This window comes from Lissotriton vulgaris, unplaced genomic scaffold, assembly GCF_964263255.1.
Source record: "Lissotriton vulgaris unplaced genomic scaffold, aLisVul1.2 SCAFFOLD_812, whole genome shotgun sequence".
In the NCBI taxonomy this organism is placed as follows: Eukaryota; Metazoa; Chordata; class Amphibia; order Caudata; family Salamandridae; genus Lissotriton; species Lissotriton vulgaris.
This window is the reverse complement of record NW_028253955.1, coordinates 346,488-490,666: the sequence shown is the minus strand read 5'-3', so window position 1 is coordinate 490,666 and position 144,179 is coordinate 346,488. Positions and strand designations below refer to the sequence as shown.

Sequence of the window (144,179 nt, the reverse complement as noted above, 5' to 3'; positions counted from 1 at the left end):
CCTCCAGTTCGAAAATCCCTTAAAACCACCACCAAGCATTACTTCCAGGAGAATTCCGGCTCAGTGTCCTCCCCGACGATACTCTGGGAGGCGTATAAGACAGTGTTGAGGGGCCAGGCGATCGCGGCTATAACCGATCATAAACGTAAGCAAAAACAGGAACTGGTAGAGTTGGAACTGCAGTTAGAACAGGCTAACGTAGCTCATATGAACGTACCGTCCGACGACACTCGACACGCACTGTCTCTCTGCCAGCAAAGGCATGACGACTTTCTCCGTCGACGGGTGTTAGAACATATAGAGTCGACTGCGAGCAGGGTTTATGATGTGGGCGATAAGGCCAATAAACTACTGGCCTGGTTAGACAAGAAACGGGACGGTGGCAGGCACATTCTACAATTGCGGGACCGAGAGGGGACGTGTCACACACACCCTCCCAAAATTGTTGACCTCTTAGCAGACCACTTCCAGGGGGTGTATACTCCAGAGGTGGTGGTCACGGTAGAGGCGGCGGAGCTAGCTCTCCAGGGTGTGGAAGTAGAGACGCTGTCACCGGAGGCGGTGACTGAGCTGGAAGCGGACCTCACGGTGGAGGAGCTCCGTATGGCGATAGGTGCGCTGCGTACAGGTAGAGCGTTGGGCCCCAACGGGATACCGATCGAATGGTTTCAAACGATGTCGGATGCACTGGGCCCACCACTGTTGGCCATGTTTAAGAACTGCCGTGAGACTGGAACGCTGCCTTTAGACCATCCCAAAACCTGACAGACCTCCTGAGGACTGTACGTCTTATCGCCCGATCTCGCTCATTAACGCAGAGGCGAAGATCTTGGCGAAATTGATTGCTAATAGGCTGACTCCGCATCTTTCCCAGTTGATCCACCCAGACCAATCCGGCTTCATGCCGCATAGGAGTACGGCACTGAATCTCCGTAGGGTGCACGGCGCACTGGCTCGAGCACGTTCTCTGAAAGAACCGGCTGCCATTTTGTCGTTAGACGCCAGAATGGCTTTTGATATGGTAGAATGGCACTACCTGTTTGCAGTTCTGACCCGGATGGGCTTCGGACCGAAATTTCTATCGTGGGTTCGACTTCTCTACACGGACCCAGTAGCCCATGTGGCGGCCAATGGCCACATCTCACGAGCAATTCCTCTGGCGCGTGGGACTCGTCAGGGCTGCCCCCTATCCCCGTTACTGTTCGCGCTGGTCCTTGAACCACTCGCTATTGTTATTAGAAAGACACCACTACTGAAATGTATTAAATGGACGGAAGCCTGGGAAGACAGAGTATCATTGTATGCAGATGATATGTTGGTCTACTTATCTGCCCCCGAATCGAGTGTTCCGATATTACTGGCACTTTGCGATAAACATGGCTCAGCCTCCGGCTATACTATTAACTGGACGAAGTCGGTCCTTTATGTCCTGAAGGGCCCTATGCCAATCCTCCCTGCACACTGTCCTCTAGTGTTGACCGATGTCTCCTTTAAATACTTGGGCATCCATGTCACCAACGACACGGCCGTGTTCTACGACCGGAACCTGGCGCCCCCCCTCCTTCGTCTGAAGGCAGACGCACGACATTGGTCATCCCTGCCACTCACGCTCTTGGGGCGTGCTGCCCTGTTTAAAATGATGGCACTTCCACGCCTCCTGTATGTTCTGGAAAATACCCCAGATGTAATTCCGCCCTCCTATTTCCATAAAGTCACCGCAGTTGTCACTACCCTGCTATGGGGTGAGCGTCCTCCGAGAATTGCTCACCTCAAACTCAACCGTGGTTGGTACGATGGGGGAATAGCGCTACCAAATGTACAACTTTACTACTGGGCATCTCAACTCAAGGTACTCAACCAATGGCTCCACGCACCGCACGATGACCCGGCATATCTGGCTGATAGGGCCCAACTGGGAACGCAAAGTCTGTTAGCCCCTTTATATAACCCAAGTCTCCTCAAAGGACTGATTGGCCCTACTAAACATACAGTTACCTTATGGTACAAGGCGCTTACTCGGCTGAAATGGAAGGGGGTCATCACGAAACTTACCCCGCTTTGGGACACCAAAAAACTGGGATGCCTTAGGTCCAGTAAGGGATTCACCCAGTGGGATAATATAGGTATTTCAACGGTGGGGGATCTTTGGACGTCCTCAGGGGTGATTCCCTTTACGCAACTACAACAGCAGTATGCCCTAGGCCCCACTGAAACATACAGATACATCCAAATCAGGCACGCTCTGCTGGCGGTGTTGGAACCAGGGACCACCGTCCCGGAGTCCTCACCCCTGGAAGACCGGCTTCTTACGGACTTTTTACAGACACGGGCCACCTCACTCACATATCGCAAACTGCTAAATAATCTCCCAGACCCCCTGCAGAAACTGCGAGAAAAGTGGGAGGATGAGTTAGGAGCTATGGATGAGACGGATTGGAATGCTGCTATGGCGTCTCCAAGGGAGGCAGGGGTATCGGCCAGGTTCCGGCTCATACAGTTAAAAGTACTGCACAGAGTATACTACACGAGGACCACCCTACATAGAATACATAGGGCTGACACCCCTCACTGTCTCAGGGGATGCGGGGAGGACGGCATGTTATTACATACGCTGTGGGATTGCCCTCTCATTGTCAGATATTGGCAACAGGTCATGCGCACAATATCCCAGGCCCTTGATACCTCCCTTACGCCGGAGCCGCGCCTCTGTCTCTTGAATATATGGGAGGGCACTGACCTTAACCTTAGACAACAGCAGTGGGTCACAATTGGTACAATGGTGGCTAAGCGCGATGTGACGCAAAGATGGGGGGTGGCAGAAGTACCTACTTTGGCGTTGTGGTGCAAGACCATGGACAAATTGATGTTAACTGAAAGAACTGTATATAAAATGAGAGCGAACCCAAAGAAATGGAACAAGGTATGGGAGGCGTGGAATAGATATAGAGGGGACCTGTGTGAACCGCTGCAGGAGGATGATGACGAAGATTCGGACGATGAGGAGGAAATGATTGATTGACTTGAAGGATGCTCTGGGGTGGGATCGGAACTGTAACCTTGTTGATGGGGATTTCACTTCACATAATGCTTGGGGGGGGGAGGGGTATTTACCTGGGTGATTGGGATCGGCATACTTTATTGATAGCCTTTTTTCTTGCTGCTTTGTGACTATTCAATACAAATGAGCCATTAAGTTTGGTTTGGTTTCTCTTTACAAAAATGAAAAAATGTACTTGAAAACGTAAGATTTCATGGCTCCGGACACTACATCCTGATGACCTACCGTATCATCTTCAACATTCGCTGCCGGACCGGAGGGTTGTCGGCTGAATAGCTGTGTAGAAGTACAAAATGTTGCCTTACCTTACGACATGCTTACTGCCTAAATGTACTGCTGTTACTTGGATGATAACTGTCAATAAAAATCTTACACCAAAAAAAAAAAAAAAAAAAAGAATGGTTATGCGTAGGCTCAAATTGATTCAAAATCAGGCCACTCGGCTGATCTATCAACTCCCCGAACACCATCACATTTCTCAAGCGATAAAAGATCTTTATTGTTTCCCAGCTGCACAAAGATCAACGTTCTAAGCATGTTGTATTATTTTCAAAACCTTGCACACAAACAGTCCAGCTTTCATCAAATCTCGGATCCAAAAGTATCCCCCCACTAGGGATCTGAGATTCACTCACCTACACTATTTAGCAATCCCCAAATTTAAGAGGAACATCAGGTTCTCAGACACTGCTCCAAGTGTCTGAGACCTTTATTTAAGTTCGGTGTCTTGAAAACTTAGATTCCACTGGCTGTCTAGCATCTTGATTGTCACTGGATGCCATGATGTGTGATGCGGCTGACAAAAGCAGCTGCTGCTCTTTGTACATATAGAGCATCTATACACCCCTTTTTTAGTTGTTTACACAGTAAGTTCACCTGGGTCCTTTTGTCAGGAAAAAAGGAAAAAAAATATCTCCCTATCTTCCAGTGTTCTGATGCATTTATTGACCTTCGTGTACAGCAACTGATTCAAAATTACTACTACTTTCAATAGTAATAAAGCATTTTAGCGAGTTTTCTTTGATATTCCAGTGAGTTGAGACCCCTTTTGGGAGTCTTTTAGCAACTGTGTCCTGTAAAACATCAGTTCTTTTTGGAGATCTCAAGAAAAATGAGGTACAACCATGCAAAATAGCAAAACAAAGAATTTACGATTGAGATCCCTGATACTGCTTGTGCTATAATCAAATTTAGTTGATGAGCATAGGAATGCAAATAATGTGCATTGGTGTAAACATCTCTAACTTTTTTCTGGACTCCACCAGAGGCTCCACTCATCACAATAGCAACATCATAACTTTGAGCAATATTTTTTTTGTCAGTGATTTCTCGGAAAACATTACATTGCTGAAAAAAAGCTTTAGGAATTGTAAGTGCAGATGAATCTTTAAGATGATTAAACCAATAAAATCTATCAACAAATGTATTAATGCCTTCACTGTAGCAGAAAATCAGTACATGCTGAGTCGGTGTGGCTGCATCAGTAGTGTCATCAGCCTGAATGGCCACAAATTTAGTACTATGTAGATGTTGATTATGACATCTCTTGTTATTTCCAGCACACAGTGCAGGAGCTCATTCTAGATGGTTTTGGAAATCCCTCAAAATATGTTGCTGATTTCAAGTGAGTGTCCAATACACTGTCTAAGCTGGCAACAAAATAAACTAGACATCTAAAGATTCCTTTACTTGAAGGCCGTTCCTGCTCATCCTCATCATCACCACGAAATACCAATTCAAACGCACCACAAAAAAGCATGCAACCAATCACTTTAGATACAATGAACCTGTTTCTATAAACTTCTAGGTAATGGTTTCTTATTCCAATGCAATACCTGTCATCCTGCTGTGAAGAAACATGGCAAGCTTTATTGAACAATCTAGATGTGATTTAAATGCCTCATGCTTCTTTATTTTTTCAGCGAGGTGTTTTGAATACATAATTCCAATGTGTGTCCATGATGTTTCACCACCAACACGTAAACAGTGAAAGCGGAACAGTGTATTTTTAGTAGTGCTAGCAGTAACTACAATTTCTTTGTATACGAAGGAGAACTGAAGTGTCTACTGCAAATTTTGCCCCAATATTTTTGCAGACTGTTCAAACTTGAGATCACGCTAATCAGGTCCTAAACCTTTGATCTGCATTTTCTCTTATTTTTTCAGCCTCAAAAACAGTGTGAGGAGTAGCTGGTCAATTCTATTCATTTTGTATTTGTCAAAATAAGCTAGATATGTAAGTGGTGTCAGTAGGACAGTGCTTGAAGTCTTGTAGTGAAGCTGACCTGGCTGCCAGTTACTGGGTCATCAATGGCCGCTGCTGGTAAGTAAAAAGGAGATGTACGTTTTGACACTAGATAGTGCATAAGTAAAATGATATGTAAGATGATACTGCACAGAACAAACTGTAGTGACTAGTGCAAAATACAAATTATTTCAACCAGCGAGCACAGAATGGTAGATTGTGCTGTTCGCCAATACCAATACTGAAATTTCAAAGCCTCAGAAATATAACAGTTACACATTAAACAATTAGGCCATTTTTATATCAGATGCATGCCATGCAGATGAAATACATTTTAAATATTAAAACAGCCCTGCCTAAGATGATGGCTTCACTTAGAAGTACTCATCATATTAGCACACTGGCAACATCTCCCGCACCCCAGATGTAATGGAGACATTTTAGACCAGCACTTTGATCACTATTTACATTTCCCACACACAATGTCTGCTGCGTTGCAACAATCCATCCGAGTCTCCTAATCCTGCACATCAGAAGAGCTTGATTTTCAAAAGCCATCAGCTCTTAATTATTTTGCACCTCCATAAAGCTCACAATGTCTGTGCTAGATGTAAACAATAGCCAGCAAGGTGTGAAAGTGAATTATGGAAGAATTCAGCTAAAAACATAATTTCAAACAGCGGTGCCAAGTACAGCACCGAAACATTAGGATTCCTCCTGTAAACAGGCCATACATGCCATAAAAAGAGAAAAAGACTTCATGACCAGAAGCAGAAGACTTCTTGAAATCCCAGCAAATTAACTAGTTAGGTTGTTGCTGTTGATGCCCTTCCCATCTAGAGAGTGTTGAGACTTCCTTTCATGCTGCTACCCATGACCTCAACATAAAAACAATATAAAACAAGCATCCACTTTGTTCAGTTTGAATATCATTCAGCTAGTCGTCCATTCCAGAGACATCTTTTGTTTCAAACACAAATAAAATAAATACCCCAAAACACTCATGGAGCTAGAGACCCAATCAACAGAAGATTGCTGATGCACAAGGGAATTCCGTTAAGAGCTTGGCAGGTAGCTCATGACTGGAAGCTGATAGTTGACAAGCTTGTAGCTGTTTAACAGCTAACGTCTGACAGTTAGGAGATGTAATCATTATAAACAATGAACAGAACTAGGTATCTGGCCGATCAACATTTAAAGTCCGACCGCTTGAACAACCGGAGAATGGAAGCATGGGGTAAGTGAATGAATGAATGAATGAGTATCCTCTCATGATCATCCCAACTGGTAGTACTATACCAGCTACCAAGGGGTGGTGTAATCCGCATGGCATCATATTTATTTATTTACATTACTCATAGAGTGCAACAGTCATCCCACAGGGAATATCACAGCGCTGACATTGCTGCTAACTCTAGTGTCTAATCGAGGGGTTTACCAGTGTGTGTAAATTTAGTTTAAAAGTTTATCGGGGAAAAAAGCTAGGTTTTCAAGTTTTTCTGTACTTAAGGTGGTTGTCTATCAGGCGGATGTCAAGAGGCAATAAGTTCCATTGGGCTTCTGGTGGACGGGAGACGGAGTGGTGGCACCCAGTCCTCACTCTTTCGAAACGCTCTGTTATTGCTAGTACAGAGATTCTGTGACCTCAAATTTCCTACTCATCTACTGAAGGCCTAACACTAAGGGCCCCATCACAATGGCGGGCGGACTTTGTAAACGGGACCGACAGCCAGAGGTGTGGCTGTTCCACTATGCCCATTAGGATGCGACCGCCACCCTGGCAGTCGCATCTCGCATATTTTACATTGAGGCAGGCGGTGCTGTAAGCAGCACCCGCCGCAATGCAAGAAGATGCATGTTGTGCATTCGTATGCACAATGTAACAGGCACTGCGCAGGGCCTGCCACCTTGTGTATGCCAATGTAGGGGGGTTCCATAGATACCCCCCAAGTGCACCAACCACCCCTCCAACACCTATGGGGTCCACAACGGGCCTCCACAGCCAAAGACCGCATTCCTTTCCATGGTGGCATCGCCGCCATGGAAAGGCCAAAATCAGCACACATCATAATATGGAGGGCGGTGCCTGCTAGGCACTGCCGCCATATTATGGCCCAGGACCGCAATGCAGGCAATCGTAACGATTGCCTGCCTGCGATAAACCGGAGGATGGTCTTTCCGACCGCCGCTGTACCCCCCCGCCATTGTAATATGGCGGGGGTAAATAGAGTGCGGGCGGGGTTAGAGGTCGGGTGGATCACCACCACCGGTCGGGCGGTGGCGATCTGCCCGACATCATAATGGCCCCCTAAAATTTGGTGCACGACAGTTTTCAGTGACAGGTTTGAGGGGAATGCAGTATATAGGACACTCGAAGTCAGAGTTGTAGACAGCCCTGTCTGCTGCTGGGGTCAAGTAGTCACTGCCACTGACAAGGCCAGTTCAAGTTGCATTGTTAAGCTCAAAGTTCAGACCTAAGAAGGTCTCTTAGCTCTGTTGACATATAATGGATGCTCTCTGTCATCAGTTTTAGTTGTACTCATTTTATCAATCTCAGGGCTTAAAGCCTGTGTTCATGGATGGAAGAGTGATCCATACAGTGGCTACATGTATGCACTGAGCCACAAGGTGACATGTAGGCCATCAGACCATCACGTTTATTCCCAAGACTGTTGATTGATTCGAACGGGCAGAGTAAATACAATGGAACCTTCAAAGGTTTTATTAGCTAGCTCATGATCCATAATGGCAGCATGAGAAACACAACAGGCCTTTTGGCAGATGTGAGCAAGGAGGTTAGACATAAACAAGGAGATCATAATCTGGAGATGGGATGCCAGGCTTGGCTGCAGATGCTTCACTTCGAAAGGGCAGAAGGATGTAATGAAACCAAAAAATGGTTTGACTAGGTCCTGCATCGGTTGCCAGAATTTCAACAGTACACCACTGATAAGGTCCTTAATGGGTCCCCAATAAGTAGACAAATGTGTAAAATACAAATACTTACAATACTCATTCTGACAGTGAGCAGAATTAATGGTCCCACTTAGGGTTATTGCAAGTATTTAGACAAAAAAACAATTTTAAATAATTGTCCCTTTCCCAGTTACACATAGCGAGTCAAACTGAGACAGTAAACTAGAGCAATATGTTAAACATATCCAGCTGAGACATATTTAGTCTACAGATAACAGATTTAAATCCCAGGAGGGGACATCCTTACACATTGCTAAAAGAAATCCCTTTTGACTTGCGAGACAACACCTTCTAAAGAACTGGGAGGTATTATACTTAATGGTGAGCTTCATCAGAGATCACTCTGTTTTCCCACTGTTCTCCAAATAAGTGCACATAAGTGTAAGTTCAAATAATACTTGACAACATGCAAGGCCGAAGTTGAACTGCACCGAAATTGGAGTGGATAGATGCAGTCAACAATTCAAGCGGATGTAGTCCACCTACGGTCCAGGCAGAGAAGAATCCATGCCATAACTTCAGGTTAATCACTAACAAGGTAAATGACTTGCAGGTATATTGAATGTATGTTAATTTTTTCTTTTGATGAGATCCTGAAAGTATGGCCTGGTCCTGCCCTCCTGGGCCTATGTTGGACACACCACCATAATAAAGCAAACCTGCAAACATGCAAATTGAAAAGGTGATGCTGCCCAAAGTCTTGTCCATGAATAGAAACTTGCTAGTCATTTACACTACACAGATACATGATTTTTGAAAAAGGCCTGACACATATACATGCATATGCTACAAATAAATCAAGAGCGAGAATGGTTACGCATAGATTCTAATTGATTCAAAATCAGGCCACTCGGCTGATCTATCAACTTCCCAAACACCTTCACATTTCTCAAGCAACAAAAGATCTTCATTGTTTCCCAGTTGAACACAGATCCACATTCTAAGCATGCATTATTATCTTCAAGGTCTTGCACACAGACAGTCTAGGTTTCATCAAATCTCGGATCCATAAGTATCCCCCCACTAGGGATCTGAGATCTACTCATCTACACCATTTCATGATCCCCCAATTTAAGAGGAACAGGATTGGTGGTACCAGGTTCTCAGTCACCGCTCCCCGTGTCTGGAACTCCCTGCCTCTGGAACTGAGGACCACTTCAAACTATGGAAAATTGAGACAAATGTTGAAGGAGTGGCTCTTTAAGCAAGCCTATTAATAAGTATCCTGATGCGTGCTGAGACAGCTACCTAGTGCCAAGAGACCGTCTGGTGAAAGTGCGCTCTATAAGTTATAGTGACATAACATTGGTCGCTGGAGCATTGCTTGAAATAGGTAAAGACACTGATCGTATCAGCCCCTGCATATTTGCTTCTTTTTTTTTTTTTTTTTTGACATTTTTCCAACAGTTTTACCCCCCCACCCTGCGCCAGACAAAGATTTATCATTTCTCGTTTACAGATGGTACATATTGCATTAATTTCATTTCTTACACAATCCATACTAATAATATAAAGAGACAGCCTAAACCTTTGAGGCGGGTAAACTCAAAAAGTACAGCACCAATCACAACACCCAATACAGCGTTGGAAAGGGCAGTTGCAGCAGAAGGACATAGGCTATGCAGACGCCCACCATATACATTTAAATGGTAAAAGAACGGTGCCAGCAAAGTAGTCCCTTGTGGGCGTGTCTGCTTTGTGCTGTGGGCGTGTGCTGGGGCGTGACAAACGCTGGGGGCGTGTGGTAAGTTCCGCCCTTCATGCCATGTCTTTTATTGTGTGCTAATCCCACCCTGCTCCCTTTAAATACCCCTGCACCACATAATCATAACCCACCCTTACTCCTTAAAATACCCCAACACGCTTAAACACTAACCCATCTTAACCCTATCAATATACCCTGTACCCCAAAACCCAAACCTATCCCTAAACCCTAAAAATACCCTTGTACCCCAAAACCCAAACCTAGCCCTGAACCCTATAAATACCCCTGTACCTCAAAACCCAAACCTACCCCTGAACCCTAAAAATACCCTGGTACCCCAAAACCCAAATCTAGCCCTGAACCCTAAAAATACCACTGTACCCCAAAATCCAAACCTATTCCTGAACCCTAAAAATACCCCTGTACCCCAAAACCCAAACCTAGCCCTGAACCCTAAAAATACCCCTGTACCCCAAAACCCAAACCTATTCCTGAACCCTAAAAATACCCCTGTACCCCAAAACCCAAACCTGGCCCTGAACCCTAAAAATAACCCTGTACCCCAAAACCCAAACCTATCCCTGAACCCTAAAATACCCCTGTACCCCATAACCCACACCTACCTTGAACCCTAAAAATACCCCTGTACCCCAAAACCCAAACCTAGCCCTGAACCCTTAAAATACCCCTGTACCCCAAAACCCAAACCTACCCCAGTACCCCAGAACCCTAAAAATACCCCGGTACCCCAAAACCCAAACCTAGCCCTGAACCCTAAAAATACCACTGTACCCCAAAACCCAAACCTAGCTCTGAACCCTATAAATACCCCTGTACTTCAAAACCCAAACCTACCCCTCAACCCTAAAAATACCCCAGGACCCCAAAACCCAAACCTAGCCCTGAACCCTAAAAATACCACTGTACCCCAAAACCCAAACCTACCCCTGAACAATAAAAATACCCCTGTACCCCAAAACCCAAACCTAGCCCTGAACCCTTAAAATACCCCTGTACCCCAAAACCAAAACCTACCCCTGAAAGCTAAAAATACCCCTGTACCCCAAAACCCAAACCTAGCCCTGAACCCTTAAAATACCACTGTACCCCAAACCCCAAACCTGCCCCTGAACCCTAAAAATACCCCTATACCCCAAAACCCAAACCTACCCCTGAACCCTAAAATACCCCTGTACCCCAAAACCCAAACCTAGCCCTGAACCCTTAAAATACCCCTGTACCCCAAAACCCAAACCTACCCCTGAACCCTAAAAATACCCCTGTACCCCAAAACCCAAACCTAGCCCTGAACCCTTAAAATACCCCTGTACCCCAAACCCCAAACCTGCCCCTGAACCCTAAAAATACCCCTATACCCCAAAACCCAAACCTACCCCTGAACCCTAAAATACCCCTGTACCCCAAAACCCAAACCTAGCCGTGAACCCTAAAAATAACCCTGTACCCCAAAACCCAAACCTATCCCTCAACCCTAAAATACCCCTGTACCCCATAACCCAAACCTACCCTGAACCCTAAAAATACCCCTGTACCCTAAAACCCAAACCTAGCCCTGAACCCTTAAAATACCCCTGTACCTTAAAACCCAAACCTATCCCTGTACCCCAGAACCCTAAAAATACCCCGGTACCCCAAAACCCAAACCTAGCCCTGAACCCTAAAAATACCACTGTATCCCAAAACCCAAACCTAGCTCTGAACCCTATAAATACCCCTGTACCTCAAAACCCAAACCTACCCCTGAACCCTAAAAATACCCCGGTACCCCAAAACCCAAACCTAGCCCTGAACCCTAAAAATACCAGTGTACCCCAAAACCGAAACCTACCCCTGAACCCTAAAATAACCCTGTACCCCAAAACCCAAACCTAGCTCTGAACCCTCAAAATACCCCTGTACCCCAAAACCCAAACCTACCCCTGAAAGCTAAAAATACCCCTGTACCCCAAAACCCAAGCCCAGCCCTGAACCCTTGAAATACCCCTGTACGCCAAACCCCAAACCTGCCCCTGAACCCTAAAAATACCCCTATACCCCAAAACTCAAACCTACCCCTGAACCCTAAAATACCCCTGTACCCCAAAACCCAAACCTAGCCCTGAACCCTTAAAATACCCCTGTACCCCAAAACCCAAACCTACCCCTGAACCCTAAAAATACCCCTGTACCCCAAAACCCAAACCTAGCCCTGAACCCTAAAAATAACCCTGTACCCCAAAACCCACACCTACCCCTGAAACCTAAAATACCCCTGTACCCCAAAACCCAAACCTAGCCCTGAACCCTAAAAATACCCCTGTACCCCAAAACCCAAACCTAGCCCTGAACCCTTAAAATACCCCTGTACCCCAAACCCCAAACCTACCCCTGAACCCTAAAATACCCCTGTACCCCAAAACCCAAACCTACCCCTGTACCCCAGAACCCTAAAAATACCCCGGTACCCCAAAACCCAAACCTAGCCCTGAACCCTAAAAATACCACTGTATCCCAAAACCCAAACCTAGCTCTGAACCCTATAAATACCCCTGTACCTCAAACCCCAAACCTACCCCTGAACCCTTAAAATACCCCGGTACCCCAAAACCCAAACCTAGCCCTGAACCCTAAAAATACCAGTGTACCCCAAAACCCAAACCTACCCCTGAACCCTAAAATAACCCTGTACCCCAAAACCCAAACCTAGCCCTGAACCCTTAAAATACCCCTGTACCCCAAAACCCAAACCTACCCCTGAAAGCTAAAAATACCCCTGTACCCCAAAACCCAAACCTAGCCCTGAACCCTTAAAATACCCCTGTACCCCAAACCCCAAACCTGCCCCTGAACCCTAAAAATACCCCTATACCCCAAAACTCAAACCTACCCCTGAACCCTAAAATACCCCTGTACCCCAAAACCCAAACCTAGCCCTGAACCCTTAAAATACCCCTGTACCCCAAAACCCAAACCTACCCCTGAACCCTCAAAATACCCCTGTACCCCAAAACCCAAACCTACCCCTGAAAGCTAAAAATACCCCTGTACCCCAAAACCCAAGCCTAGCCCTGAACCCTTGAAATACCCCTGTACCCCAAACCCCAAACCTGCCCCTGAACCCTAAAAATACCCCTATACCCCAAAACTCAAACCTACCCCTGAACCCTAAAATACCCCTGTACCCCAAAACCCAAACCTAGCCCTGAACCCTTAAAATACCCCTGTACCCCAAAACCCAAACCTACCCCTGAACCCTAAAAATACCTCTGTACCCCAAAACCCAAACCTAGCCCTGAACCCTAAAAATTACCCTGTACCCCAAAACCCACACCTACCCCTGAAACCTAAAATACCCCTGTACCCCAAAACCCAAACCTAGCCCTGAACCCTAAAAATACCCCTGTACCCCAAAACCCAAACCTAGCCCTGAACCCTTAAAATACCCCTGTACCCCAAACCCCAAACCTACCCCTGAACCCTAAAATACCCCTGTACCCCAAAACCCAAACCTACCCCTGTACCCCAGAACCCTAAAAATACCCCGGTACCCCAAAACCCAAACCTAGCCCTGAACCCTAAAAATACCACTGTATCCCAAAACCCAAACCTAGCTCTGAACCCTATAAATACCCCTGTACCTCAAAACCCAAACCTACCCCTGAACCCTTAAAATACCCCGGTACCCCAAAACCCAAACCTAGCCCTGAACCCTAAAAATACCAGTGTACCCCAAAACCCAAACCTACCCCTGAACCCTAAAATAACCCTGTACCCCAAAACCCGAACCTAGCCCTGAACCCTTAAAATACCCCTGTACCCCAAAACCCAAACCTACCCCTGAAAGCTAAAAATACCCCTGTACCCCAAAACCCAAACCTAGCCCTGAACCCTTAAAATACCCCTGTACCCCAAACCCCAAACCTGCCTCTGAACCCTAAAAATACCCCTATACCCCAAAACTCAAACCTACCCCTGAACCCTAAAATACCCCTGTACCCCAAAACCCAAACCTAGCCCTGAACCCTTAAAATACCCCTGTACCCCAAAACCCAAACCTACCCCTGAACCCTAAAAATACCCCTGTACCCCAAAACCCAAACCTAGCCCTGAACCCTAAAAATAACCCTGTACCCCAAAACCCAAACCTACCCCTGAAACCTAAAATACCCCTGTACCCCAAAACCCAAACCTAGCCCTGAACCCTAAAAATACCCCTGTACCCCAAAACCCAAACCTAGCCATGAACCCTTAAAATACCCCTGTACCCCAAACCCCAAACCTACCCCTGAACCCTAAAATACCCCTGTACCCCAAAACCCAAACCTAGCCCTGAACCCTTAAAATACCCCTGTACCCCAAACCCCAAACCTACCCCTGAACCCTAAAAATATCCCAATACCCCAAAACCCAAACCTACCCCTGAACCCTAAAATATCCCTGTACCCCAAAACCCAAACCTAGCCCTGAACCCTCAAAATACCCTTGTACCCCAAACCCCAAACCTACCCCTGAACCCTAAAATACCCCTGTACCCCAAAACCCAAACCTACCCCTGTACCCCAGAACCCTAAAAATACCCCGGTACCCCAAACCCCAAACCTAGCCCTGAACCCTAAAAATACCACTGTATCCCAAAACCCAAACCTAGCTCTGAACCCTATAAATACCCCTGTACCTCAAAACCCAAACCTACCCCTGAACCCTTAAAATACCCCGGTACCCCAAAACCCAAACCTAGCCCTGAACCCTAAAAATACCAGTGTACCCCAAAACCCAAACCTACCCCTGAACCCTAAAATAACCCTGTACCCCAAAACCCAAACCTAGCCCTGAACCCTTAAAATACCCCTGTACCCCAAAACCCAAACCTACCCCTGAAAGCTAAAAATACCCCTGTACCCCAAAACCCAAACCTAGCCCTGAACCCTTAAAATACCCCTGTACCCCAAACCCCAAACCTGCCCCTGAACCCTAAAAATACCCCTATACCCCAAAACTCAAACATACCCCTGAACCCTAAAATACCCCTGTACCCCAAAACCCAAACCTAGCCCTGAACCCTTAAAATACCCCTGTACCCCAAAACCCAAACCTACCCCTGAACCCTAAAAATACCCCTGTACCCCAAAACCCAAACCTAGCCCTGAACCCTAAAAATAACCCTGTACCCCAAAACCCAAACCTACCCCTGAAACCTAAAATACCCATGTACCCCAAAACCCAAACCTAGCCCTGAACCCTAAAAATACCCCTGTACCCCAAAACCCAAACCTAGCCCTGAACCCTAAAAATACCCCTGTACCCCAAAACCCAAACCTAGCCCTGAACACTAAAAATAACCCTGTACTCCAAAACCCAAACCTACCCCTGAAACCTAAAATACCCCTGTACCCCAAAACCCAAACCTAGCCCTGAACCCTAAAAATACCCCTGTACCCCAAAACCCAAACCTAGCCCTGAACCCTTAAAATACCCCTGTACCCCAAACCCCAAACCTACCCCTGAACCCTAAAATACCCCTGTACCCCAAAACCCAAACCTAGCCCTGAACCCTAAAAATACCCCTATACCCCAAAACCCAAACCTAGCCCTGAACCCTAAAAATACCCATGTAACCCAAAACCCATACCTATCCCTAAACCCTGAACCTACCCCTGTACCCCATAACCCAAAACTATATCTGAACCCTTAAAATACCCAAACACCCCAAAACATATACCTCAGTACCCCAAAACATATACCCCTATACCCATTCTTACCTTATCCAAACATTTAAAAAAAAACATGCTTTTACCATTCATACATTTACAACGAATTTTGTTGTAAATGTATGTGTGGTATCTATACTACTAGTATAAAGAGAGAACAGAAACCTTTTGGCAAGGTAAACTCGGGAACCACAGCGCCAATCCAGACACCCAATACATTGTTGGAATCCTCAGGGTGTGTAGATGGACATAGCGACATAAAATAAAAATAAAACGTAAATTAACAAATTAAAATTTAAAAATAAAGTAGTCCCCTAAAACTAGCGCCGGCCGCGACGTAGCACTGACCGCGACCTAGACGTGCGTGATGACGACAGGCGGGGAGGAGGGGTGACGAGCGGCGAGGAGTGGCGGTGAAGGAGCGGTGACGAGCAGCAAGGAGTGGTGGTGAAGTCCGGAGCGCGGGGAGGAGCGGCAGCTCAGGTAAGGCAAAGGCGAGGCGGGAGGCAGGAGGCGTGCGGGAGGCGGGAGGCGATCTGGGCAATGTCGGGGCGGGCGGGGCCCGGGAGTGGCGGTGAAATCCGGAGCGCGGCTCAGGTAAGGCAGAGGCGGGAGGCGGTCTAGGCAATGTCGGTGCGGGCAGGGGCCCGGGCGGGAGTGCACAGAAGCCGAAAATGCTGCCCCCAGCCCCCTTCTGCCCCGGGCAACGCCGGGACGGGCTGCTAGTATGGTATAAAATAACAGAATCGACAAAGGAATCCTGATTGGACCTACCAACTAAAGCATTAGGTATTTAAAGTAGAAGGGAAAAAAGAGAAACATTAGGCTTAACATTATGTATGACAGTCCTTAAACCCAAGACCTCGACCACCCAGCAAGGGAAAAAGAAAAAAGAAAAAAGAAAGAAGAAAAAAGAGGGATCCAATATGCACTTCTTCAGGACCTGCTACCTTGCGTTGCCCCCTTAAACATTTAACATCCTATCTTTCCAGCCGGCAATCGGCTTCCACAGCTGTAACCCAAATGCTCTCCCTTTTTTCCCCTTTCTAGTGTAGATAGCCTTCTCAAGGTTATGCATATGCAATAGCCTAGCCAACCACTGCTGGAAAGGGGAAGCCAATTTATCTTTCCATACAGCTGCTATGCAAAGACTTAATACGGCCATTGTCACAAATATGAAACCGCCTGCAGTATGTTGTTGTGCATTACAATCCACTAGGCCTAGTATTATTACATCAGGTGTCAATTTCACTTTGAGGGCCAATGATTTATCACAGAACATTTCGATACTATTTATGAGTGGTGAAAGGATTGGGCACCCTGCGAACATATGAATTATGTCCGCCTCCGAGCTGTCACATCTCGGGCACCTTACCCCCTGTGTTCCTCCCCACTGAGCAATCCTAGCTGGGGTATAGTAAAGTCTATACAGAGTTTTGTAATGTTGTGCTTGTAGTGATGCCAGACATAAGATCTCATGCCCAAAGGTTAGTGATTTTGTAAATATCCCCTCTGAAATTCCTAATGCCTCCATCCATTTAGTCTCATACTTCCCTAAATCGTCCCCTCTATGTTCTATCAATGCTGCGTACAGCCGTTTAATTGTACATGGCCGCTCTGCTTCGATCATCTGTAATATTGGGTTCTCCTTAAATCCCGCCTGACCACCACGTTTATTACCTAGAAAACTTCTTACCTGTAGATACTTAAAGAAAGTCCTATTGCTAACCCCGAAGTCCTGTTGAAGCTCCGTAAATTGGCATACCCCTGATTCCCCCATTAAGTCTCCCATATTTCTAATACCTTGTCTGACCCATTCTTTAAAGTTTACATCAGAGAAAATATCCGAAGGTAATGTTGAGTCCCCTGCTAGTCTTGTATGTCCATGAAGTCTCCCCAAACCAAAACTTTTCTTAAATGCCTTCCAGATTTTATCGGCGGCTTCCAATGTCTTAAACCTAGTTCGCTTGAAGTAACTTGGCTCCGTGTATCTTAGGAAAGCATTATTGGTTTCATCTCCCAAAATTAAACCATACACTTCTAGAGACCCTATATGTAATTCCTCCTCTCCTTCCATCCCTCCCAGTAAGCAGGTCATTTGCTGCAAAGCCGCAGCCCAATAATACATCCTGAGGTCTGGTAGAGTCCATCCTCCCTTGTCGTATGGTAATGACATGTATTTCAGTGCCCTTCTCGTCTTCCCTTGCGCCCATACAAAGCGATTTACCATATTTTCTAATTTCTTAAACCAGATCAGACTAAAGAACAGCGGAATTGTTCTAAACAAGTATAGCATTTTGGGCAACAGGTTCATTTTCACATAATTGACCCTTCTGACAAGTGTCATGTGCAGATTGTGTATCCTATCCTGATCTTTTTTCGTTTTTGTAATGATAGGAATGATATTAATTTCCACCAATTTTCCTAGATCTGATGTAATAGTAATACCCAAATATTTCCCTTCGTTAACCACCCGTGTGTCTGTGCAATCCGTGTGTGTATTTTTGATAATTTGTGTCTTATTCTTGTTCAATGCATATCCCGCTATTCGCCCAAACTGCTCTGCCTCTGATTCTATTTCCCTTATCGCGTCCATTGGGTTGGGTGTTATAACCGCTATGTCGTCTGCATATGCTAGAACCTTTATATCTCCCCTCTTAGTAATTAGTGGTTCAATTCGTGCGTTTTGTTCTAATTTATGTATTAATGGGTCTATATACATTGCAAACAACAATGGTGAACAGGGACACCCCTGTCTTGTGCCCCTGGTAATGTTGAAGGGTTTCGTGCGACCTGTATTTATCCTGACACATGCTGTTGGGTTTGTATAAAGTGCTTGTATTACTTTAATAAACATTTCGCCCACTCCCCCTCTTCTCAAAACAGCCCATAAGTACTCCCATGCCACCCTGTCAAATGCTTTCTCAGCGTCGAGTAACAAGGTGGCCATTGGGTTCCCTTCCCCTTCCTGAATATCAAACAGTGTTATCATTTTCCTTACATGTGTTGTGGTATCTCTGTGAGGTATAAACCCGTGTTGATTGACACTCACCAATTGAGTGATTACCCTGGCGAATCTGGCTGCCTGTATTTTTGAGAATATTTTTGTATCAGCGTTGATTAATGTAATGGGTCGATATGATCCAGGTTCTGTCGGGTCCTTCCATTTTTTTAGTAAAATTACAATGTCTGCTCCCGCCCAACTGCCTGGGATTGCCTGCCCTTGCTGTACTCCTTTGAAAGTTCTTGCTATTTCTTTGAATATTGAAGATAAGAATATTTTGTAAAATTCTCCTGGAATCTGATCGGGTCCAGCTGCTTTCCCATTTGGTAACCCCAATATAGCATCATTTATCTCTTTGTCGCTTATGTCGTTATCCAGATACTCTCTGTCCTCTTCGCTAAGTACTTTACCCGGTATGCTCTCTAGATAAAGCTCTATTTCCCCCCTATCTCGGTCTAACTCCTCCTTATATAACATGCTGTAGTAAACCCTGAATACCTCAGCGATTCCCTTATCATCAGTGATTATCTGGCCTGTTCCATCTTTAATTTCCTTGATTTCGCCTTTAGCTACTCTTTGTCTTGTTCGTGCAGCTAGCGTGCGTCCTATTCTTTCGCTAAATTCATAGCTCCTCTCTCTCTGCGTATCGTATAATCTGGCGGCTTTGATCGCCACCTCTTCCGGAGCTGCTGCCCTAGCTGCTGCTACTTCTAATAGTCGTTCAGTGAGTCCCCGCTGTTCTATGGTAGCTAGCTCAAGGCGTGTTTCTGCCAAAATCAGGACATTGTTCAAACGATCTCTCTCTGTTTTTTCCCTCCTCTGTTTAGCAATGGAATAGCTAAGCGTCTCCCCTCTAACACAGGCCTTGAATGCGTCCCAAGCGTTCCCGATGTTAGTGCTCCCTCTATTAATATCCCAGAATTGTTTAATCCATGCATGCATGTATGTAATATAATCATCATCTTTCAACAAACCTCTTTCGAACGTCCATGATCCCACCACCTTCTTAAACCCTTCTCCTTCTATTGTTAATTTTAGAGGGTTATGGTCTGACAATATACGCGGTAATCTCTCTATTGCTGCATTGTTTAATAATACCCGGGAAATAAAAAAATAATCTAGCCTAACGCATTTGCGGTGAGGCGCTGAATAGAATGTATATCCAGGATCTAACGGTTTCTTGGCCCCCCATACATCATACATTCCATTGTTTCTTGCTAAACTCTGTATTGCCCTGCAGACTCTCTTCTTTCTTCCCTTGTATTGCCCTGTTGTATCTATATCTAGCCCCTTGGCCCCGTCGATATTAAAATCTCCTGCCAAGATAACCCGTGACGCCCAAGATGGTAACTCAGTATCCAAAAAGAGAAACAACTCTGGGTCATCCTCGATTGATCCATAAACAGAGCCTATGGTAACCCACTCCTCTCCTATTAAACACTCAATCAGAGCACATCTCCCCCACTCATCCTCAAACTTCTTCCTCGTTTTAATGTCTGCATGTTTGGTTAGTACAGCCACTCCTCTAATTCTCGCCCCTTTGTTTTGAACGTGCTAAGACCCTTAACCCCAATTGTTCCAGCAAGAACGACCTGTTCCCTTCTACGTGTGTCTCTTGTAGACAGACAAAATTAGCCCCAGTATTCTTTAACAACAATGCCAGTCGCTGCCTTTTTAATCTGTCGTTCAACCCACACACATTCATGGTGATAATTTTAATACTCCCACTCATGGAGGGCTGTGTAAGCTTTCCCTACAACCTCTTGCTCCTATTATATTTTCTTTGCGAATGTTAAAGTCGTTATGCACTTTCGCTTGTTTCAACTCTTCCCACTGTATTTGGTATGTGTTTACTCCTTCTACTCCTTCTACCTGTGCTACATCAACTTGCTGTGCTACTTGTACCATCTGTGTTGCATATTTTGTCTTTTCCTGTTTCGTCTTTATCTCTCCCTTATTGGCGCCCCCCTTCCCCCTCCCCTCCCCCCTCCCCTGTCCACAGGCAACTAGGTCAATCCTGACCTATGTATGACTGGTTTCCGATCCCCTTGAGTGGAGCTGCCCCGCCCCTCCCTACCTATATAATAGATGCAATGCAGAAATAAAAAGAAAAAAAAGAACTACAAAGAGAAGGAAAATATGCCTTTTTGAAAAAGAAATCTCTCCGTGCTCCACCTGATCCCCTCTAGGAGCTCCTTACTTAATACATAACGGTATCCCTCATAAAGCTGAATCCTGCTGAGCCTATACAAAACGATACAAAGTGATCTAACCCTTCACCTCTTTAGGTTCTCTTTAACCCTATTCAATACCCATTCAGACCATGTACAATCCATATCAATCCATATCAGTTGCGGCCGGCCGTCAGCCTTATCCCCCCCCTTTTTTTTTTGTGTGTATTGTTTATTTTCTTCTTTTCTCCTTTAACTCAGTCAGGAAGCTCTGTGCTTTAATCTACGAAAAGAACATTCTCGTATGGCCCTCTATTATTACTTTCAGCCTTGCGGGGTACAGGAGGTATGCCTCACATCCAGCTTTCTGGAATGGATCTATCATTTGTCGCAATCTCCATCTCCTCTCCACCGTGGCATGACAGAAATCCGGACGGGCGAAGAAAGAGTTTCCTTTGAAAACCCGACGATCTTGTGGTCTAGCATTATCCATAATGGCTTGTCTTGCCAAAAAGTTCCCTATGTATACCAACATAGCTCTTGGTCTCTCACTCTGAGAGTCACCATAGGACTTCTTGGTTGTCAGCGGGAATCTATGCGCCCGTTGTACCTCGACGTCCCAATTCCAAGTGGTGAGCTCTGGAAATGTTTCTCTTAACAGTGTGACCACATAGGCCCTGGGATTCTGCTCCTCTACCCCCTCCGGAATCCCTAGAAGTCTTATATTGTTCCTCCTCTGCCTATTTTCCGCATCCTCTGCTTTCCATTGTAGATCCTCATTGAATTTCTCCTGCGCCGTCTTAAACTCTTTCCACTGTGAGACCTCATCCTCCAATTGGCCAGTTCTCTCCTCCACTTCTGTCATTCTACCAGCCATCTCTGCATATAACTTGTTTACTTTACACAATGACCCCTCAATTTTCTTACTTGTCCGTTTTGCTCTTTTAGCTTCGGCCCTCACCTCTTCCTGCATTTGCCTAAGGGTGGCGTAAAGCATCTCCATGGTGGGGCCCTGACCTTGAAATTGAGATTGAGAGCCTGAGGGTCCATTATGCCGAGACCTAGCTCCCCCTTCATCCTGGTACATCCTCGAGGTAGCTGAGTAATCCCACATCAGTTTATTCGGCCTCTCGGTAGGTCTGGGACTAAGCCTTCTTTGCGTTTTCCTGATATTCTGTTGCTTCCTTCTTACGACTGTTTGTTTCTGAACACTATCGTCCGTGGAGGATTGGGTGTGGCCTGTCTGACCTGTCTCGGACTCGGTATCTGTCTCGGATCCCTGTTCTGAGGTAGATACCTCCGTCTCTTCTATACTTACATCTAGATCAGTTATTTCAGAGTCAAGCAGATCCCCCTTATTTTTATGCGCTTCCGTTACTTTGCCTATTTCAACAGTTTCCTCATTCAGTGAGAAGAAAATGTCGTCTCCTGGAGTCCCTGGTAGTAAACTCGGCATTGGGTCTAATGCACCCACTGTCAATGCTGGTGCCTTACCCCTCCCTTCAAGCCCTTTGTTCTCCCCCATTCTGATTTCCGCAGCATTATCTACACCCCTCCTCTGTTCATCTGCTTTGTCTTCTTGGGGTATGACGCAGGTATGGGTGTCTGCTGAATCAACTGTGACTGCTGGGGTTTGATTGAGCCCTGGGATGCTAGCGAAATTGTTTATCAGGGGTACACTATTAATATTAGTAGAAGTAATCTCTCCTGAAGGACCAGTTCTTGTTCCGCTGTTGATCTGATTATTAAGCCCAGTCATGTTGCCGTTAGGCTCCCTCGCCCCATTTAAGTCACCTGCGTTCTTGCCTTGATTTAATACTGTATTCGCCAATGTCATTGCCGGGTTTCCCCCCTCCAGACCTGCATTTCCACATTCCACACTTGTCTCCGCATTAGCAGCAAAATCAGGCATGTCCTTACCGGGCTCGATTCCAGGCAGGATACTAGGCACACTTAACAGAGCTCCTGCGTCTGGCTCTGTAACGCCCTCCGCCCTTTGTTCATCTGTGCAGAACCTGGCTTCTCTCAGTGCTTGCGCTGGCCCGACTTGTTCTGACTCTGCCGTCTCATTCACCGCCTCCCCGGGAGCTGGATCTCGTGGTGATGGCGTCTTGTTGCCCTCCGCTTCAGCTGGGATAGGGGTCCTGTTTCTATCCGTGGATGCCTCCCTGCCAAAAGACTCGACCAAGGTAGGCTGCCTCAGACCCCCTCTTCCTGCTCTGGGTGTTGATTCCTTCGCTGCCGTTTCTTTTGCCGCCGCCTCCGCTCTGAGTGCTTTCTTCTCAGCGCGTCCTGCATTGGCAGCTGCTGCAATTGCCCGGCGCTCTGCTCTCTGCTCGGCTTTCATTTTGGCCTCACGTTCCTTTTCTCTTCTTCTCAGCTCTCTTTTCTTGGCGGCTGAGTCCATCTCGGCGTCTGTGTCCAGGTTCTTGGTTCTGGCGGTTTGCTTTCTCGTCGTGATCTGCGAGGGCATACTCTGTTCACGCTCACGTTCTCCAAATAGCGTTTTTCTTATGTCCTCTGCCACTACCTCGGTCCTGAGGTATATGGTAATGAACTTTAGCAGCCGTTCTACCAAGACAACTCGATTATAGATCGTCTGTCCCAACTGTAATAGGGTTACAGTGGTGGCTCCGTTATTTCCTGTCTTGATCAGCATCTATGCAGAATTCAAGAACTCTCCGTCTGCATCTGCATATCCCTGATGTTTTTCCAAGGGAGGGGAGAGGGAAAACAGCCTCTCACTCAGCGGATCGGTCCGCGGCCATCTTGCCTCTCCGAAACAGCCCACTCAGAACCTGGTGAGCTCCGTCCTGCATATTTGCTTCTAATGAGAAAGGAAAAAAACCATTTTAGATTCCCAAACTCCAAAAGCAGAAATCTTGCAGAAATCAGAAGCTGTTGCTAATCATAGAACTGGTGTTAAACACTGAGTTGATTATTAATAATACGGTTGTACTTTAATGAAGGCACAAAGAAGGAGAGAGACAATATATAGAGGACCCAAATAAACATTGGAAAATAAATATACGAGCCTGGCAGGCTGACTGCTGCTGCCTCAAAGCACTGTCTGACCTAGAGACGACATGGAGATGCTTGCCATTTGCACCTTGAATGTTCCAAAGACATTAAAGAAAGTCAAGGCAGTGCAAGGGATCTCTTTCAAGACCTAATGCAGAGCAGAGATCCCTGAGAGTGTCAATGATACCGAGAGGCTGGAAGGGGCCAAGAATTAATTTTTGTGAAGGGATTGGAGGAAACAAATAAGGGGCATTTAAAACAATATATGTAGACGCGGCTGAGGTCACAGACGCTCCCATCCAATTTTTTTACCATTTCACACAGTTCCACCTCTTAACGCTTTGGAAAATCATGGGGGCAGAATTACAAGCCCCTTGCGCCTCATGTACGCCGCTGTTGCTTCACTTTTGTGACGAGCGGCAGCGCAAATCCTGCTCCATGGTGCTGGGTTACTTACAACGTGACGCATCTGGGAGATGCGTCACGTTGTAATGCCCTGCGCCACATGTAGGTGTTCCTGTGCAGGGAGGGGCGTTCCGGCACAGGAACGCCTTCTAAAAGTGGCTGAGTGAAATCTACAAGATTTCACTCAGTCACTTTTAGGCCCATGCTGCATCAAAACCCTGCTCCTGCCTGAAGCAGGCGTAAGGATTGACGCAGCATTAACTAGAAAGGGCCCCCAGAGCATTGCTGGAGCTGCATCGCGCTTGCCACCCAACTCCAGCAATGCGTCACTTTTACGGCACAAATGCGTCACGCATCTGTGCCGTTTTGCCCCATAGTGCACCGCATTGTAAATGAGGCGCAATCATGATGGCGGAGCTGTGGCGCACAATAACTTGTGCATCCCTGCTGATTTGCAGGGATGCGTCAGTTATTGTAAATATGCCCCAAAGTCTCTATGAATATCTTATACTTTTGATAGTCTGAAACCTTACTGATTCTGATATTGTAGGCAATTGTTCCAAAGGTCTTCCTCCAAACAGACTTGTTAAACAGCCTTCAAAGACGATCCACAATTACAGACAAATTTTGCCCACTTTAAGAATAGTCTGTGTGATGGAGGTGTCCTGCACATTCGTTTTATTTGATGGTTTGAGGGGTGCTCCACATTGCTCAAAGATGCAGCTACCAACAGAAGCAAAGCAACACTAATAATGCTTTATGGCATTTACTGGTTTATAAGTATAATGGATTCATAGGGAACTGTAGTTTCACACAAAGCACTGGTGACAAGATATGGGACAATCTGAGGCTTCTGGAATCGTTAGGGTAGAGACATTCAACAATGTTTGTGGGTCCACGACAATGGAAATGCAGTGACCCACCTGGTCATTTCGATCAATAATCAAAGCTGTGTCCATACAATTTACAGTGGGGAACAGCAATGTTTAGCCCCAATTAAGCCGATAATAAGCTCAGAACATTGTAACAAGAGCATGACCTTAACTGTTGGGTGTCCTGCCAAAGAGACATGTTGAATGTCTCTCAAAGACATTCCACAATCCCAGACAAAGAATCTAAAGAATCAAGCTCTAATGAGATGAAAGTGCAATCAAGGCCACTACCTCATTTCTCCTCCTCCGCCGCTCCATGGCCACAGTAATCCTTCCAGTCCATACAGCATTTAGGACCAACTCAGGCACACAAACAAATCTCAACCATGTTGCAAAAGCCGATCATGAAAGAGACTGAAGTAGAGACCCAAGGCATGCTACAAATGTCATGTAAATTACAGTCTTCATCATCCTTCCTGTAAAGTGGAAGTCCACAATTTATGGTGTAGTTTCCTTTCTCGACTGTGAGGCGGTGGTGATGCAACCTATGCAGAGATGTGGCCATCAATGGTGAAGCAGATGCAGTGTTACCTAGGCCCAGAGTTGTGTTAATCCCCATTTCACACGCTTGAACTAGGGCTATAGCGCCCCTGCTGTGCCACCTCTGATAATAATCAGAGAATCAAGGCATGGAATTAGCCTGCGGGCGCCACTGGGATCCGGATGCCTTTTATTCACACAGTGATGCTCCTGCGAATAGGGGTGAAAAAGTATGGCTACGCGACAGACACCTTCGTCTGATGCTTCAGGAACAGCGAGACACAATCTAGAAGGTGCAATCCAGAGCTCGAGTCGGGGTACCACGCGGGTGGACGGCGTCCCCCCACTTATTTTACCAGGAGCCCGATAACTGGAGCAAAAGGAGCCACACATTCACTCTTTGGCCTCTCTGGGGCGAGATCGGAGCTCATTCAGAACGCTGCTCATGCGCTGGCTTCTCTGAAGCAATCGCATCTAAGAGGTGAGCGAGGGGAGGCAATGAGTCTGATGTTTCGTCACTTCCTGTTGTGACGTCACTTCCTGTAGTGACGTCAGCGTCCCCCCACACTTTTTAGGACTTGTGCCCTGGTGCAATCAAAACATTTTAGTGGACTGAAGTTCGTGCACAGCACAGCTTTTTTCCATTTTGTATAGTAGTACATAAAAAGAAACAAGACATTTAAATATTAAAGCGCAGGCACTCGGCACCACCCAGGACAGTGTGGATTGCAGTGCGCGTGAGCCGTTTGCACCGTTGAATGGCGTCTGATCAGAGCAATACCTAGACTCGGGTCCGTCTTTAGTGCTGGTGGCGTCCGATGCAACAAACGATGCAGCCCCCTCCCTACCCCCACCCCCCCTCAATGGCCACCGTGTCCATTGGTGTCCTCACTGCTGGCATCCACCGGTGCTTTCAACACTCTGCAGCTGCTCTCTCACAAGTATGTAATGTCTGTGTTATCGCTACTCATCAATGTGGGATGTCAGAGAGCTTCACATCGCACATTTTAGAGACAGGGAATCATATAAGCGTATAAATAAATATTTAGGAAATGGTACAAAAGAAAATGACGACTAGAAGGTTTACGGCTCACGGGTGTGGCCATTAAATGTTAAAAGTGGCTGGACTGGCAAAATATAAACTCAGGATTTAAAACATAACACAGTGATTGGGGTTGTCTTTACTAATAAAAATGTATTACTTTTGTACAGATTTTGGCGCAATCTAAGACTACCAAAAGATTTTGGAAAAATCTCTAAGGTCCTAAACCTATGCCTTGCAGTTTAGATGCCGCTGTCTGATGCTAACTCACAGCTCACTGTGCTACATTAGGATTGTAACATATGAGCTGCAAGTAACAAAAGGATCTCTGCAACAAAAGCAGTAACCCACTGAGCTATTTACAGAAAATACCACTCTGTTATCTGCATATTACACATTGTGGCTTGCCAGGAGGCACATTATCTACATCACTTTTGGTCACAACTGTAATTAAACAAAACTCAGATCAGGTACATTAACACCAGTATTATAAAGCCCTGTCCCCTACTTTAGAAGTGCTCACAGCTCCTGAAATGCTCTCTGAGCCTTGTCTCTGTAAAGTATGTATAAGGCTCTGTGCCTGGCCCCTGATATCTGTGCACATATCCCACGGTGCTTGCATTCATGTCCCTGCCCCAATGTGTCCTCAGAATGCACATTAGTGCACTGAAACACCTTCTCGTCTCTTCAGGGTGATGAGTGGGTGAGTACCTCAAATCCTACACTACTAGTGGCCTAACGTGACCCCCCTCCATTCACAAATACTCTGACCCTCTCATACCCCAGCCTGGGCGTATCCTGGTCTTTCTTCGCCGACACAGCCAGCATCTACTTATCCAGGTGCACTGGTGTCTGACTCAGCTTAGCATCAATGCTCAGGTAGCCGTGGTAGCCCACAGTATAAGTAATATGATTTAATTGTTCAAAATGATGGACTGTCAAATCCCATGTTCGAGAAGGACATCCAGTACTTACTTGAGGTACTTGTAGATGTGTGAAAGTTCAGACCGTTTGGATTTGACAATGTTTGGCTGTGCTTTTGAAATCAAACTAGCGATACAACAAAGTGTCTGTAACTCTTGAGTCATGTGCTTGATGACAAATTATCTTTTAAAGTTGCATGCAGCTAAAACAGGATTGGTTCTGCATCTTTAGATGTCACTAATTGGTAGTCACTGACTATTGTCTCACCCACAGCCTCTGTTACTATGAACAAAAATGTTGGTTTTACTATAAGCATTGATTACAGGAATTTAATGTTGCTGGCTTACCTAAATGTCTTATCTGTCGCCTTCTCTTTGTGCAAAATACAGCTTTCACATCTGTTGCTTAATTTAATTCTGTGCTCATCTGTTAAGTCGCAGATGGAATTCCTCAAAAGGTTACTTGTGACTAAAGGGATCATGTTTAAGACTCTTAACAAGGTGTGCAAGGCTCTTGCTGGCACTTGTCCTGAGTATTGTCAGTTCACATTATACTAATATCCAACTCAATGGGGCACGCCAACAGCAAGGACCGGAAGCAGTGTCGTCCTGATACGGGCTTTGGCGCTCCCCGACAGGAGTGTCGTCACTTTTGTTAAATCAATTGATCAAGCTCAGTAGCAGCTGACAAATATTTTTGTAAGAATAACAGACGAGAATTGTTGTTTCAAAGCCTTATATACAGAATTAATAGGCACTTTACATATAACATGTCATAAGTAAATTTAGCAGAAAGCCATACAGATCATAGGTACATAGAACTAAGGGGGTGACTAGGATGTCGGCGGTCCAGTCAACCTTATTACAATGCAACTGCCTCCAAGGCGGGCGCTGTGCCTATCTCTTGTATTGCGGCGTGTGCTGCATGCTGCAGCAGATGCTGCAGTACAAGAAATGGACAGGGAACATATCCCTGCACTATTGGAAGACACCATGCGGTGCCTGCCACATGGTGCAGGGATACGTAGAAACAATGAAAGGGTTTGGCCAAAGCGCAGTAAGGCTGCGCCAGATATAAGTTTAAACAAAACAAAATGCCAGTACTGCTATGTGAGTCAGCCAATCTCAGATGCGCAACGACTTCAAACTATTGCCGCATACAAAGGACAAACATATGTCAGTCTTAATCTTTTTAATTTTGATATTTTTTGAAATTCATAAATAATTTTTCATTTTTAGACAAGATTGTCAATTTAATCAGAACAAAAGGAGAGGGACATATATTAAAATCTATTCTCAAGAAGGGTGGTGTAAGAAATAGACAAAAAAATGCCAAAAAGGAATAGAAATCGGACAAAGAGAAAATGTACCTCAATCATACGGGCTCTTTTGTCATCCAACATACATTCTGTGAAGCAGTCATAAGCAAAACTTCTTTCTCACCAAATCAGATGTACAATTAGAATAAGATAAAGTTAGAAAAAGAAAAAGAAAAAGAAAAACGTGAATACCCTCACCTAGATTCAAAGGAATCTATTATTGTTGTGGGAGGTGGGGTATTAGTAGAATTATTTTACAACATTTTATTTTAAATGACAACATATCAATCAAAAAAGCAGGCCTTCAACATTTTTTAAGCAATCTAAGAGATTCACAAATGACATTTTCATGTGATTGGCCTGGAAAGGAAGAAAGGGTCGGCGCGCTTCAAAGCCCCTTAATAGCGGGGATTCTCCTCAGGACCTTGGGGGATTCACTCCTACGAAAGATAAAAGACAACAGTCCTTACTAACCTAACTCCGGGGGTCAACCTTCAACTTGAAACGGACAAGCACAACCTAAAGTAGTTACCTTATCTTCTTTACTTTCAAAAAGAGAAATGCTCCTGTTTCCAAAGTTCCACAAATCGAAAATACCAATATTCTGTGAACTGTGGCACCAATCGTGTGCTGTTGGTGAAAGAAAAACTAAGTTGTAGTTGATTGTTCAAGAGTGCAAAGTGGTATTGAGCAGCATGTAGTCTATGGGCATCAAATATGAAATCTACGATCGGGCGGTTACCTTATGCGGGAATTCTTTTTACATGGTGCCAGCCTCGGCTTGCTGGTTGATATTTTGAACCCGGTTCCTGTGTAATGGAAAGAAAAGACGGGTCACTGTCTATCGTCATTTAAACACAGGCGGTTTCCATTCAGTCTAAACATTTTCAGTCTTGTTGACACACTCCCTATTAACCAACACTTCGTTGTTTGAAAACGTGACGGATCATACCGTTTTTTACGGTTCGTAAGACATTTACGTGATGTCTCAGTACGGATAAGGACATACCTCAGTCAGAAGAGGGTCTCCTCTCCATAGCGCGGCGTCTTCCGATCGACCGTCACCCTTCCAAATTCGTCAATGCCGGCACTTGCTATATGACGTGTTTCTGCCTTCGGAGTGTCGGGAAATGTAGTTCCTTAAAGAGTTTGTACTTCCAAACTACATATGCAGACACAAAACTCTTGTTTGCACTGAGCCTTTTTAGAAAAAGCGTATAAAATGGTCATTCGACCGAATGTATGTATATAAATCGCAACATTTCGTGTTTTGGTGAACGGTGCGGAGCATATTGAAATTCATAGTCACTTCAGAAAAAGCCATCTACCAGGGATATGTCGTAGGAAACATATTAATATGGCATGAGGTGGTAGATCTTAAAGATGGTACAATTCAGACATCTCATTCAGTCCTGTGACTGCCGAGTTATATTTCAAAATCAGGGTCGCTTCTCAAGAAGATAGTTTTGCCTCCAGGTCACCTCCTCTTGGGTCGAGTTCCACCTTGGAAATGACCGTCCATTTCAGATCATTTTCAGTATGTGAATGGTCCATCCAGTGTTGCACAAGTGGTGCAGTGAGGATGGTTTTTTTGATGCGCGATCTATGTTGGTTTATTTGCTGTCTGACTTCTTGGCTCATTTTTCCTGTATAAAGCCTGTTGCCTGGGCAAAGGATGCCATAAATGACGTACTTTGTTTTGCAATTCGTAAACCTGGAATGTCTCCAACTGATGCCATTATGTTGGAACAGATCTCCTTCTATCGTCAGAGAACAAGATACACATGTCCCACATTGATGGTGACCTGTAATGGGTGGAAGATTCATGTATTCTCTGAGAGATTGGGGCTTGTGTTTTGGCATTGCTGCTCTGACTATATGATTTGCCACACTTTTATCCTTTTTGAAGGCAAAGAGCGGTGTTTCTGCCAGGCGTCCATCCAAGTCCTTGACCAAGTGCCAGTTTTTACAAATTTCTTTTTTCAACCAGTTAGATGTTGGGCAAAATGTAGACACGCATACTATTATGTTTTGGTCATTTTTGGCTTTTTTTGTCAAGAGGGTCTCTCTAGGTGCCCACCACGCTCTTTTTAAAGCGCGTTTCAATAATTTAGCTGGAGACCCTCGGAATGATAGCCTTTCTCTAAGAGCATTGGCGTGAAACATGTATTCATCTTTAAACGTGCAATTTCTGCGTATACGCAGAAATTGCCCCAGTGGTAGGTTTTCTCTAAGACTTCTTGGATGGTAGCTTGAGAAGTGTAAAGCTTTGTTACGGTCCGTTTCTTTTTTGTATAAGGTAGTGACCAAAACTCCATCTGTGCAATATACTTCCACGTCCAAAAAAGGTAATCGGTATTTGGAATGCTGTACACTAAATTTTATATTTTCCGTCCGATTATTAAGCCATTGATGGAACGCCAGAAGTTGTTCCTCCGTTCCTGACCAAGTGAAAAAAATATCATCTATGTAGTGGAGCCACCCTCCGATCCATTGTGTAAAAGGGTTACTTTCATAGATGAATTTGTCCTCAAATTTACTCATAAACAGAACTGCCAATTCAGGGGTGAAGGGACAGCCCATCGCCACTCCGCGAGTCTGAAAGTAGAAGTCATCCTGGAATTTAAAGAAATTCTTTTTGAGGGCAAGTTTGGCCAAATCAAGGATGAATTCAGTTGGCACCTTCATCGGTCTTTCTCTCATGTTTAAGAAAAACCTAAGTACTTCCAGTCCCTCCTCCTGGGGGATATGGGTGTATAGAGATGTAATATTCATACTTACTAGGTAATCTTTGTTTTCTTCAAAGGGTAGATCACTCAGTTTATTAATGAAGTCGGTGGTATCTTGTAGGAAAGAGTTGACTTCCGTCATAAATGGTTTTAGGAAAAAATCAATGAATTTTGAAACAGGCTCAAAGAGTGAATCGCATCCAGAGACAATAGGTCTCCCAGGTGGTTGTTTCTCATCTTTGTTTATCTTTGGTAACGCGTAGAATAGGGGAACGCGCGGATGTTTATTTTTAAGATACTCTGTTTCTTTTTTACCTAGAAATCCTTGTTCAGACGCTTGATCTACAATCGCGAATAGTTCTCTTTGTAGTTCCTGAGTGGGGTCCTTCTCTAATTTTCTGTAACAGCCTTTATCAGATAGTTGTTTATTGATCTCAGTTGTATAGGCATCGACTCCCCAGATGACAATGGAGCCGCCCTTGTCAGCTTGTTTGATTATTATATTTTTGTTGTTGGCAAGCGGTTGTAGAGCATCTTTTTGTCCTTTTGAAAGATTTTGTTTGATGAAACCTGATTTTTTCTTTTCTTCAGTTGAAATAGCAGACAGCATCGTTTTCTCAAAAGTAAGGACCTCCTTAGGTACCTTGCTAGTTGGCGGACAGAATTTAGATTTTTTCTTAAGACCTGTGGTTTCAGAATTAAATGGTTGTATCTGATCTGTGAAAAATGTTGTCAACCTTATTTTTCGGCAGAATTCGATGAATTCCGACTTGAGTCTGATGAAATCTGTACTCCTAATGGGAACAAATGATAGTCCTTTTTCCAAGAGGCTTATCTCAACTCTTGTCAAATTTTCGTTCGAAAGATTATAAATCGGAGATTTCAATTCTTGTAGTTGCTGTAATTCTGCCTCCTTGTAGACATTTCCCATGGCTGGACAAATCTGGTTTTCGCGCGTGATTTTTGTTGGCCGCGTCCTAAAAAAGGTTGTTGTTGTTGTTGTTGTCCCCCTTGTTGGTAATTCTGTTGTTGGAAGTTCGGTTGGAATGAACCTCTTCTCGCGTACCCAGGTCTATAATTTGAATTATCCCCTTCACTGCTGCCTGATGAGGATGTATCAGAAAACATAACAAAGTTATTACGGGATCTCCCTTGGTTGTCAGAGAGAAACCGTCTCGATTCTGGCCTGGTATAAAAATCTTGCTGTAGATATGGATATGCTTTCTCTAAAGAAAAGTTATTTTTGTCTTTTTCAAAATTACTTTCTTTCTGAGTAATTGTGTAGTCTTTGAACTCGGTGATATCTTTTTCTACCTTGTCTAACAGCGCTTTTGAATCAGTTATTAGTTGATTGTTTGTTATTTCTGTTTCCAAAGCCTCTATCTCTTCCAGTTGTACTTTCGATAGACGTTGTGCTGTTTCCACAGTTAATACCATCAAGTCTCGGCTACATTTAGTCTCTATCAGGCTGTATCCTTTTTTATAGATTGGATCCTCAGTGAACACTACTGGAATGTTCCTAATGATCAGTCCTCCAGGGATAGTACCCGCTCTCAGATGTTGTAATAGAAAGTGTCCATGGAGGTCAGTGCGAATTTGTTTCTTTTTAAGTCGCGTGCGTTTCTCTGATTCGTTATTAACTTTAGCTGAATTACTAAGTGATGCCGATCCGAATGAAGGAGGGTTGCTCAGGAGTTTTTTAATATGTTCTTCAGAATAAGCAAAAGTGTCCTTTTCCGTCATAATTTTGTGGGAGATTGCAAAACGTATTTGAGTTGTTGTATCAAATTCCCTCCACTCTTCACTTTGATATGTCAAATCTTAGTTCCATGCATGCCCAATGCATAATCTTAAAAAATGTTTAATAACCAAAAGAACAACCAAAATTGATGTAACTGACCTGCTTGAAGGTCAACCTATTTACTGGACTTTCTTCGGACGTCCAACAATAGACCTCGCGAGCAGGCGCCCGCTAACACAACTAAGAAACAACAAAAGGGTTTGGCTAAAGCGCAGTAAGGCTGCGCCAGATATAAGTTTAAACAAAACAAAATGCCAGTAATGCTATGTGAGTCAGCCAATTTCAGATGCGCAACGACTTCAAACTATTGCCGCATACAAAGGACAAACATATGTCAGTCTTAATCTTTTTAATTTTGATATTTTTTGAAATTCATAAATAATTTTTCATTTTTAGACAAGATTGTCAATTTAATCAGAACAAAAGGAGAGGGACATATATTAAAATCTATTCTCAAGAAGGGTGGTGTAAGAAATAGACAAAAAAATGCCAAAAAGGAATAGAAATCGGACAAAGAGAAAATGTACCTCAATCATACGGGCTCTTTTGTCATCCAACATACATTCTGTGAAGCAGTCATACGCAAAACTTCTTTCTCACCAAATCAGATGTACAATTAGAATAAGATAAAGTTAGAAAAAGAAAAAGAAAAACGTGAATACCCTCACCTAGATTCAAAGGAATCTATTATTGCTGTGGGAGGCTAGTATACGCCCAGTTTGTGATGTGTTCAACATGCAGGTAAAACAGCTCCCACAGCATCTGAGCGCTCAACTTCAAATTTGAGGGATCCCTCTCACATACTTCATTCCCATGTGGTTTATTGCTCTTCTCATGCACTTTAGTTTTCCCACATTATATTGCACCAGAGCAGGCAGCGGCTGTTTCTTGGGTCTCTGTGCCTATTCACAGAGCACAGTACACCAATGGTAAAAGACTGCCCAGGTGAGATGTGTGCCTGCGAGAAGACATGGAGCAGCACATTTAAGTTAGACCTATTGGCATTGCCGATGCTTGTGTCGTTTTGTTGACCTCAACCCTAACAGGCCTCCACCTACTTAAATTAATGAAAGTTCCTAGTCTGCATCAACTTTGTACACACCTCACAGCTCGGCGTTTGCGCAGGAGAGCAGATACAGTAATGTCTTGTGTGAAACATGGCTTTTGTAGTAACCAATATTTCTTAAATTAAATGCAAGTCCGGAAGCTCATTGCATTTCTTTTTTCCATGCTTCTGCATCCAAACTCTGGCATTTCAAAGCATATTCTTAATCAGCAATGGTTGATTTAGAAAGCAAAAACATCTTACTTCGTCTACTTCTAATTTCGACTTTTTTCCTTCTGATAAATCTGATAAGGCCTGTTTCGATTTGCATTAGGCAGATTTCCCAACAGGCAGGCACAAAAAGCTGATTAGTGTCTAGGGGGAAAAATAGAAGGCACGCTCTAAATCCTAATCCTGCCTGACCAATTAAATATCTTCCTGCGTCTACAAACATCAAATATCGGCATCCAACGTGTTAGCATAATTTTGTTTATTGTTCTCTCTTCTTGTGAAAAAGTAAGCACTGGTAGAACCCTTTGAGAGTGCGATAAAACAAGCACGTGCACTAGAAAGGGAAGCTCACGTTTAATAGCGTGAAAAGTAAACATGTGTTAAATTAATTATAACTGATTAATAGCAGAGCAATTTTATGCTTGGCCTCTTCCACTTGAACCAGGATTGCAATTCTCATGCATTGATAATTTACATGGGCCTGCAAAGAAAACAGAAACAGCATGGGTCCAATGCAACGCCCGAACAAGCCCCTGACTGTCCTGTGCTAATCTTATATTACTAATCCTAGAATGTTTATAATGCACCGACTGTGAATACACACACAAACTGAATATCGGCTCATGTTAATATGACATGAATGTAATGTTGAGACAGTTCAGCCCTACCTGACTGTGCAGAATAAGGTTTGGCATCTGACCACTGTCAAGATGGAGTATGTCATGTTGTGTCACCATTCAACTGGGAGAGTATGAGTGATCAGAAAGGAGTGAGGGTCTCTTAGTTGCCTTATCAGAATTAAGGCATGCTAGGAGGTGACTGCACTTAACACCGGTGAGCTAGATGACACTGGGGCCTTGTTTCATGTGCTGGTTGCTGGTCTGCTCATGATTGATTTCCCCAACTATCTTGATGGACTACCCGGCGTCCAACAAAGTTAGAGACGCCCACCCGGCCAGTGGTCATCTCTGTACATTGAAAGGAACCACTTTCTCCCAATGCCTGGGATCAATGTTCTTTTTTTTCTCTCCCTCACCACTAGGTTTTTCCTGACAGTGATGGACAGAAAAGAAAGACATTACCCCCATCAGCCCTAAATAGGGCAGGCAGTGCAATGCCCCTTATCTGAAGGGTCCATCTATGTCAGGGCCGGCATAGAAAAAGTAAGAATTATCCATCCATAAGGTGGGCACACCGCGGGATTTGTTAAACAGAGAGCCCCTTTGCATTTGTGATGGAGCAGTCTTTTCACCAAACTCTAAAGCAGGCCCTTATATGTTGTTCTTTTATATTTATCTTAGTTGATCATCAACAAAATCTTTATTTGGATTTATGTTAAAAAATCTATAAAAGAGACAAATATCATATACATAAAAGTGGGATATATCATAGTTGTTCTATACCCTTTGATAAATGTTCTGTGAGTGACCTTTCAGATTTCATTGTACAAGCTGAGCAGGACTTTTCTATCCGATTGTAATAGCTTGATTCTCATGTGGGTGCCTGAGGCTAGACCTCTCACAACATGAAGTCCTTAGGGCCAAATGCGCATGGTGCTCGACTGAGGAGTTTAAGGTTCTGAATTCAAATCTTTTGGTTTTTCTGTGTTGTTTGCCTGCTTATAAGCAGGGCCACTTGAATTATGCGATAGGGAAAGACCAAATTATGCAGCAGGGTTGACTAAATTATGAAGCAAAAAAAGGAAAATAATACGGCATAATGCGGTAATTTTGTGTCAGTATTACTTTGTTATTTTTTATCTTCTTTACAAGTGTTAACACTGTCTGGGTAAAGGTTCCAACTCATTAAAAAAGGTTTAACATTCGAATACAGTGAAAGGCAAATGAAAGGTGATCAGTCAGCTTTTGCAAAGGGCCTTTCACTGCGCAGCCTTGCTGGATTTTTAGTAACTTTTGATCCGGTTAAGCAAGAAACACAATTTATGTTCTAATCTGCACAAACAAGCAATGCTGCAAATCCATAATTATGCTGAAATGTTTAGCTGCAGTATCGCTTAATCCCGTGGCCCTCTGTATGGGCTGTGATTTATTTCTCTTGGCCCCATAATTCTTAGAGAGCCAACATTGCTGTCTTCTTGTGCAATGTTTTTTTCTGTGTATTGTTTTCTGCATTTTCTGTGATACTCTGCCTTCTCGAAGTAGGTAGTTTAGCCCCTTTGCTTGATCACTAGGTGCTGAGTTTTCTGCGGTATCAGCCAGTCATGGGCTCTACTAACAGTTGATCATGTTTACCTTTCACACTGCATGGTTGTTTGCAGAGGACCGTTGACTTGTCTTGCTATTAATGGCCATTTTAGTTACGGTTTATATTTGTTTGTTAGAAGTTGGGGTAAGCCCTTGCAAATGTTACAAAAAAAAGCATGTACTGTAATGTTCCACTTATGTATTGTTAAGATGTATGCCGTTTGGACTTAGATTTAGGTAATAAAATGCTTTTGTAGGCCTTTATACTCAATGTTCACGCCAACTAAAATATATAATAAAAAATAAGAAAGAAACTGTGGGTGAATTCCAGATATGATTTCCACTCTTTAGATCTGGCATCTGACTGTCTTAATTTTGTTACAAAGTAACATTTGTCTAACACAATTGTCAGTGCAAAGTTCACTGCTTGTTTTGTTGCATATTAATAGGACTCTTCTCTTGGATGTGGCATTCAACCCACATCTCAGTGTGTAGCTTCTTTGCCACAGTTTGGGGTTCATGAAATGGGCTGTTCTACCTGAGTGTTAGCTGAGGCAATCCACTATTGGGGTCCATTGTGCCCTGCTCTGTTTTTTTATATTCCCTTTCGAAATAGGACATGTTCCTCACTGAATGACAATACTGTTGGCCCTCTTGGGCAGGTATCATGGGGGCCTCTGTTGCTGTTCTAGATATTCCTGGGCAAAGTATTGCCAATGCATGTTAAAGAGGTGCGTATCTGTCTTACGTTTTAAGAGCACTTGGTCCATTTGCAGGATGTCAGAGCCATGGCTTTTCTATGTGCTAGTATCCCAATGCAAATTGAATGTTTTTTACGTTCATGTTTAATGGTACATACATGTTAGACCTGGCACCATTGGCATGGGTCTCACTTCCTTTTTTGCTGTTGCCTCATGTGTTTTTGCTGGTGTTAGATGCTTTTGGCACTGTGCCACTGCTATTCAGCGCGACAGTGCAAGTGCTCCCTATTGTAAATTGAAGTATGGTTTAGTGATTCCATGTTTGGCTATTTTGGTTTACTTGTCAGACCCTAGTCTTGTGCACTGAGTGTGCCAGGGCGTGTAACCCAAATGCTGCTGTTGGGTCTGCGCCACCCACAGAAGCATCCTTGTAAAAGGTGTCTAAGGTCTGCCATTGCAGAGCCTGCGTGAAGTCTGGTACTGTCATGCTGACTGGGCAAGTGCACCCACTTCTCAGTCCCTAAACCTTCCATTTTCTTCATATCAGTCACCCCTATGGTAAGCCCAAGGGCAGGGTGCATTGTACAAGGTAGGATAAGCCCTGATGTATGTGACATGTTCTAATAGTGAATTACAGCCATTTTCGCTATTCACTATTGCAAGGCTATCTGTTCTCCATAGGCCAGAATGGGCTGTTAGAATTGTTACATTTTATAATCCTAACAGGCTCAGAAAACATGGTAGAAATTCGATTTTAGTATGCCTGAACTCAGAATAATTAAATACATCTTTTTGTAAAGTTTATTTTAATATTCTGTGTTTGCAAATACCACTTTTAGAAAGTAGGTATTTGCTTGTCTAACCATTCAAACCTGCCTCTGCTAGTTTTTATATTCCTGTGTCTGGTTTCTGTGAATGACAGGGCTGGGGAATTCTAGGAGACAGGCTGAGTCACCCAGTGGTGAATAGAGAGATCTGTGTCTTGATGGTAGGGAGGAGTACACCTGAACTCTGAATAGGGCTGTGCCTGCCTTCCACAATGCTGGCTCCACCCCCTGGGGAGCGGCTGATGTCTCTGCCCTGCACACCGAAAGAAGAGAAGGAGTCCTGTCAACAAACTGCTCCAGGACTGTACTTACCTTCCACAATGCTGGCTCCACCTTCTGTGGGGCCTCTGATGTGCATGCCGTGCACTGTGGAAGGAAAGGAGAAGTCTGGTAAACAGAGTGCTTCAGAACTGGATTGGACTGGGCAAAGTCCCCTTTACCCTCAGAGAACAAAGGATTTTGGGGTATAAATATTGGGACCCTGATCCCATGAAACTAGATCACTTTTGGACTACAAGAGGAACCTGAAGAAACTAAGGAGAGACTATTCCCAAGCTGAAATGCTTCTTGGGGAATTGGCCTGCAGTGGTTGCCTTACTGCCAAAGGAAGGAGAAAGGAACTTTGTAACTTTGCTTTCAACTTGTGAAGGATCTTCAAGGGCTTGAAAAAGAGCTTGCCTCCTGCTGAAGTCTCAGGGACAACAGACTTCACCCCCCACCTCCCCAGAGTTCTTTTGGAAGTGCCTGCTGCTGTTTTGGGCCTTCTGAGGAACTGCGTGTCGCAAGGAGCTGGAAGTGCGACTCAACAAGAAGGAGTGTGTCGCTGTGCCTGCCGTCGCAACTCCGGAGACAGGAGGGTGTCGCCGCTGGAACTGTCACACTGCAACACATCGGAGGGAAGCGTGCCGCAACGAAGAGGAAGCGTGTCGCTGTCGCTGCTGCTGCCGTCTCAACTCTGAAGAAGGAGGGTGTCGCCGCTGTGGTTGTTGCACTGCACTGCATCAGGAGAAGAATCTCGCAATGAGGTCGGAGAGTGTCACCGTCGCTACTCCAGAGAACGAGGGTGTCGCCGCTGGAACTGTTGCATTGCACTGTATTGACCAAGAGCACCTCGTATCCCTGAGAAGCGCTCCGCTGTCGGAGCTGCTGCTGTCGCATCTTGGATGTCACCGCTGTAATAGTCGCATCGAGCAGAAGCTTCACGCATCGTGGAGAAGAGCGTCGCCGGCGGAGCTGTTTCCGTCGCATCGTATGGGTGTTGCCACTGCAGTCCATGCATCGAACCGAGGACTTCTCGCATCCCCGAGAAGCGTGCCGCATCTGGAAGATCTTCACGTCTTTATTTCTTTGCACCTGAACTTTGCTGCGTTTCCCATCGCTGCGACATTGCTTGTCGTGGAAGTGCAACGCAACCTAAGGAACATTGACGCAGAGTGTCACATCTAAGAACTTAACTGAACTAAGCTTAATCTACCATCTTAAAGTAATCATAGTGTGTATTTTTGTCGCTTATGGTCTTGTGGTAACTCTATATGAAGTCTACTTATTTTTTAAATAAAACCTGTGTGTGTCCATTTGTAATGTTGTCACTGGGTTACTGTATGTGGTCACAACTGCTTAACTTACAACGCCTCTGAAATAAGCCTTGACTGCTCGCGCCACGCAACCTAGAGGGTGAGCAGGGGTTATTTTTGGTGTGTAATCCCTTTTCCCTAACTAGAGGAGATGGTACCTGTTTGTCACAAGTGCCTACCTATGCCAACCAGAGACCCCCAAATAAAACAATACATTTAAAGGTTACATAGGCCCTTCAAAAGAAAAAAATGAAATTCATGAAACATGTAACAGGTAGTTTTATTTCTAGGTGTATGTGTTTCCTTTATTCTGAGCTCACATTGGTTTGAGAAATGTTAGTCAAGTTGTACAAGAGGTATGATACGGTTCCTTTGAGTCTTCAGCTGTGTCCTTGATCTGTAAAGACCCGGGAAAGAAGCCTTTCTGCTTTGATAGCCAACACCCCCTTCACTGAGAGCGAACTGTCTCAAAAGAGTCAAGGTGAGCACTTGACATCTGTACATTCCAGATGTTGTTTTGTTGGGCTTTCTTCCGTGTTCACTTGCTTTTCAGAAATGCAGAGGAGTGGTACAATATGCTCAGAATGAGCCAGGTGGATTGTGAAGTTCTTAACCCAATAGAGCCGATGGCACTGCCACTACCTCCGTAACATACGATAAATAAAAGAGTGGCCAGAGCACTGTTTGGTTAGATTACTGTTGTGTGACAGTCTTTCGTAGGTGGTTAGTGGTTCTACAGGCAGTTACGGCTCAAGTAACAGACTATTGGGGCACGAGCCTGGAAGGTTGAGCTTTGTTAACCTGTCACATGATCATCTCCTCATATGGAGCCATATGTATAAACACATTTTCCCATAGACACAAAAGGGGTAAATCCCTTTGATACATCTGGCCCATGGTGATTAGAGGTTTGGGAACCCTCCAGGATTTTTCCTTTGCAGACTGATGGTGAGGTGACCTATTGATGTAGTAGGATCCAGGATGCATTCCAAGTCTTTCTCTGTCTAGATATGGAAGATGTGGACTAAGATTTGGCACTGTATTGGCTCATTTTATCAGTCGCATATTCCTTTTGGATGTTTGTGGGGTGTAAATGTTAATTAGATGTTGGCCAATCAGTGATGATTTTTTGTGACAGATGTGATGGGTTACTTATTTATTTGCTCTGCTCCTGTGAATCTTATTTTGACTTGTCAGCATTGGCGGCTGGCATGTCCCAAGGGTGATGGGGTGAGTCGCAAAAAAAAAACAAATACATTTTAAATAAATTAAAACACACGTTCCCTCCTGCAATGAGGGTGATGTCCTCAATCGTCTTCTCTCCTCAAGGCAGGCTCCCAAGCCAATCCTGGTGCTGCTCTCAACCCATGAGAGCAGCACCCTGATTGGAAGGAGTGGCCTCTGTCGGCACTCCAGAGGGCACTGGATGCCTGCACTTACTCTCAACCCAATCTAAAGACAGTTGGGTTGAAAGGTTTAAAGTGTGCATGTCTGGCTGGCAGTCACAAGCCTGCCAGCCAAAGAGACATGAGCACTAGACAAAATTGCCTAAGGCATGCCCACCCTCCCCCCCGGTGCTGCTGCTATTCAGAAGGCCCTACCCTGTCCTGACACTCCGTTCGGGACAGGGTGACAAAAAATAAAATGGTAAAGGTAGAAGGCAATAATTGTGTTCATAAATTGAACTATCTACAATGTGCCATAAGTGTTCTATGTGACAACACATTGTTTAACCCTTTCGATGCTCATGACGAGCTCAGCTCGTCATGATGCACAGTTGAGCTGTGCTGATGACGAGCTGAGCTCGTCATAAAAGAAGGGGAATAGCAATTTCCAGCACAGGGGGGGGGAAACGCCTAGCAGCCAAGGTGTTAAGCAAATCAATGCCTATTTGACTCATTCATTTCCAACTAGTCTTTCGAACAGCTAAGGCAAGAAGTGCTACAATCAATTACATTGGCAGGATTCTTCATTGGAACTGCCCTTGCAAACCTATTGAGCATTCCAATCATTGTGAAGACACACGATTGTAAGCTTGGTTGTTATAAATACCAAATTTACTGAAACATGGGTGGCCACATCCAAAAGTATTTGATGAGTGCCCTTCCACCTGCTACACATATGCCATTTATGTTATCCTGATTTGGTGGAGTTTAGATGCATTGGGGACCTATGCTGGATGTCGAGACTGTAAATGGTTAAGGCTAGTCAGTAGAAAATACCTTATATGTTTTTCCACTGTAGCACTATTGTCTGAGGAAGGTCTATATCAACTCAGTTTTATCTGTCAATATTCTCATTGCAAGATGATATGCCTTTGTGAATGAATCCTATAAAGAAGGAAAACTGTATGCATATTACCGAATTGGTGTCTTCAATATGACTTTATAATTATTAATTTACTGTATGTCTCTATACATTGTTGGTATCTTCTGCTTAACCATATGAATAATGATGTTAACACACAACAGGATCAAAGATGAGGAGGCACATTTTGCAGTCTGTAAGTGCACACATGAACCATGCCTATGTGACCATGCAAATCAGAATTGATGGGCCAATGTATGGTCTATCTTGTAAAAAACATGCCCATTTATAATGTGAAAGTTGTAATCCTGACCTAGATAGAGAGGGTCAATAAGAATATGCTTGCTATTTTAAAAATCATAATAGAATGTTTCAAAGAACACACACTGTGCTGTGTAGAAGTGTTAGGAAGTAATGATGTCAAGAAAATACTTTTGTTGGTGAACATGATATACCAATGCACAAACCAAAGGTAATCCAAGGGAACCTCAAACATAACATACATTGTAACCCCATTGCTTCAACTAGCATCTGCAAAGTTTTTTCCTCCAAGTCGATTTATCATACCATGCTGGCCGGGTTCGGCACCCAGGCACTTCAAGGCCTTTCACATGACAATCGCAACCGGTTCAACAGCCCAGGGCAGGTTTCCACCCATTGTTTGATAGCTTCCCTGCTGCGGATGTGCTTGCCTCCTGTTCTGAAGTCTCACGGACATGAAGACTTCACCTGCAGCCTTCTTGAAATCTACTGCTGGGAGTTCTAACCTGCCTGGGAATGCCTATTCCATTTCAGGGCCCCTGGAGGTTGTTCCTGGTACAGAAACCTATGAAGAACTGCAGAAACCTACAAAACTGACGCTTCGCTGTTCTTGCAGCTAAAGTTTCTAACGCAGCACCACTGTGTCTGGGAGAAATTCCTGATGCACAGCCCCAGGCGGCTAAAGGAATAGACACAGCGCCTGCCCATGGCCCACGAAACTTGGATTCGATGCACCACTTTTTCGTGCAGCAGAGCTGTTGCTTCATCTCCCCAAGAATTCTTGAACTGATGCATTGCTGTGTTTTTTCATCCTTCCCGCATATGCAGCTGTTTTACCTTGTGGATTTCGACACATCTGAGGTACTTTGTATAAAAATCATGCATCCATAGTTTTCCTTGGACAGAATTGCTCGAAACATTTTAAAAGTCATATTTTAAGTTGTGTATGTTGGATTTCTGTCATTTCGGTCTTGTTTGGTTTAGATAAAGATATTTTATTTTTCTTAACTGCTGGGGTTTCCGTTTGTACTGTTTTCACTGTGTGTGTGTTGTGTAAAAAGTCTTTATACATTGCTTCTGAGATAAGTCTGTCTGCGCGTGCCAAGTTACCAAGAAGGTGAACATGTGTGTAACTTACTTATCCTGACTCGAAGGATGGATCCATACTTGGTGCATATGCCAATGCCAACTAGAGACCCCCAGTTCTAACAATGTAAGATAAGTGAAATGAAGCTATTACATGGGCACCCTATAAATGCAAAACTATAAATTATGTTACAACTGGAAGGCATGAAAAAAGAATTGTAAGGGGTTTATGATTGCTTTCGAACAATGAAAGAACTCAAACACCGATGAAGGATAATTTCATGACAGGAAGTGACAGGTTAGGCACTGCTTGAATAGCCCACGTTACTGGACTGGCACTGAGCACACGTTCCGCACATTTGTAGCAGTAACAATGAACGCTGCCCACAATTATCTCTTCAAGCGGGTTCCCCACTCTCTAATCAGCGACCCTCTGCGCCATGAAGCTGAATTACGAGCCGCAATTACCTTTGTGAACTCGGAAGATTACGTCTCAGCTACACACTGTCGATTGAAATATGAAGGACGGGGCCAAAGAAGACCTCTCGCGCGGATGCCGGTGTCAATCATCCTCTGCGCGGATGGAACGTTCCTCCTGCTCGTGCCTGCAGGCCTCTACGGCCGCCGTAGAACACTGAGCGCGCGAAGGGGAGGGATGCTTTGTCTCCACGCGCTGTCGATTATTTATTCATGGAAAACAATCTCTTGTGACTTTTTGGGCCAGGTGTCCTACAATTCCCCAGTATATAGATGATGCAAAGTGACACACGTAGTGAATTAATGACAGAAGGGCGTGTTGCGCGCCTCCACTGTGATGAAATATGTCATGTGAAAGGCCTTGAAGTGAAGCTGCCTGACAGCCCCCTTCACTGGCAGCCCTTATTAATGGCAGGCCTGCACGCTGTGCTTTTACTACGAGCCATCTCTGCCCCTCCTCCTCATGTGGCGCAGGATCTGGAGTATGCTAAGGTATCAGTCACACTGAACGTGCCTATTCAGTAGCTGAGTGAAGCATTAAGAAGATGGATTGACGTCGTAAAGCATTCGCCACAGATTATTGATTTACAGCTGTGCAAGTCAGTATATCATTTGAACCCTACTAGAACCTTCTGCAGAAAATGTGTTAATTTACAGCACTTCTAGGCTGAGTTTTAGGAGACTTTTTCATTTCTTATTGCTTCACAGGGAACGAAATCAACAAAGAATACATTGTAAAATGGTCTTTACTTAGGTAAAAAGCATTTATAGAAAATTGATATGCACTGATGTTGCAAATATGGCATTTGGGTAGATATTTTATCCTATGCAGTTTGATATTTAATGTCTTGTGTCTCCTCGCCGCTTATTTTTTAGCAGTTTGATGATCTTAGTCATTCCTGTTACTGCTTTTAAGGCTGCCTCTCCCTCAGAACAGCCCATTCAAAATGCGCACATCCTCATTTTTAAGTTCTCCATTGCATGAGGCCTTTGTAACCACATGTTCTCCAAAATTCAACCCCTGGCTTTCCCAGGATCACCAACACCTCATCCTTATCCTAATATTCCCATACTGGCTCCTCATCAATGACGCTGTGCATTATTCGCAAGTCACTAAACTGAGTCCCTCAATGTAACTCTAACCCAGACTTGACTATTTTTCAATGCTCATGGGGCGAGTTGAGTTATTTAATTGTGCAGAGATAAGCGTCAACGCGTTTCGATGGACTCATTAGATGTATGCCATCTTTTTCAAGACTTTTATATTGGGTTCTCTCCTATGTTGGCACTGGGTGGTTGCCTTTACACGGAAATCCTTATTGCATTGTCCTTTTATAGTTCGTTCTGGTGGGATTCTTAATTGTAAATATTTGCATCCTCGCCACTGTATCTGCGGTAAAATCTGTTGGTTTTGTAGTCCCTCGGTATCAGTTGGCACACGTTCAGTCTGTGTGAGGGAGGGGGTAGGTGGATGCCTGTCTCCTTAATTGTGTTGTATTCGTTGCCTGGCTCTTTTACTTCACCCCGCTACCGAACCATCGTGTGCTACAGTTCCAGCCCTCGCGTTGTAGCCAGATCTTTGCTGTGGTAGGATCCTAGGGTCGGGTGAATTGGGAAGGCGCCGTGTTCTTTTACTTGGTTATACAATTAACACAAATTAATTGTAGATCCTGGCAAGTGCACCCACTTGCCAGGATCTACCCTTCCCTTTTCTTACATATTAGTCAATCCTAAGGCAGGCCCACTATATTCCTGTGGGCAGGGTGCAGTGTATGTGAAAGGTAGGACATGCCCTGATGTGTGTGACATGTCCTGATAGTGAAATACTGCCAATTTCATTTTTCACTATTGAAAGGCTATCTGGCCCATAGGAAAGCATGGGAGTTAAGGTATAACATCCTATGAATATAACTTCCCATTGGGACCAGATAGGAAAATAAAGTTTAGTATGAACTCTGAACTCAGAATCTAAAGATGCATCTTTAAGTAAAGGTGATTTTTACATTCTGTGTTTGAAAATACCACTTTTAGAAAGTAGGTATTTTCTTGCTTAACCATCCAGTGTGCCCCTGCTAGGATGTGTACTGACTGTCTGGCTTTGGAGTGACAGGTGCTGGGGATGTGCAATAGCTCCAGTGAGTCTGGATGAGTCAGGGCTGGGCTGAATAGACCTGGTCTGCATTCAGAGTAGTGGGAGGAGTTTTCACTAGCACCTGAATAGGCCAGGTCTGCATTTAGAGTAGGGGAGGAGATTCCTTTCACACCTGAATGGGCCTGGTCTGCCAGAGGCAATGCTGTCTCTGCCTCCCGCTGGGCCACTACACTGAGAGGTCAGAACTGGTTTCTGGCTGGGCACAGGGCTTCGCTGCCAACATAATTTTGGGAATAAGTACTGGGGCCCAAGCCCCCAGAACTTTAGAACTCTTTTGGACCAAGAACACTGCAAAGAAGAAGAGCTAGAGAAGCTGTGATGAAGAAATACCACTTTTCTGAGTGCTTTGCTGTGTTGGCATGCAATGGCTGCTTCTGTCTTGGGCAGTGAAAGGCCTGGACTGAACTTTCTGTAACTTCTTTATTGAGTTTCTCCAAGGGCTTGAGGTAGAGCTAGCCCCCTGTTCAAGAAGTCTCAGGAACAACAAATACTTCAAGGTCTTCTGCCATCAGCACTGGGGACTGTGTGTTTTGTGCTGCAACAGAAGCAAAAGCAATCCAAATCAGTCAATGACACAGCTGCTGACTCTGTGTCCTGAAGGCACAACAGAGGGCTCCACCCCACTTTGCACCGCAACCCTGGTCTCACCGACCATGCCACCTGATGCCGCCACCGAGCCGTTGCTTGCACCGCTACCTGTGGGCACCGCACTCCTCACCGCCTCGCTTTACGCCATCATTCTGGTATCCTCAATGCCAACTCTTCATGCCGACATCGCCGCTGCTTGCTCGATGCACTGTCCTCATCCTGCACCACAGCCATGGCCCACCGACGCCGGCCCCATCGACTCCACTTCGTCAGCCAACAACAGCGCTTCAGCAACAATGACGCCGCTGCTTGCACCGTGACCTGCCAGCACCGCGACGAGCACCCCATCACTTTGCAACGCAGCCCTGGTCTCACTGGCCTCACTGGCCGACCGTCACCCACCCGCTGCCTGCACCGCAACCTGAAGGCACCGCAGGCCACACCTCTGCACTTCGCACCGCAGCCTGGATGCCTGTCGACGCCAGCGCTTTTAACTTCATCCGCGAGGAGTTCCATCTGCAAAGCGTGTGACTTCAATGGCCCGACGACTCCGGAACCGACGCCTGTGGATTCTGGCCCTTCAGGGCTCACAAGAGGTTGCCAATGCCCTACATTTCCAAAGGTACAGTTTTCTGGGTATTCCCAACACCGTAGCTGGCCCACTATGGTGCGGTCAGCCAGACCTGTTTGGATTTGTTGTTCACGATGCCGTGATAGCACCAGACGGAGCTATTGATTTAAAGGGACTGTATTTCAAGTCTATTTTGATTACTGAAGATTTCTGAGAACTGTATGGTGGATTTTATCAGTTTTGGTCTTGTTTTGGATATATAAGAATATTGGATATTTTTCTAAACTGGTGCGGTGTCCTTTTGTAGTTTATTCACTGTATTACTGTTGGTTATGTGCAAATGCTTTATACACTGCCACTGAGATAAGCCTGTCTGCTCGTGCCAAGCTACAAAGGGGATAAGCAGGGGTTATTTTAGAAGTATATCCCCCTTACCCTGACTAGGACGAAGGGTCCCTATTTGGACAAACGTGCAAACCATTGCCAACTAGTTACCCCCATTTCTAACAGTCTCCAACTGTTTATATGTTGGATTTAAGTTAAGAATTTAGTTATGGCACTTTTTTAAATTTTCTTTCGATTGGCATTTGGAACTATCTATCTTATTATGTGCTTTGGTTTTTCATCTGATCATAATTTTCGCTAAAATATTATTTGTGATTCATTGGATTGTTTCAGATTTCATTTCATTACTAATCATCTGTAGCTTTTGTTTTTTAATTGGCTATAGTTTAGTCTGCTTTGGGTGAATTTCATTTTTTGACAACTTTCATTATTTAAAGAAGGACGTAAGCATGGATGGTTCTGTGGTGCATGCAAATTGGAGGATGTTTCACGTTTTGTACTTTGGGTCAGAGAATGAATGATATTTAGTTGTATTTCTCGTGGTTGGGATTAGGGGTATTTTGGGCCTCTTTAAGAAATGAGTGGTCAGAGGAAATCCTCCCTTTCACTCACCTCTTACATCTTCTGTTTTAGTTAGAGTTTGGGTATGGTGATTTTCCCAACAGTGGAGTCTCCACCTGGGGTCGTATTACGCATTGCCATTGTTTGCACCAGGCGCACGTTTTAAAAGGACTGAGGACAGGAAAAGTTCACAAATGTTGCACTTGTGCTGGAAGAAAACTCTGAATTTTAAAGTAAAAAAATATAGGTATTAATTTTCATTTGCAGGAAAGGAATTTGCAAAACATTTTTAGAATTAGAAAAACTGCGATTGGTGCAGGATTCCAAGCAGAACCTGGAAACGTTTTATGAATCCCAAATATTCCTAAATCTGCATTGGTGTGGATTCAGATGTTAACCGGACAGTGTATAGTGATTAACTCCAAGGATGTGGAAAGCTAGCCTCAGTTGCCACAAAATGGCCACGCTCATTGTTTAAAATGTTAACATTAGGTATGAAGACAAGGATATTTTTTACAATGTACAATATTCATGTATTGTCAAGCTACTGGCTCATTCATTGTTTTATTTTTGCCAACTATGTTTTGCTAGCAAAGTTCTTAGCTAAATTGAATCTGTTGGAGGGAAACCATAATTACCTGAGACAATAGAAATAAAATGTTTCAATAGCTCTTGCTGTGCATTAGAGATGTTAAGAGAATGGCATCCTCACTATAACAGTGAAACATAATTATCCCATTAAGCTTCTTGGATTTGTAAATTGATGTTGCATTCATTTTGGAAGAGAGTGATGGCATTTCTAAGCTCCTGCCTGGATACCAACATTCCACAAACAAATACTAATAGAAAACCAGTCACTGTGCAGAGAAATGTGTGTGGCTTCCAGAACATTATATTCTATCCCTAATTAGATTTTCAATAGAGTGGGTATGTTATACATGATTGTATGTTTAATTAAAATCTTCACAATATTAGAAACTTTATAAACATTTTGCGGATAAAATACTTGTGCGTAAGATCAATAAGACCATATTTCTTTTTAAAATAGGAGTACCTGTTAAAGAGATAGAGGGGCATATGTATTAAAGGATACATTTGTGATTCTCAAATAGCAATTTTTAGAGAATTGCTATTTGAGAAACGCAAAATGAAATGCAGTTAAAAATTAGCAATTTTTTTGCGAATCCCTTCCCATTCATTCCTATGGGCCAAGAGGCCCATAGGAATGAATAGGAATTGCATGCGCAATGTGCGAGTACCCAATAGGTACTCGCAAATTGCGCACACAATTTCAAGGGTGCAAGGGTTCCAAAAGGACACCCTGTTGCACCCCTGAAATGTACATGTGTGCACATGTGGCACACATACATGCCCTAAGGGCATGTATGTGTTTCACATGTCACTTTGAAAAAAGGCAAAAAGTGCTTTTGTCAAAGAATTCGCAAATTACCACCAACTTTCAGTTGGTGGTAATTTGTGATTTCTTATGCCAAATTTGCACAACTTAGGTGCTTTCTACATCGTATTTAGGGAATCGCAATTTGCGATTCCTTGAATGCAATTGCAAAAAATAGGGAATCTCTAATTTTGCAATTTCCTATTTTGCCATGGCCTTTTGGGATGATACATCCCAAAAGGCCCCTTACCGTTCGCAAACGGGCCTATTTTGAGAATCGTTCTTTTTGCGAATGGGAATTGGGCTTCACAGAAAACTGCTGTGTAGTAGACTCTTTTCAGTCAACACTATTGAGTAGACCCCGGAGTGGCAGTGAGAGGCCTTCTACATGGATGATTCTACTCAGTACACTGCTACAGCATACAACTCTTGTTGCCACATTGTGAAAGTAATTTTGAAATAGTCTCAATATTAACTGGGCGCTAGAGTGACTGCATTGGACAGTGGCGGTCAGTTTGACCAGCCTGGTTGTACACAGCTTTGGTGACCCAATTCCAGGGCTATATTTTACTGCAGACGCCGTGATACCTTATTTGCTTCTTTTGTGCAGGATTGTGCAAGGCTACTATATTTGTCACATTTGGGCATTATCATCGGTTCTGTGAGAGTAAACACCAGATTAATGGCCTCATTACATGTTCTTATGCCATAGACGAGAAAGAGTGGTTTAATAGTTTCTGGCATGGTATCAAGAGTGCCAGGCAGCAGCAAAGTAGATGATTACAAGATTTACACTTGTAATCAAAAAGTCTGCAGTGAGGGACTGCCACCTGGGACTTACCTCTTTAGATTTCAGTCCCATAAGCAAACATTATTTGTTTAAGGCATGCTGAGATAAGGTAGTGGTCTAAGGCAGTCCAGCTCATCATTAGCATACTTTTGCCCACCACTAATAGTAACATTGATTCACCAAGTTTGTCCATGTCTCTTGCCTTGCTGTTGCTTAAATAGCGGCACACAAAAGCTCCAAGCTAGTTAATACCGTCTGATAGATTTGAAGGATGCTAATTGATCTTTGAAAATATAACAACCATGGGTACCCTTCTTGGTTGAAGATATTCTGTAGAACAGCTTTCATGGTATTAGGTGGGGCTTTTTTGTTTCTGTAGTAGTATTTCATGAAGGACACCATGCTCCCCCATGTTTGGGCCTCAAGACCAGATTTCAGCCTTATTAAGAAGATGCTCTGAATATATGATGGTAGTCTAAAAAACATTTTTTATGCCTTGAGCTAATAGTTATCCATGATGTTTGCTAGTTGGCCTGGGGAGGCGTTGTGGCCATACTTGATCATCAGTAAGAGAGTAGCTGGTAAGACACGTTTTATTAGGGAGATAGAAAGGCTTTCCAGGACGTTGTTTATTTTTGCACATTCTAATTATTACTGATTCCGCCTTTGACGTGGTGCTTTTTGTCAAAGATTTTGTAGATACCCAGACACCTACATAGTTATAGACATCGGCTACTTTGGTTTAAATGGATCGATGCTCCAGGTACAATTTGTTTTTATAGCTGAATTTCCGAAGGCTAGTGGTTTTGAAGCCATTTGCCACCATTGTATTATCCAGGTTGTACCTGTGCAAGACATTGAGGGCCCTCTACAGGCCTACTTTAGAGTGGTTCAAGAGAATGGTATCATCTGCGTATTGAAGCTGGGAGAATTTAATGCTTCAAATTTTGGGCAGGATAAGGCTTGCTTGTTTTTGTGCTGTGCCAATGTCTGCAGTGTAGGGATTGGATAACGGGGGCACAAGCCAACAACCATGCTTAACGCCATTATCTGTCTGGATTTTCCTGGTGACCACTGTTGGTGTTAACTTGACCTGCGCCCACGTAGGAGTGTATAGGGATATAACGGCCTGGAGCTGATTGTTCAGGATGCCCCAATCTCTTAGCTCGCTTCATAGGCTGTTCCTGTCAACAAGGTCAAAGGTGGCAGAGTAATCCACAAAACAGACAAATAGCCAGAGCTGTTTCTTGTTCCTTGATAGGTGGATTAGGTATGATAGGGTCCCAATGTTATCCAGTGTGGAACATGTGCCCTGAAGCCTCTTTGACCAAGTGGAATTATGTCATTCACATCTGCCCAATGTTCGAGGTCTTTGAATAGAACAGAGGCATAAACCTTGGCTTCAATGTCCAGGAGGGCGATAAGACGGTAGTTGGATGGGTCCCTTCGGTCCCCCTTTCTGTTTTTAGGGTTCAAGATAGAGTCCCTTCAGCTCTCTGGGACTTGCATGGATGTTATGCAGGTTTGATAGAGAAGATTTAGTATCGCAGACAACAGGTCTGAATATTTTTTGAAGAACTGGACAGGTATGCCATTTGGGCCAGGATCGCCTGTCCCTCTAAATTTCTGGATGCCAGACTCGATGTGTCCTGATTTGGTTGATAAGCTCCTAGGTGGCAATGATTAAAGTTCCCACATATGTTGACTTCCAGGGTTGTGTTTCCACAGAGCACACATTCAAGAGAATTGTGAAGTTGGATCAGTGTGCTTCCTGCTCCAAAACAGTTGAAGTATACGTTAACATGCAGGATCTTAAAAACCCGGTAGTTCTTGCACAGGCCTTCCAGGTTGGCTGGTTGGATCATTTCATCTTGGGCTTCAAGGGTTTTGACTTTCAGGTCAACACTCAGGCTTACGTAGATTGAGACACCACCATACGGGCTCCCAAATATATTAATTTGTGTGGCAGCTTGGTGTAGTCCATAAAATCCCAGTTTGTAATGGGACTGGTTGCCCATGTTTCCTGAAAACAGAAGAGGTCAGCCGTCTGGATGAATGACATGGCAGCACGAGAACTGAGTAGCTTTGATAGTGCAGCTACATTCCATTTGGTTTCCTTTTAGGGTTTACCTGGCGTGGGCGGCTGTTTGGGGTAGGGATGATTTTTAGTGCTGCTGAGAGTGTAGTTGGTAGCCAGCTCAAGTCATTCCTTTGTTTTGTTCTATCAGTGTGCTCTAGGGCTATTCTCCTTGGTGGGCCAGTTTCATTGGAGTAAGAGCATGATAATCTTGCACTCCAGCATTTTATCTCTTTTTAATATGTACTCCTAAGAAAAGGGGTCTTATTGATCTTACATACAAGTGTTTTATCTGCAATCAATTAAACAGTAAAGTATAAAATACCCCCCCAAAAATTATTTGGCTTTGAGCAGGTCACTTTGTTGCTTTACTGAATTTTCTGTGACTTTACCAAGCCTTTTAGAAAGTGCCTGGATCACCCATAGTTTTCGAGAACAGGGTGTCCAATAGCAATAATTGCACATGTTCCTTCCTTTTCAGTTACCTCCCCACTCGAGGTCTCCGTGGCTGAATGTGCAGAATTGTAGAAGTGGCAGATCTTGTCTGGTGCATTAACCTACTGCATTTCTGTGAAAGAGGCTAAAACTCTCATTTAGAATAATTGGTCAGTGGTGAGATGTGCATTTTGTTTCCGAAAGAGAGGTTAGTGAAGACTCCTGAGGCACAGCCGGGAGTAGCACTCGCTTCTATTTTTAAAAAACATTGTATTTCGTTTGCAATTTTAATTATTGGTTACCTTCTCCTGGGCACTTCCCACAGCATTTCCTGGTAAAAATCCCCCCGCGCAGCAGGTCGTAGCGCTGTTGTGGGTTGAGGAAACCTTTGGCGCCATTCCACGTCAAACCCGTGGCCATGCCCACTCACGGGAGGCCACGCCCACAGCGCCCCAGCCTATATAAGTTGCACTGACAACTAGTGCACTTTAGGTTACTGAAGACTCCTGAGGCACAGCCGGGAGTAGCACTCGCTTCTATTTTTAAAAAACATTGTATTTCGTTTGCAATTTTAATTGTTGGTTACCTTCTTCTGGGCACTTGCCACAGAATTTCCTGGTAAAAATCCCCCCCGCGCAGCAGGTCGTAGCGCTGTTGTGGGTTGAGGAAACCTTTGCCGCCATTCCATGTCAAACCCGTGGCCACGCCCACTCATGGGAGGCCACGCCCACAGCGCCCCAGCCTATATAAGTCGCGATGACAACTAGTGCGCTTTAGGTTACTGAAGTCTCCTGAGGCACAGCCGGGAGTAGCACTCGCTTCTATTTTTAAAAAACATTGTATTTCGTTTGCCATTTTAATTGTTGGTTACCTTCTTCTGGGCACTTCCCACAGCATTTCCTGGTAAAAATCCCCCCGCGCAGCAGGTCGTAGCGCTGTTGTGGGTTGAGGAAAACCTTGCCGCCATTCCATGTCAAACCCGTGGCCACGCCCACTCACGGGAGGCCACGCCCACCACCCCCTACATCAATGTGCCTTCACCGGACCCGCAGCGGGCGCGCCTTCAGCGCGCCAAAGGCGCGCCAAAGGCAAGCCCGTCTGCGCCCGTCCGCGACCGACCGGGGCACGGGGCATGTCACTCTGCCGACACTACCCAATACTCCTCCGCTGATCTGCTCGACCTGCATGCCCCCTGGCCCCTAGCCCCAACTGCCCGCTCGCAGCTTGACCATCTGGGCCTGGGTCACGCTCGTAATAACTTTCCCGAGCTTGACGCCTGCAAATCTCTACCCCCCTCAAGCCATCTCTCACCCCCCTCCCCGTACTACACCCCCCAGTCTCGAGCTTAAAGTGTGCTACCTTAACACCCGCTCACTAGCAAAACATCAGACGGAAATTTATCACCTTCTAGAGACCGACAGTCCCGATATCCTGTTTCTAACTGAAACCTGGCTTCACGACGGATATTCCCCCGTCATTTTGGCTGCCATTCCACCTGGCTACTACATCCTTCAAGCCAGCAGGGCTTCCGGCAAATCCGGAGGGGGTGTGGCAGCCATCATCAAGCTTTCTATCAGATTTTCCATCCTCACCGTACCGTGTATTCCTCAGGTCGACAGCCTAGCACTCAGACTGGAATCCTCAGTGTCACCCCTTACTTGTGTCTTAGTCTACTGCCCCCCTCAACCCATGCCCGACTTTCCATCTATGTTCGGAGATCTTCTATCCCAGGTAGTCATCAACAACTCTAAAATTCTAGTCCTCGGAGACTTTAACTACTGGCCCCAGGATGAGAAGGAAAGCACCTGTTCTGGGGCCTTTTCCGACCTGCTGCACAGCTTGAACTGCTGTCAACATGTCAACACTGCCACGCATACGAAAGGCCACACATTGGACCAGGTCTGGACCTCCAACCAAGAGATCTCTGCCCCCTTCATACTGCCGTGTGTTTGGTCTGACCACTTCCTTATTTCCTTCTCCCTCAAAACTCCTACCTGTCCCTGCAGGCCCCTGGATACCAATTTCTCAGCCCGTAACTGGAATAAAGCTGACATCAGCCAATTCATCGACCTACTCAGTACCTCTCTCCCCCCCGCATCCGACTCAATAGACACTCAAGCCTCAAACTTAAGTCACAGGCTTGAGTCTGCGAGCGACGTGGTTGCCCCCCTCAAACAGGTTAAAATCAGACGCTCTCACGACGCTCAGAAATGGTTCTCCGAGGACCTTAAAGTTTTAAAACTCGGACTCAGACAAGCCGCTGGCGCAAAAGCTATACCCCCGAAACTAGGCTTGAGTTCTTAACCCTACTCAAAGGGTATAAATCCTCCATTGCGCTAGCCAAAACGACGTACTTTTGTAACAAAATAGTGGAGTCAGCTAACAAAGCTAAAAACATTGTTTCGATTGTGGAGGAGCTATCTCACCCCGATAGGGTCTCCATCAAACCCCTCCCTTCCCAGGGGCTTTGCGACTCTCTCAACCACTTGTTTGAGAAGATCGCAAAAATTAAAAACAGCATCTCGGTGCCGCCCCTACCCGACTGCACTGGGCCCCCGACCAACCTCCACGCTGACCCTCCTAACCCTCACTCTCTCACTCAGATTCCCCTCATTTCGGAGGCGAACTTCCCCGCCCTCCTCAGCAAAGTCACATCAGGATCTCCTACCGATTGCTGTCCCCCCAAGATCCTACGGGAGGCCTTTACTGCCTGCCCTGCTCCCCCCTTGACACTTCTGAACAACTCCCTCACTTCCGACCTAGTCCCTAGCACTTTCAAGACAGCCGAGGTAGTACCTATCTTAAAAAAAACGACAGCTGATCCTACGATCATGAGCAACTTCCGCCCCATCTCCCTCCTCCCTTACCTCAGTAAGGTGCTCGAGACCCATGTCACCAACATCCTGAGCTCATTTGTTGAGCAGTCTCATTTTCTTGACTCCCAACAGGCCGGGTTCAGACCCGCCCACTCTACAGAGATGGTCATACTCTCAGTCATGGAAGAACTGCGCAGGGGAGCTGACTCTCACACCAGTCAGGCTCTGGTGCTCCTGGACCTGTCGGCAGCCTTTGACACGGTCGACCACGTCATCTTGGTCGACCGTGTCAGGCAGGCTGGGATAGGGGGTACTGCCCTTGACTGGGTTCCTTACCAGCCGCCAACAAGCAGTCCGGCTATCCCAGTTCTCTGCGGACAGGGTTGGGTTGACTTGCGGCGTGCCACAGGGATCCTCTCTGTCCCCACTCCTTTTCAACCTATACCTGACCCCTCTGATCAGTTCTCTCCGACATAAAAATGTCTACGCATTTAACTACGCAGACGACATCCAGCCAGTCTTTAACATCGACTCCTCGGACCAGTCAGTCTCTGACTTTCAAGCCACTCTCTCCCACATCAGCAACTGGATGGGGGCAAACCACCTGAAACTCAACCCACACAAGACCGAATTGGTTCCTGTCGGAGGACCTTCCAATCCTTGGAACTCCAACTTCTGGCCCGCTAGCTTGGGCCTTCCCCCCCGCCCAACTGACTCGGCCAAAAGTCTGGGGGTCATCATCAGTAAAGATCTCTCGATGAAACCCCAGATAAATGCCACTGTCTCTTCTTGCTTCTTCCAACAATGCAAAATCGCGCGCTTTCTCACTACCGAAGCCCTCACCTTGGCCCTTTTGGCGTTAGTCATCTCCAGAATTGACTACGCCAACTCCCTGTACGTAGGCATCCCTGACTACCAACTTAAACGTTTGCAGCTTGTTCAGAACCAGGCGGCTCGCCTCATCTTCCATCAACCGAGGCACCACCACATCAGCCCTCTGCTAAAATCCCTGCATTGGCTCCCTGTCTCTGAACGCTGCAAATTTAAGCTGGGCTGCCTTGTCTTTAAATCTCTAGCCGGCATAGGCCCCACGTTCATCTCCTCTCTCATTCACCCATATGTCCCTTCCCGCAACCTGCGCTCGGCTCACTTGGCTCTCCTCAAAGTCCCCAGAGTCAAGCGTAAAAAATGGGGCGGCCTTAGATTCTCGTTCCTAGCTCCATCTCTCTGGAACGCCCTCCCCCTGGACATAAGGTCGGCCTCGCTCTACACCCGTTTCAGATCCCTCCTCAAGACTCACCTGTTTCGCTCTGCGTACAATTAAATTCCTAAATATCCTCCTCTTTTCCGGTCCCTCTTACCCCTCTTCGTCCCCACCCTGCTCCTGCCCTCCTTTTTTTCCCTCTCACTGTTCAGTTAGTTGTCTTCTGTTCTCTTGCCTCAGCGCCTAGAAACTGTATAGTGTATGCTGCGCTTTATAAATGCCTTTCACGTCACGTCACGTCACGTCACAGAGATGATTAAGGTTTCTCAACATAACACTCTTAGCAGTGGGCCACATTATTGACTAAGGTGGGTGATAATATCAGACTTCAATGCCAGTAGCAAAACTGATCAAGGTAAAATGGAAAATTAAAGATTTTACCTTATTATGGTTAGTAAACAGGGTCAGCTATCAACATGAAAGTGCATGAACCTAGTGTTATTTCATTGGAGCAGTGACATACTTAAGGAAAAGTTGTAAGTGTTGGTCCAAATCTTTTTAATGACACTGAGACCAGACCACAAAGAGCAAGGCTGTTTTGCCTTATGGAAAAAGGTCCTTTCATCTTTGTTTGGAGGTCAGTTGTCTCGAATGATGGTCATCTCAGAGCTTAATCTAGACTGGAGGTGTCCATACAATCAGATATAGTGAAGTTAATGTCACGGTTAAGAACCTTGGTCAAGATTAGAAAATTGTTCAGTGGAACTGAAAGCGCATACGTTCAGATTTTGCAGTATTTTCAAATATGCCTTATTGAGAAGCCCTGTAGCACACCTATCACTTGGGTGTAAATAGCCTGTCAGTCTTTCCCTGTGCAAAGCTTCGTCCAGAGTCTCTTAGTAGGCAGCCAGATAGCTACATGTTGCTTCCACTGTATATTAATGAATGTTCTGTTTATCTTGGACTCTACAGCTATCATGAGTCCCAGTGGCTTCATTCTGGGTAGTTTGAGCTGCAATATAGTACGCATAGCCGGGAGAATTTTTGGACTATCACTCAGACTAAAATAGTATCTGAGTTCCTAAGTTATGGTAGGCAGGTTAAGAGAGCAGCAGGGACTAGGTGTAAGAGGAGAACAGTTCTTCTTGTCTTTGTCGAGGGGAGAAACAAAGGTTTAGCTTGCTATTTTGAAAGGAAGAGCGTTGACCTTAGATAATTTACAAAGACACAAATCATAATCATCCCTGAACTGGTCTAAACTCTTTGATAGAGAGACATCATAAACAGTGCTTAATTTGCCCCTGCTGTGCTGCCAGTGATAGTTACAACACAACTACTAATTATCACACACAAGTGTGAAAATTCAGACTATTCCTGGCACCCAATTAATTACTTGGGTTGCAGGTAAAAGCCATTTTTAATATATAGTAAAGTATTAATTAACTGTTGTTGTGGTCATCTCCAAATTGACCAGACATTGCCACGTTGTGGCAGACTGTCACAAACAGCGGTGTTGACAATTAAGTGCCAATGTTGAGCACAGGTAAACACTGTCTCAAATTAAGCTCTGATCATAGGATAGTTGCTTTGGAGCTATCAAACAAACGTTCAAGTTACACCTAAATCCAAAATGGATAGCAGAGGTCTCTGTGTGGTAGCAGAAGTTCTCTCATTTCTGCGACCTCAAAGGAAGGTACATTAATATGTTGGTGCAGTGTGGAGATATAACATTGCATCATTGAATCTAGTCAACAGATCTACCTCCCATGAGTACATTTGAAACCAGCCTTTGGTTCTACTACCTCGAATACAATTTCAATGATGAGCAAGCTGACTAGTCTCTCTGGCTCTTTCACTCTTTCCTGGGATTTAGCTGAGGTCTGAGGTTCCAGGCAGAGTTCCCAAACAAGTTAACTAAGTTGTGTATTTTTCTTTCCAAATCATGGAGAAACAGCAGAGTGCACATGACTGTTTTGGGAAGCACCAGCGTGCTGACCAAACCAGTCATGCTCACTCAGGAGTGGGCACACCACTACTCTCCTGCCCAGCCCTGCTCGTAGAGCAGTCCTGTCCACCCGCCTGCAACCAAACACATTTGCTTTCTCGCAGTGTGAGGAGCAGAAACATAAAACTGTAGTTTTACCATTTTATGTTTCTGCTTCTCGCGCTACAAGAAAGCGGTGGAGCGACGCTTCTCTGCCCAAGTGGAGGAGCCGCCCCTTAAGGGAGTCCCCAAGGGATGCCACAGAGAAGTGCAGTTTATAAATAGCAATGCCCTTACTCTTTGGCTGGAAGGTGTTTATCCCTTCTCAAACCCCTCTTTAACTGTTCCTTAGCCTGTTCCTACCCTTCTCTAACCCCCCATTTTTTGAAGTATTCCACATTTTCCAGCGACTTCTCCCTGCCCCTTCCACATTTACTACAAAAATGTAGGCGTATGTGTTGGAAGGTTCTTGCAATCGGGACAACGATCTTCACATAGAAAAGATAGATGAGAAGGGGCACAGACCTCTGGATTTAGAGTTGCTAAATGTATTTTGTAGTAACCAAGTTGTACTATTATAGTACTACTAAACATACAAAATGCAGTTTGCCCCGTGTAAAAGTGACATAAATTCTCATTTAAGAAACAAAGGGCTCAGTTCATAAACTACATTTTGAAGTACGGCAGTAGCACTAGTTTTACACTACAAAATGTAATTTACAAAAGTGTCCCTAGACTTCTCCACCTCTGCCTCTCCTTCTCAACAGAGAACTCAGCCACCTGTTCAGAGACTTACTGCACACACATGTATATATTTTGGTACTGAATACGGGAAGGTCTAAAGTAATTGGCTGGAAAATAGGTAATAATTACTGCAGAATGGGTGGGATTATGGTAACTAGAAAAAACGGTTTAGGGAGGGACATGCCAATGGAAAGCACACCAGTAACAAAATTGCAATTCACAAAATATACTTACAATCCTACAACATCTCTAATAGAGACAAAAGAGGCTCAAATCTCAGCCAGCCAAGCCTTGGACTAAGTCAAGCATTGCACATGGCCACTCACTGCCAGTGACATCTCAAGGATTTCGAGGGCCCTGGGCAAGGTATATTTTGCTTTCCCCCCAATCAAAACCGTGTGTGTCCAAGGATCACGAATAAGAGAAGTAAACTTATGAATTTAAGTTTATTCTTGAATCACAAGTACAGCACTAGAACAGTCAGAGTGTTATTCCATCAAGCTTCAATCTTCAACTAAAGATCAGAACCTCAACATTCTATGATCACCTAGCAACCCAAGCACTTGGATAAGGCAGTCTAATGGAGAACACACTACATACAAAATAACTATGAAAACATAGGATATAACACACCTCCCTTTCCACATATACAAACAAAAGAAAAATTACAAACAGTTCAAAGTACATGCTCAACATTTTAGAATACATACTCCTAAAAATAGAACTTGTTAAGTGGCATATTCTTCCAAATATTTAGGTTTAGACTTAACTCTAGAACTGCATCTGGAACAAGAAACAGACACATCAGATAATGACACATCACTTTTGTTAACTTCCATTTTTTCCACAGGAGGTTCAGAAAAACTTAGACTACTACCATCCTCTTGTGAACTCTGGAAGTCACTCATGCATGGAGATAAAACTTCCAATTCCCCCTCAACATCAACAAGATCCAAATTTTGGTTTTTTACCTTGGCAACACTTATTTTACTCCACCACTTTCCCCCAAGTACCTTAACAGCATGTTTGCTGACTTGAACAACAGTTGTTTCAGGATAAAATTTTGACCCCTTTGCTTTACACGGTCTTCTAATTTTTACCTTGTCACCAATATCCAAACAAATTTCTTTCACATGTTTCTCATGATCATATCTTTTTATTTTCATCCAAACTAGTTACACTACCTTTGTGATAAGTCTTACTAACCACCCATCCAGGAGATAATTCATTAAAAGAATGCCTTCCTTTTAACAAAAAGAATGGAGTTACTCCGGTGGTCGAATGCGGGGTGTTGTTGTATGACCATATTCTGTCGCTCACCGCTTCTAGAACACTAACTCCAGAATAAATAGCTAATTGGACTGCATCCTTCAAGACACGGTTCACTCTTTCTACTAAGCCATTTCCTTGAGGGCTGTATAAAGCAGTGGTAAGGTGCTTAATGGCCAAATTATTCAATACATTTTTCATGTCATGCGACACAAACTGTACTCCATTATCTGACACCAGAAAAGCTGGTATTCCCTCAGATTTGAAAAGCTGTTTAAGACATTTTATTACATTCTCTGTGTTAGGTTCCTTTAAAAACTTGAAGACAACCAACTTAGAATGATAATCAACAATAGTAAGAATACATCTATTGTAGTGTAGTTCCTATTTTCCCAATAGGCCCTGCGCATAGGAATAACATAAACAATAGTATGGACATAGAAGTGCGGTCTTCCAGGTCTCTACTGACTATGCTAAACTTAATTGGGTTTGTTACCAACTAGCTCAGAGGTCCCTGGAAACTTTCTTGACTGAATAGGAAGTGATCAGCTTCCCTGGCACAGACAAGAAGGGATTCAGTTTTCCAACAACCGCATAAACATGACAACTTTGCTCCTTAGAATAAGAGTCAATCTCTAGAGTCGTGTGAAACAATAGACAGTTATTTTACTCAGTCAGTTGTGCAGATTACTTTCACCAAGGTGCAGAGAATAGAGAGACGGGCGTTATTGAACAGTCTTTCTTCTCATGCAAGAGAAATGAATTGCCACAATTGCAAGACTTGTTATTATAAAAAGTGCGTACAGTAAAATGAGAATTGCGAAATAATACTGTAAAAGCATTGATATGGTTTCTTAGCCATACAATGGTTAAAATGAATAAAATATATACATTCAAATATATATTCGGCTAACGTACTCAACTGGTGCTTCTAACTACGCCTACCCCAGTGTACCTGACCTAAGCCTAATACTTGGGAGGGAGTAAGTAAGTAGTAGTTTTAGTTAAGTTGGTTTTGCCAAGGTTTGCTTCAAGAATTCTCTCAAAGGGTTTAGTCAGCACCATACTTCTGAAATAGAATGTTGGAGGTCTTGTATCTCCTTCCAGGACTCGATATCCCAGTCACTCGCAAGAGTAGGCTGGAAACGCCGGAGCTGGATTTTCTCGGCAGGAGAAAAGACAGCGTCTCTCTCAGCGCGTCGAGGAGGAGGAGGGGCAGCATCCGTGGGCAGCTTGCATCTGCTGGGCTCTGTAAGGGGACAGCTGTTCTGCTCCTGTGTTCACCACACCATCGCTATCATCGATGACGTTGAGGCAGCGTTTGCTTAAGGCAACGTTGGTAATATTTATACCTGAAAGGTGCCTGGTTTGACGTACGTTTTTGGACATAAGACGTCAATAAAGATGTCACTAGGAAGTGATCGTCTCTCAGTGCTCATTAGAGTTCTATTACTAATCAAAACATAGCAAGCGGGGCTTTCCCAGGTTGCTGAGTTTTATCTTGTTGAAGAACTCGGAGTGTAATCTAGGAATCTTAGATAGTGGCTTCTGCTGTGTCATTTGCTCTAATGAGCTGCAGAGGAAGAGATTCTGAAATGTGGCCCTGATCGTGTTAGGCCAGAGACGAGTTTCTGAAATATCGCTCTTGATCGTTTAAGCCATTTTATGGGTATAAGTGGATTATAGGGGCATAAGGTCACAGTATTGATTGGGGTCCTAGATTAGAACACAACACTATGACCTTGATTTAAGCCTCCAATCGGTCCCAAAAAATCCATGTCCAATTTCTCCCATGGACTATCAGGAAAGACAACAGGACACAATGGTTTATTCACAGTACGTAAAGATTTCTCTGCATGTGAACATTCAACACAATCATTCAAAAAGGTGTCCAAACAAACGTCCATCCCTGGCCACCAATAATGAAGTCTCAATCTCTTCTTGGTACTTGTAATCCCTCCATGACCTTTGTGAGCAATGTTAATAATCTTACTTCTGATGGACACTGGAGGAATAAGAGAAAAACCTCTCAAAATAAAATCTCCCTCCATGCTTAACTCTTCTCTAATTTTGGAAAACGGAAGAAGATCCTTGTCAACTTGATTCTCTCTTGGCCAACCCTCAGCAATGTATTTTTTTTAAATACATAGAGAATTGTCTTGCAAAGACGCTTTAATCCAATCTGATTCAGAAACAACATCCTTAGCTAATTCCAAACCATCCAATAAATTAACTACCACTTCTTCGTCATCAAGAATAGGTACAAAGTCAGAACAGCTTGAAGGACATCTAGACAAAAAATCCGCTGTGAAGTTCTTTCCTCCTGGAATGTGTCTCATCACAAAGTTAAAATCATAAAGTTTAGAAAAAAGTCGAACTAATCTTGGACTTGCATTCCTCAAACCTTTGTCATTCCAAATGTAAATCAATGGCTTATGGTCTGACACCAACACAAATTCACGACCCAAACATAAGTAGAAAAATGCCTAACTCCCCGCACACAAGCTAAAGCTTCCTTTTCAATTGTACTGTAGTTTCTTTCTGACAGGGTGAGTTGGCTGGGAAGCAAAAGCTATTATATTCTCATCACCTCCATTTACTTGACTCAGCACAGCTCCTAACCCAGCATTACTGGCATCCACAGTAATATAGGAAATAGAATTCTCATCAAAAGGTTTAAGAGCAGGAGCTCCTATTATTAAATCCTTTAAATATCGTCTTGATATGCTAAAACATCACGAACCTCTCCAAACAATTGAAAAATCAATTTCTGAAAAACTGAGGCCGCCGAAGCTAGACCGAAAGGTAACCTCAAATATCTATAAGGGCCAAAAGGAGTATTAAAAGCTGTTAGGTCCCTAGAAAAGTACAAGGAGAAAGATGAAAACGGAGCATTTTCGGAAATAAATTGCCGTGATGGCACAACTAAATAGTGCGATCGGTTGGGGCGAGATGACGCCCCATTTTGTTATGGAGGTCCCTAGACTCCTCACATAACTCGATCTGATGATATGCTGCCCTCAAATCTATGGTAGAAAAAACTTTTGTACCTCTCAATTGAGCTAGCATTTCTTGGATACGTGGTAGGGGAAAACAATCCACCTTTATGTTCTTATTCAAAGCTCTAAGATCTATGCACAGCCTAAGCTCATCACAGTTCTTTTTAAGTGTGACCACAATTGGCGAAACCCATAATGAAGAATTAATCTGTTCAATAACACCATCCTTACATAGCTGATGAAGATGAATCTTCAGTTTCTCCCTAATGCTTAGGGGAACATGCCTGACCTTGAGGATCACCGGCACAGCGTCAGGTTTCAAGATGAATTTGTGTTCGAAACCCTTGACTGACCCAAGACTATTAGAAAATACAGCTTTGTATTTCCCCATGATTTTCTCTAAGGACAATTCTTCAGTAACTAGAGCACTAAATATACTGGAGCGATCTAAAGAAATAGGATTGTTGGTACCAGGTCTCAAAACTAAAGGGAATTTCCCTTGATCCCTCCATCCAAGAGCGTTATAGCCTTTCTTAGCTACATACATTTTTGCCTGCACAGTACGATCTTCAAAAGTGAGATTATCAATAAAATAGACTATTAAATCTATAACCGTTCCATTAAACGCTACAGTGCGTATGTCAGGAGGCAAAAGTTGAACTCCTTTCCACTGTTCTAAGAAAAGAAAATCAGCAATAATGGTGATGGGAGATCCTGAGTCCACTGTAACTTTCACAACAACCTCTCCAATTTTTAAATCACAGGATCAGAAGTAGAAGAATCCTCTTGACCATCTATCATATCAACTGACAATAGAATATTCCTAACAATCTGTTCCTCACCTACATTAGACACCTCCTCAGAATTTGTGACTTCTAAATACATTGTTTTTGTTTTGAATTTACACACTGCATCAAAGTGTCCAATTTTTTTACAATTAGAGCATTGTTTTTTTAAGGCAGGACAAGAGGTCGAATTAGCCAGATGTGACTTTGAGCCACATCTAAAACAAGCAGGAGGTTTGTCAGTTTTCTTCTATTCAATTTTAGAAGATTTGTCACGTTGATTCATACTTTGAGATGAAACCTTGTTTACTAATTCAACATGTGTAGATTTACTATTACTCAATTCTTTAGATGCAAATACAGATCTTTCAATTCCTCTTGCTAATTCTAATGTTCTCAAAAGTGAGGGATTCCGACAACATAAAATTCTCTCTTGAACTTTGTTGCTAAAGCAATTTACTACAATTTGGTCCCTAAGATACTGGTCAATAGGACCCTCAAAAGTCGCAGCTAGCACCCTCAATTCAGCTAAAAACGTATCAATTTTTTCATACTCTCTTAGCGTACGAGTATAAAAATTGTGTCTCTCAACAATTATACTCGGCTCATCCTTAAAATACTTTTCCAAACGTGCAATAGCTTCAGTATACTCATTCCAGTCATCTGAAGGTGGTCTTACTATAGGAGGTTGATGGTCAAAAATTCTTTGACCCTCAGCACCTAAAGCACTATATAACATTGCATTTTTTCTGACAGGAGAACATTTTACAGCATCAATGGCAATAATATAACTATTAAAAGATTTAAACCATTGAGCCAACTTAATTTTTGGGGTGCCTGGTTCAGGAGAAAATGGAGATGGAAGGACTGCAGTTTGCTGAGCCATAATGAAATCCTAAAAGATTCTATAATGTAGATAAAATACGTAAAGGAAATGCTATAAAATAAAACAGTAAATATAATATCAACAATAACATAAAGCTGTGTGCAACAGCGTAAATGAAGCACAAAGTTCCTAAGTTTGTTGTAAGCTGTGTGCATCAGCGTAGATAACACACATATTTTAAAATGAAGTCTGTGTAGGTCATCAAAGAGAAAAAAATACGTTTTAGTTCAAAATTTAAAATAAAGAAATACTTCACTTCAAAAATATCTAGGTCCGTAGCTGTATGTGTAAGCGCAGTTGTTTAATCCATAAAAATCGGTTAGACACGACGATGCTTGCGTGTTGCTTGGTTACCGAAAATGACTAGTACGCAGTGAACATCACGTGATGACATGGACGTCGACGTGTGAACGTAGTGATGTTTTCCGGCGCTTTGAGACCCGGAATGAAGATGGCAGGAGATTCGAAGAAGCGTCACTGAAGCACAGGGAGCGATTCTTGAAGACAAAGAATTCGAAAGAAGCAGGTAACTGTCATCTCGTTAGTTTGAATGGCGCAATCAAAGGGGAACTTTAAAAATTGACAAAAAATGTTAAATACATTAAAATTTGTATTGAGAAGTGTGTGAAAAATAAGGCATTCAAAAGAATCGAAAGAGTCAATATATCGCTAATGAGGAAAATGAAATGCAGAAACACGCATGAAAATGGTGACAGATTTTTTTAAAGAAAATAGTTCCAAAGCATCGAAGTACACAAGAATAAGAAAAGTACATGAAGCGCAGCTCTCAATAGATTTTTATAAAATCTTAGAATATTAAATAATAAGACTTATCTTGACAGTAGCAGTAGCAGGTGGTATTCAAAGTGTTCAAAGTTGTTCAGCAGAAGTAAATTCAAGGTTGTTCAGTAGAAGTGAAATCAAGTGTTCAAGGTCCAACAATAGTATTCAAAGAAAGCCAGTTCATGAACACTAGAGTCTGGCAAGATCTTCCTCAATTAATCTCGCATCTGTGCGTGAGTTCAGGGAAGTGCTGACTTGACCACCTCATCGCCAAATTATGTTATGTCCAAGGATCACCAGTAAGAGACGTAAACTTATGAATTTAAGTATATTCTTGAATCACAAGTACAGCACTAGATCAGTCAGAGTGTTCTTCCATCAAGCTTCAATCTTCAACTGAAGATCAGAACCTCAACATTCTAAGATCACCTAGCAACCCAAGCACTTGGATAAGGCAGTCTAATGGAGAACACACTACATACAAAATAACTATGAAAACATAGGATATAACAAAAACACATTCAAATTCACTATCCATGTTGTGCTAACTCAAGCACTAGTGCTGCCAAACTGTATTTAATTTAATATTAGAATTTCGGAAAAGAAGGTCGAAATTTCAAACTCCGTAATACAAATAGTAGAACAAAAAGCTGCAGTGAGAACGAATAGTTTTAGATATGATGTTAGTCAAGGCCTTTTGATTTAGCTTAAATGATATGTGAAAAAGTTGAACTTCATGGTAATTTGCGAGCCCTATTAGCGAAATAGCTATTTTTTAAACTTTAATTCATTGCATTTAAGGAATCTCAATTTGAGATTCCTTAAATGCAAGTAATCGCAATTTAGCGAATTCTTAATGTGCGATTTTTGCATTTGGGATGCTGCATCCCAAATGCAAAAATACCGGTTGCAAAGGGGCAGATTCTGAGAATCCGCCTCTTTGCGAGCGGTTTTTAGCTTCATGCATCTGGGCCCAAGTCTCTTAAACAGGGTTTTTCATCATTACTTGATCTTCTGTTGGCCCATTGAGGTAACATGGTCATCACGGCTCTCCCGAACATCAAGATAACAGGACTTTCACCTGTGGTTTAGTGAGGGGTCAAACGGTAAGCTCAAAGAGTACAATTTAAGACAGTTTTAAGAGTGAGCTTTTCCAAAACAGCACGCTGAACAGATTTCATGAAATTACTAACGAAATGTGCGAGCAGGACATTGCCATGGGTCAAAGAGTTGTGCTCTACTGATGTTTTACATTAAGATGACTTAAAAAGTCTTTGAATTCTTGACTGTTGAAAGGTGGACGATTGTCAGATTTTGGAATTGGAGGCACATCCCATGTCGCGTAGATACCATCTAGTCTCTCTATGATTCTTTCTTGAATGGTGGATGAGAAATCTGCTATCAAGGGAAATCAAGAATATTAATCAACAATCATCCATTAGGAGATGTCTATTGTAAAAGGACCGAAGAAGTCAACAGTAATTCTTTCCCATTCGTGCTTTGGCAACTATGATATTTTTAAGTTGTGTTGAGTGGTTTTCAATGAAAGTCAGTTGTATAGATGACAAACCTTCAGTTCTCTTTCAGCTCTCTCATCGAGATGGGGAAACCAGACTCAGTCTCAGAGCTAATTTTGTGGCAATGATTCCATGATGACTCTCCAGGATAACAATTCATGAACCTCTCAGCATAATGCCTTCCTGAGTAACAGACAGTACAGCTTTGACAGTTTTAAACATCTTGTATTCACTGTCACTGGTAAGAGGTCGAGTGTGCTGGTTCGAAGACTGATGTGCGATAATGTCTTTCAGTTTTAACATGTCACTATCTTGACTCGTGGAAAAGACAATTTGTTCCAATGTATTGGCAGATGGTGTGCTGGATTTCACAATGATATTTATGTAGGCTTTACCTGTCTTAGAAGGTGTACCATGGCATTGTAGAAGCACTTGTGAGAGGTAGTCGGCAGGGTTTTGCTCTTTTCCTGGATGGTGCAGAATTGTGTAGCTGTGTTCTTGTAATCGTAGATCCCAATTTCAATGCAAGGAGGTGTCTTGGCCTTTAGATTGCCAAAGATGGTCAACAACGCTTGATGATCTGTCACAAGCATGAAAGGTTTTCTATATAAGAATATGAAGAAATGTTCACAAGCCCTCACCATTGCTAAACTTTCTTTCTCAGGTTGTGAATAAGCATGTTCGATTTGGACTTCTTAGGATGGACTTTTGTTTCAGTTTTTATACCCAATTGTAAATAGACTTTGTCCCTGATATTCCAGACACTTCATAATTTGCCCACCCTCCTCAACATTTAATTTCCTCTCTGAATGAGGACACAATGTTTTTCATCTTGTGAAATCACAATGACAATTTCTTTTTTCTCAAATATGAACATAAAAACATATATCTTAAATTAATAATATATAAAATGAAAAAGAAAAATCTTTTGTAGTAAGTGGTTGTAGATGTACTACTATGCAATTGTCTGACATGATTATGAAGTGTGGAGGGATACAGATGTTGTGAAATAACTTCATACATATTACCAGCATGAACTGTTACATGAAAACACTCACATTAATACTTACAAGTTTTTAGGTTAGGATTCATAAAGATCAAAGTTATACATATCTGGATTTGTGAGTCTTTGAAATATTAGCATGTTTAAATACTTGTTTAAATGAGAGATGTTAAGAGAGTAGTGTAGGGAATTAGGGAATGGCTATAATGTCCTGGGGCTAGGTGGTTGTCCATGTTTCCAGCTACACACTACAGGTTCTACTTCTGGTTGTCTCTAGGGTGGGGGGGGTGGTTGTAGGGGGTAGGGTTTGTGGTTGTGGTAGTTGAGGTAGAGTTGGTGCCGTTGTGGGTGTTACAAGGGTATTCACACCAGGATTAGTGGAAGGTGTTGGCCTTATAGGTTGTGATACCTCTGTAAAATCAGGTGAATGCCATGGGCTTGCAAATTGACATTGGCATTTGTTTGTTATTGCTTCAATCATTTTTTTGGTCAAGGCATGTTGCCCTGTACTCTCTTCCTTCAAAAAATGAGGATGTTTTGTGTTTTGTTATGGTACCCCTGATTCCTTTTGTTTCATGCAGATACCCGTAAGGCGACGACCCATATTGTACCAAGAAAACCAAATTGAATTTGTTATTATAAAAAAATGAAGATGTTTATGTTTCATCTTTTCTGTCTCTTGGTAACATTTCACAACATTCTCCAAGACATGGATCCCCTTGTCCCATTCGAAGAATTCCTATAAGGTGCTCCGCAATCTCACACAGTCACATTATTTTCACAGAAATCTCTAAATACAGTGGATTGCAGCCACAGAAATTGATTGTCCCAGAGGAATGAATTTGATCATGTCCCAACATCACATAAATTGTTGTCGTCCATGACTGAGAGGGTTGCTATTTGGGATGTTGTGAGGGAGAGCTCTTTTCCTTCATGACTGACCTTTCCTTGAGATTAAAAATGAAAGAAAACAGGATATACATCTTCATAGGAGGGTTTGTTCAGGTGAGTCAGCTGTGGTACCTGAAGTCTAAGAGCAATGTTGGGGTGAATCCAGTGTTTCCTGGACAAGCTTTCATACTGGTTAGTTGCTGGTGACAATGTAATAACAATCTTAGGAGAGACCTTGGAGGAGGACTGCTGCTCTGACGTGAGGTAATCTTTGCAGATTGTTTTTGAGTGGGGCCAATAAAATCCTCCTTCTTTTCCTGCTCCTTCTCACACTTTTCATCCTCCCCTGCACCTCATCTTCTGCAGCAATTGTTGCCAAGATAGCTCCTTGGAGGAGTGAGTTTTCACCGTTATCCACTTTTGGTTGGTGCAATTCCAATGACATGTTGACTAGTATCTACAAGAGGAAGATGGCACTGAAATACATATAATAATGCTTGTGCTTAGTACTTCACCAGACTTGCTTTAAATAGATTTCTCAAACAAGTCACACATTAACTTGCTGATGTGAGTGCTTACATATGAAGATAAAAGTAGATCCATGCATGGAATTACTAACATGCAATGGAATCTCAACTGCTCCAGCCATGGATTTCTCCCTTGTTTCCCTCCGCCGCATTAGGAAGTACCCCGATCCAGCTGCTGCAACCAAATTGCTCGTAATCATGACTGCATGGGAGGAGGAAGGATTAAAAGGCGATTAATATAAACAGTTTAGTATTTGAAGGGTGATATAGGGGTTTTGTTTGAGGGATATTAGTGTGATGTTCACATAACAGTGTAGGGTGGAGGAAGGACAGAGCTGTTTGAGTGGTTGTACAATAACTTGCTTAGTTCTTACCTGACTTTACCTAGTGTTGTCTCCAACAGACAGGTTGATTAGCCAATCAGGGTGCATTGGAGAGTTGTGAGATGAAGCTGGGATACCGGTCTATCCTTATAAATAGCATTGCCACCTGAATACTGCAAAATTTCTTCTTCACCTGCCAATGCTCATCCTGCTAATTCTTTGTAATGTTCACCACAGTGCCTGCCTCTTCATCCAAAGTATTTACAGAGTCCGTGCCCTCCTAACACAAGGTTGTCTTCTCTGGCCCATCGAGGTTGTATGGAGACAAACTATGTACTTGCTTGTAGTGTTTGTTCACAAATGTAACTATATCGACTGTCTCCTCCTCAGAAAAGTTCCTCTTCCACCTGAGATTGATGGTCTGTATCTTGGAGGCTGGATATGGTTCTGTTTTGCTGCAGGTTTTGTAGACAAGGGGAGGAAGGCATAGCCTAAAGTGTGGGCTCTGTTTATATATATATTTGAAAGTGAATCGGTGTCAGATGTGTGTGTTTTGGGTACTATGTCTAGCATGTGACTATTCTCTTCCATTTGAGATCTCCAGCTAAATAGATGACATATGAGTAGTGGACATATCCACCCCAGTGGCAGGCCTCTCCACCAAACAGGCAGAATGCAAAATGCAGTTGTAAATTAATTTGTTGTGAATTTTGGGGTATACATCCAGCTGCAGGACGTTCCATCCACTCATTTGAAGACTAAACGTAGGTCTAAATCTCCATTTGGAAACGGTAAATAGAAAAACAGTGGAGCGTTACATCAGGGTGTAGGAATAGATGTGTATGTGAACATATATACATTTGCAAACTTACTTTTGTGAACCAGGTCCCAGCTCTTTACACACAAATGAGAAGAAATGCGCAGAGAGCAAATGTCAGACCGCAGAAAGATGAACAGCTTGACATAATGGTTAAAATCTATAGCCTAGTGTCAATCAATCAATCAATCAATCAATCAAATTTATAAAGCGCGCTACTCACCCGCTAGGGTCTCAAGGCGCTGGGAGGGGGGTCCATTACTGCTCGAAAAGCCAGGTCTTGAGTTGCTTCCTGAAGGAGAGATGGTCTTGGGTTAGCCGTAGGTGGAAGGGGAGGGAGTTCCAAGTCTTGGCCGCCAGGTAGGAGAAGGATCGTCCTCAGGTGGTGGCTCTGCGAATGCGTGGGACGGTGGCGAGGGCAAGGCTGGTCGAGCGGAGCTGGCGGGTGGGCATGTAGAAAGTGCGGCGGTTGTTGAGGTACTTGGGGCCCAGGTCGTGGAGAGCCTTGTGTGCGTGAGTGAGGAGTCTGAACGTGATCCTCTTGCTGACGGGGAGCCAGTGCAGGTCTCTAAGGTTGGCGGAGATGTGGTTGTGGCGGGGGATGTCCAGGATGAGTCGTGCGGATGCTTTTTGTATGGGCTGGAGTCTTTTCTGTAGTTTGGCTGTGGTTGCCGCATAGAAGGTGTTCCCGTAGTCCAGTCGGCTGGTGACGAGTGCCTGGGTGACGTCTTCCTGGTTTCTGTGGGGATCCATCTGAAGATCTTTAGGAGCATGCGCAGGGTGTTGAAACAGGATGATGAGACGGCGTTGACTTGTTTGGTCATCGAGAGGGAGGAGTCCAGGATGAAACCCAGGTTTCGTGCGTGGTCCGTTGGCTTGGGGGTGGTGCCCAGGGCCGGGGGCCACCAGGAGTCGTCCCAGGCGGAGGGGGATGATCCCAGGATGAGGACTTCCGTCTTGTCTGAGTTCAGGTTCAGGCAGCTGTCTTTCATTCCTTCGTGTATGCTGGCTCTGGCGGTGGCGGGGTCGTTGGTGAGGGAGAGGATCAGCTGAGTGTCATCGGCGTAGGAAATGATGTTCAGGTTGTGTTGGCGTGCGATGGCTGCGAGGGGGCTCATGTAGACGTTGAAGAGGGTGGGGCTGAGCGAGGATCCTTGGGGTACGCCGCAGATGACTTTGGTAGCCTCGGATCTGAACGGGGGGAGGTGGACTCTCTGGGTTCTTCCGGCGAGGAACGAGATGATCCACTCCAGAGCCTTCTCTTGGGTTCCGGAGTTCTTGAGGCGCTGTACTAGAGTGCGGTGGCAAACTGTGTCGAATGCTGAGGAGAGGTCCAGGAGGATGAGGGCACCTGTTTCCCCTTTGTCGAGCAGGGATCTGATGTCATCGGTGGCTGCGATGAGGGCGGTCTCGTTGCTGTGGTTAGCTCGGAAACCGGACTGGGAGGGGTCGAGGGATCCGTTTGTCTCGAGGAAGGCGGCGAGCTGTTTGTTGACGGTCTTCTCGATGACTTTGGCAGGAAAAGGGAGGAGCGAGATGGGGCGGAAGTTCTTGAGGTCGGTGGGGTCCGCTGTTCGTTTCTTCAGGAGGGCGCTGAGCTCGGCGTGTTTCCAGCTCTCCGGGAAGATCGCGGTGGTGAAAGAGATGTTGATGATGTCCCGGAGTTGGGGTGCGATGATGGAGTCGGCCTTGTTGAAGACGTGGTGGGGGCAGGGGTCGGTTGGGGAGCCAGAATGGATGGTGTTCATTGTGCAGGTGGTGTCTTCGGTGCTGACCGAGGTCCAGTTGCAGAGGGTGGTGGTGGGGGGCGTTGGTTCGGTGGTTGGGTGCATGCATGGCCTGTGCACCGAAGCTGTTGTGTATGTCGGCGATCTTGCGGTGGAAGAACGAGGCGAGTGAGTCACAGAGGTCTTGCGAGGGTGTGATGTTGTTGTTTCCAGCGCTGTGGTTGGAGAGCTCTTTGACGATGCTGAAGAGTTCCTTGCTGTTGTGGGTGTTGTTGTCCAGTCGTTCTTTGAATGTTGTCCTTTTGGTGGTGCCGATCAGCTGGTGGTGTATGCGGGTGGCATTCTTAAGGGCTAGTATAAGTATAGAGTTATACTTGTGAAAAAGTTACTCTAGTTGTGTGGCCATCCACAATTGTTTTGGACTGATGATGATGACTGTTGGATTTTAAAACTCTCCACATTGGAACACTACTGTCTGGTCTTCAGTGTATGTGCTCTGACCCCTAAAACAAGTTAAAATTGGATAATCCTCATTTGGCATATTTAAGTTTACAGTAAGGCTACAATATATAGAACAGGAAATACACCCTTGGCATGGAAGTTACATTGCATCTGTGGACTGCAGCACATATTGCGCCATCCACTCAGATGACAATGAAAACATGTTTTCATGTTTTTCAGGCCTGTTTGTGTTGCCTGACTTTTTCATTTCTTTAACCCACAACCAGGCCTCTCAAAATAAGCCTTTTTGAAAAGATAGAAACTTACTTTTAAATAGTGAATCACCCCAAGTAGTTAATCCAGCCCATAAGGAAGGTGCCTAGTATTTAAATGTGGCACGTGTAAGAATTTGAGTTTGGCATGTTCCTATAGTTCCTGGCCCTTGAAAGCTATTTTCACTGTGTAGGTGCTGTGGCTTTTTCTGTGAGAAACGCAAAAGTATATTTAAAGTGCTATTTTTGTAATTTTGGCTTAGAAATGTCTAAATAGCCTATTGAAACACTATTATTAGTATTTATTACAAATTGTAACCCAGGGTGAAGTTGGCATGCTGCTTATTTTGCCCCGAGAAGCACCATTTAGGAAGTTCCAGGGCTTTAACTTGAAAGAGGCCAGGGTGAAACCTGCCCATTCATAGTTTATTGTAAAGTGAGACCTGGACAAAATGAGCCATTTCACTTCAAGGTACACTCTAGTCACCCAATGCCACTCTCAGGAGACGGAAGTTGGTTCTCAAACCTGTGTGGTGCAGAGAGATAGGAGGGGACTGCTCATTTTTATACATATTTAGTATGACTTTGACTCATAGCACTGTGGTCTAGTGGAGCTGCAAAGTGATATTTGGGTGTAAATCTGCCAAATGCACTTTAGATTATATTAATTCCCTTGACATGGCCCACTGCTTATGAGCATTTGGATGTTAAAAACATGCATGTGGAGGAGCTGCCTAACCTAAATATAGCTGTTGCATTTAATGCATTGTCTAGTCTTCCTCAGAAATAAGCTTATTTTTTTGCATTATAGGTTGCACTGCATGAATATATACTTCCAGTGGATTATCGAATATATTTTTTCCAGAATGCCTTCCCAGATAATACTCCATCCAAAACAAAATGGTTGAATACAAGTAATTTCATCAACAAAATGTTCAAAATCAGCTGTCAATGCAAGCCTGCAACATTACTTTCTAGGCATATGTTTTATCTCAGTCCTGTATGAAGGCATATTAAAGCGATGAATTACATTGTAAGGATTCAGCGTATTTTAGGATCTGCTTTACTCTGCAAAACATGTTTCTATTTAACAGATGGCTATCTACAAAAGTCCGCCTCTGAAACAGAAATATGATTTTGTTTCATGAAAGGATACATCATCAAAAGGATTCACATCTAAGGGCTTTCACTCTGGGAGAATTGTATTTTTAAAACTGTTGAGCAAGAGTTTGTAAATAAGGATTTATTAATTTGAAAAGTCACTCTAAGATTATGCCTGCGCTTGGAGCAAATTTCTGACTATTTCTGAATTCAGCTCCTTCTCAAGTGAATCAACGTATCTAATGGAGAAACAGGGATGAAGTTAGGACCACAAGTGATGGTCTGCAATGGAGGTGAATGCATGGGGTAAGAGGTGCATGTGGACACTGGAGGCATTCCAATTCACTGGAACAAAAATGTCATCCAAAATGTGTGAATTAAATCTGTATGATCCTAACTTTACATGCAACTTAGATGTTCTGCTCAATGGGAACATAAAACATGAATTGCAGACTGTATTGTCTGGTATGAACTCAGCAACATTAAAGGCATATCTACATTAGGTGGTTAGATGCTACAAGGAGGCGTGTAGAGGCACAATGCCAACCTCTAGTCTGTTTGGTCTTTACGACATAGGGATACTCTGTGTGGTAAGATGATGAAAACGACATGTAAAAAGGCCCATCGAGGAAATACATGTCTTATATCAGAGGCCACTCATGCGTGCCTCCTTGTTGGATTGGCAGGCCCCTAAGGTTCTGTGTGAGCTGCTGGGAGCCTCATCACAGCAAGCAATACTTCTCAAGATATCTTCCTTTGAGCCACCAGAGGATCAGAAGACCAGAAACACTCTCATCATTTTTAAATTGAACTTTTCCTAAGAAAGGATTGGTGGAGGGCTGGTCCAACAACCTTACCCAGGGTGTGGGGTAGCCAGTCTATCTATTTCATAACCCCACCAGGGAAAAACACCACCAACACAGACACCATTAGGCACATCAAACCCCTGTGAAGACAAAGTTACTCTCCAGCAGCAGCCACAACAAAGGCCCTGAGAACTGATGCTAATGGTCATCCAATAAGCAACAGAGTAGACCCTAGCTTATTTGCAAATGATTTACGTGGTACTTTAAGGGACCACAAAAGTAGTCAATTGTGTTTTAGAGGCCCACAGAAACAGTGATGGACCTCACATTAGCACCTCTATATATTTGAAAAAAGAGGTGCCATCAATCTTTCAGGTCTCAGCATTAGTGATAACAGGAAAGATAGAGTTGTATTTTTATTTAAGTGTTTCTGACATCAACATTTTGAAATTCTCTAGGAGTACATGGAGCTGTTATGTTGCAGGATCTCTGTAAGGCAATATAGTTTAGTGTTAGAATTAAGACTTCCAGGGTAATGATCGTTGTTTCACACTATTTACTTTTGGAAGTGTCACAATGTCCATTAGATTGGCTTGTGAGTAGTGAAATTCAAAATGCATACATATTTGTTAAACATCTTGAAAGATGTTTCATTAAAATGCTAATGCCAAATATATGGTAATGCCCTGAAACAAAGCTGTTACAAAGTTAGTAGGCCTTGCTTTCATAATAGCATATCACTGGCAGGCTGTAGATTTATATAAGTGCAGTCTGGATTTTGGGGTAAGTATCTGTTTATGTATGAACTATTATAGGTGGCCAATGTTGATTTCATCAGTATTATATGAATATCTCAGTAAATAGGATTTCTGAAACATTTAATTCCTTTAAAGAAGCTGCTGGAGTACAAATGGACAATTTCCAATCTGATTAAAGACACTTCAGATCAAGTTCTTTATCAGTTCTTTACTGCTATGAAATATTGTATAACCGATAGGGTCTATAAAGGGTCTACTGTTAGCTTATAGTAGATGTATCTGTCTTCTGACGAGGACCCTTTTGATTCACCAAGCAAGGTAGTAGGTTTTCATATTCATTGTTAACAAAGTATTTAGATATGGATTTTCAGACTGCCAGTTTGGCTGACAAGTTTTAGAGTTCCAGTGGAATGATGGAGATAAGGCTTTTTTACTAGGTGGACTCTGACTCCAGAACATATTTGAGTTAATCCCTTTGTTTTCTCTTGTACCTAAAAACACATATCTTTATAGTTTCACTTCTTTGTTTCTTAATATTGATGATTTTGTGTTTTTTCCAGTTCTGTTTTTTACAATTAATTCTCTGCTAGTTTCTCTTCATTTTATTTTAATTAGAAATTGTACTTTTCCTTTTTTCCCCATTTTTGCTGTTCCATTATATATTTTATAAATATTAAGCGAGAGAGAGCGGTTATGCCAAGTCCTTATTGATAGAGGTGGAGTCACATTGCTAATCACTGCTGGACAGAAATGCTATTGTAAATCTGAATTTTGACAACATTATTTCTTTTTCCTCTGAACCATATTATTGGAAAGGTACATGAAGCATAACTGTATCATTCCTTTTATAGTTAGCTGTTTTTTGTCTCCAAAGTAAAAAGAGATTTCACGTAAATTATTTAAATGGAATTACTATTTTTTCCTAAAAAAATATACAGAGGGTGATAACAGTTTTTAGTCCGAATTGTAGTCATAGTTTAAATTATGTATCGGTGCCTCTACATTCACTTTAAGTCCTGTACTGAATTTGAAGATCACATGAAGCCTTGTTTTACTGGCCAGCTCTCAGAATGGCACAATAGGTGCTGCAGGCCACAGGTGGCATTTAACCTCCAAGCCCTGAGTGCATTTTCTTCAGCATATATTACGGCTTGTAAGCAAGTTAAATATTTCCAGCTGCAAGCTGAGGAGCATAGGCATGTTATTCCTACTCTAGAGCCGAAATTGAAGGGAAATCACAGAAAAGATTGTCATTTCCATCACAATTGTTTTAAAAAAAGGACCCTATTTTGTCAAACAAGTTTTTAAATCATACTGAAACACACTTTGCTGCTTAATTGAGTCACAGAAAAAAATAAACATATGACTGTAGTGCTAAAATTCATTACCTGCAATTATCAAAATTCTCAAGGTTTTTAAGCAAAATAACACAGCCCCATTATTTCACTTACTATTTCTTGACTACTGTGTACATTTTGAAGTAGTCTTTGTGACACTTTCATTCAAATTTGTATTTCACTACCCTCTAGGGTACAGGGTTTTATTTCACAGTATCAAGAAGTGAACATCTAAAGCTACATACAGATAAACAACTAATATTGTGTTTTAAGTGGTTGTTAATATTGAGAATTGAAACATACCAAGTACGAGTGAATAGTGTTATTTGAAAACATGCGGTCTGATTTAGGGTTTGACAGACAGTGAAGGGTCCGCCCGAGTGTCAGAAGGCATTAAGTCCTGTATCCTGACTGAACTTTGCCAACCAAATTTGTTGCAGAGGGTGTGGCATTGAAACTGCTACCTTAAAAATACTTGATAGTTTCCATGAATTGGTTTACAAGGGTGACACTTGTCATACTTGAAGTTGACCACCACTGGCTTCTCAAGATCCTCTAGTCCAGTACGTGCTTCTAAGGAAAAGCCCTCAATTGGTTCACCTCCTTCCTCGCAAACCACAAATAACTGGTTAGTTTGGGTTCAGGTATTCTTAACCCAACCAGTTTCATCGGATAAGGATCTACACTCCCACACCAGTGCTATGCAAACTGTTTCTGATGCCATTGTAAAATATAGTGGAGAAGGATGTGTCTACCAATATTCTATTGACACCAAGGTGTACCTGGACACAAGCTCGCTTGAAGATATATATGCATCCTTAAAAAGTTAATGGAAAAACTGCATGACTGGAGTACCTCAAAGTTCTTCAAACTCACCCTGAAGAAAATAGAACTCTTCCATCTCCAGAAATACACCCACAAAAATTCAATAACAGTACAACAATTAAAACTAACTCTTTTCCTCTGAAGTTACTTCATTGGGCATCTGGATTAACCCATCCATATCATTGACATCCCATTTCAACCATACAGCAAATATAGTTCAGAATGCCACATGTCTACCCTAAAAAACATAAACCCTTCCTATCACCAATGGACGTCCATCTTGTGATCAATAGCCTGGTAATTACCCACATTGACTATAAGAACATAACTCTCGCGGGGACACTCTGTTTTAGAGTAACCAGTCGCTTTATAAATGGCTTCTATTCTATTCTATAACAGTCACTAGGTTTTCACTTTGCCCTCTTAAGCGTTAACCATTCAGCTTCGTGTCTGGTCCGCACAACCTCAAAAATAAGACCACATCACCGTTCTAGTACGCAAACTTCACTGGCTCCCCAATAAGGCCAGAATTAGGTTCAAATTGGCATGCATACTTTTGAAAGCCATTCACTTGGCACACTCACATTTTCATGATCTATCACAAAATGTTTCTGGAGGAAACCTGCAACTAAAATTGAACAAACTGAAAATTCAGTCTCAACATTTAAAATTCTTCTACGGAGCAGCAACAACCCTCTGGAACTGGAAATTAAGCCCTCCTAAATTCCTACAAGAAATTAAAAAAAACTCTATTTAACTGCTATCTGAATCAAATCCTGAAATAAAATGGCCTTTATGTTCTCCTCCTCTCCATCTTCCCGTATTCACCCCATTCTTCTTCTGCCCTACTTCTGTCCCACTCTCCTTCATTTCTTACTATCTTTATTCTTCCCAATCCACACCATCTACTCCCCAAACCTATGTTCTCCTACCTCCAGTTTTCACAACATTCAGTAATAATCTGGTCTTTGGTAGCTCGTTCCGATCCTACTTATGCTCTTGTGTAATTCAAGACTTTTGTCTCTCTTATTTTGTTTAGAGTAAATCACACTCCAGAGTAGAGTGGTATCATGGGAGAATATAAAAGAATTAGCAATTACATTTTTCATCTCTTACTAATCATTGTATTTAATTATTCCTAAATGAGAAGACACCAAATGTCATTTGAGATGTCGTCAATGATGTCATCAGAGATGTCCCTGACCATGATAGAAGGATCTTTTAGCCTCAGTGACTGCAGATTGCAACTGATTTTTTGAGTCTAGCACTAGGCAAAGCTTTGCAATCAGTCTAGCTACTAGTACTGGATATTAGTTTAAGCCCCAGAGTTTAGCGTTATGCATTACTACAAAAAGTAGGCAGAGTCTCCTTAAAAAAGCAAGAATTTCTTAAAAGCCCCCAGGACACCATAACTAGCCTCTTTTACTGCTGTTCCTCAACAACTAATTCATATGTTACTTGTTTTCTTCTGCTGTAGCCTTTGTTTTTTATTTTGCCTAGTTAAGTTGTTATATTCTTTTAAAAAGAAAAATGTGCTGCTTCTTTGAACATGTGCCACACCTTCATTTTTTATTTTTACATTTTAGCCTGGAAGGATGTGTTGACAGAATATCCATGTCAGAATACTACCTAAATAAATTATGGGGCAGATTTATGTTAACTGGCGCATCCGGAGGGATGCGCCAGTTAACATGCGCCACAGTGCGCCACAGCTACGCCACCCATGGTGCGCTGCATTTATGATGCGGCGCACCATGGGGCAAAAACGGCACAGATGCGTGACGCATCTGTGCCGGAAATGTGGCGCATTGCTAGAGTTGCGTCGCAAGCGCGACGCAGCTCCAGCAATGCTCTGGGGGGGCCTATTCTTTCAATGCTGCCTCAAGCCTTACGCCTGCTTCAAGCAGGCGCAGGGTTTTGACGCAGCATTGCCCTGAAAGTGACTGAGTGAAATCTCATAGATTTCACTCAGCCACTTTCAGGAGGCGTTCCTGCGCAGGAACGCCCCCCCTGCGCAGGAACGCCTCCTCATGGTGCAGTGCTGTACAACGTGACGCATCTCCTAGATGCGTCACGTTGTAAATAGGGCGCAAGGATGCGCCACGTTTCCGTGCCGTTGCGTCACGCAACGGCGGCGTAAACGTGGCGCAAGCCTTTCATAAATCTGCCCCTATGTGTTCTAAATATCGTCCACAAAAATATCACCTCATTTGAGTTAATAGCAGAAAATACGTAGAAATGTAGATGTCACTCGTTGTAATGTATTGTAATTACTGAAATCTTAACACTGTATATATTCTCCTCCTACACAGGGTATCAGTCACTGGAGAGCAGTTGTCATGTTTGAAACTGAAGTTGCTAAAGCAAGTTAAGTTTTGTTGTAGAATGGTTTTCCTGGGATGAAGGAACATGGCATGAAGAAATGACAGGCATATTTGTACCTATTTGGTATATATTATGTAGTACATCCTTCACGAAGGACAAACTCCAGTGCAAGCAAAAGAAGCTTTTCGTACAAACTAAACCGAGATTTCCAGGAAAAAGAAACATTTGAGCCTGTTTTGACGAAGCCAAATAAATAGCAATATGCCATTAATTTAACAGCATCTTTGCCATATAATACTAGCTATAAGGGCCTCAGGTGATAAATGCTTGGTTCTCATGCTGCCAGGCATTTCCATTGTTCTCCCTTTGACAGGGTAGCTGCATGACATCTCCAGAATGATCCTATCTGCACCTTAATGAAAAAAGACTTTACTTTCTGTGTGTGGCTAGGCACATTGTGAAAGTTGATCTCTCTTTCAAGCGGCTAACCTACCACAATCACACGCTTACGATATGGGTATGAAACGAAATTGATTTATTCTAATCATGTTCTGAGCAGTCCCTTACAGCCCTCTTTCCTTCTGTTCACTGTAGAGAAGGGTCTGCATATGATTAATTTCAAAATTACTATGATGGGATACATCATGTTTTAAGAACGCAGGTATGTTGGAAGAGGGTCGAAGTTCCGTGTGTTTGGTGGGGTTTCACGACGGGATACAGAGCAGTGATTGCTAGCAAGTAGTTACTGAGTAAACAGATGCAAGTGATAGCGCAGTGCGGGTGGCAAGATAAGGCCGGTTAAATTAGGGGAAAGGGTTTTAACTGCAGTACGTGAAACGTGACTAAGAATGGAGGGAGTAATCGGAACAATGACGGGAGGGAAGCTTCGACAGAGAGGATCTTGATAGAAGGTTTCATACTCTAAAAGTAGCGAGGGCAGCACGAAACAACTGGGGTGGATTGAGTTTATTTAGAGCCTATTTACAAAATGTTTCAAAAAACACATTTTCCACAAAAAACAGTTAGTCTAACTAGGGAGTAACGTGTGATTAAGCAATATGTGAAACAATTACCTGTATATAGCATAAGAATTAACGATTACTGAATGTTAGATGAGTATTCACTATGGCATGAAATAATGTTTATATAAGGGATAGTAATTGGTGTATTGTTTGTTTTTTAGCGATTCCCTGACGAAGGGCGCGAGTCGCCCGAAATGCATTGGGCTTTTTATTGAATAAACGCTGCTTCATACGATGGTTGCTTCTACTCGTGTTCTTTGAGAAGGTCCGGATGGACACTGATTGAGCATTAGAAACCTGAAAACATGGCAAATTCCTTACCGCGTGTGGATAAACAACAATGTTGATAAAAAATGAGTAACCAAAAGGAGAGAAAATGAATTAAATTTGAGTATCAAGGTTTAAACTGTCGCAACACAATATAAAGCCAAGGAAGGCTTCACACATGCTGTGCAATTGGTAGGGGGTGAGAACTCGCCCCCCATTTGAATCACGTTAATTTCAAAATTATGCATCTTCAATTGTGATCACTCACTGTCTTTCTACATGGCCAAATGCCCATAATATAACTTAACTAGGCCGTAGAACATTTTTCACATATAATAATCAAGAATTAATGAAACAATGCAGTAAAAATAAAAACAAACAAAAATATTGAAGAGGAAGGATAAATATAGACGCAAGGCTAGTTAAAATGCATTTACTTGGTCATTTAAGGGTGTTGTTAAATGTGTCTCTGGATCTACCTTTGCACATGCTATATAGAAACTTACTACTTCTACTACTATTACTACCAGTAGTACTTGATGGCTGCTAAAAATACTGTGGCTTATCCACCAATCCACTACTTCCACCTCTCCCCACATACAGAATGAGGGGAATGTTGGTTTTCCTAATATGAGTGCCACCGCCAGGGCTACATTGATGGCTGTCACCAGTAGAAATGGTATGAGAGGACCTGCTTTATCTGTAAATCATACAGGTTATAGGCAAGAAAAAATAAACACATTCTCCCCTTGTGCGTAAACTTCTAAAATGTGTGGGACATAGTCTTATTTCAGAGGTGAGTCTTCAGAAAAAACAAAAGTAATAACAGGTCCATTATGGTATCAGACATCATTATTTGTTCCCCCACGAAGCAGCACTTTCTCAGAGGCAGGATCTCTTTGGGGGAAAAACAGGATCCTGTGGCAAGTCATATGCTAAACGATGTCCTGAGAATTTAAGGGAGGCAAATCTTGGGGAAGGATCCTCATTAAAGACATTAGTATAAATAAAATAAACCATAATCCATGACCTGATCTAACTTATGTGTAAGGAAAGGGTACAAAGGTTCTATTTTTATTAAATACTAGCTGTACCCAGCCACACATTGCTGTGGCTCAGTCTGGTTAAATGGAAGAGAAAGAAAAGAGTAAGCACACATTTATAATATGTTTAATTTCACAATGCTTGTGGGTATACAATATGTTTTTGTGACTATTGTCTGTATGTGTCCCTTGTAGTTGTTGCACAGCAAGCAAATCGATAGGGTCTGTTCTGCCTTTCGATTAAAAACACGCACGTATTGTACATGCGCATATTCGAACGTTGTGTATATATAAACACGCGCTAATGTTGCAAAGTGAACCAACTCCTCCTCCTCCCTCCAAACCCCTTCCCAGTCTGCCATCCTGACACCCCTTTTCCATCCTAATATATGTAGACTATTGTCTCTATGAGTCCTTACTTAATGTTGCAAAGTGAACCAACTCCTCCCCCCACTTTCTGGTCTGCCATCCTGACACCAACTGTCCATCCGAATATATGTAGACTATTGTCTCTATGCGTCCCTTGTATTTGTTGCGCAGCAACCAAATCGATAGGGTCTGGTCGGCCTTTCGATTAAAAACACGCGCATATTGGACAGGCGCGTATTCAAATCCAACGTTGTGTATATATAAACACGCACTAATGTTGCAAAGTAAACCAACTCCTCCCCCCTCCCTCCACCCACTTCCCGGTCTGCCATCCTGACACCAACTGTCCATCCTAATATATGTAGACTATTATCTCTATGCGTCCTTTCTTAATGTTGCAAAATGAACCAACTCCTCCCCCGTCCCTCCACCCACTTCCCGGTCTGCCATCCTGACACCAACTGTTCATTCAAATATATGTAGACCATTGTCTCTATGCGTCCCTTGTATTTGTTGCGCTGCAACCAAAGTGATAGGGTCTGTTCGGCCTTTCGATTAAAAACACACGCGTATTGGACATGCGCGTATTCAAATCCATTGTTGTGTATATATAAACACACGCTAATGTTGCAAAGTGAACCAACCCCTCCCTCCACCCACTTCCCGGTCTGCCATCCTGACACCAAGTATCCATCCTAAAATATGTAGACTATTGTCTCTATGCGTCCCTTGTAGTTGTTGCGCAGCAACCAAATCAATAGTGTCTGTTAGGCCTTTCGATTAAAAACACGTGCATATTGGACACGCGCGCATTCGAATCCAACGTTGTGTATATATAAACATGCGCTTAATATAATCCAACGTTTTGTCAAAATTTCAAAGCAATCGGTGAATAACTTTCGTAGATTTACGATTTTTAACAAAAGAACATTTACATTTTTATTTACATAGAAGATGTGATATTGGCTGAAATTTATGTTCATCAAGATATCACATAAAATTAAGAATTTGGTCTACCCTTGTGCTTGTAAAGTTAAGATAATGCACACCTATTAAACACATTACAGCTGAGGAAAAGGCTTTACAGATTAGTTGAGAATATATGTGTCATCTCTCTTGTGAGTATTTGTGAAACATGGGATACACAGTAAAAGAAAATCAATATTTTTTCTGTGTAATGAGGTCTGCTACGCCAGAGGCGTAACTGATGGTGGAGCATACTTTGGTAGGCAATAGCCAGGGTGTGTGTTGTGGACAGGCATTTGTGTTGATGTGTATATTGTTGCAGGGAGTTGATTTGAATCAGATGTAGGATGAGTGTATTGAGTTTGTTGATGGGAATGGGAGGAGGCGATATGAGAGTTCACAGTGTTACATTGACCAGTAGATCTGTCCATCTCACTTTTCCATTCCTAGCAAGCACAAACAGGGATGTTTTGGGTAGCAGCATTCTTCTGAAATCACTATCTTTAACAAAGAATAGTTATAATGTGATACATGTACTCGTAGTTGAATGCAAGCAAAAACGTATGTGATTTGCTAGATATCTGCGTATACATACTGAATCAAAATTCTATGAAAGTAAATGCTATGTGTGTGAGAACATTCTACAAAAATGCAGCATTAATTCCGTTTGACTTCCATGCCAATGAACATTGATCTCAGTCTGTGATTAGTCACTAACACTTCCAAGTCCGTTCAGAATTGTGTTAAATTGTTTCTGGGAAATGGAGCCAAAAGATGAAAGCTCAAGGACTGCCTACCTTACATGTCACTGGTATTGTATTATAATTATTGGAACTTAAAACGATAAAGAAAGGCTGTCCTACTGCACAGACTATCAGCCAATTCAATATTTCTTTACCCCTCTTCCATATTCCTCAATAAATAGTTGTAGATTCTCAGTTGATTTTTGATTGTTGGTGTTCTTCAGGTAGGACATCATTTCCTGGTGCTCGGCTATAACTCAATAAAACCCCTTTAAATATACACTGCATCATCTGAGGAGTTATCCTTTGCAATTGCAATGCTGGAAGACAACACAACATATTTGGTGAGGAGTTTTAGTTTCTTGTTCAGGGTGGAGGCTATTGACCATACCACCAACCCGTGGATAGACAGTGTGACAAACATGGTGCATTTGTATATGTGATTGTAGAAAGCGCACCCGAAGGACTGAACATAGACCTTGTATTCGTGTTTCTAAAGGTATGTATAGAAGATGGTGGTTTGAAATGGCTGTCATAACGATGTGCGACTTCTCTTCTATATTTAATGGTGACATTGGTTGAGAAGTGTACCACTAAGATTGGCTATCTCATTTTGAAAACATTTTTTTAAGAAATAGCTCTTAATTTTTTGGTTGTATTTGTTTGTTTTTGTTTATTATGTAATTGTTATATTAGTTTGCTTCATTAGATTGCCATTTTATTCCCTATCAAATGTTGGCGTAATGCCATGGAGGCAGTTAGAATGGCACAACCATCTTTTTTCATAAGTGGGAGAACATGTTTCATCTTGTCTTCAATGGACAATAACTTGTTGATAGTTAATTTCAATAATGGGTGAAAACATTCTCCTTTGAGAAATCCAACCATGTTATTACATAATGTAGGTACATAAGGCAGACACATATATGGGAGTTTAAATGAACTTAACGTGGGGGAATGTGATGGTAACATTAGACATGTCTGTGAAATGTCAGTAAGAATATTAAAGTTACACTTTCAACCCCCCATCATCAGAATTTTGGAAAAACACTTATTTTTTGCAAGAAATCCCGAAGCGATGAGAGTATGGGCTCAATAGATTGGTTACAAGGGCGTCTTCACAATAGTTGGCCCCAGTGGTGTTGGTTGGTGTCCAAGGAATGGGCAATAGCACCTTTCTGTGTGTGCATTTAAAGGATGTGAATAAGTACCAATGGATAGATAGACACCCACTCCGCAACATCTCAGTGAAATTATAGAGTGAGTGGTGTGTCAGCACCATTCAATCACTGAAACTGGCATTTTATGTCTGTACTGATCACAGGTCTCCCATAAAAAATTCTCGGTTGATAAGGTTGTGTGCAGATGTTAATCACCAATGTGGGATCAATATTAAGAGTACATTTAGTCAATGGGCTCAAAAGAATGCTCCCAGTCCAGTGATAGGGACCTCACCATGTGGGTGTTTGAGAAGTAGAACGCCGGGTATAAAAAACAAATGTTGGTGAGTAGAGCAAGGTAATTATCAGAAAAAGTACAAAGCAAAATATGGCTTGAAGACTGATGCGAAGCAAAACGTCTTAAAGAATGATGACATTTATTATATGAGGCATCCTTGTGATTTTGGGTTTCCCCATTTTTCAAAAGCTATAAAAATAATTAATGAAGAATCCGGCGGTTCTAGAGGATGTTGAGGGTGTGTAGGATGGACAAGATTTGAAAAGCTAATGCTGTTTTGTATCATAATACACTGAAAGATCTGGAGGGCGTTTTAAAAGCTCATACCAAGAAGGGTAATGAAGATGAAGATGTGTTGAGAAAATCTTGTCGAGCAAGTAACTGACTGATTTGGTTGGGAGATTTTGTATTTTTTTAAAAATAAAGTGTAATTTTCTTTTCTACACATATGACATGTGGGGTCTTACTCTGTCCTCTATTTCTAGATCATTTTAGTTTACAGTTTATGAAATTCTACGCATATTTTTATAGTTTGTATTATTATGTTTTCCAAATTGTGTGGGTGGAAGACTTAGTTTAATGTACTATGTTTACTGGTACCTTTACACTGTACATATTAGTTCTTAGGTTGCAAAGCGCATTCATTCATTGCACAGCACATGCATTCATCGATGTTTCTTTTCCCTGAATTCTGTATCCTGTATTGGATCATTAACTGAGTCAAGACTTAGGGGGTCATTAGGATTGCGGTTTTTCCACATGCTCCGGGCCGCCGGCCCGGAGGATGCGGAAAAACCGCTGCGGAGCCTTCAAAGACCCCCCGCCAGATTAGGATGGCTGGGGGGTCAGGAAAACCGTTGCTTTTCTAGCCGTGGTCGCCTTACTATCGCGGCGGAAAAGCTCTAATATGGAGGCGGTGTCTAACAGACACCGCCAGCCATATTAGGATGGGGCAGAACAAATGCCTTTCCGCGGCGGCTTCTCTGCCGTGGAAAGGCATACAGTGTTTTCTTTGGGGGCCCGTTGCGGGCCCCCAGGGTAACGGGGGGTAGGGGGTGCACATGGGGGGTACCTATGGTACCTCCCTGCATTTGCATGCACAAAGCGCGCGGTGCCTGCCGCTTTGTGCATGCAAATGCGAAGCATGCATATTTAACCTTGCGGCGGGTGCTGCTTCAAGCAGCACCCAACGCAATGTTAAATATTGAGGATGTGACCACCAGGGTGGCGGTCACATCCTAATTAAACTGGAGGGAACGCCGCAGCCCCTGCGGACGTTCCCTCCACCTTGGGTCGTGGACGGACGCAGGTCCGTCCGCGATCCTAATCGGCCCCATAAAGTAGCTATAACCTGCATTAGAGTTATAATATTATATTTTGTAACCCTCCAAGACACCAGAAATTCACCATAAATCACCAATGAACAATAAATGTTCCAAAATATCCAACACCAAAACTTTTTATTATTTCAAATTATTTCTAGATATAATGTACAAAAATAAATTACCATCACTTGCATTTGTATGGCACTAAAATGTTCCAAAAAATACAAATCCCTCTACATTATGAAGTATCGCCATCAGATGGGGAGGTATAGTTGACAAATATGTTTTCTGCTAAGGTTAATTTAAAAAAATCAGATAGAAATCCTGTATGATCTATAATATTGTTATGCATCAAACGTAGGCTCTTGAGCTTCATATACTCAAAAATCAATTTGACAATATTATGAAAATTGCTAACGATTATTTAAAAAGCTTTCAAATGTGTTCTAGATTATCCCAGATCATAAGCAAAGCAGAGTATGGAGCTGCTGAGATTAATACTGAAATTCCTCTCCTTCAGAAATCAGTTTTCATCCAGTTTTTCTAAAATGTGGCCATCCACATTACCACAAATAACTGCTACAGTCAGAGTCAAATCTGTTGATGTTTTTACAGAAAATCAGGGCCAAAGCTTTTCAATTCCAGCACCAATCATCACTATTAAGTATGCTTGTTGAATTAATTCCTAGCCTCGGTGCTATAGGTTTGAGATGTGAATCACATACATCCCAATGTGGCAGTAAAAAACATTTTGCCCCCGTTTCTAAACATCAGACTGACCCTGCACCCGAGAGAGAACTATATTCTTCATAATATGGCCATTGTAGTACACTTTGTAGTAATTCATAAAAACAATTGTCACAAACAGAATTTGACTTCCTAAAACAGAAACTATATTAAGCAGTCTTGATTGTAGTTGAATCACATTCTTTGTTGAAATTCTTTAAATCTCCTTATTCTTGTCTTTAAAAACAACAACCAATTGGTTTTCCGCCAATGCGTTTCATCCCACTTGGGTTTTTTTCAGGGGGAAAGGCAATGACAAAACACTATTTACAATATGTACATATTAAAAACATGAGATTAATTACAATTGCATAAAGGGAATAATATAATGATTTTACATAGTATTTCATGACTGCATATAGAACATTAGACATGATGTTCTGTTTTATTTTCTACACATTTCGAGTTAATACTCAGAGAAGCCATTCACATAAAATATACACATCACAAGTTTTGTGAAAGGAGGGGGGAGCATAACTACATTACATATCATTAATTTTTCTATATTCTAGCAGAGCTAAAAGAGTAGAAAGTTTTTTTTGTGATTTTATTATTAGTGTAGCATAGACTTTTATATTATGCATCTCTTAATTTCCATTGTGATTAGCCAACATTACTCAATAAATCACACCTTCTAATGTGATCTATCTAAAAAGATTGAGCTCTTTCCTATCAATTTGTTGTAGATAACCTGTACTTAGTCAGGTTCTCATGATTTTAAATTAAACATCAGTGTGTCATTGGCCATTGATTAAAACCCAGTATTCAATTTAGATAAAGTATTGGCCTATGCACACACAACATTTTGTACAGGAACATCCAATTAGGCTCAGAAAAGATTTTACCTTATTATAGTCTGTTCCTTGAGTTGTTGGTAAGTATGGCTCCAGGTCAACCTTAGCAGCAACCACATTAGAAAAGGTATCAATGAATAAATGTAATTTGCATGCCACACAGGGGCATATGAAATCAATAAAAGCATCCTGCATACTGTATCTTACAATTTCACAAAATAAAGAGAAATAAGCACACCATTTCTTTCTTTCTCGTGCAACATTTTATTATCATTCAGTTTGAACAAATGGAGAAAAGCTCCAGTATGCATTCATGTATTATCACTAGCCTATTTCCTTATTTTTAGATCATTCAATAAATTCAAGATTTTATGACCACTTGCATATAACCATGAGTACAGGTACTTTCTCTATTACAGCAAGAAACCATGTTTAATAGTGAAAACCAGCTCTGCTTCAAGATTACAGAAGTTATGGGTTATTCTTTTGTCTAGAGCACATAAATCACTCGAACAATGCTAATATTGAAGTCAAAGATCACTTACTACACATAACCATCCCTGTCGTTCCTGAGGATTCCTATTTTCTGGGCAGATTTATCCCAATTTGAAAATGTCGCTCTATATAGCAAGAAATGTGATGCTTTTAAATAAGTCAACTGAACAGTAGTTATAGTGACAATCAAATGGAAGTAAAAAACCTGAGTAGCTGTATATATTAACCTACACGATTGACATTAAAAAAGTGTGTCATGGATTGACTTACTAAAAAAAGCTGGTGCTCAATGCCTATGATTTTTTTGGAATATGCCTTCTAATAGATTCAGTCAGTGTAAGCGGATGTCCAAATTTCTCTCTCCAGTAAAACTGTAAAGTATGTATGCATTAGGCTTAAGAACTATATGCATGTGGTATAATATCAAGTAGCCTTATATCTAGCGGGAAACGGTGTGGTGTATAGCTATAGTCTTAGCCCGCAAAGGAGTTCCTCTGAGAAGCTCTATTAATGAGACAACCACAACCGTGTTGAAAGTGTACTGAGTTGGTTAACTCGTCAACACAACCAAATTCAATTGCGTGATTACTGACATGTGAATACATGTTAAGCAGATCACTGTCATGTACAAGTTCATCATAAAGAGTGAGTGACCAATGTTGCACATTTATATCATAACTAGAAGCCCATCCCGACCTTGTCCGGGAGCAATCAGGCTTCCCCGACCCCCGCCTGCCCCGACATTGGCCAGCAGCCCGGGCCCCCGTCCGCCCCGTCCCTCGGCTGCCCCGACCCCCGCCTGCCCTGACATTGTCCTCCGGAGGCTTACCTCACACAATTATGCCAGAGGCCCAGTGTTGCAGTGGTGGCCAGCAGCAGCGCCTGAGGCACTGTGGAGCTTTCTGGGTAAGTGGGGCTCTGGCGCTCTGTTTGCAGGGAGGCGAGGATGAGCAGAGGTTGCAGGGATAAGAGTAGGAGTTCACAGAGTATGGAGCGGCCGGCGGGAGTCGGGAGCTTGAGCACAATTATGCCAGAGGGTCCCCCGCCTGTCCCGACCCCCGCCTGCCCCGACATTGTCCCCAGAGCTTTTTTGTTGTAACTCCCCGTCCCCCGCATGCCCCAACTTACGCCTGGCCCGACATTGTCCCCCGGAGCCTTACCTCAGCCGCCGCTCCTCAGTTCAGTGCTCCTCGCCGCTCCACTGGTCCGCTGCTGCTCACCGCCTGTGTGCAGCTCGTCAGTACTCCTCCCCCGCCCCATGTCCGCCGCTCAGCCGCCGCTCCTCAGTTCAGTGCTCCTCGCCGCTCCGCCGGTCTGCTGCTGCTCACCGCCTGTGTGCTGCTCGTCAGTGCTCCTCCCCCACGCCATATCCGCCGCTCCTCCTCGCATTCCTGGGCGCCGCTCCTTCCCGCGCTCCTGGACGACGTCAGCACGCAGGTCGCGGCCGGTGCTACTTCGAGGGGACTACTTTTTTTAAAATGTAATTTTTTTTAAATATAACGTATTTTTTAAAATTATATAGCCTATGTCCATCTGCACACCCTGAGGATTCCAACGATGTATCGGGCGTGTGGATTGGCGCTGTGGTTGCCGAGTTTACCAGCCTCAAAGCCTCAAAGTTCTTCCTTTATAATAGTAGTATAGATTCAGAGTCTCAGACCGTATTAATTCGACCATAGGGCAGATAAACCAGTCCTGCATACACTGCTGTGCTCACTCGCATCTATATCGCCGCAAGCATAAGATGATATAATGACAATGCCTGTCAATTTATCCAAAATTTGCTGCAACTGCAGACAGAGAGCTCTCAACAAGCCCAGCTCTGAAATACTTTATTGTCACTACAAAACACAACATTTCAAATCAACCCTAAAATATGAGCATACGCTGTACCTTATCGAGAAAGACGATAGAGAAGAACAGCCTGAAATAAGAAATATATTCAATGTTTTACACGAACAACCAGCAGCGCATCTGATTAGTAAAATACGCGATCGCAGCAGCACTCACGTAGTGTTGTAGCTTCCTCTAGATTAACACAATCGGTACCGTATCTCCAAACTCGAAACAAACGAGTTTTGCTTGCAGTTTATATACTCTATTTAAAAAGCCCGCCCCTGATAAGAGTCGGCAATGTCCCAGATCACATGACCTATTAGGTAACTGTGGTCGCCATCTTGGCATGTCTAATTACTGCTTTGTTTATAATTGTGGACGAAAAACCAGTAGAGCATCAGATTAATAAATTACGTGATCGCAGCAGTGCTCACATAGCGTTGTAGCTTCCTCTAGAGCGACACAATACGCACTGTGTCGCCAAAGTTGCACAAAGGTTTCTCAAAACAAACAAGTTTCACTTGCAGTTTATAAAAACGCCCGCTACTGATGAGTGCCGGCTATGTATTCGATCACATGACCTACCAGGTCACTTTGGTCGCTGTATAATAGCTGCGTGGTTTATAGTGAGCCTTAAAAGAAAAAATGATGAATAAGTCAACCATCAAGCCCAAAATACCAAACTTTTTAAAAGCACAGTATTTGTGAATTTAAAAAGCAAACAAATATCAGCTCCGATGTGCATACCTGTTTATAGATCGACCAAAATTGTGTCATATATAAACACATAATGTGACGCATAAACAAAGTCAATTTCTGTAGTGACCACATTAAAAATGAAAATATATTATACTTAGTGCATCTACGACCATTAGTTTCGATAATTCACAAGTGCCAATATGGTTTAAATCAAAGGCCCCTTCTGAATATTATGGACGTCATCTCAGCGTGTCTGAATAATGCTTTGTTTAAAACAATCACCTAGCTAGGATATAGCAAAAAATGATCTTGTTAGCTGCCAAACACCTATTTAAATCGATCGTCATTATTAGCTAAATCTGATACAGGTCTTATTGCGTTGTCCGTTTCAGATACTATTGTTTAGAACTTGTCATATATAAACAATATTTGTTAAGCACAATATATTGTTATTATTATTACATTATTAGTAGAGATATATCGTACCATCTATGTGTATTTGGTCTGGATACTCGCATGTGCACCCAGTTCAATTATTTAAAAAAAAGAGCGTCTAATATTGTGCGATATACAGAATTCAGATAATTGTGAATAGAATAGCATCGGCCACTACTGCAACAGATTATACGTGAAACACCTGTACCCATTGTTACTTTTGACTACATACTCTATTGGCAATGGTGATATTCTCAACACTTGGATCATGATATATCCTAGTTTATGGCACAAATGAAGTTTTAGCCATTTCAAAAGACTCAGGCACATATGGTACAACATTAAATTACATTTTCAAAATACATTTCCAGGGTCAATTTCAGCGAATAGAACAATATTTGACTTACATACATGTATGAATATCTGCCACCTATGGTGCAGATTAGAATTACATTTTCAGATACATTTCCAAAATCAATTTTCAACGAATGGCACAACATTAGACTCATGTACATATATAGACAGCTGTTATAAAAAATGAGGACATTCATTATTGCACTTGCATCCTGACATCACTGCTCTCAGACGGCAAGTCCATAACACCTCTGTTTGCCTTAGTGATCTCTCTCTATACCCTCCTCTGACATTACTCTCAACCTGATCTATTGCATGGAATAATATTTGCGGTCTTTCAGGATGTTTTTCACATATTTGTTGGGCTATAGGAGAATGTGTATTTTTATGTTTGGTATCGCAAACATGTTCTTGTATGCGGGTCTTCAAACACCTGATACTACTGCCCACATACATTAAATTACATGCACATCTCAACACATAAACTGTATATGTGGTATTGCAGTTTATAAAAGACACAACCTTAAATTCTCTAGATCCATTGTACTTAAAATTTGCACATTTATTCAGTCAATATTTGCAAATGCAGCAATTGCCATAGATATGAAATCCAAGTGGTTTATCAGGTAGCCATGTTTGAGAGGATGTTAACCATGGTTCCTTAACATGGCTCGGGCAAAGCATGTTCCTTAAGGTTTTACCTGTGCGATCGATCACCCGTGGCCTCGAAGGGATAATGTTATCTGCCAGTGAGTTGGATTGTAAGAAAAGCCAATTCTTACGTAGTATGTTGAAAACAAGTCCACTGTACATGTTGTATTCTGTGATAAATGAAACCTGATCACAGTATGTATCTTCCACTTTTGGAACTTTATCTGCAAGTGTATCCTTTCGATTTAACCTTTTTACCATCTCTGAGGCTTTCTTCAAGCAGGCATTGCTGTATCCTCGTTTTTTAAAATCAGATTCAATGCCCTTTATTGTTCTTTCAAAATCAGTTTCTTGGCTGCAGTTGCGACGTGCTCATACCATCTTGCCATATGGAATAGCCATGATGGTAGAGCTGGGATGACAACCTGTTGCACGCAGTGTTTTTTTTAATATATATTGCTTTGAATATTATTCCCAGATAAAAAGAGCCTCAAATCCAAGTACATAATCTCCATTTTGGAGCTATTGATTGTTAGTTTAACATTGAAGATGTTCGTGTTGAGATATAGGAAGTAATCCTTTAAATCCTCCTCACTACACTTCCATATCAATAGCACATCATCAACATAACGGATATAGAACAAAATGCTCTCTATCCATCTTGATGCTCCTGGGCCCCAAGCGTGCTCCACCTTATATAGCCCCATAAAAAGATTGGCATATAACGGAGCAAGCCTGGAGCCCATTGCTGTGCCCTTCTGTTGTAGGTACCACTTCTTTCCATGCATGAATGCATTTTGGGTCAATATTCATTCTGCCATCTCCAGCAACATCTGGGTATGCTCCAGGTGGCTGGCATTTCTTTTGTAAAGAAAGTGAGTCAAGGATCTCCTGCCTGAGGCTTCTGTATGCACGTGTACAGACTCTCCACATCCATAATAACGAATTGTGAAGACGTGTGTTTCTCATTGTAAATCCTCAAATTTACACAGCAATTCTTGATGTCCCTCAGATAGGCAGGAAGATTCCTGACAAAGGGTTGGAGACAAGTATCTACATACTCCGGCAGATGTTCCGTGGGCCCGCCATTATAGGGCGGCCTGGGGGTAATTTTTGGCATAGAGGTCCTATATTCCTTGTCCGTTATTAAACCAGACTCACAGCAATCCGATAATTTGGCATTGATATTCTTCTCAATTAATGCAGTGGGATTGGATTGATTTTTTTTATAGTACGGTCGTCATAATATGAATAATATAGTTCTCTGTCGGGTGTCAAATCTGTTGATGCAAGGATCAAGTTCAAATATAAGCTGTACTTCATCAAAAATGTGACATAGTACTCTGCTCACCAAACCTTAGTCCACCTGCTCTATTCTGAGTCAGGCGCACTGTCAATTTTCTGATGGCAGTGCACCTGCTGCCTCTGTCGTCAATAAAATTACCGTGATTGATTGACAGTGTAGGGGCCAACAAAACAAGACCTCACACACCATTTAGAACAGATTTTTAATGTCTTATTTTAATTTGTCCTTCACCGCCAGGAAAAATATGGGCTTAACAGACAGAACAAACAAACCCGGAAAACTCCTAGGGTGTGGAGAGTCATTAAGATTTGTTTTTTTTAAACAGAACTTCCACATTTTCTGAAACAAATTCAGAGTTTATTTCTTTGATCCCTTAACTGCTGGGCCTTATTCCCCCACCACTACTGAGCCCTTTCTTTTTAACTATTTGGAGTAATTTGCGCTTACAGCTGCATACATTTCTTTCCCCATATAAGGTATTCAAACCAAATTTGCATCTTTTTTTCAACAACCTCGGGATTCTAAAGGTACCCATGGTTGTGTAGTCCACTGGAGTGGACCAAGACAATAGGCAAACAAATAGCTAAATTTCCAATTTTTGTGAAAAACAGGAAAAAAGTGCTGTTGATAAAAATGTCAGTTTTTTTCCTAAAAATGTCACCAACAAACAGTTTGCTGAGCTAAAGTCACCACCTTCCCAGCTTTCAAGAACATACAGAGCTGAATAAAAAACACAGTTTTTAACCACGTTTTTGGCAAGTGGTAGCCCATTTTCTTTTTTTGTGTTCTCAACCCACTTTCAACTTGTTGTGGAAACCAGTGTAAAACCCATGGGTGATCTAGGAAGAATATAGATTTCTGAAAAGTAGACATAATTCCAAATCCAACAAGGGATCATATGTATAGATTCCTCAAGGTGTTCCCAAAGAAACTAACTGCTGAAATAAATATGAAAATGAGTAGGAATAAACTGCCATTCCAGAGAACATGTTCATCTGCAACTTTTTGTAAATATGGGGATTTACAAAGTCATTTACCATTATGTCCACTAGACCCTTATGGTTGTGGGGATATACAGCGTTTCTATGTTCTCAAGAATCCCAATGTACCCCGAACCAATTAAGCTGCACCCTACAAGGGTTTTTCTTTGTATACCTAATATAGACCAATTCATGCTGTAAAATATGTAGAGGGAAACATGGGTATGAAGGAAACCTATGTAGTTCTGAAAAGGGCACCAGATATGGAGTTTAGATGCAGTGGTTATTTCTATAGATATACATTTGTGGGTACAAATACTGGACAATGATTTAGGGGGTATTTTTCAAGAGGTCTTCTTTTTTACACACTAGCTTACATTTGGAAGGCACTAATGTGAAATCCATTTGGTAATAAGGAATATTCTACTATGCTATACTTCAACATGTCTTCAGATAAAAATGGTACCTTGCTAGTGCCCGCACCAGGAAATGACCCGAAATGTAATATATCACATTTTCCACTCAGAACTTATGATTTTTTTGCAAAGTGTGTAGCTGTGGATTGTGGGGCTTAGCTTAGCCGGCACCTAGGGAAACTTGCAAAAATGTTTTAAATCAGACTCCTACGGGAATCCACTGTGGGGTTATTTGTGTGGCTCTCACCAGGTTTTCTCTCCCAGAATCCCTTGTAAATCTCAACACTTCACTAAAATGTGATGAAAAGGTTTGTAATCTGTGGAGTCCACAAACCTCCTTCACCTATCATTTCCCCAAGGATCCTGATAAAAATGATAACTCACTTGTGTGGGTAGGCCTAGTTTGAGTGACAGGAAACAACCCAAAAGGCAGCATGGATCCATTACTTTTTTCAACTCAGAACTGACCCATTTTTTGCAAAGTGGTAGCTGTGGACTTCGGGCCCTTGCTCGGTCGGCACTGAAGGTGACCCAGCAAACTTTCACATTTTTGAAAAACAGACACCTGGGAGAATCCTGATTTGTGTGACTTATGTGGCTCTCAGTAGTTTTTTTTTAACCTAGAATCCCCTGTGAACCTCAAACGTTTACTACAGTTAAAATTTCAGTGATGGATAGTGGTAGAATCTTTGAGGAGCTACACACTTGCTTCAACCCAGCCCCCCCATGTCTCCCGATAAAAATGGCACTTCACTTGTGTGGGTATGCCTAGTGCCCGCAACAGAAAATGGCCCTAAACTCAACATGGATAGCTTACATTGTTTCACTCAACACTGGATCTTTTTTTGCAAACTGGACAGCTGCAGATTTTGGGCCCAAGATTGGCTGACACCTAGGGAAACCCATCAAACTTGTACATTTTTAAAAACTAGACGCCTGAGGGAATCCAGGGTGAGGTGACTTGCTTGGCTCTCATCAGGTTTCTTTTTTACCCAGCATCACTTATAAACCTCAAACTTTGACTAAAAAGCACATTATTGTCGATTCCTGTGTATTCTGGAAGTTTATATCACAGAAATACAAAAATATTTATTATTTTAGGCAGAGTATAAGGTGTACAAACCAATGTGGGAAAGAAAACGCCAAGGGATCCATGCAAGGCAAACATCCCTGGACTAGTATCAATGTCTCGTTGTTCCCCTTTGGGGTGGGGGGGTGGGCAGTGCTAGAGTGCAATGCTTTGTTTGGCCCCAAATGCAAAATGCCTGGGGTCTAGTGGGATTTCCAACCGGGGTTTAGATTAGGAATAAATGTCCCATTAGGGACAAACTTCCTATCTGTACTCTGGGGTGGGGGGGGGGCAGAAATTCGCTGTTGCCCCTTCTGGGGTAGTGTTTTGGCTTGATGCCAGGGTTAGTCAGCATCTCCTTTTGTTTAAACAAAAAATGGGTAAGAGCACACTATATCACATCACTCAGTTTGTCCCCTTGTTGATAGATAGTTCTTTTGTTTGTTTTGGCACAATTTTTAAATTATTTAGCTCTCTGACCTCCCTCAGATTGGGGATGAATACCCCTAAGTACCCCCCTAGGGAGGCATAAAGTCTATTGACCCTCAGGTGGAGAGCCCATTCTCCCCGAAACAATACTGCACACATGTGATCACTCTTGTCTAGTGGATTTTCTGCCTCTCCAGGGGTTGCATATTGGTGGTAATTGCCCCCATCCAACTCGAGGGAGCTGAAAGACTATTGAGTCTGTATTTGTGTTGCAGGGCATTGCCATGCCCAAGGTGGGCAGTCCCCACCCCTATGTTTTTTGTCATTGTGAATAGTAGAGTGTTTTTCCCCAGGGTGCCTTTTCTTTGGTGGGTTATGATCATACCCATAGTGGTGAGTCTCCTCCCAAATGTTTATTTATTAAAAATATACCCTGCTGTCTAGTGGGCTTTCTGTCCTTCCAGGTTAGGGGTAATCCCCCCTCTGCTATGGGGGGGGGGGGGCTGAAAGACTGTTCCTTGTATATTGAGGATGGGGGCATGGCCATGCCCTGTTTGGCAGCTCACACCTCTTCATTTTAAAAAAGAATTGCCCCCGCTGCCCCCTTAGGGGGTGGAAAGTCTATCTACCTTTTTTTGGTCAGCGCATGGCCATACCCATTGTGGGCAGCCCCCACCACTATATATTTTAATTAAAAAAAATAACCTAGTGTCTAATGGGCTTTCTGTCCCCCGGGTGTAGCAGATTGCCGAAAATCACCCCATCGGCACCTTGGGGGTAGGGGGCAGAAAGACTGCTGCATGTATATTGGGTTGGAGGCATGCCCATGTCTGGGTGAGCAGCCCCCCACCCTATATTTATATATGTAAAAAAAAAATCCTGGTGTCTAGTGGGCTTTTTGTCCCTGCGGGTGGGATCGAGAGGAAATGTCCCATCAGCCCTCCAGAGAGGACAAAAGACTGTTGCGGCGGCCATTTTGGATAGGGACAGTATAAAAACAGTAGAAGGACTTGCTTCGCGAGGAGACTACCTTCACTATTGCCTGAGGCTTGAGCCGGGCTGCTAGCTTTAAAAAACGCTCTGATTCAGATTTTAACTTGTTACTGTGATTATCCTTTGTGTCCTACCCCCCCCTGCAAGCAGTCACGGAATTTCGCGCTGCTCGATCTATTTACCGCTCAGGCGATTTAAAATACTGAGCTTACTCTCTGGAGGGAGCGCTGCACTTTCGCTCACCTGCCTCCTTCCCTGGGTGTACAGCCGTTTCAGGGCTGACTCAGGAGGGCCACGCTCGAGCAGACGGCGGCGGCCATTTTGGATAGGGACAGTATAAAAACAGTAGAAGGACTTGCTTCGCGAGGAGACTACCTTCACTATTGCCTGAGGCTTGAGCCGGGCTGCTAGCTTTTAAAAAACGCTCTGATTCAGATTTTAACTTGTTACTGTGATTATCCTTTGTGTCCTACCCCCCCCTGCAAGCAGTCACGGAATTTCGCGCTGCTCGATCTATTTACCGCTCAGGCGATTTAAAATACTGAGCTTACTCTCTGGAGGGAGCGCTGCACTTTCGCTCACCTGCCTCCTTCCCTGGGTGTACAGCCGTTTCAGGGCTGACTCAGGAGGGCCACGCTCGAGCAGACGGCGGCGGCCATTTTGGATAGGGACAGTATAAAAACAGACGCCCATTGCTTCGCGCAGCGAACGCGCACAGCGGGCGCGCCATAGTCACGCCGGAGTCCAGCCAGAGTCCTGCCCGTCTGCGCTCGTCCGCGCTAGGCTGGGCTCTGGGCTCTGGCATACCCTTTATTGGTGAGTAAAGCCACTATATCCATCATGACTCTTACATACTCCTCCGAAGAGTTATTTGCGCTACGTGGTGCTCCCAATAATAACTGCTCCACCTACCCTTTCCCGCCTCACAAGTTCAGCTGTCCTCGCTGCAACTTTTCACTAAAAACCCCTACCACATGCAGATCCCTCCAACATCAAGGCAGACGAAAGAGACAGGTATGCTCTAGGACAACTTCCACTCGCCCCCTCTTAAGATTTTGGAGCATAAATTGCCGATCCTTACCACAACACAGATACAATATCCACGATTTTCTAGATCAAAATCAACCTGATGCTATATTCCTGACCGAGACGTGGCTCAGAGACTGCTCGGGCCCGGATGTGGCAGACGCCATTCCCTCTAACTACGCCATTCTTCGTCAGGATAGAGTTTCCGGTAGGGGTGGAGGAATTGCAATTATTTACAAAAATGTATACACTTGTAAATTGGTAGACACCACTCAAAAAGATTGTGAATCAGCCCTTTTTAAATTATCCATTACCCCCCAATTTACGCTGTCAGGGCTACTGGTATACCGTCCCCCTGGGACAGCGAGCCCTTGGATAACATCGTTACCGGACTTCCTAGCCCCAGTACTGCTTAAAGCGCCTAATTTCACAATCTTAGGGGACCTAAACATACATTTAGACGACCATGAGTGCCCTAATAGGAATCAGCTTCTCCCTATTCTGGAAGCTTTTAACCTTCAACTTCTAAACACAGGTCCCACTCATTGTGCCGGTCACTTACTGGACCCGATCCTATCTAACCTGCCCCTAGATTGTTCTCGTGAAGCCCTACAAATCACCTGGTCCGACCACTTAGCTGTCCCCTTCTCTTATGACATGGCTGATACAGTAATAAGACCTGAGGTGGAAACTACGCGGCCAGTTCGGAATTGGGGGAAGATTAACTTGCCAGAACTCAATAAACTACTGATCAAAACACTTCCATGTGTTGAACTACCAACTGCCGCTCTCAATTGCGCCACTGAACTCTGGCTAACCACTGCAGTCAATACAGCGCTTCCAATGACATCAAAGCCCGCATTTTCACACCACCCTCCTGCTCCATGGTATTCGGAACAACTTAAAAGCCTCCGCTCACATTGTAAGACCTTGGAGCGTAAATGGAGACAAGGCTATTCTCCTTCACGTAAAGCCACATATAAAGAAGCCTTAAAAAAATACCACTACAGTTGTAAAACTGCTAAAGCAGACTACACAAGGAAAACTGTGACTGATGCACAAAACTGCCCAAAGGTGCTATTCTCTGTTGTCAAAAAATTGACTGGTGCTAACTCGATCCCTCCTCCCCCGGCACTTGATGGCACTCAGTGTCAGTCCTTAGCGGATTACTTCATAGATAAAGTTGATCTTATCTATGAAAATTTCACTACACCTCCAGGTACTATGTACACTGCCCTTGACATAGTCCAAAAATTGGAAAACAATGACACTGATGCAGTAGTCACTACTTGGCAGCCCTTAGACGCTATTTCTTTCCTCTCCTGTTTAAATAGTGTGAGATCGGGCTCCCCACAGGACGCTCTCCCGGCCAAAATATTAAAACAATTAGACCCCCTCACTCATCCCCCCATCATTAAATTACTCAACGCTTCTCTGAGCGAGGCCCATGTCCCACAACCTTGGAAACACGCCATGGTTGTACCGTTATTAAAAAAACAGGGTGCAGATCCTTCAAATCCTGCTAACTTTCGCCCTATATCTTTGTTGCCAATTTTCTCAAAGATATTGGAGAGACATATAAATTCTCAGCTCTCCAAACTGGTTGAAAACACTGGATTTCTTCATCCTTCTCAATCGGGCTTTCGGCCTAGGCACTCAACCGAGACAGCCCTCCTGGGGGTGACAGAGAGTCTTAGGCACGGTGTCGATCAGGGAAACACCATGGCGCTCATCCTGCTGGATTTGAGCGCAGCTTTCGACACCGTGTCACATTCCATCCTCATTGACTCTCTGAAATCTCTAGGTGTGGCAGGCCAGGCCTTGGCCTGGCTGGCGTCTTTCCTTAGTGACCGAAGCTTCCAAGTGTTTTCTTCTAAAGCTGCCTCCGCCATTTGTCCATCCACCCGCGGCGTCCCCCAGGGCTCAATTCTTAGCCCTTTATTATTTAATATTTATGTTAAACCCTTGGCAACCATAGTCGAACAAGCTGGGCTAACCCTGTTTTCCTACGCAGATGACACCCAGATTGTCTTCTCCGTGTCAGGGAGAGACGTAAACAACATCTCCGCACTCAAGTCGGGCCTCACTCTTGTGGCCGACTGGATGCGGAGAAATTGTCTCAAGCTGAATGGGGAGAAGACCGAGGTGGTCATTCTGGGACAGAACAAACATCTTTGGGGTCCTCGCCATTGGCCAATCGAACTGGGAAATGCGCCTACACCATCTACTGCAGTTCGCAACCTGGGCGTCATTATTGACGACAGGCTAACTATGAGACAACAGGCTACTAAGGTCTCAGCCATCTGCTTTTCAACCTTGCGATGGCTTCACAAGATTTTGTGGATGCTCCCCCTCTCCTCTCGCAGAACTGTAGTCCAGGCACTTGTAACATCACGCCTGGACTATGGCAACATTCTCTATTTGGGCGCAGATAAAGCTACTATACATGTGCTGCAGGTGGTGCAAAATGCGGCCGCGCGCCTGCTAAAGAATGTCCCCAGACGCACCTCAGCCACTGCCGCTTTGCGTGACCTCCATTGGTTGAGCATCCCAGAACGCGTTAAATTCAAGGCACTCTGCTTTATGTTCAAGGCTAAGCAGGGTAGCGCCCCAGTATATGTTCAGGGGCTGGTAAAACCCTATAGACCCCTGCGCTCATTAAGGTCATCGGACATTGGCAATTTCACAGTACCAAGATGGAAGCTGGCAAAAATGGGAGGCCGCTCCTTTTCCACTCTTGGTCCTAAATACTGGAACTCCCTCCCATTGGCATTAAAATCTGAGACCAACTTACTCCGCTTCCGTAAGGCTTTGAAGACCCTGCTCTTTACTAAGCGTGACCAATAGTCGGCAGAGGCCTTAAGTCAAGGTGACATTCTCTTTTCTTCTACAGTCTATCCCTGGCGCCGGGAAACCCATTGTGGGTAGCTGTGCGCGGTACAAGCTTAAATAAATAAAATAAAATAAATATTGGGGTGGGGCATGCCCCTGCCCTGGTGGGCAGCTCCCACCAGTACATTGTTATGTATATAAAAAAATCCTTGGTGTCTAGTGGGCTTTCTGCCCCTGGGAAGAAGATCAGGTGTAATTTCCCCCATCTGCCTCCATGGGGGGCCAAAAGGGTGTTACATGCATATAGAGGTGGGGGCATGGCCCTGTCCTGTTGGGTATCCCCACCACAATATTTTCATATAAAAAACAAAAAATGCCTCTTTTCTAGTTGCCTTTCTGCTCCCCGTCGAGGCAGATTGGGATAACTGACCCATCTGTCCCCCAGTGGAGGCAAAAGAATGAACGCTTCGAGCGGGTTAGAGGAAGCACAATCCCTTACCCAAGGGGCCACTCCCTCATTGCTGGTAGTTAGTGGGTGGATCCCTCCTTGAGGATCACTCTCCTGTGGTGAGCCCCAGGCAGAGATCCACTGGGCAGAATATTCATTGGAAAGAGGAAATTCTCCACTTTCCAATGATGCCTCTCCTAATAAGGAACAGTGCTGGGGGTAGGATATTTTGCCAAGCACCTATTCAGTGAAAGTGAAACAAACCCTTAGGCTTGTTTTACTTTCATTTTTGTAGAGGAATGACGTCAGCATCCCCTGTTTGCTGATCTTCATTACAAACAAAACAAGTTCAGGCTGCTCAGTGAGCTCTTTCCAGTAGCCCGAGCCTCTGAGAAAAAAGGAAACGTTCTCAGGCAGACCATTAGAGGGCCCTTTCAAATACACCCTTTGGAGTCAGTGCGGCATTCAGCCATTGAGGGACGACCGTGAATAAGGGGCTAAAACAGAAAAGTTTGATAACCAGACAGCAGCATTCTTGCTCTGAAACTCTGAACCAGACCCTAAGTACAGTAATTGGATCATTCTCTCATTCTAGACACACTTACCTTCCAGCCTTCTCTTCACTGCAGGTGAGGTGTCACACATCAACAAGAACTGTCCTGCAAATAAAAATAAAAATAGTCTTCCTGTGTTTTTTTCATTGTAACTTCTGAGAGCTTTGTGGAAATGATTTCTCGTTAAAAGTGATATGGTGCATTCTTTGACGATTAAGCCTCTATTTGAGATTTTCTGTGGCTCTACACGAAATTCTGAATATGTTGATGCCTCATAGCTCCTTAGGTGGAAAGATGTATTTTTGGATAGTGCTCAGATTTTTGACAGATGCACAGGTGTTCAATCAGAGTCTAATCAGACTGGTGGGTTTTTTATTTCATAACTTTTAGGATTATAGTGGAATGCCTTAACCACAAGTAATTACATTCACAGTGGATAGCAAGCTGGCTAAATGGAGTCTGATAGATTAATTTTAGTGTTTGAAAACAACTCAAAATACCCATAAATCGCAATCAATTTGACTGAACATTCATCACACAGTTCTTACACTCCCTGGGGTATGCGGACTTATAGGTGTAATCAGCCCATTACCAGAAGCACACTTCGTGCATGCTTGATACCTTCTGCGTTAAAATTGCTTCATAATAAGACCTACTCAGTACTGAATGTGATTGTGACTTACATCCTATTTAGTATTAAATCTTTTTATTGAACAAAAGACTTTCATATAATGCAGCAAATATACAGCAGACAGTGCATATGCGATAAGTGCTATATATGAAACAAGAATGTCAGGGCAAGGCTTTTTAGAAGGCTTACACAGCAAAAAGGACCCCTGTTCCAAACCGAAAGGCGGCTGAATCAGTAGCAAAAGTGAAAATGCCAGGAGAGAGAACGATCCCCAACACCGCCCCCCAGACCCCAACCCCCTATTAGCCTACCCACCCTCCACCCTCGTTCCAGGTCCAATTCCTCCCACCAAACACGCATCCAGTCACTCAACCTTAGATCAAGCATCGGGCTGAGACAGCCGCAACAGCCGTAGGTAACGGGGGTAGGTCACCTCCCTGAATTCTGTGGCCAATAGGGATAAGAAGGGTTGCCACAACACTGTATATTTAGCCCTCTCTCCCGCTTTCACCAAGGACAGTTTCTCCATGCCCAAGACTGACCAAAGTCTGCCCAACCAACTCTGCATGGTGGGTACCTGTGATGTGCGCCATAAGGCCAGAATAGTCTGAACGGCGGAGCCCAGTGCTATTGCGATTAACCTCCCTCTTCGACCCCTCAGGAGGAAATTAATGGCATTGGGAAGCCCTAAGAGAACATAGGCCGGAAATCTTGGAATCTCCGTATCAAAGTGAGTATCTATCTCATCAAGGACCACCTTCCAGTATCCCTGAATGTGTGTGCAATCCCACAAGAGGTGTGTCAATGTACCTGTCTCTGCGCAGCCCCTCCAACAGGACGCATCCTTGGTATGATCCATCTCATGCAACCTTTCAGGCGTGTAATACTAGTATGACACCAGCTTGATAAAAATGTCCGTCAGGCCCATGTGGCAAGCAGAGTGTCTGGCCACATAAAAAATGTCTTCCCACTCCTTATTGCTCAGGTCTCTTCCCAGCTCCCTCTCCCAGCGTGCCCTCCCCGCATTATAAACTCAGAAATATCGCTCCAGTAACATTCGGTAGAGGTCCGATATAAGTCGTTTGTCCGTCGTCCGGGAGAGAAGCCAGTACTCATATTGGCTGAGCTTTCGGTCAGCCTCCTCTCGCACTCGAGGGTCAAGCGCCCAGTGACGCACCTGGAAATAAAGGAGGCGCTCTGATTTTGGAAGGCCATGATCCTGACGTATGCACTCAAAAGGTGACACTCCCCCACCGGACTACATGTGGAATAAAACCCGACAGCCCGCCGGGCGCCACCGAGCAAACGCCCGCACAACCCTACCGGGCCCGAAGTCCGGATTTTCCAGCAGCGGCGTCCTGGGCGACGGAAACGTCGTCAGACCTTGTGGAGCGTTAGTCTGGTCCCACACCTCCAGAGGCACTCTGGTGATGAAAGAGGCATATAGGTTAGGGGGTCGTTGTTGTCTACGGAAGAAGGGGACTTCCTGCAGTGGGCGGCCCGCCAACGCCTGATCCTGAAAGAGCCAGTGCCGCTCCGACTCCCACCTGCTCCACTCCACTAAGGTGCGGAGGTGCGTCGCCTGGTAGTATAGTATCAGATCAGGCAGCCCCAGTCCTCCTTTCTCAGGAGGCAGCATCGCAGCCGCAGTTTCATCCTTGGGCGCCTTCCTTTCCAGATAAACTGCACAAGTTCTGATTGAGTTTGGGGAATCCAACCCTCTGGTGGTCGAAGCGGGATAGCGTGGAAGATATACAAAACCTGTGGCAAAATAGTCATCTTTACTGCCGGCACCTGTCCTAGCCAGGATAGTGGCAAATGCCGCCAACGTCCCAGCTCCGCGCAGATAGTACGGTGGAGGGTGGCATAGTTGATACGCACTGTGTCCTGCAAAGTTGCCGCCAATTGAATCCCCAAATAGGGACCGCCTCCGAAGACCAGCGGAAGGGAAAGCACTCCTCCAAGGAGGAGCGAGTCTGGTGTTCCAGGGAGAGATCCAGAGCAAGCGATTTTGCCATATTCAATTTAAAACCAGAGGCCCCCGCAAATGCATCGATAATCTCGACACTGGCCGGCAGGGATTCCTTTGGGGTGGCCAAAGAAAGGAGCGCATCATCAGCATATAAACTGATTGTGTGGATGTAGGCTCCAAATGTTATCTCTTGAACTCTAGGATCCATCCTCAGGGCCTGCGCTAGAGGTTCCATGTATAATGCAAAAACTTGGGGGGAGAGTGGACACCCCTGCCCGGTCCCACGTTCTATGGGGAAGCGGGATGATGAACAACCATTGGCGCGTACAGTCGCCATGAGAAAGGTATAACAATTCAGCACCCAAGTGCGGAATTTGGCACCCAGTCCCGCCTTTATCAACACTTGTTCCAGATAAGGCCAATGGACCCGATCAAATGCCTTCTCAGCATCAATCGACAGCATCTTGAATTCGCCGGGCAATCTTGTGGCCCGTTCAATCAGGTGGAGCACTCTCTTGGTATTGTAGGCCGTCTGTCGTTCGGGGATAAATCCCGCCTGATCCGGGTCAACCGACCCCTGCAGTGGGGTGCTAGCTGGGCAGCGAGGATGCTAGTATAAAGCTTGAGGTCAACGTTGAGGAGGGAGATGGGTCTATAGGCTCCACATTGCGTGCGGTCTTTCCCAGGTTTAGGGATGACAGAGATGGTGGCCTCCATCAGGTCCCTCGGAATAGCACCTGGTTCTGAAAATGAGTTAAAAAGAGCGGTGAACAGCGGAGCCAGTTGGAGGCAGAAGGTCTTGTAAAAGATCGCGGTGTAACCATCTGGGCCCAAAGCCTTAGCTAATTTGAGTCGTGAGATCGCAGAAATCACCTCCTCTGCCCGGATCGCCCTCTCCAGTGCCTCCGACTGCTCAGGTGAAACAGTAGGCAGGACGACAGCCCATAAGAACGCTGCACTATCTGCAGGGTCAAGTCTGGCTCCGGTATGCTAAAGGCATTTGCTATGTCCCTATCCCCGGTAACTCTATTTCCCGCCTGTGTGGTTATCTCTTGTACCGTGTGGCGCTGTAACCGCTCCCTGAGCGCCTTTCCCAGTAGACGCCCGCATGGGTCCCCGCCTGTGTAATGCATATGACGGACCCTCAAAGCTGCATACTCGGCGCAAGCTGTTGACGTGCTAGACGGAGCTGTCTCCAAACTCTCCATGCCCCTGCTCTTTGATGAAGCTTCTCTAACTCGCGAGTATGAGCCGACAGTTCCTCTCTTTTACGCGCCCCCTCCGCATTTACCACCGCCGAAAGCGCTATAAATTCGCCGCTTAGCACCGCCTTAAGCGCCGCCCAGTGTGTGGCCTGTGAAGTGTCAGAAGGCTGATTATGGGCCATGTTCTCTTTTATGGCCCTCTTGATTTTATCTATAACCTCCTTCCGATGGAGTAACGCATCGCGTAGTCTCCAACAGCGCAGAGCGCGGGCGAGGGGCAGGAAAGAGAACACTGCCTTGAGTGGCGCATAATCTGACAGCCCCATCACCCCAATGTCAGTCCGGGAGGCCAGCGCAGTAAGTGAAGTGGATGTCAACAGGCAGTCTAGGAGAGCATAGGTCTTGTGAGCACTGGAGTAGTACGTGTAATCCCTGGTAACCGGGTGAAAGCTCCGCCAAAGATCGGTCAACCCCAGCTCTCTCATCCTGCAATGTCCACCCTCTGACAGAGTGCCTGACTGTGAATAGTGCTGCCCTGATCTGTCCTGGAGGTTATCAAAGACCAAGTTAAAATCCCCCCTATCACAATATGTCTATCGGGTGACGTGGCAGTCTCACTAAGAATTTGGTGAAAAAACTTTTCTTGTCCCTCATTAGGTGCATATACTGAGCTGGCCGTGAAAGTGTCCTCCCCCAATGAAAATCTGTAGGAGAGCAGCCGCCCCTTAATTTCAGCGCTTTTCTGTAGAACCTTGCCTCTGAAGCGGTGGGACACCAATATAGCAACTCTCGCAGTCTTCGTGGAAGCAGAAGAGAAAAATTATGTTGGGAAATGGCGAGACTTCAGCCTATGGCAATCCGTGAGCAAGAGGTGTGTCTCCTGTAGGAGGCAAATATCCGCTTTCGAGTCCTCCAGGAGAGACAAGACCGCCCTGCGCTTCACTGGGTTGTTCAAGCCTCGGACATTCAAAGTGAGGAGGCACATGTCAGTCGCCGGCATAAGCATCCCTCAATCATTCAAGCTGTATCCCCTGAGACAGAGTCCCAACTGAAGCCTGTCCCTCTCTCGTTCCCCTCTCTGCCACCCCAGTCTTCCTCCCCTCTGCCCTTCTGCCAACCTTCTGTAAGCCAACGTCCTCACACACATCCATACATACCTGAACCTGGAACCCCTCCCCCCACCCTGCCAAACTACCCCCAAGAACGCAGATCAGTCCCCGTCTCCCTACCCTCAACCCCAACCCGCTGCCCCCCCTAACCCCAACTGAGAACTCCACAATAGAGATAAGAGTCCTGGACCAGTCACAACCTTGTTCAGGCCCATGGAAGAAGTCAGTAAAGGGAAACATGGCACTAGCAACCCCTGTGCCGTCGCTGTGTTGCACCTCAAACCCGAGGAGGTCCCTCCGGGCGGTTCTGGCAATCCCCAGGGAAGCAGGACGATGACTACGGGACAGTCCTTCAATTGCATTCTTCCGAACCCGGATTCCACTTGGCGCCAGCACTCCAGACGCTGTAGCCGCCTCCTGTCTGTCGGGTGAGGGCCTCAGGACCTGGGCCTCGATTTTCGTGCTCACTGCCCACTTTCGGCTGGTCTCCTTCTCCCAACGCTGCCGCGGCCGCCGTCCTCTACATCGTCCTCCAGTCTCTGGTAGTCGCGGGGTCCCCTGAGTACCTTCTTATCTTGCCCCAGTTGTGGCGACTGTTCACCCCAGCAGCACCCCACGCTGGGTAGGCCCCGAAGCCTGGGCCTCGAGTTTCGCACTCCCGAGGTCTGTCGCAACTCTGGGAGCGCTCACCCCGTCTATCACCTCCGCTGTCCGTGTAGCCGTCTCAACTGCACCTCGACCCCCGGTGCTCCGGCTCTCCTCCATCTCCGCCGTCCCTCTGACCGGGCCACACACCTTGTGAGCCCCGGAGGCCTCCTCCTGCAGGCACGGTGCACGGCCGATGTCAGCACCGCGGGGGGAAACCACCACGTTGGGCAGCCGTGGCAGTCCCCGCAACACCGTCGGGTCGGTCGCTGCAACCCCCGTGCCCGGGGCTGTAAAAGGCGTGATCTGGGGGGGGGGCGGGGGGGGTTGAGCTGTCTATGGGTGAATTACAAGGGCCAGGACCGGGAGCCTCACAGACTTGCTTCTGCTACGGTCGCCATCCTGGCCACGCCCCCTTACATCCTATTTAGAGGTGCTACTCTCCTTCTTGATTGCAGTTGGCATTCCTCCTTGAAGTCGAAAGCGGCAGATGAGTACATACAACAGGGCAATAAAGAAAGTGTATATGGTTTTAATTTTTTTATAGCAGCAACTTTTACGCTTACATTTCAGCATTCAAGAGTAAAAGGCAGCGGCGGCCAGCACAGGTAAATGCGGTTGGGTGGAGTGGGAGTGTAGAGAAGCCGACAGATGACGGAATAGGTATAAATAAATAAATATGCTCAAGATGAGTAGCTCTGTCATCAGCATATATTCATCCAAACATGCTGTGTTCGGTGATCTGTGTGGTAACTTGTGTTAATGTTCAGTTGTTGAGCCTGGTGTTTCGCAGGCCAGTTTGATGTTTAAAAATAACTTTTACTCCCTAATCCGAAATGTATTACCAATGTATGATTTGGGCGTTGCCTGTCATGTGCCATGGAAACTTAATTAAGTTGATTGTGAAATAAAACCCACACAATAACTATTCTGTTGTCTGTCCGCTTCCCCCGCTTCACCCTGCCCCACCTCACCGCACCTAACCTGTTCCTGCTGCCGCTGGTAAAAGGGTGCTAAAGGTAAAAAACGCATGCTCAAATACATTTTAAAAAATGCATAGAAAATCCCACCAAACTGCTGAAATAACCTATTTCTGTTTAATTTATTTGTACTTTTCCTACTACTGCAGGAAGAAAAAGAAGTGTGCTACCAAATTTGTAGCCTTATATCCATAAGCAACACAGTGCCAACATTCATATAGAAGTAAACACTATAATGTGAACTACATACTGTGCCAGGAGGCAGATTAGCGTGCTGTTAGCACTATAATCGTGCATGAATCTATCCCCATAAGATGCTGTGTCTCTTCCTTTGGTGTCATGCAGCAGCACACCCTAGGCTCAACTTACATGTCACACCAACTAATACCCTTTATATCCATTCACGCATGCACCCGCATGCATTCCAGAGGCCAGATAGCAGAACTTCAAAGACACTTCAGCAGGCAATCGGCTCTATAAATGACAATAACAATTCAAATAATAAAAGAGCATCTAATTCATGCATGTATTTTAAATTCTTCACCAAACAATGACAGAGTACCTAAATTAAGGTAAAGAATGCTTACAAGTATCTTTTCATTATAGTACAATGTACAGTTTCATTTTCCAGACTTACACAAAATCAAATTGTTTCCAGCAATGTTGTTATAAATTGAGTGAATTTGGTAATTAAAACATCAGAGGATGACAGTTCATCATTTCTACCTATTGTGGAAGTGTTCAGTAAAAACCGGCCTAGAAGACCATAAAACAGGCCCACAACCAGTCAAAGCAAGCCACAACTCATAACATTTTAGCATCAAGTGGAGCGTCAGTCCTGAGTATCTGCTTTTGCTTGACAAGAACTTGGTCTCCATTCTCAAATACTGTGTCTTGAGCGCCTCAGCGCTTATTGGTGTAGGCCTTGTGGTACATTGCGGCATCTTTATTTCAAGAGCTCTCCCCAACAGCAAGGTGGCAGGGCTTTCTCCTGTCATGAAAGGAGGAGTGGAATGGTAGGCACAAAGGGGTGGGCATAAAGCAATCTTCTGGCTGATGCCTTCCAGCACAGCATGCTGCGCAAACATTTTCAAAGTATTTATAAATGATTCGACAGAGCGATTTGTCTATGGCCAGGAAGGTGCGCTTTCAGATTGTTGATGCTCAAATGATTAAGAAAGTCACTCAACTCTCAGCTATTAAAGGGTGGACCGTTGTCAGATTTGAGAATAGAGGGAACATCACATGTTGTGAAAATGTCATCCAGCCTCTCGATTACTCTTTCATGTGTGGTTGATGATAGGTCTTCCACTAAAGTAAAACATGAGTAGTCGTCAACTACTACCATGAGATGATGTCCATTATTGAGGGGTCCGAAGACGTCAACCGCAATCCACTATTAAGCTTGCATAGGTAGATCAGACAGGCTCAAAGAGTGCTGAGTCATTTTGGAAGACAAGCAGTTGCACATGCTCCCTTTCAACTCATTCGTCAAGACACAGGATCCACACTTGATCCCTGAGGGCTCTTTTAGTAGTGGCAATGCCATGGTGTCCTTCATGTGTCAGTGCAATAACTTGCCGCCTCATACTTTCAGGGAAAACTATTCTTGCAACTCTTAGTCCAGACCATCTTGTGTAACAGAAAGCTCTTCATGAACTCTCGAATTTCTTGTACGCACCATCATCTTTATGAGGTCAAGTATGCTTCCTCCATGATTGTGCTGTAATGATTTCTTTGACTTTAAGCATGTCTTTGTCAGTATTAGTAACTGTCCAATCTGTTCAAAGGAAAGAGCTGCAGGCGCCCTTGATGCTACTATGAAATTGAAGTAGGCCTCGGCCACTTTGGACATTGTAATCATACTCCTGCAGAAGCAATCCCCACCTCTCGATGCATGGGGACAGGTTGGCTTTCGGATTTCTGAAGATGGTGAGCAACGCCTGATTATCTGTGACAAGTGTGAAGTGCTTTCTATACAGAAACACATCTAGGCTCTATTTCTCCTGTTGAAAATAAGCACGTTCAGTCTGAGATCGACTCTGGCTAGCATAGGCCACAAGAACGCCTCTCTCTGTCATGTCTCTTAGAGCAGGGCCGGCTCAATCGGTGCCACCGCATGGGCCCTGACTTGGGGTGAGGGGGCATCATTTGTGCAAGTATTTTGTCATTTAAGAAGCACCTGCTGCGGCAGAGTTCCTTGGCTCCAGCAATTATCAGGCATCAATTAAAATGCCAAGATAACTCTGGTGATTAATGTCTTCCTGGAAAGAGACAGAGTTTTGACTCATCCAAAGGTAATGCAGTGTGTTAAACTGACTGCTGCTAAGAATTGAGCCAGTAACTCACAAACAGCTGTGTGTAAACTGCAAGGAATATGTTAGAGCTATATGTTTTTTTTACCCAGTCTTTCATCATCCTAATCTTGTCAAAAGGGCAATTTGGGTAGAAAACAATTCTTCTTATTATAGAGAACCCCTAACACTGGTGTTACATTTTAAATTCTGAATGTATTATAAGGACTCTTAAACTATATTGTCTTCCAGTATCGATGACATGTCACTCCTACACTACACCTTGTACTCCTGTCTAATGTAACATTTCCCATACACTGATTTACAAACATATGATTGTCTCTGTCCAATGTGTGTGTGATGTAAAGTGCTCTGACACCTTACAATGGTATGAGTGGTGCTATTAAACTAAATGAATCCGAGGGACAGTAATTCTAGACACTTGAAGGGCACTGTTAAAGGGCGGTGGTGAGGGAATCTGTGACAGAGGTGGTCATTGGGGGAGCATTAACAAACATTGTTGCAGAGGGCGCCACCAGTGCTAAAGCCGGCCCTGTCTTAGAGTGGCACTCACAGTGGAAAAATCACAAATATACCTAGAGCAGTAGCTGGCCATGCCGAAGCAGGATCTCAGCATGGTCACATCTTCTAGATGTCAAGTAGACGACAAAGCGTATACCTTGTTCTTATTCACCGTAAAGAAAGGATATGTGTTGTTCTTGCTGCTTAGCCAGTGTGAAGGTCGTGCGGAATGTTGGAGCGAGATGATGCTGTGGAATGTTGAATGAGTGAGGTTGGCAGTTGGTGGATGGGCTGAGCAGCAGGAAGGCTGCTCCTGGTGGGGCTTTCTGTTCTTTAACTCCTGAACTTACCATTGTAATAAATGCCATCTAAGACACCCACGAGTTGGATCTTCATTTGTAGAGATAAGCACTTCAGCGTTTGCACTTTATGCCCTTTTCCACTTTACATACTTCTGCAATTTGGGAACAGCAACATTCTTACATAGTCCTGAATTTGGTCATAGATCAACTTCTGCGTTGTAGCACCATCTCATAGACTGAAAGGAGTTTTTTTTCCTGAAAGTTATAGTTGGATGTTAAGAAAGTGGCAACAATGTATAATACTGCTAGATATTGGCGTTTTTATGTCCTCTACAAGCTAAATTAAGATTACTATCTATATGCTAGTCACAAATCAGGAGCAGATTTTTTTTAACAAGCTCTTTTTTCAAATTGTTGGCACTTTGATTTTTGCACTTTAGGCCAATGCTCTGATGTGTATTATCTAGCTTATGAGCAGAGAACCATGAGTCACCTTGAGGCACAAGCATGTTGCACTTTAAGGTGGTCTCGATGATGGTAAAAATGCGATAATTTACAACTTACAGAAGGGGTGCAAGCACAAGCTTGTGGGCAGGTGCCAGGTCAAGGCGCCAAATATTTTTTGGGGTGGGCTGAGGAGTGGAGTTCTCCGGGTGGGGCCAGAGAGGGTGTCAGAAGTGGGTGGAATAGGCACTAAGGGTTTGCAGATAAAAAAAGAGCAAGGTAAAATCAGGTAGGGAAGGGGTAAGCTTTAAAAGCATGAGTTGAAGTCTGAGGGGATTGGTAAGCCCAGCGATGTTTCAAAGCAGGCTTAAGGATCAACTTCAGGGACCTAACGGTTGGAAGGTTAGTTCAAAGGTAACATGGAGATTTTTTTTAACATAATGTAAGAGGGTAGGTTGAAACTGAGGAAATGGTGCAAAGGATAAAGTTAATCTCATATAATATACATGGTATCTTAAATGCTTGAAAAGTGGGGCACTGTTAAAATTGCTTGTATCTATTTCTCCCGAGGTATTATTTCTGCAGGAAACACAATTTAAGATTTCTACCTCCAAATTGTCATTGCCAAAGAAGTTGTCTCACGCGTATTTTACTTCAGCCAAGGTGCCAGCTCAGGGAGTAGGTATTTTGTTTGCAAATACGTTAGACTGCTGAAATATATGTTGAAATATAGCATTTTATTGGCATACACTTAAACACATGAAACAACATCCTGCATCTCTGGATAGCTCCAGTAATGCAACGACAATGATAGGGCCCTCCCTGCAGACTGGGCACAGTGAGGGCTGTCCCTACACTGCAGGGGCCTGCTCAGTACAGCAGAGTGACTTTCTAGGGCATTTATTTAATATTCCATGCCATTGCATGCGTTCTGAAAGGCCTGCAATGGCATGGCTTAGAATGTGAGCAGGCCCCCTCCACAACAAGAAACCCTGGGGGCCCCCAAGACCTCCAGGCTGCGAACGCCTCATTTAGAACCGTGGCTAGATCCACATCTAGTTACTTTCCACCTTTCTATCTTTCTCTCTCCTACTATATCCGTAAACTTTTGTTCTTCTCTCATCAGTATCCCAGAACCTGTGCACCCTTCCTTGTATATCTCCATGTTCTTTTCTTCAGACTTCCTCTGTCTATCGCTTCTTCACACCTCTCTGTCAGTAGTGGTCGGTGGTGGGAGTAGCTGCCGGGCAGTGACGTGGGGAGGGGCAGGGTGGGGGGTAGTAATGTATGGATTACGGAGGATTACAGGTATGTAAACATATGAATAAATAAATAAAATTTTGCATGCACTGCATCGCATTTGGGGATGCAGTGCGTGCAACAAAATTTGTTTTATTTATTTATATGTTTACTTACCTGTAATCCTCCATAACCTATAGATTACTACCCCCCACCCTGCCACTCCCCCTCCCCACGTCACCGCCCGGCAGCTACTCCCACCACTGACCGCTACTGCTTTTAGCCACCCTGCACCTCATCTTTTCCTTACTCCCTATACACCCCAATCTTTCCATTTTCTTTCCCCTATTTCTCTCTATTCTCCCTTTTGCCTATATTCTACTATATCACTTTCTCTTCTGTATCTTGCCATCCTTTTTATTTCCTCACCACTCTCCAGTGTATACCTGCCTTCTGCTCTGTATCCCTCTCTTCTGTCCTGTTTCTCATATTTTTTCCATCCTCCCTCGTATTTCTCCTCTTTTCCTTATACCCTGTATTTTGGTTCCTTTTCTTTACCTGCCCACAGACCAGTATATCTCCCTTTACCAATTATCTCAAGAAAGATAGAAGGTAGAGAGAAAGAGGTGGGTACAGAGAAAACAACAGAAGTACCAAGATGGACAGAAACAGAGATGGGGAGGAAAGATAGAGGGACACGTACTGACTAAAAGAGGGACAGGGACAGATGTAAAGAAAAAGAGAGGGCAAGACATTTTGAGACTGAAAGATAGATAGATAGATAGATAGATAGATAGATAGATAGATAGATAGATAGATAGATAGATAGATAGATAGATAGATAGATAGATAGATAGATAGATAGATAATGGATTTGATGTACTAACATAATGAACAGAATCTTCCTAATTTCAGACCTTGGAAATTGTTATTCCTAAAGTATGTAATTTTATTTTTAATTTGCAATTTCTACTAGGTCACAAATCAACCTATCTCATGAATATTAATGGGGTAGGTCACAATTTAAGAGCCGTTAGGAATGACAGCTGAATCGGGGATGGTGCCTGCTAGGGTTGGCAGACCACCATGTCTGTGATGTCTGTGATTGCTTTTTAATAAAGCAATCTCTTTTCTTTTCATTTTAATGCAGCCCATTTTTCTAAAAGGAAAATGTTATGCGTTTAAAAAAAGAAAATGAAATACTTAAATTTCATTTTTCAAGATTAGGCAGTGGTCCCTAGTACCATTTCCTGCTCCTAAAAAATAAAAATAAATTACATTCTCAAAGAGGAAGTGGTCCACTCCTTCCATTTGTGAATGGGTTACCACCACTGTTAAATTGGTGGTAAAGTATTACATTTCTGTGACCAGAATTCAGTCATAAAACATTCATACTTTCTACTGCAAATCGGTATTTGGAAGACACGCCCAATATACGCCACTTCCAGATACCAATTCACAAATGCAAATTATGATAACATTTGTTACAAATTGCAATTTACCTTTTGTAGATCAAAATAAGCTTTTTTCGGTCACAAACACCTCATTCTGCAAATTAGTCTGCTTGCATCCTCAAAAACCCTTTGTACATCCTGCTCATCAATAGGAATGGACAAATAGACATGACAAAAGTAGATTTAGCTAGATAAGTCTAGTGCGGAAAGGGAGGTATACAAAGATAGAGATAGATAGATAGATAGATAGATAGATAGACAGACAGATAGATAGACAGACAGACAGACAGACAGACAGACAGACGGACGGACGGACGGACGGACGGACGGACGGACGGACGGACAGACAGACAGACAGACAGACAGACAGACAGACAGACAGACAGACAGACAGACAGACAGACAGATAGATAGATAGATAGATAGATAGATAGATAGATAGATCGATCAACAGACAGATAGATAAAACTATAGGTGCAGAAAGAAACGTACAGTTTACAAAGACAGAAATGTGTAGAGAGACTGAGATAGATTGAAAGATGGAACATCTACATGCCATTCCCTTTGGGAAGGTCAGCATTGAGGTAATTGCATAAGCTAGGGAGACTCTAGCACTTAAGGGATGACAGTCTATTGTCATTTGACAGCATATTCCTCTGTTTTGATGAATTACCAAAACATTGTACCTCATCACCTTCTACTCCTAATCTGAGGTCATTCCTGGTTCTCTACCCCACCATACACCTGCTGCCACCACAGCTTCACTTCGATACCCAACATTTGCAATCCAAATAACCAACTAAGCTTGCTCTCATATCAATACCATCATAGCTTCCATCTGTCACTCTCAACATTCATTGAGTTTCCCCAAAATCAAATACCACCCCAGTATCTGACTGTATACCATACTCACACACTCTCCTACCTACACCACTGTCTTTTAAGACATAATGTGGCTGATTTAGAGGTTGACAGACATAGTGCAGTCTGTAAGGATAATGGAGATCATTTCCCCGCCATCCCGATTGTACTCAATCTTCAAATTTAAAAATGACAGCCGGCCCAGTGGTCATCTCTATACCTTGAAATAAACCATTGTCAAGGTCAGGTCCCTTCAAAGTGCAAAGAGTTTAGTGAAAAGCAGTGATTACTTTTTTACAAAATAAGTGCAGGAGCTTTAGCTAGGAGGCAGCTTACACCAGGCTAGTTCTCCTGTTAACATCCATTTAAAACAGAACCAACGACTAGCCATGAAAGTGGTTTGAGGATGTGGCATAATGGCCAGAGCTGCCAACTTCAGAGCGGTGGAACCAGGTTTAAGTCTCGGCGTTGGCTCAATATCCTGGGATTCTTGGCAAATCACTTAATCTCCCCATAGATGAATGTGTCCTTAACTGGTGCTCATGAAAAGCGTCAGTGCTGATGATTAAGTGCAGGTGCTAAGCACCAGAAACCAATGGGTAAATTAACAAGTGAGCACCTTGAGTGCCTTATGGGTGAGTAGTCACACATTACAAGCCACCTGATTGATTGATTTATTGATTGATTGGAAACTTTCAATATGAAGGAATGCCGAGCTTCTGACCTATCTTTATTTCCTGGTAGTCAGTCTTCTCTAAGTGCAGTATGCCTAAATTGAATGGATGCAAATAAATTAATCACTGGTTTCCCTTTAAGTGAGTGCATATAAAAATAATAATGTCAGCCCCAATATTTCACTCTTAGATAAGTAAATTACTGCATTTCTGTTCTCTGGTAATCCATTCATGAGCTGAATGATTTGTGTTTGGCTCATGTTTATACTCATTAACATACATTCTAACCCTACAGTGTTGTATTACCTAATGGATATGAATTGTGTTCTACTTTTCAGAAATTACTTCAGCAAAGAGAATCAATTAACTACAAACTTACATGCCTCAAACTTTAGTTTATTTCAACTAGGTGTATTTTTGTACACACCTATTTTGTGACAAGGCTATTATTTAAACCAGTAGATAATGTGTGTTTTTCTCCCTCGACCTTTTGAAAGACCTATGGAATGAGTACATGATGAGAACAATGAGTAGAGATGTTTGCCATTTTATTTGCCATAACTGGACACGTTTTACTTTATTTTTTGGTTCCTGGTTATGAGCAGCTAATAATATAGGTAAAGCAATAGAGCAAGTTTGGGTATTTATATCGAACTGATAACACGGCAGGAGTCTCAATTGAATGATTCATTTCAAGTCAAAATGTATTTGAGCAGATGTAATCAATAAGCTAGTCATGCACTCCTCTGAGGGGAAGGTACAGCCAGATTGATGTGAGGCATGTTGTGCTATATTGTCCTTATAAGAAGATGCATTAAATTGTTATTGATTACATTATATTAATGTTTAAAACTATCTGTACTGTATTTCACCAAAAGTGAACAACACTCTTTCAGTGCTGATGAAAGCAATCTTTGATATGTTCTCTCTTTCCTCCTTCAGGTAATGCGTTTGTGGTGAGCCTGGCGTTTGCAGACCTGGTTGTGGCCTTATACCCGTACCCGCTGGTGCTAGTAGCCATCTTCAACAATGGATGGGCCATGGGTAAAATGCATTGCACCGTGAGTGGATTCGTCATGGGGGTGAGCGTCATTGGATCCATCTTCAACATCACTGGGATTGCCATCAACAGATATTGCTATATTTGCCACAGCTTTGTCTACGACAAATTATATAGTACATGGAATACAATGCTCTACGTCTGCCTAATTTGGACCTTCACTGTGGTGGCTATTGTTCCAAATTTCTTTCTTGGTTCCTTGGAGTACGATTCCCGGATATATTCGTGCACTTTTGTTCAGACGGCCAGCTCCTCTTACACCATAGTGGTGGTGGTCATCCATTTCATTGTTCCTATATCTGTTGTGTCCTTCTGCTACCTGCGGATCTGGATCCTGGTCATTCAAGTACGAAAGAAAGTGAAGTCGGAGACAAAGCCTAGAATGAAGCAAAGCGACTTCAGGAACTTCCTCACAATGTTTGTGGTTTTTGTCCTTTTTGCTTTCTGCTGGGCGCCCCTGAACCTGATTGGACTGGCGGTGGCAATAAATCCCTCAGAAATCGCTCCTAAGATTCCAGAGTGGCTGTTCGTTGTCAGCTACTTCATGGCCTACTCTAACAGTTGCCTTAATGCAATAATTTATGGTCTGCTAAATCAGAATTTTAGGAGAGAGTACAAGCGGATTCTTATGTCCCTCTGGTCGCCAAGACTATTCTTTCAAGAAACATCGAGGGGCGGAACCGAGGGACCAAAAAGCAAGCCGTCACCTGCTTTAAATAACAATAACCAAATGAAAACAGATACCTTATAAAATGTCATGGAACATGCCAAACCATGGCAGCCAATATGAGCTACCATGATAGTGCTAACTACACTCACTAACTTTTCGTTGAACTAACACATGCTGCATTAATAGAAATGTTTAGTGTTAAATGAACACTGTGCTTTTGTTAATCTTCCAGTGCACCCTGCTCAATTTTTTAATAATAAACATGAGGATATTTTACCTTGTAACTCTGTTACTAACAACGTTTAAGAGTCATACAGTAAGTATATGGTCAATACATGGCAGATATGAGAAGTGCAATGTATTACAAAGTGTTGCTTTATTTCTCATCAGATAATTCATTTTCAATGAGTACATATACTTTTAGAAAATAAAAATACAAATGTACACATATTTTTCTTCAAGAAATTTACTCTGTAAAACTTTGCAATAAAATCATATGTAACATGCTTCCTATTTGGTATTCACTGTTTCAGAAATGTATTGAATCTACAATATATGTCAATGCAAATGTAAACTATTCATTTTTGAGGCATGATATGTGTTTTCCTCAATGTAAACAGCATAGCAACATGTAATCTAACATATTAATTTCAGTCAAATAGGAGCTCAATTAAGCAGTCAATTTAATTGATCACGGAGGATGTTATCTATATAGATGATCAACAAAAACGTTTGAAATGTTGAAAAGGAAATCTAGGAGTAGGAGTTCTGTCACTTCAGTAAAGAGTGCATCTGAAGGCAATTTCAAATCTGAATGTCAAAATCAAGAAGCAAACAAGCCACATCGATTGGCGCTCCAGCCCTTATCTGCCATCACATGTTTTATGTCCACTGCTAATCAACGTAAGTCCTTCTTACCATGATGCTGTCACCCATACTGAAATGTCACATATGATACATGTATCTGTTTTACTCACTTTTTCAATGTTGTGATTTGGAACTCTTTGGTGGAAAAAAAAACCTGTTATTGATATCTTCCCTGGTATCATTATGTATGTTTGCATGGCCCTTATTCTGATTCAGAATCCACAATGCTCTTGAAAATCCAATTTCTAGTGTTAAAACAATGAAGAATGAAATTGATATTTCAATGTTGTGATTGAACCAAAAGAAACAAAACTTCTGACTCGGGTTTGTTTCATAAAAGCAAAGTCATCCTCTGCACGTGTGGCCAGAGTATCTTAAAGAAAAGTACAGTTTTAAACATATGGCAGGAAAAAGAAGAAACGTGCCCTGCCAATAAAGACAACAGCACAGCAAAACAGTTCAAGTGTAAAACTGATACAAAAGTGCAACTAATTAAACATATTTTTATAAAGGAATTTTACGAAAGGGTGAATTCACAAACAAAAATATACCTTAAATCATTTTCAAACATTATATTATCCATTTTCAACCTTTAATGAAAATAGCAAAGTGGGGTTTATTGGTGATATATATATATATATATGTTAGAGACCTGTACCAAAGTAGGAACAAGGAACCAAAAGCAACCATGGCAAAAATGTTATCTCTCTCTCTCTCTCACTCCGTCGGCCCTAAAGCAGCAAGGGCTCTATATAAATGGACTTACGTTTGCAATTTCTCAATAGCAAATTTTTGTGATTCCCTATTAGAAAATGGCAACTAGCTATGTACAACAGTGTTTTGCATTTCCCAGTGGGTAACAAGTAAACCTGGGCACAGTTCACAGAGTTTTACTCCACAGAACTCCTAGAAGTGCCAGAGTTCTGCCAGCAGCTGAGTTTGTTAAGTCGCGCTGCTCAACCTGATTTTTAGCACCAGGAGTTTGTCTCGCGCTTTGATATCAGTGCAAACTGCAATACGGTCGCACCAGAGGACGCTGCTGCTTTCTGACAGCTCTAGTAGACATTCTACTCGAGTGGCAGCTTCCTCAATGCAAATGGCAGGTTTCTCAATGCGAGCAGTCAAGACTTGAGGCCATATCATCAGGCATGAGTCTGTTTAACAAGGCATGGATGGCCCCTAGCTGGCGAGCAATGGGTGCAGACAATCTCTCTACAAGTTCGTGTTTGGAAAAGCCATAGCCCCCAACCCAGCACTTCTGTGCTAGAAAGTCCCTGATTGCATAATACTTATAAACCTCGTTCTGGCTCAACTTAAATATAGTCTGAAGTTCTTTAAAGTCAAAACATCACTGGGCGAGTACAGGGCACCTGGTGTTTTAATCCCTGAACTAAACTATTTTTAGAAATATGAACTCTTGAAAATTTCGGGCAAGTTGGAGTTGTTCTTGGTTGGGGTTTAATGGTTTAGTCTACCCAGCCAAGGAAGTTTGCGTATGGCCGTAAATACCTTGTAAGCTCCGATAAGAGTCTTGAATCTTTTCTCTTAAAGTACCCAAACTCTAGTTGGCGCCACCGACAGCCTTTAGCCCCGGGACCTAACAATAATTCAAATGGTGACGGAGCACCGTGATGGAGGTAGAATATTGCTCTTGGAGCAATATGGCACATCCTTGTAGAGCCGTAGCCCAATGATATAGTTGCAGGTTTGGAAGGGCCCAACCACCTCTCTTGAGGGAGATAGAAATTTGAAAAATCTTCCAGGTTGAGTATTAGCCCAAATAAATTGGGAGAACAAACAATCAAATTTCTGTAAAGCTTGATTAGTGAACTCTAGAGGCATAGCTCTAAAATAGTCCTCCTGAGAGGACAGGCGCAATGCTTGGGGGCTGTTTGCAGGAATCTGAGGCCCAGGAGACCGTAGGGCCAACACCGGCATCAAAGCTCTGCCCGTACATCACCGGGGGCTTTAATTACTGCTCGTGCCTCCCGATTCGTGGGAGACGCTTCGCCTGAGAGGACAGGCGCAACGCTTGGGGGCTGTTTGCAGGACTCTGAGGCCCAGAAGACCGTGGGGCCAACACCGGCATCGTAGCTCCGCACCCACATCGTCTAATCTTTATAAGCACCCACTGCTACCCGCCACGTGGGACGCGTGCAGGCGGGCGCTGGGCTAAGCCCGGGCAAAGGGCGGGCAGTGTGTGGCAGTCCGGGGCAGGACGAGGCTGGGCTGGGCAACCCCTCTTGGTTGTTGTGTTCGACTACCCAGTAAGTTATAAAACAAAGACTTTTTACATGACATTATTCTTAACATAGTGTTTTTTATGCTTCTGGTGTCCCAGTGCTGACTAAAAACATTGTTTTCTGACACCAACTACTAGTACTTATACACCCATAGTTCTTGGGATCAAATATCGGCAATAACAATGTCCAAAAATAAATCAACTATAGATAATTATTTAGTCAAAGTGGTAAATAAGATTAATAATGACCAGAGAAAGTCGCTGGCCCGGTAGAGCCCACTTGACCTACCCTCTACATCTCCTATAGTCGATATTGCAGTGGCTGTGGACTCAAATTGTGATCCCGATGTCATACTAACAGAATTACCAGTAACGCCGGCCCCTAACGAGGATTCTCCCAAAGTTTCTGACGATATCCCGCCACAGCGATCTCCGGCCCTGCGAACAATGAGGGCTTGTAGAAAATTACAAATTGAGCGAGGGGGAAAGAACAACAAGAAAAGAGTTGATAATACACCTAAGAACACTGCCTGCAAAAATGAGACTTTAATTAAGAACAGTGCTGTTAATTTTAACACTGAGCAATTGGATCTATTAGCTAGCATTATGGAGGGAAAACTTGAAACTATTGTTAAACCATTGGAGGACAAAATAGACCTGCTTACAGCTGAAGTGTCTAGACTAAGTAAACTCTTAGATGCACATACTGGTAAGATTGACAGTCTTGGGCCTAAAGAGAGGGGTGTACCACTTAATGATACTGTCCCGAAACCGCTTGCTGGGGGGCCCAGTCCAAACAAATCAGTAATACCAGGCCCGTCGTGGGAAGCCAATCCGCGAAGGTAACAGCGGCACCTGCAAGTATGACTGGAGTATCAGTACCCAAGAAAAGTCGTTTTATTAATCTCCCGCCAGATTGTGCGCCCTATGTAGTTGTCCTTTCCAACGTTCCCCTTCTAGATCTTAGTCAGGATCAATCCCCTCAGGAATCACATTATTCACTCAAAAACAAAACTGTCTCATCGTTACACAGAAACTGTGGGTTCCCAACCAACTACAAATTTTAACAACCAAAGGGGTAAATTGGATTGGCAACTCAAGAAAGTCCTGTAGGGGTGACTGTGTCATTTTTAATTTTAAATATCCACAGCATGTCGCAACTGTTTTGCTTAGAGCAGCTTCTCTATCTCCGAATGAGAATTATGTACTGGTGCGGCCATTGGGGTATTTTTATAATTATCTTAATAAGATACCTCCTGCCACTAAAAGAGACAGACCCTTCACCCCCAACCACTGTTCAGCTTTTGAGTTACCAACACAGAACAGATATCAAGCTTTGAGCTCTCTGGACCAGAATGATTGAAATCTAAAGGGTATCAGGCCTCTGTTGAACATAACTTTTGATGCCCAAGAAAAATATTTAGGTGGGACTAGCTTAGACTTGGAGCAAAGTCGGGATATCACCTCTAAAGTGATTATTGAAAGTGGGCTAGAATCTGCCCCTGCTATAGAGAGGGGGGTGAATAACCAGCGATTATCATGTGTTGAGGACCCAAATGCTGGTTTAACTGTGGTTGATCCCCATGTATATGGTTTCAACTATATTACTGTCCAAGAGAAACCTAAAAATTGTACTATAGGGGGCACCTCTATTGTCAGTTGGAACATAGCCGGCTGGGCAACAAAAGCGAATAAGCTGGGATGGGAGGACATGATCAGGTCATATGATATTTTATGTCTCCAAGAAACTTGGTGCACCACAAAACCCAGCTTTGATGGATTTGTTTGTTACAGCTTAGATGCCTTAGAGTCCCGGCACGGTAGAGCAAAGGGAGGATTGCTTTTTCTTTTATCTGTGGATTTATCGCTGATAGTTGTAAAACATATAACAGTTGAAACTCATTCCCAAATTTTATGGGTACAGTTCAAGGAAGGCCCAGAAGTGCTTTTCATAAACTTCTATAACAATATTTTTAATAATTCACGGCACAAAGTTATAGAGGAATTGGAAAGTGCCCTCATGAAGCTTGTAGCAAAAGCAAAATGTAATTTTAATTATATTTGGTTAGGCGATTTTAATTCTCCGATTTGTCCATTGTCTTTTTCAAGGGCATGTGGGGTACAAAACAACAGTGATGAGTATACCCCACACTTCCCTCACAATACCTACGGGGAGGCAATTAATAATATTATGAGAACTTACGATCTAGAATTGGTGCAGCCTGTAAAATATGCTAATGGCTTAATTATCCCCACTTATACAGGGAGGAATACCAATTCCTGTATCGATCATATTATGGTCTCCTCTAGCATTGTACCACACTGTTTGACAACGGTAAGAGAGGTACCCACTTTAAGTGATCATAACTGTATAGTTACGAGGATAGATATTTAGAAGTGTAGAAATTAGTGGGTGTCAAGAACCCTAGTTAATATTGAGCCCCATAGGGAAAACAGGACTAGGCTAAGGTGGAAAGGGGAAAAATCTGCGATAGTAATTCCTAAAATTATATCTAAATCCCTGGTAGATAATATTGCCATTCTGATATCAGGAATTGTGTCTGTTTCTACTGTGAATAATTTTGTTATTATCAATAAAATTATTGATACCATATTAACAGCAAACAGGCCAGGCAGGACCACCCATGGTAAGGGTTGGTTTGACCATGTTTGTACAACCCTTCTTTCCCAATTGAAACAGGCTTTAGCCCTTAGACCTAGGGATAAGAATCAAGTTACACTCCTGAGACATGATTACAAAATGGCACTTTCAAAAAGGAAGAGGGAACTGCAGCAAGAAGCGTGGGACAGTTTAACACGGGCGGCAGAAACTTCCGATAGCTGCCTGTTTTGGTCTACAGTTAACTCCACCTTTCTTAAAGATGATAAAATTCCGCATCTTTCATCAAATGTCACCAGCGATGCCTGGGTCTCCCATTTCTCAGCCATATTCCAAGTTAATGACTTGAATAATGTAGAGCATAGGTATTGGCCTATAATCCCATTAAACATCACCTTGGGAGAGGTTGAGTGCAGTATAAAAGCCAGTAAGGGGGGAAAGGCACAGGGACCTGATGGAGTCCCCATCGATGTCTACAAGGCCCTTCCGCTGCTGTGGGGCCCTATACTTACTCTAGTCCTCAATGCAGCAGTAACAGTCTTGATCTCACCTACTTGGGGAGATTCGATCATTGTCCCAATTTATAAAAAGGGGGACAAGACAGCAGCATGTAATTATCAACCAATTAGCTTGCTCGACTCATCAGTGAAAATCATGAGTAGAGTGCTGCTGTCCAGGTTGGAAGACTGGGCCGATGAGAAGGGGATCCTTGCGAACTCCCAATACGGCTTTAGAAAGGGCCGTTGGACACTGGATCAATGCTTGAATTTAGATCTATTACTTGGCAAGTATACCAAGGCTAAGCCTGGTAATCTATATCTTTGCTTTGCCGATCTAACCAGTGCATTTGATCTGGTCGACCACTCCCTTCTATGGCCAGTTCTGTTAGAGCTTGGAGCACCAGAGGAAATTATCTTCTTCTTAGCCAGATTATATGATAAGATGCAGGCCTGCGTGCGCTATGGGGCAAGTGGGGAGTGTACCCCAAATTTTAATGTGAAGCGCGGAATAAGACAGGGTTGTGTCCTCGCCCCGTTGTTGTTTTCTCTATTTATTAACGGCGTAGATTCCGCTCTGAAAACAGTTAAGGCTGATGCTCCTCAGGTTGATGGGTCTAGCGTGCCAGTTCTGAGGGGAACGAAGAAGCCTTTTCCAGTTGGCTACTTCAGGCTGCTAATGCTCACGCTCCCTGTTCCAACTTTCCCCGCTCCCGTACCCATGACGCTCATAGGTGGTTTACACCTCATCTTAAAGCTCTAAAGCTGAAAGTTCGTCAGAAGGAGCGTAAGTGGCGGTTGGCGTACTAAGAATCCGACAAGGCTGACTATTGTAGGGCACGAAAGGAGTACCAGAAACTCATACAGAAGCACAAAACTGAATATTTCTCCGAGCAAATTCTTCAATCACGCAATAAATCCAGAGACTTATTCAACATTGTGGAGAGTCTTAGTGGCAGTGACAGAACTTCCCTAGCTGTGGCTCCCACCCAGGATCTCTGCAACACACTAAATACCTTCTTTTTCAATAAGATTTGCACCATAAAGCAAAGTATTCTCACCACCTCACCCCCTTCTTCCCCGGTTGACACCTACTATAATCCTTCTACCCTGGAATCCTTCCCCCCCATTGACGCTGTTTGTTTATCTAAACTCCTCCTCAAAGTTAAATCTGGTTCCCCTGATGACATCTGCCCTCCTTACATCCTGCGGGAAGTGGGAGCCGCTATCCCCGAGAGCATGCTTTCCATGATGAATGGATCCCTCTCACAGGGTTTGGTCCCTGCCAGTTTTAAGAAAGCTCTTCTCATCCCTTTGTTGAAAAAAGCAGGGGCTAATCCATCGGATCCCCTCAATTACAGGCCCATTTCTTTGCTGCCGTACTGTGCCAAAATATTGGAGGCCCATGTTTGTGACAGCATGTCCCAATTTTTGGAAGAATCACAGTACCTTGCGCCTAACCAGGCTGGCTTCCGCCCTCTTCATTCTACTGAAGCAGTCATCGTCTCAGTTCAGAACACTCTGAGGCGGAATGCCGACGAGGGGATCCACCAGGCTCTGGTGTTATTAGATCTATCAGCGGCATTCGACACGGTTGACTATACCATCTTGGTCAACCGCGTCGAAGAGGCTGGTCTCAGGGGTCCTGCGTTGAGCTGGATTTGCTCATTTATTACTGGCCGCACCCAATCCGTGAGATTGGGCTCCTTTACGGCCCCCACTATTCCTACCACCTGCGGAGTCCCTCAGGGTTCTTCCTTGTCACCGCTACTTTTTAATTTATATCTACGCCCCCTGCTGTACTCCCTTAGGAACACCAGAGTCACCATCTTCAACTACGCAGATGTCTTGCAGCTCATCTTTCCTTTAAACACCGAGGACTCAGTGGTAGTGTTTCAAAACACCATGTCTCACATCCTGAGCTGGATGAGCTGCAGTCACCTGAAGCTCAACCCAGGCAAGACTGAGCTGGTCTTGCCTGGGCAGAGTGTACTCAGCTGGAACCCTGGCTTTTGGCCAGCCAGCATGGGAGCCCCACCATCTAAATCGCTCTCAGTTAAGAGCCTTGGAATTTTTCTTAGCGAAGATCTTTCTCTGAAAAGGCAGGTCAGCGCAGTGGTGTCCTCCAGTTTATTTCAGCTGAAGAAAATTAGGAACATCGCTCGTTTCTTCTCTCTGGAGGCGCTCACACAGATTGTCATCTCCCTGGTTCTGTCTAGACTGGATTTTTCCAATAGTCTTTACCTTGGGCTCCAGGCCGGCGAGTTAAAACGCCTCCAGTTGATTCAGAATCAGGCAGCCAGACTTATACTTAATCTACCTAAGAGGCAGTCTGTTAGAGCGGGCCTAAAACAACTACACTGGTTGCCTGTTGAGCAACGGGTGGCTTTTAAGACCGGATGTATTTTATTTAAGTCCTTACACAAATCTGGTCCCCTATTCATCAGAGACTTGTTCAAAAAATATGACCCCTCCAGGAATCTTCGCTCTATGCATAAACATCTTCTGACTGTCCCTACTTACAAAAGGAAGCGTCTTGGAGGTTGCTGCTTTGACCATCTTGCGGCCGCCTTCTGGAACTCCCTTCCTCTTCACCTTAAAACGTGTGGAAACATTCTCAGCTTCAGACACTCCCTCAAAACATGGCTCTTTTCCCAAGCGTTCTGTTGAGCTCCTCTATGCTTCCTCTGTTTGATGCGTTGTGTCCCTGCCTATAGCGCCATGAAGCCTCCGGGCGAACGAGCGCTCTACAAATACATTTCAATATCAATATCAATATCAATTTATGCAGATGACGCTGTGCTCCTATCACGAACCCCTATAGGTTTGCAGAGCTTGATGGATCGTTTTTCTGATTTTATAGCGGAGAGGAAGCTGCTGATCAACAAAAGTAAAACCCATATTATGATTTGTGGGGCTAGAACCAATAAAAACCATACCTTTTTTATAGAAGGGGTGAAAGTCCAGCTGGTGGAAAAATTCTGTTACTTGGGTATTAATTTTTCACATGATGGTAGCTGGTCTCAGGACTTAGTAAGTGTCAGGTCTAAGATGGTAAAATGCGCCCATGGCATATTGAAATTCGCTTCTAAGATCGGTGATAGGCGCATCAGGGATATGATGCAGATTTATAAGGTAAGGAGTGTCTCTATCGCACTATACGGGGCAGGACTGTTGGGCCACACCAATGTAGGTTCTTTGCAAAGGGAAGAAAATATCTTCCTGAAAGAACTTCTTTGTTTACCTACTTCAGCCCTAACCGACTTGATCCACAGGGAAGTTGGGTTTGCTTATTTGGGTGACCTTATCTTGTCAGGGCCCCTGATGCTCTGGCGAGCTATTTGGTGTAAGGAAGAGACAGTTTTTAATCAACTTGCCATCAAGGACTGCCTAGACCAGATAATTGGACCAAGATACCTTGGCTTAAGTATGTTGTAGACAGTTTCCAGATTATTAATGGGCTCAACATACTGACAGACCCATGTTCTGCTGGAAATATTTCTAAACAGGACTTGAAAAATATTTGTATGATGCATAGAGCCCAAAAACATCTAGCAGCTAATGGTTGCCTTACTACAGTCCATCTTTATAATAAATACATTGAAAGTGAAGGCTTCCAACAGTACCTGAGCCTGGTAACTAGACCAGCCCATAGATTTGTCTTAACTAGACTTAGATTTGGAATGGCTCACGTCCTGGTGGCCTTCCCTCACCTAAAGAAGCATCCTGTTGGCCCTTGCCCATGAGATGGGCACTCTAAACAAAGCACCCTGCACTTTATGCTAATTTGCATGCTATTTTTAAATCTTAGGGTTGTTTATTTAAAACCTTTGTTTGTAAAGTATGTTTTTTTTAATGTGGACGATGCAATGAAGTTGATTTTTAATATGAACTCTGCGGACAAATGTTTTATATTGCTACTTTTATATGTAAATCTATCCAGTCTAGAAAAAGTATGATATTTTAAAACATTCGTCTTTTTTAATCTGTACCTGTTATATTGTATACATTTTGCTTGTGTGCTTTTATGGTCATTGTTTTTATGTACCGAATAAAGCTTCATGAAATGAAATGAGTATACAATTTTAGGGAAGAACATAACTTTAATAACGTTGCAGTGGCCCGAGATAGTCAAATGTAAATTGTTAAGCCTATTCAATGCCTTTTTGGTATCTGCAGCAAGGGGCTCCAAGTTCTCGCTCACAATTAAATCGCTGTCCGCTAGGATATTTACCCCTAGGTTTTTGGCCTTTTTACCACTCTGTGATCAGCCCAATTGATCTGCCTATTCATGACAATCTGGGTTTCTATCTTGTTTAGCGCATACCCTTGTGTCTCATATTCTATGGCTTTTATAGCCTTCTCGGGGTTGGGCGTGACGAAAGCTAAATCGTCTGCATAGGCCATAATTTTGGTGTGCAGTCCATGTCTGTTTATAGCCGGGATTTCTAAATTACTAATGAGCTTTCTGGTGAATGAGTCTATGTATAAAGCAAAGAGCAGTGGGGAGCATGGACAACCCTGTAGGTTTATCTTTTTTAAGGAAGATAATTATTGTGGCTGTCGCCCAGGAGGCTGAAGGGGTGGTCCCATTAAAGATCTGACCTACCAAAGCCGTAAAAATTCCGCTTATCTGAGTGGAGAAACCTTTATATAAATCCACTGGGATGCTTTCAGTATCAGCCACCTTACCGTCTGGTAAATTTGCCAGGGCATTGTCTATTTCATCCCAAGAGGGGGGTCTTCTAATTGCCTCTAATCCTCAGTGTCAAGATGTGACAGTGACACAGAGTCCCGATATTTATCTATCTCCTTCTGTCTATTAACTTGAGAGTCTTTGCCTTTTTTGGTGTATAGAATTGCTAGTGACATCTCCTGTTGGAACCTGTATGCAATGTATCCCGTTTGTAGTGGGATGCTGCCTTGTTCTTACCGCTAGCTGGTGGCCGACTTGCTTGCTGTATTCATATATCTTTTCACTTGTAGTAACCCATTTCGCGGCTGCTTTCTCTGCCAAGATTGATTCAATTTCTGCTCTATGAACACCTAATTCTAGCTGAACGGGTTTGATGTCTGCCCCCATCTGACCTGCACCAATAAGCTTTTCTTCCACTTCGACCACCTTTTTCTAGAGCTCTAAAATCTGCTCTCTCTCAAGTTTATTCTTCCTCAAGGAGAACTGCAAAGTCTCCCCTTGAATGCCTGCCTTCAGGGCATCCCAAACAACCACATTTGGAGCTGATCCAGTATTGACTTCCAGAAAGTCCTGAATCTAGCATTTCATGTGGTCAAGATATTTCACATTGAGCAGTAATGCTCTCTCAATGCTCCAAGTCGAAACTGGCTTGCAGAACGCTGTGCCCCTTACCCTTAAGACCAATGGATTGTGATCTGACAGACTTTGTGGTAAAATATCTATCTTACTTTCATGAAGCAAAGAAGCTGATGTCAGAAAATAATAAAGAGAATGATGTGGGGCTGAATAATAAGTATAGCCCGGTTCGGTTTGAGGTTGGACCAAACATCCTTTAACCCATGTGTATGTATTACTTTTTTTTAAGGCTTGATAGACTTTGGGTTTCCTACAGGTGTAGTTATGATGACGGTTTGGTCCCAAATTGCTAGCTAAATTGATATTGAGATCTCCACAAAAAATAACTGGGAGAGGCCAATGGGCTAGCTCTTCAGAAATTTAGTGGTACTCCCATAGATTGAACAGAGGGTGAAGGAGGATTCCCTTGTAGTAACCCATTTCACTGCTGCTTTCTCTTCCAAGATTGATTCAAATTCCGCTCTATAAATTGCTAACTCTAGCTGAACGGGTTTGATGTTTGCCCCCATCTGACCTGCGCCAATAAACTTTTCCTCCGCTTGGACCACCTTTTTCTAGAGCTCTAAAATCTGCTCCCTCTCAAGTTTATTCTTCCTCAAGGAGAACTGCAAAGTCTCCCCTCAAATGCCTGCCCTCAGGATATCCCAAATAACCACAATTGGAGCTGATCCAGTATTGACTTCCAGAAAGTCCTAAATCCAGCATTTCATGTTGTTTAGAAATTTCACATAGAGCAGTAATGCTCTCTCAATGCTCCAAGTCGAAACTGGCTTGCAGAACGCTGTGCCCCTTATACTTAAGATCAATGGATTGTGATCTGACAGAATTTGTGGTAAAATATCTATCTTACTTTCATGAAGCAAAGAAGCTGATGTCAGAAAATAATAAAGAGAATGATGTGGGGCTGAAAAATAAGTATAGCCCAGCTGGTTTGGTTTGAGGTTGGACCAAACATCCATTATTCCATGTGTATGTATTACTTTTTTTAAGGCTTGAAAGACTTTTGGTTTCCTACTGGTGTAGTTACGATGGCGGTTTGGTCCCAAATTGCTAGCTAAATTGATATTAAGATATACACAAATAATAACTGGGAGAGGCCAATGGGCTAGCTCTTCAGAAATGAAGCTGTACTCCCATAGATTGAACAGAGGGTGAAGGAGGATTCCATGGTTAGCCGGCATTCTGCTAGAACCCACCTCCCTTGGGAATCGAATTTAATGCGAGAGGGCCATAATAAACAATTGCGTTGAGCCAGAATGCCCACCCCTTTTATCCATGCCCCCTGTGAGGTCCCCCCTGACTAGGCTGTATCCTAATGAGTTCAGGAGGTGTAGTTGTGAACACACAATGTGAGTTTATTGAAGGCAATTTACGTACGCTCCCATAAGTCGAAGACCTTGGGAGACTTTTTGTCATTTGCGAGCATCATTCAAGCCTCAGATATTTAGTGAGACAATTCTAAAATGTGTAGCATTGGTCATAGTAATGCAATATAATATTTAAAACATGCATAAAGGTTACATCAAAAAACATACAAAGAAAAAATAACATATGCTGCCTGAAGGGAGCAAGTTTGCGCTGTCAAAAATCCTACTAGCACTGTCTGCCTATGCAATGAGTGGTTTCAAAGAACGAAATGATAACCAAAATCCAACCCAAAAAGAACTCATCCAATCCTAGAACTAAATGCCCTTCCTGAGAACATAATTTGTTTTTATCCCTGTGCACACACTGCTTGATATCTGTTAATCGATAATCCAACTCAAACAAAATTTGTTTGTGGCGCAGGAACCTGTCACACCGTGTCTTTCGTTGCCAGTAATAATCAATATTTATGTGTGAAGGAAGTATCCAATCACTGAGGTTTGCACCCATTCAAATTGAAACTACAACGTTTCTTCTCAAAACTGAATAGAAATTAATGACACATTTCAAAATTCATCTTGTAGATTAATCAATTATTCATTTATTCATGAACATCCATTGCTTGATAATTATAATCCATGTTGTCATGTGGCAAATTGTAGCAAATAATAAGCATTTCCTACTCCACCCAAAGCATTTCGGGTCAACACAAGACAACCCTTCTTCAGGGGTCTGTAGAGGAAAAAATACAGGACCAGTTCAGTCTCTTCGACCAAAATAATGCGGACATAAATAAGTTTTAACAGTTACTCTGTAATGTGGCTAAATAGCGAGTTGATATAGCAAATGAATATAGTGCAATACCACGTGTATTAGGCTGGCTACGGGGGAAATACGTGCAGTGCATCCAATGCCATGGTATGATTAATGAGTTTATACTAGTGAAACGAGCTCTGATGTAACGTGCTGCACCAACACATGAAAAGGAAAGTGATGGTGTTTACTAAAACGGTGCACTCGTGCCAAAACCCTCAGAGTCGAACATGCATATTTACGGTGCTAAAGTGCAACAAACAAATTTAAACAATCCTGTGTGAACATGCTTACTTCGAGTAGAAGCTCTTGTTCATCAGAAGCTACAACGTCGGCCAGTACTTCCGTGATCAACACGATTGCACCAATGTGAACCAGGCTTATTGCAGTGACGCGTGTCACATGGGGAGAGTGTAATAGCTTCAAACGATGACGCGCTGCATCTGACGCTTATCACGTGATGTGGGTTTCGGAGCTGTACGCGATCCGAAGCTCAGTATTGTGCTTAATAAAGAACGGTAAACGAAAATTACCGTGATGTGAGCTACACACAAATAAAAAAAAAACGCAATTAAATAATAACCAAAGGGAGTTCAAATAATGCAAGAAACGAGTTGTGTGCTGCATATAGTGTGTGTAGAAAGTGCCATAATACATATAATAAATAGATATGATACACTAATGGATTAAAGACACATTTTGCAGGCTTAAGAATGAAAGTAAAGGGCATAATCAGCCTAAATGCGATGGAAAAATGGTATGTAAACATTCATGGTATCCAGTAAGTGTGTGGAGATCAAACAAACACCATCCAAGTGTGATAGATCATTACAATGCAAATAGTATGAATCAGTCAAATCAATTTATAGGAAACATGTATATTCAATTCTGTCATTCATCCCGCAGGGTTGTAAAGAATTAAGTTTTTTGATCCAGTAAAATTCAGCCTTCAGGCAGGATTTTATTATGTCCCAATCACAGCGTTGTTGTACTATCTCCAATATGGTAAATCTCAATTGTGAAATCTGATGTTTTGCCTCCGACCAGAATGTTGCTATTGTGGATTTGTTTTTTTTTAGTCCAGTATTACTCTTGTGCTCAGTCATTTGTATTTTTATTTTCCTTTCAGTCTGCCCTACATATATCATTCCACAGGGGCATTTGATTGCCTAAATGACGTTTTTGGTGTCACATGTGCTAGAATGACGAAGCTCAATTTTATTTCCTTTCATGGGATGCATAAAAGTATTGCCTACGATCACATTGTAGCAGTGAACGCAATTTTCACATCTGGAGTCCTGGACATGCCTTTGTAAGATTTTTTGTCGGTTTGTTTGGAGTTAAGTATTTCCTTCATATTCTTGGATCTTTGGAAAGCAAAAGTGATGCGATCACTGTATAATCCTTGTAAGTCCGGTTCTTCAATGATCAAAGGCCAGAGTCCATCGATTATGCTCTTAATTTTTTGTAACGCAGTTGAGAACTTGAGTACGCAAATGGTTTTCTGCTCTGTGATCTTGGTTTTGGGTGTCAATAAAGTTTCTCTAGAGGTTGACTTTACTTTTTTAATGGCTTCATCCAAGATGTTTTTTGGATATCCTCGTGTTTGGTATCTCTCTGCTAGATTCTTGATGGACGCAGATAAATTATTGGATTCTGAAGTGATTATTTTCAATCTGATAAACTGTGACATTGGAAGGTGTTTTTGAGGGCTTCCGGATGAAAACTTTGATACAACAAACAGGTGTTCCTGTCCGTTTTTTTGATGAAGACTTGAGTGTTCAACATGTTTTCTTCCAGTGTTACCATGACGTCCAAAAAAAAGCTATTTGGTGCTTGTCAATGGTGTGGGTAAATTTGATTCTTTCATGATGAGTGTTCATGATTTCAATATTTCTTTCCAATTTGGATTTGTCACCTTTCCATATGATGAAAATATCATCTATATATCTCTTAAATGTTATCAGATGTTGTGTCCATTTTGGATTTTCTAGACTCTATTCTGTTTCAAACTTTGACATAAAGATATTGGCGTACGAAGGTGCATCCCCGAAGCCCATTGATGTACCATTGCATTGACTATACAAATTTTGTTGCCATTGGAAATAGCTATGGTAAAGCGCATAATGCATGAACTCTAAGAGGAAAACTTTGTTGACTTCTTCTTGTTCATCTTTAACCCCTTCGATGCGGCGCTTTTTTTCCCGTGTGCGGCCGCCGGCCGAACACGGGCCGGCCATGACGAACCCCAGCCGTCATCAGCACACGAGCACCGTAGTGCATGACGGCTGGGGTTCATCGCCAGCATGGAAGGGGTTAAGCAGGCACCATTCAAGTGCCTCCAATCCTTCATTATGGGGGATGGATGTGTACAGGGCGGTGACATCCACTGTACAAAGCCACCAATCCACCGTGTCTTCTGTGTTGATATCTTTGAGAATGTTAAGAAATGCTGTTGTGTCTTTTATGTATGTACTGCAACTCTGTACTAAAGGTTGTAAAAACCAATCGACATATTGCCCAATAGGTTCGGAGATAGAGCCGCAAGCTGAGAATATGGGCCTAAACGGTGGTTTATGCGCGTCCTTATGAACTTTGGGCAGCATATACAGTTTCGGCCATGTGGGAATTTTGTTTCTAAAAATGTGTAAGTTTTTTCACTGATCCATTTCATTTCAAGAGCATTATCAAGAATTTGCTTAAGAATCATTTGGTATTCCCATACCCTTCCCCACCCACTCTCCCACCCCCTCAAAAAATTAGCAATCAGGAATGACCTGAAAGAAGGTCGCCAGCAATAACACCCCGCAACCCTACCCTGCCACAGATATTCAAAGCCTGGATTAAGCTAGACTATGCTAATAATGCAAGATAAAGATAGGCAAATCCTTTCAAGTAAAAATGATTATGATTATGGATCCTCAAGCCATAATATAGAGCGAACGCCTGAAGGTCCTGCCCTCCCTGGCATTTTGCCCCGATCACCGCTCCACAAAAAGAAAGAAAGAATTCAGACAATGTCAATTGACCTTATGATGTTAATAGTAGCCTACTGGAGCCTAGCTCTGTCATTTCCTGGACTTTGTTTCATTAAGGTACTCTTGGGCTTTAACTTCAGAGAAGAACTTTCGTGGTGTGCCGTTCTGACTGACTTGAAGATTGGCAGGGTTCATCAGAAAAACTGGAGCACCCAGCTGTTGGAAGGGTGTAATTAGTTGGCGGAGGCTCCATCTCTGCTCCACCGTAGTATGGCAAAAATCTGGTTTTGTGAAGAATGTCACCCCCTTAAAGCTCTTCTGGGAATTCGGTCGAGCCTGGTCATAAACCAATAGCCAAAGCAAATAATTTCCGAAAAACACAAGGAAGGCCCTGGGCTTATCCCCGCTGCTGGGCTGTGATTTTTTCAATGTAAGGGGAAACGGTGGGCCCATTGGATCTCATGATCCCAGTTCCAATCTGGATTATCTGGGAAGGCCCCCTTCAAGAGTTCACTATGACGCACTCGGGATTTCACCCTCTTCCTCCTCAGATTTTTCCGGGGCAGCCTGTTCTCCTGCTCTTCCAATTTCCACATGACATCCGTCATGCATACACTTTGGGAAGAGCATAGATTGTTCAGCGTTGCAACTTCAGATTCCAGGTCTTTCATGCAACCTTCTACCATGGTGGCCCTTTCCCCAATATCCGAGCAGGTTTTATTCAATCTTCTAAGTCCTCCCTGAAGTTTTTTAGCAGCACCCTTAGCTTGTCTGCTATCTAATCGTACTTCCTGCTGAAACGGTTTAATCGAAAGCAGAATAGATGACAGCAAGGGTTCTTCAGGGAGGTTAAAGATAGTATGCATTTTGTCTGGGCCTAGGTGCTTGTCAGATTCCTCGCGGAAAGGGAAAGCAATTTGGGAGTGGGTTCGGTGTCCGGAGTCTGTTCATTGAAGTTGTCGTAGAGGGATCTTATTTTCAGGTGGAATTAGGAGCCAAGTTTGCTGCAGAGGTCCCGTGAGGGAGTGATGTCCATGGCTTCCCTTGGTGAATTCCTGAATTATGCTGAAGAGTTCCTTGGAGTTGCTGGTGTTGGCCTGGATTTTGTTTCGGATGAAGGCCCTTTTGGTGGATCTGATGAGTTGATAGTATTCTGTCATTGCGTTCTTGTAATTGGTGCGATCTTCTGAAGATTTGCTGTTTCTCCAGTTCTTCTCAGGGTGTCTGCAGGCACGTTTGGATTCTTGGAGGTCAGCGGTGAACCAGGTGGCCTTACTGTGGTGCTGTCTGTCCATCTGTGAAGTTCTTTGGCTGAGGTGTTGGCGTCGGTTGAGGTGGGGGCATTGCTAATGAGGGTGGAGTTGAGGTGCTCCTCGATGACCTTTCTCCAGTGCCTTCTTGGAGAGTGAGGTGCAGGTTTGGGGGTGGTGGCTTTGTCGATGTAGAAGTGTATGCAGTAGTGGTCCTTCCAGGGGGTTGCATAGTGTATCTGAAGTGGCTGTTGTTACCTCCTGTGAAGATGGTGTTGAGGGTGTGTCCTGCCTTGTGGGTGGAGGTGGTGACCAGTTGTTTCAGTCCGAGGTTGGCGAGGTTGTCCAGGAAGGTGGTGGGTCGCTGAGGTTGTCGAGGTGGAAATTGAGGTCTCCGATGACTATGTAGTCCATGGAGGCAATGGCGTGGTTGACGATGGTGGTGGTGAGTGCGATTCGAGGTCCAGGGGGTCTGTAGGCGAGGGTGGCGAGTAGAGTTGTTCTGGGGTGAGTCTGGATCTGGCCAGGGACCAGAGTTCGATTCCTGCCCCGGCGGGTCTTGGGCTTATTAATTCCCATGACCGGATATTCCCATCTCAGTGCCTATTCTGATCATGGGTCCCACGCTGCAACTCTGGGCAATAGCTTGCTTAGTCTCCACAACGGCCCCCACAATGCGAGGGATGCCTGGTCTGCACCATGGGGGTGCCCAGGAGTGCACACTTCACAGGGAAAAGCCAGGAAGGGTTCCCTTGCAGTATTCGTACAAGCGCCGGGAAACCCACTGCGGGTAGCTGTACACTATACAAGTACAAAAAGCAAAAACATCTGTTGGGGATGGTTGTGGCGGTATCGGGGCAGAGGTGGGGTTGGTCCATATTTACCTTAGGAAGACAACGTCTGGTGAGAGGGTGTCGAGGAAGTCCCAGATCTCTACCGCATGTTTGTGTAGGAAGGGCATGCTGAGGATGATGCACTACAGGGCTTCAGGGGTGCTGGCATCTGGCGCAGGGGTGGCAGCTGTGGGGGTGCGGAGGGTGGTAAAGGATTGTTGGCCGTGTCAACAGGAGAACTGCCAATGGGTGGTGTTCGGCGTAGACAGTTGGCAGTCGTTCCTTCTGGGGTTGAGTATGAGCAGGGCAGCTGAGTTGTAGTGGTGGGTGGTCAGAGATCCAGGGTAACTGGCGCTGGTCGCAGTCGGATCACAGGCGGGCTCGGACAGACCCAGATGGACACAGACAGGATTGCCTTTGGCATGCTAGCAGCAGCTTTAAATAAAGAAGGGGGACGGAAGTACAGCTGGGAAGAGGGAATCGGCAGGGGGAGGGGCTGCAGGTCAGCAGCTGCGGGGAAAAGGGTGGCAAAAAATGGCCACGGAGGACACAACATGGGCACAACAAGGGCACAGGAACAGAGACAGAAAAATATAGAAACAGGGCAAATTAAAAGCACAAATTAAAGGCACACAAGGACAAAAAGACAGACATAGACGGAAAACGTGCACAACTCGAATACAGACAACATCGGACCAGCCGGAGGGCATGGCTCTCCCACTGGACCACCAGGGATGAGGCACAGGCAGGAGTCTGTGGGTGGAGGAGGGCCTCGAACACCTACCTTACAGAGGTGAAAGGGGCAGATGCACAACAGTCGAGCTGCTGGGGCAGAGAGCTAGGTCTCTGACCAGGAGGTAAGAGGTCTGTGTGCGTGTCTTATAAGTTGTATTTATTATTATTTATTCTTTTTTTATTGTTTTATATAGCGCAAACTAGACCTGAGACATTGCATATCAGAGTGCTTTACATGAGCACCAGTTTCGTTACAGATGGACACATTAATTTTCATTAGGCATGGGGAGATTAAGTCATTTGCCGAGAATCACAGGATGTTATTCATCCTTGCCAAAACTCGAACACGGTTCCCCAGCTTCGAGGTCGACCACTCTAACCGTAAGCTGTATGGGCGAGTGAGTGTCTCTATGGCTGTGTCAGTGATTGAGTGCATGTGTTAGTATGGGTGAGTACCTGGGTATGTTTAAGGCAGTATAGGTTAGTGACGGGTATGTGAGTGACTGTATGTGTGAGTGAGTGAATATGAGAGTGGATATATGTATGTGCTTCTGTCACTCACTGTATTTCTGATTGAGCACCTGTTAATATTTGTATGAGTAAGTAAGTGGGTGTGTGTCAAAATGTTTGGGCAATTAATTGGCTGTGTGATTGACAGTATGGGTGAGTGTCTAGGAGTGTAAATAGTTCTATAACTGACTCACTCAATTTGTGAGTGCCTGTATGGGTGTATGAGTGGATATGTCAATGGCTGTATTAGTGAGTGAGCACCTGTATGAGTGGCAGTATGGCTGAGCAAGTGGATGTGTGTGTAGATCTATGAATCAGTGAGTGGGTGTGTAAGTACTGGTATGGCTCTGTGGATGGGTTTGTGAATGGTTGTGTGGAGGTGGAGTGGGTGTATAAAAGTGGGTGTATAAAAGATTCTATGGGGTGTGAGTTAGTGTGTCAGAGATGCTGTGGATTATGTCATCACTGATGTCATCAGTGATGTCATTTGATATGTCATCCGTAATGTCATCAGCGATGTCACTGACCATGTCATGAGGTCGTAAGCAGTGTATTGCGGTGAATGAGTTATAGTTAATTCAGGTAACTATAACGATTGACGTTCTTCTGGTTTTGCATAAGTACAATCTGTCAATAACTATAATGTCCCTGTAACCTTTGTTTTTTTGTTTAGTGAATATATATATGTTGAAAGGTTCCAAAAAAATAAAATAACATCTTGCCTGAAGCCGTGGGGTCCGTCTTCCTCTTTCGCCACGCCGTGTGGAGGTTTGAGAAATCACTTGGAAATATATATATATATATATATATATATATATATATATATATATATATATATATATATATATATATATATATATATATATATATATATATATATATATATATTCTCACCACGTTCTCCTCTTACAAAAGTACGTAGACGACACTCCAGGAGTTTGCTGTGAAGTGGAAGTTTATTGACAGCAAAGGAAAGCAAACAACCCGTTTCACCTCACGGCTTGTTCACGTTTGCCGAGGTTTCAAAAACAAAGTCCTTTTACATTGTTTAGCCCTCATCATAGAGGTAGGACTATTCCCAACTCACCCTTAGTGCACAGTGTGGGGGACATTTTGGAACGGGAATTAACATTTAGATCCCATATACTTCACAATGTTAACCAAAATACGTCTTTTAGCATAACATAAATTGTAGAGAAAAAGGTAATTACTTTCACTCTATTCGCAATGCGACAGTGTTGGAATTATGTACTTAACTGTTTATGGATGACTGGAATAACGCCCAAGTGGACATGGTGTGATGATTGGGTTGTCTTTTAGGTCTGATTCTACTGTTTGACTTAATCATAACATTCTTAGCGGCGGGACAATTTACAGATTACAGAAGATTATTCGTTTGGTCAGACTCATCTATCCTTTTGCTAGTGACCCATACATTTATCAACATGCCTGATAAAAAGAGCAGTTTATACCATTCATCCAGAATATAAAAGGAGAATAGAGAATAGCGGGAGTAATTACAGTAAAGCCCCAGTGGGCATATGCTGGAATTAACGGTCTTGATGTCAATGTTAACCAAATTACTCCTCAAAAACCAACTAAATTTTTAGTGGTTGTACATTCAATAAAGTTTTTTCAAGTATTCACAATATGCAAACTGAATAAACGTCCAGCCCAAGTGGGCAAAGGTCTGAGTCGTATCTTATCTCAAACTGCACTTGCAGCAAGTCCCACAACTTGTTGTCATCCTGTTTTTCATATCTATTCCATAATGTTGGTCCACAAAAGATAATTTCCAACGTCTTTTACTGGTTATTGATTGTGATCAATAGTTCTATGTGTTCCGGTTCCAAAGTCCAACAATTATATAAAATATTCTGTGAATTAAAACATGGAAAAAACTGTTTTTAAAAACAAAAGACGACTTACAGTAAGCAGCTAAGTATATTACAGACTTTGTTCATGTATACATTTCATTTATATTTCAAGGTGTACAGATAATTCTTCATGGTTGTTAAGACCCTGCGGGAATGTGGTTTCGAAATCAATAATATACTTTGATTCCAACTTTCTGAGGCATGTTGTTCTGTCACCACCCCGTATTCCTAGATCAATTTTATCCAGCACCACCATCTTGAGTAGATTGGCATTTTGAAAATGGTATTCAAAGAAATGCCTGGCCACAGGATATTGGACATTGTTGTTGCGAATTGCCCTAAGGTGTTGCAACACTCTTTCTTTCGCCCTGAGTGTAGTGCTTCCTATATACCACTTATCACATGGGCAGATAAGTAGATATACGCAATATGTGGAGTTACAATTTAAATTTTTGCGTATTGAAAACACCCTCCCTGTGCTCGGTACAGTTATCTCTCTGCAATTGGTGCTGTTTCGACAAGCTTTGCATGATCTGCAGCATTTAAAGCCTGGTGTCTCAGTTGGTTTGATCTTACTAGTTACAGAATTCGGGCCCAGCTCATCCCGCAAGGATTTGCTTCGCCTGAATGTAACTTGAGGGTTAGCATCAAGATGTGATGTCAAATGATGATCAGTTAGAAGTACATGCCAGTGTTTCATGAGGATCTTTTTTACATCCCTGGCTTGGCCTGAAAAGGTAGTGATGAATCTGATGTTAGAATCAGTGTCCTTGCTCTTATTGGTATCTAGGAGATCTTTTCTCTCTTTCGTATCAACCCTTTTAATAGCACCCTGTATAGTTTTCTCATTGTAACCACGATCTCTAAAGCGTTGGATCATGATTTCTCTTTCCTTCTCAAACGCTACTTTTGTGCTGCAGTTGTGTTTGGCACGCAGTAATTCCCCATATGGGATACTGTCTATGAGGTTTCTAGGATGCGCACTCTGTGCATTTAGTAGACTATTGCCTGCTGTGGTTTTTCTGTAGAGACTGGTTGTTATAGCAGTCCCCTGAATCTCAACATTGATGTCCAGAAACTCTATTCTGGATTTGTGTATGTGTTCAGTGAATCTGAGGTTGATGCTGTTGTTATTCAACTCACATACAAAGCTTTTTACTGCTTCTTCGGTGCCATCCCAGATCACAAAGATGTCATCGATGTACCGAAGCCACAGGACAACGTTGATGTTAAAGTTGGCGATTTCGTTGGACACCTGCTCCTCCCACCACCCCATGAAGAGGTTGGCGTAGCTAGGGGCGAAGCAGGTGCCCATCGCCGTGCCCTGTGACTGTCGGTACACCAGCTCAACAAAAATGAAAAAATTATGGTGCAGACAAAAGTTGATAAATGTCACCAGCATTGTTGAGTGTTCCAAGTATGCAATGGATCTTGATTTTAAGAAGTGCTCTACAGCCTTTATGCCTGTGGTGTGTTTTATGCATGTATATAGGCTGTTAATATCAAGAGTGACTAAGAGGTATGTAGGCTCCCAGATAATACCCTCAATGCTTTTAAGGAAATGCGTTGTGTCCTTTAAGTATGTGGGTAAGGCTACTACAAAGGGTCTTAAATA

General features: G+C 43.4%; 1 protein-coding gene across 1 annotated transcript; it reads left to right on the top strand.

Moving 5' to 3' along the window:
• The first annotated feature begins 66,221 nt into the window (after positions 1 to 66,221).
• LOC147660707 (melatonin receptor type 1B) lies at positions 66,222 to 120,991 on the top strand. The gene is made up of 2 exons (XM_086951520.1): positions 66,222 to 66,360; positions 119,858 to 120,991. Exons 1-2 carry the CDS (start codon positions 66,222 to 66,224, stop codon positions 120,724 to 120,726), a joined length of 1,008 nt encoding a protein of 335 aa, XP_086807646.1. The 3' UTR covers positions 120,727 to 120,991.
• Positions 120,992 to 144,179: the final 23,188 nt, after the last annotated feature.

Coding starts and splice junctions, on each gene's coding strand:
- LOC147660707 (XM_086951520.1), top strand. CDS start 66,222: ATGACATGGACGTCGACGTGTGAACGTAGTGATGTTTTCCGGCGCTTT. Junction 66,361..119,857: donor AAAGAATTCGAAAGAAGCAG/GTAACTGTCATC, acceptor TTCCTCCTTCAG/GTAATGCGTTTGTGGTGAGC.